Source organism: Rhea americana, unplaced genomic scaffold (assembly GCF_003343005.1).
Source record: "Rhea americana isolate MKP2758 unplaced genomic scaffold, rheAme1 scaffold_9, whole genome shotgun sequence".
In the NCBI taxonomy this organism is placed as follows: domain Eukaryota; kingdom Metazoa; phylum Chordata; class Aves; order Rheiformes; family Rheidae; genus Rhea; species Rhea americana.
In genome coordinates this window covers 2,719,074-2,863,252 of record NW_028187088.1, presented here as the reverse complement: position 1 = coordinate 2,863,252, position 144,179 = coordinate 2,719,074, and the positions used below count along the sequence as shown (strand labels likewise).

At 37.2% G+C, this 144,179-nt stretch overlaps 2 protein-coding genes across 15 annotated transcripts in view; both read left to right on the top strand.

Moving 5' to 3' along the window:
• The window catches only part of PLEKHA5 (pleckstrin homology domain containing A5), a 172,855-nt gene extending 161,991 nt beyond the window's left edge, over positions 1–10,864 (top strand). For 11 of the 13 annotated variants that reach the window (XM_085324065.1, XM_085324064.1, XM_085324058.1 and 8 more), the window contains 5 exons: positions 1,146–1,292; positions 2,722–2,849; positions 3,643–3,788; positions 5,011–5,115; positions 7,994–10,864. In XM_085324065.1, the coding sequence (XP_085180191.1) occupies positions 1,146–1,292; positions 2,722–2,849; positions 3,643–3,788; positions 5,011–5,105 (516 nt within the window). In that variant the 3' untranslated portion in view covers positions 5,106–5,115; positions 7,994–10,864. The remainder of the gene's footprint in view (positions 1–1,145; positions 1,293–2,721; positions 2,850–3,642; positions 3,789–5,010; positions 5,116–7,993) is intronic. The other 2 variants (XM_085324054.1, XM_085324055.1) reach the window with 2 other exon arrangements.
• Positions 10,865–27,153: 16,289 nt separating this feature from the next.
• On the top strand, positions 27,154–79,035 carry AEBP2 (AE binding protein 2). Of its 2 annotated transcripts, XM_085323973.1 has the most exons (9): positions 27,154–27,839; positions 46,604–46,811; positions 49,960–50,067; positions 57,983–58,169; positions 64,474–64,598; positions 71,311–71,378; positions 75,233–75,346; positions 75,606–75,672; positions 76,966–79,035. In XM_085323973.1, exons 1-8 carry the CDS (start codon positions 27,193–27,195, stop codon positions 75,658–75,660), a joined length of 1,512 nt encoding a protein of 503 aa, XP_085180099.1. In that variant the 5' UTR covers positions 27,154–27,192; the 3' UTR covers positions 75,661–75,672; positions 76,966–79,035. The 2 variants fall into 2 exon arrangements, with proteins under 2 accessions (XP_085180099.1, XP_085180100.1); XM_085323974.1 differs by lacking the exon at positions 75,606–75,672.
• Positions 79,036–144,179: the final 65,144 nt, after the last annotated feature.

Here is a 144,179-nt window from a genome sequence, read left to right as displayed (position 1 = left end):
CCTCTGCTTACCCTGGAAGCAGAGTGGGAAATTGGTAAAAACCCTAAATCTTGCGTGGCAGCACCACTTGCCACGCAGAATTCAAAAGAATTTTCTTCATGTCAGCATAAACTTCAGGCTTTTGGGTGAAATCAGTGCTGTGTGAATGAAACGAGAAATTTACAGAGTAAGTGAAAATGTGTGCAAGTTAGATTTTTAGCCTAGTAGTCCATGTTACAAAATCACTTTCTCTGTGGCAATTTCTTATTCTTTCAGAATGCTTTTTGGTAAAGGGCCCCAAAATAAGACATTACACTCTTATATTAAAAGCATGGTTTCTATGCTTCCACTGGCTTCACACACAAAAAAAACATGCAATAGTATTAACTGCTGCAAGTCTTTTCAGTTGGAKTTTTGTTAAAAATCAGAGAAGAAAGGTTTTTATAAACATCCTTTATTATATAAAGGAGATATTAGTATCCTTTATAAATACAGATACTAATAAGATACTTGTATCTTTTAGTTATATAAAATAAATCAGTATCCTTTCTAAAGAATACTAATACCCTTTAGTATTATCAAAATACTAAAGGATTATTRGAGATAATGTATGCAAGCGTGCTGTAAATTTTGCACTGTAGAAGTAGATTTTTATCAACCATTTTTAATCAGGAAAAAGTTTTTTTTTTTTTTTTTTTTAATCAGTGTTTATGAATTTAAATAAGAAAACAACTAAACCTGTGTGTAACTGAGCTAAGTATAAATGGAATTACAGAAGGCAAGRAAAAGCAATAAGTAAAAATGCTGGAACTTTTTTGAGGAAAGTGTAATAATCTTACACAGAAGAAATAGGTTAGACAACCACTTGCAGACATTACTGCAAGTGTTCTCTAAGGTATATATTACTTTATGTCACTGTTGTAGTACATTGGGCAGTTCTGAAATGTACAAAAAAATAGGGAACTCAAARGTGAGTTCTTAATTTTGCTTATTGGGTTGTGGTATGTATTGCAGTGGAATATCATTTAGAAAATTTAAGATAATGCTTAAGGTTTCTTAAGTAATTTATTACCGTATTCAGAGAGGACAGTGCAAGACTCAGCCATAACTGAGACTGTAATAACTTTTTTARTAGTAAGTGTCTATATATCAATTTTGTTCTGCAGAGTCGAAAAAAGGATGACAGTGTACCTAGTAACACAGAGAGTACCATTAAAGATAATTTGAAACAAAATAATGAAAGTCCTGGAGAAGAAATAGCACAACTAAAAGATGATGGAGCACAAGAACATAATTCAGATTTTACTGAAGAGGTATTAAACTGTGCTTAATTRAAGGATTCATGAGTCCATCTTACAGTAGAATTTTTTAATCACAGCTGAGTATYTTGCTGATATTTAAGAAAACAATATGTCTAAGAGCAGAAAAAATACCTTATTTATATATCATGCTTCAACTTCACTGTTTTGTAAGATAACAAAATTAGAGCCAATTAATTTTGCTTGGAAGATTAAGATATCTTCTTGTATGTAACATGTTCTACAGAATATTTATACTGCAAAACTTTTATCAATATTGTGCAATATATATAGTGCAAAATTGTATCAGATGTGTTTCTTGCTGAGAAATTGATTTTTAGTTGTGTACCTAGTCGTCTTAAATTTCGTTCTACTTAACATTAGCTCTTCGTGTCTTAATTGATGAGAAAGTGACAGAATGATCTTTGAGAGTGGCTTCTTTGAAAACCAAGCCAATATTGATGCAGCTTTAACTAATAATCTCCTATCTGTTCTTTATATAAAATATCCTGATATTTTTAACAGTCGTTTCTTACACCTRACTTCTTTTTGTGGTTAGCATCAGTGCATCACATTGTTTAAAAGAAGCAGAATAAAGTTGGCACAGTAACTTGTGCATGAAGCTAGGCAGTAACTGCAGTTTGTGCTCTTTGGTCATCAGATTGATTCCTGTCTCAAAATAGTCTGACTCACTTGGCAGTGTTACCTTGGTGTGTCTGGTACTGAAATGCCCTGAATACTTAGTAAAAGCAGGATGGCTGTGAGGAGCAGAGCTTACTGGAGCTTTTCCCACATAATCATACCTTCTTGAAATTAAATGTTTTTAAATTTTGTTGTGTAGAATTAATCTCCCTTTGTTTTACTTCTTTTTACTCCTTAATTTTTCCTTTTGCTTTCCTGTTTTTATTTTAACTTTTTAAAGCGTGTTTCTGATGGATAATGCTATAAAATTAGATAATTAACATTTTTTATTCCTCATGATTTTAAAAGCACTTTYTACTGAGAGCCTGTTGCTTTATGTTATGTAGTCAAGTCTTTTAAAGGAGTATTAGGTGATATGCTGCCATCGGTTGCATCTAATCAGACAGTTAAGAGCAGCATTCAGGCTCATCAGTAATGTGTTCCAGCAGCTGGAATTGCTGTTGACATTGTTAGGAGAGGGATAGTAAGAGAAAATTCACAGACTGCAATCTGAAGAGTTCAGATAAATTCTGGAAGCTATTAGGCCAGGTCCTGCTCATTGACTCTGGTATATGTTTCAGGATAACACTATCAACTTGAATGGTATTGATAAAAATTTCTGAAGTTATGTAATTCTGAGTTACTAAGTTTACATGATGGCAAAATTTGTCCATTAATAAAACTGTTTCCTTATACCGTGTTTCTTATCTACCACTTAGTATGTATTATAGCTTTTTGTTTCATGATTTCAATTTTTTTATAGCTGACAAAAACTGATGATCTTTTATCGGATGCACATGTTGTAGCTGACTCAAAAGAAGTGAATAATGAAGAGAAAGCAGAGAAGGAAAAGAAAAATAAATTGGAAGACACACATGACGGTGATATAAGGTAAAAATAAAACAAGATGCGAAGGGGCTATTTTAAACTTGCACATTGTATTTATTAGTTGGAAGTACCAAGCAACTAATGAAATGCCATTGTAAATACTTATAAAGTATCTTTATATGTTTGAGGGATTTACTTACAGAAAAAATTCAGTGAGAAACTTAAGCACTGTAAGGGTTCAGTAAGAGGTGATGCGTAGGTGGGAGAGGCAATGTTTATTTTCAAGTGTTGCCCCGGTTATAGGCAGAATGTGTTCATAATCCTCACTTTGGATTACAAAAGGTATTTAGTTATATTAGCTCAAACTTTGGTATCATTTTATTATGAAATTATTTAAGAGCAGACTAAATGACTTATTTACACCTCATGCTTTAACTTCACTGTTTCCTAAGATACCAAAATTAGAGGAATGTTGTATCTCAGATATTCCTTTTTTAATGATTCATAACTTTATAAATGCACAGATCCTACAGTTGCATTATAAATCCTGAGTTCCTACATTTGACCATAACTTTCTCACTTTTTCTCACACTGCAGTGAGATAGGTATTCTGTAGCAGGAAACTGTAAGAATATGTGAAGGAAAGGAGTTCAGTTAACAGTACTTAGTTCTTCTTTGAAGAGCTTTACCAGGTAGAAGGGTTTCAAAATACGTATTTGACTTGCATTACACCAACTTCTAAGTTGCAAGGTTTTTCTATTAACAGAAGAAACCTAAATTGCAACTCCTATACTTAGTGGTTAACACCTGAAATTAAGTTAGAGTGAGTTTTAAAAGCTGTACTTTTTTAAATCAGCTTGCAGAATGTGACCACAGTTACAAACCACAAACCTAAAACCCGTTCAGAAGAAAGTGAAATAGTCAGCATTCAAGAACAAGAAGGGATTATTTCTTCATTTGAATTAGCAGCACAGTCTTCAAAAGGAAGTCAGACAACAGCAGGTATGGAAAAAGGTTTGAAGCACAACCTATACATTACATATGTAAAATTTTGTTTAATTTTGGTGATGTCTTTTGATGCTCTGAAATCCTTGGAAATTGAAAAGTGCTGGCATAGTCTAGACATCAGATGTGTACTTGGATAAAACATAAAGCAAAAAATAGTTACCCAGTGGATAACTACAGAAATTTCATTTTTTTGAGGTTTTATGTAGATCTTGTATCCACATTTAATTCAGGGATGAAACTATTGCCAGAAACTGAGTCAGACTGTAGGTTTTGGTTGGAGCAAATTCTTCTATGTTCATCATGTAGAACAACTTCTTAATCCTGGGTATTTATACACTGTTTACACTTACTTTCTTGCTAATGGGTTGCCTTTGAAACCACCAAGATTGAAGACTCCTTAGGAGTTTCCAGTATATCCAGTATATCATGAACTAGCAAATAAAAGACCACTGTTAGGTCATTTTTTCAGGAATAAGAAAATGTGTAGAAACAGAAAACACTAGCTGATTGGTAGATAACACAACTGGTGGTGCAGCTTGCAAGAAGCAAAAGCTGGAGTAAAACAATTGTTTTTGCAAAGASAAAAAAGAAAGAGCCTGTGGGAGAGGAAGAAGTAAGAAGACAATTTAATGTGTTRTTAGAATATTTGATGAGGGGAATGACTGAGTAAGCCAAATATTGAAATCTATGGATTTAAAACGTGACCTGTACCTTTGTAGTGCAGTCAGCAATCCTTTCTGTGACTTTATAGTCCAAACCAGAACTTTGTAAATACATTTTATAATATCAAGCAGGATAAGAAATGCTTGGTTAATCTGAGTTCAGGGTATAAAGGTGGATCTAAAAGTATCCTGAAAAATTATATTTTACATATTCTGTGAAAATGATTCCTTTCTTTGTAAATAACATGTTAGCTTTCATATGTCCTGGTTTTGTTCCTTAGATGTTCTACTAGTCACTTCTAGGTCTGTGTAACGATCTTTCTTGAGAAGAGCTTACATTCTTTTCTGCATTGTGCTCATTGTGCTGTGTTTTTTAAAAAAGATCATATTTTAAGTCTTTACTTATGGAACTTTCATTTGATTCTGCCTATATTTCTTATGGTTTGAAATGATGATTTTCAAGCTTATATTATTAYGKCTTGGAATCATGGTTTCAAGGTAACCTTTGCCTTCTGTAACTTCTATTCTTATTTGTCTTGCTGTATGCCTCTCAGTGAAAAGTTTGCCTTCTTCACCAGAATCGTCATTGTCACCAGCTTCATCTACACAACCACAGCTCACAGAAGGATCACATTTCATGTGTGTATAGTTACAGAGAAGTACGTCTTTTTTCCTTCCCCTCTTGACGTATTCCTATTATTTTTCAGTGTATGTATTCTAGTTACCTTTCTGAGAAACATATGTAGACAATATTATGCAAGACAAAGATATCTACAATGTTGAATRCAAACTAACCGGAAAATAAAATAAAACAAATGTATTGTTCTGCTTGCAAGTTGTGTATTCTGTATTCAAATACAAAGAAAAGGCTAATTGACTTATCAAGCACATTCTCCTCAAATGGCAGAATAATAGCACTTTGCTTAAGTGTATGAGAGACTTGAGCTGTTACAGAGCAGATAATGCAGTTAAGGTAGGAGCATCAGTGCTCAGGTGCAAACAAACCCTAATGTTTCAGTCAGGGTAATGGGCCAGGGGAGCTAGAGCTCTTAGTGATGCAGAGGAGGGCATGGAATGAAGCCCTCTTTCTATGTAGAGATAGCCCTACACAGCTTCTCTTGCCTTTCCGTACTAGATGATTTCTTCCAGGAATCAAATTAGAAAGCATGAGTTTGGCTAGATTTACATATTCTAACCTGTAGTGTTACTTACCTGATGAATGGAAATAGAAATATAAGTAAGCATATTTATTTATACAGGTGTTTAAAGAAACTAATAGGATACAAATCTGAATTCTTTGGCAGTTTACCACCATTTAAATCAATCAACATTTTTTTGTTGTTGGGGGCACCTGTTGAAATAAGCTTTCTACTAAAAGAATGAGCTTTATAACAATAATAATGTTAAATGTTATCTAACTTCTTGTCTTAAATTTTTCCTAAATCATATTTTCAGTGATTTAGCATGGGGAAGTCTAAAATGCGCTTTCCCATTTATTGTCCCAAACTATATTGCCAAGCTTTAATCTTGGCAAAATTATGCTTACTATATATCATAGATACCTTTCTTGTAGGTAAGAAACTATTTTTATTCCTTAACAAAATCACGGTTATCTTCATCTTTTTGTCCTTTTCCATAAAAAGTTGCATTCAATACTGGCACCTGTGCTGCTCGCTTCCTGAGACTTGTCTGTCATGATTAGATTCCGTTTGGACTCTTAGGCTTTTACTCAAGAAGTGCTATTATGGAAGTATTTAAAACTGATTAGTGGGACTACTCAGTTTTTATGGAAATACTGATTTGTGTTAATGCTTTTTAATTTCACTATATAAACACATTTATCATGCCTCTTACTTTTAACGAGGACAAACATTACCTAGTCACTCAGTTTCAGATCAGTGCTCTGAAACTGCATTACTGGTTTCTCTCTGCAGGCACAGCATGCCTGTCTTGAAGGGGAGCAATTCATAGTTTCAAAAGAAACTCTTTACCAATTGCATCAAGTTGTTCTCAGCTTTTGCCATCAGCTCGTGATCAGATTGACAAATYCATTTTTTATGTATTTATGCTACATCTGAGATTAGCAAAGGTGAAGAGCTGGTGTAGTGATCTGCTCTGTAATTTAATGCCTAATCTTTGGCATCCCACAGTGTTATGCATCTTCACCTATAGCACTGTAACTAAAACGTTTAAGTGTGTTTCTATAAACAGTGTCATTGCTAATGACAAAATAACACGTCCTTGGGCTGGTATTTGTAAAACTTAYGCTATACTTGCACACACCTTGCTGTATTGGAGCAAGAATTGCAGAAAGTAAATTATACCCCTTTTGGCTGCTTTGTATTTGAAGAGAGCTGGAAAAACTGTTCAGCTTATGTGCACATGCATTGCAAACTTCCTAATTGCACTCGATGTCTTTGTTAGTTGTTTTCCTGGAGCTCCAAAACAAATTGATGCCCTGAGCTGGGCCTAGTATACATAGGAGATGCACGAACATAATCTGCTTGCCCACAGGTTTTCCTGCCCCTGCTTTCTGGGGTCGTCATCCCAGTAACTCCAGTGCCTTGCTGGAGGGTATGTCTTCTTGTTTGCAAGCACTTTGTCTCTCTCAGGGGCAAGAAATCCTGTACAGTGGAGGGAACTTCAGAGCTCTRGGATCAGTCCCGTTCTTACTAGACCCAATTTTTCAGGAGGCATCTGGAAAATGTATGGTAGATTTCAGAGAATAATGAGGTAATACCTATATTTAGCTTTTACGGTCAATTAGTAAAATGATACTGCTGGCACAATGCCAGGAGAATTTGGCATAGGAAATTGGTGGTACAGGGTATTCTAAGACTAAGAAAAAACCCATTAACACAAAGCTACTTTCTTTGTCRCAGCTTTTACATTGCACACACAAATCTGGTTGTGTACTACTGACATTGTTACATTTTAAGCAATGCATTTGCATGGAATAATGGAGCGATAATGAAACTTTATACAGCATCTGGATCCAAAGCTCAGAAACATTTTTACTAATGAACTGTTAAAGCTATTTATAGAAGTCCTTTCAGCAATTATGAAAATGCAGCTAGCTCTGGGTGGAGTACTACTGCAGAACGCCTTACAGCTACACTCCCATTACAGTATAGCAAATGAAACATCCRTTTTCAAACCTTGCCTGTCATTTGTAAAAGCAATTAGGGCCCTTACTATTACTGAATTTTTAGGAAGAACACTTGGATTTGGCAATGTGCAGCAGGATAAAACTCTCAGAGTAAACTTTTTCATACAAAAATAGGTAAAATGGAAAAAAAAAAGGGTTGACTTGATTCTTGCTGTCAAGTATTTTGACAGCTGTATTATTCATCAGGAAAATTATTTTGGAAACAACTTATTTCTAAGATAATCTATGATTTATTATGTTCTACATTGTTGATAACTATTGCTGGGGTGAGGTCAGAAATTCTTTGCTGTGTGTAATCCCAGGAGTTACTTTATACAATATTCTGTTGTTGCTAAAATAGAGTAACTTAATCTATGTCTGTCTTTCAGCACTAACGGCTTCTGTTGAAACAATTCATGCCTGAGATGTATGGACCTGACCTATGGAAATGTGAGAAGATATTGTACAGTATATTTTAAATCTATGAAATTCATAGTTCTGATGCTTTTGGCCACAAAGCATCATTTTATCACTTCCTGGAAAATGTTTATTCCAAGAGAGCTTTAAATGGCCCATATGTACACTCAACAACCTTCAGATTGTTCTCCTGATACCAGCTTGCTGCTATGATTTCTGTGCACATAAAATAAAGGTTCTATTTAATGTGCAGCCTACAGTCAGAATTTTATTTGATATTTTCCTGAATTTAGTGTTCTTTTAATTATGGATCATATAAATTTGCTTTTGCTTCTTTTAGATGCATAATAAATCAGTTAATTTTACATATCACCACTAAACCTTGTTTCACACTTTTTAACACTACAATGCATTGTTTCAACATTTATTTGTAAAAGTTTTTATATATATAAATATATATATATACATATAGATATATTTAAAATGTGCCATTTTTATTATTGCTTAGTAAAATATGTCCTGTTTCTGCTGTAATTATTTCTTGGTCAGGTTGCAATGTCAGCAGTTACTGCCACACTTCTGTCAACATATACATTAATGTTAGTGCTTTTTTTTTTCTTAAATAAAATGGAGTGTAGGTATTTTGAGGTACTGGGCTTTTCCTTTGTTGGGTTGGGGTGTGTACAGCAATAAGCAGCTTTTCAATCCAGTACTTAGTTTGTGTACAAATGTAATTATGTTCATTGTGTATATATTATACAATGAGCACATCTGATGTAAGTATAAGAAGCTACTTATTATTGTTCAAATGCAAATGTTCATATCTCATTTCTTTTATATCATATTAAATAAATGTTGATGTTCTTAAGGACTTGTATGGTTAGTATTTTTGCCAGCCAACAGCTGTCATACCTGTGTTCCACCTCTCAGTGCGGGGAATGCAACAGTTCTTCTCTCACTGGCGACATCACCTGTCAACCAGCGTAGCAGAGACAGACTTTTAAGAGATTCCAGTCTTCCTCTACGGCAGAGAACAGGGCTGCAACACAGAACACAAAGACAACTTGAAACTGAAACGCAAGAAATACAGGTTCAGCTCCTGGCTCTCCCAGACTTGTATTGTGTCATTGGATTAATCACTTAGTCATTCTGTGCCTCCATTGCCTGCCTTTTACATGAGCAGTAATAGCCCGTCTCACTGGGGTGTGGTGAGAAGTATTTCAATATTTGCAAATGTTGAATGCCGCATTTAGTAGGGTTAAGGAGAGAAGTATGATGATTCCTTGAGGCTTTGACATCTGCAAAGCATCTTCCAGGAACCAAAGGAAAACCTGAAGTAATTTGTCAAGTGTCATCGTGCTACAGATGTTACTAGCTCCACTTTTCCATCTCACACAGCTATCTGAATTTTCCAAAGAAGTTTAGAAAAGAATGATGAAAAATGAAAAGATTTAAGGGAAAGCTTTTGAATTCGGGATATAAAGATAAGAAATCTTTCAAAGATTTAAGCAACTGCTGTGTGCTTCAGTGCATGTGTGTGCCATAAGTGGTAAGGAAAGTTTCCAAAGAGGAGGAGTGCCGGTTCCTGTTGTGCTTTTTTTTCTTCTTCTTTTTTTTTTCTCCATTATATAAATCATATTCTGTTAAAGTTAATCTGAAGGTACTGGAGACCACATAATTCGTTGTGCTTTTCCATAGAGGAGTGCCTGGGTTTGACATGCAGTTTGAAATTAACTCTTTATTACTCTACCCCTATAAAGTAGGAGGTTTTGTTCCTCTTACTGTTGTGGCACTTCCAGCTCTGCTCTCGTTTCTTCCTGGGGTGCTTTGCCATGCAGAGACATAAAGTACATTTTTTTTGCTTTTCTTTGAAAAGTCAAGAAATAGGAGGCTGACAGGTTGGCCAAACAGCCTTCCCTCTCTGTTGGAACAGTAGCCCCAGATTAACCCATCTGCCAATCCAAAACTGAATGAGCCCAAGGAGCTTGACTCTATAGCTCAGCCAGCTAAGCTTTAAGTTCAGTGGCACCACTGAAGTACCTGGGGCAAAAGCAAAGCAAATACAACGCAGCCTGTTCTCTCCTTAACCCTTAAACAGAGAGCTGCTGAGCTGTCAGGCTTTGCAATCTCTTGTCCTTGCTGTCAAGAAGAGATTTGTAATCAGTTGAGGAAAGAATGACTAAGTGATTTTTGGACATTTATAGAATGTGTCTGTGTTAATAGGAGTTGCTGGTTTGGCTATACCTGCAAAGCAGGTGCAGTTTGTACTGAGGCTGGGAGAGTGAGGAGGAATTGTGAAATTTTTGCTGGTGTAATTGTTGGCAAAGACAGCAATGAATTACAGGAATGTGGCAACATGCATAGACTGTAGTTTCGCTTCCTGTAGACACTTGCAGAAAAGATTTGAAATTTCATTGGGTGCTCTATCTTTTGTTTCTTATGGAAAAAAAAATGTATTGCTTTGTGTTACCACAGAGCATCTATTGTCTCTTACCTCATCAGAATAGCTCATCCCAGTGGTCATGCTCCTGAGGTATGGAAATAAAAGAATGCTGATACTGTCAGCTTTCAAACATCTATTTTAAGTTTGTATCTAGGGTATTTTTATATTTYTGATTGATTGCTTTATTGGCTATTGCACTGACACTTGTATATACAGAACGTGTGCTTTTTTTCAAAAGTAGAGTCCTTAGGAATAATGCAACACATTCTCTACAGATGTTCATGCTCTTCAGAACCAATTACATCTATTTTTGTCTTTTGTTCACCATTTGCATTGTTCCAAGACTACTACAGAATGTGATTCTTAAGTCCCTTAATAAAGTGACATTACTCAAAAAAGTTATAGTTGGTGTCTTGGCAGTTTTTTTGTGTGAATTGTTATAGACTGGCTCACAGAGAAAGAACTCATCAGGCAATTGAAACCCAATCCTTTTTTCTGTTAAAACTGACCGGGGGGAAAGAGTCTTCAGTTAAATAATAATAATAATAAAAAAAAATCTTACAAATCTATCATAAAACTAGTACTGTAAGGTCTTATTCTCAGGCAATCAGAAAAATTAAAACCAGTTTGTTTTTATCTAAATCATTTTAATTGGACAGTCTGGGAAAGAATTATTACCCACACTAGTGGATTCACTAGATACAATAACCAGGAGTACATACATGAAGAATGTTAGTGGTTTGCACTGTCAATAATAGAGTTACTAAATTCTCTAGCATTTGGGCTGGTGGGTTATATTATATCCCAGGAAAGTAAAGCAGCACAGTGAAAGATCTTTAATGAGCAGTTGTGCAGGTCTTACCCCAAACTTTCCATTATATTGTAACAATGAGGTACTTTTTTTTTTTCTTTTTTTAATAAAACCATAAGTAGTAATCATTCAGGTCTCAGAAACAGCTCATCATGTCTATTCTGCACTGTTTTTTTTATCCCTGTAATCCTAGATTCTGCTGTACTACTTTCTTGAAGTTACTCTACGGTATACTCTTTATTTCAATATGACTCCTCAGTTAAAATGTTATTTTCCGTCATTTAGAAAGTTGACATTTAAATGGCCTATGAGCAAAGTGCCTATACCTGGCATTAAAAATATATCTGGAACAACTTAATTTAGTTTCTTTAAGGATGTATGTGAAGATAACAAAGCAACATCTGGCCTTCATTTCTCTAAAGAACACTATATGTGTGTGTGTGTGTGTGTGTGTGTGTATGCTTGCAGTTATATCCTTGGAGTGTTCAGCCTGTCCATATTGGAACACTGAAGAAGCTGCTTCAAAATAAAATGGAATATGCTGGTGGCTGAAAGCAAATGTCTGGCCCAAAATGAAGGCTAAAACCAGCTGCTTTCTGAACTTGACACGCACAGCTTGTTACCCAGCTGTTCCAGATGTGTCGATATTCAAATGTTACTTTTGGAATGTTTTTGGTGTTTTTATGTAATGTTTCTCCACTCTGTCTTACATCCAACAAAATCTTTTAAGATCTATCTAAATTTATTAGATAACTGTTGCGGGGAAACTGTAATTAACTCTTGATGTAGCTGTGGGTATGTAACATCATTAGGATGGCTGTTAACTGGTTCATGTGGCAGTTTTTCTATGGATGTGTTTAAGAACAGTATTTAGGTTGGGTTAGCTTCTGTTTGGGATAAAAGAAAATACTGGAAGAAAATGGTGCTGTTTCCAGTGGACTCCTGTAGAGTGTAACTGGACAAAAACAGATGTGATCTCATTAACTTCTTTATTGCTGAAACCAAACCTAAAATAAGGAATGATTTTTTTGTCAAATTCTATCCAGATCCCGGTTCAATGGAAAAAGAATACTTCAAAGAATTGGAAACTAAAAATGGCAACACCCTCTTCCTCTTGAAAGTGAAATCAATATTATTAAAAATTGCAGACCCTGCGGCATGAAGTTCATGTGCAGAAGCAGCACGATCTACTCAAGGCCTAGAGACTTGGTCCCTGAGAATTTCCAAAATACACTGATCCTCATCTCTCACCTGAATCACAGTGAAGTGGCTGCTGCTGTTCAGAACTCTCTTCTGCAACTTTAAATCTGCTCTTAACCCAATATACAAAATCTTCTACATACCTTGTATGTGATATGCAAGAAGAATAAAGCCTTATCCATACAACAGCTGTCCTGCATAAGAATAGGGCAAACTGAATCCAGGTCACCAATTTTTAGCTTCAGATTACAAAAATTGCAGGGCTCAGCATCTTTGAAAAATGAGGCTCAAAGCATAATTTTTCCAAGTAACTTGCTACAAATAAAATGACATGCAAATCTTCTTTCAGCAGTAGATTCTGTTTACAAGAACGAAGAATTTTTTTATTTTTGAAGTATTGATCATGTTGCTAAAAATCAAATAATTGTTAGGTGCAAATGAATATGTAAGAATCTGATAAAACACACTAATTTCAAAGTGATTGCAAAAACCTACAAAATTCCTAAAAATCATGTTTTTACCATATGAATTTCTGCTCAGTCTTGCCACTAAATGTATGTGTAACTGACTGCACTATGTTTCATGCCACTTTTTTGATAAAATCCTATTCACTAGCAAGAACATGTTTCAGATGCTTTAGTCTTAAAGATAAGTGTACTTTTGGTATTTTTAATGTTTATCCATCAGTTTTGGGGACTGTCATTGGTGGCTGTTGCATTTTCTCTGTTTTTAAACACAACAATGGTTTGATCTAGACAGACAGAAAAAAGATAGCTGAACTTTCTGATTAATGTTTTCTTCTTGGTGTTTGAGATTGATGAWGTTTGATGTGACTTCATGGTTGATTTCTTGCTGTCTGGAGGTTGTTTCAGAGACTTCGCATACACAAGGGTTGTTACTGTACTAAAGCAAATGTGCATATGAGTGAAGATTAGTTGAAGCTGTCACTTCTTGAGCTAGGAGATTGCCTAGAAACCTGGAGTTTTGATGGAAAGAACCTTTGAACAATGTTTCTGCTTTCTTAGCCTATATTATCATACCTATAATATTTGCAACTGCTATTTCTTGTACATTATTTCTACACATGAGTTTTTATAAAGGTAAGGTGAGCTACTGGTCACTGTTATCAAGGTAGCAGGCATAAGTTAAAATAACCATTTAGTTTGTGCTAGTGAAGAGGAACTGGTTAATACTCAAAGTATAACATTGGGAAAATGATACTTGCTTATATAAGCTGATGATTTTCATGTATGGGAAAGTAACTACTCTGAACTCATTTATTTAAAACTTTTGATCTTCATATAGCTATTCCATAGCACATGATTAGTGAAATATAACCTAGCAAAGCACTTCTTATTTCTGCTCCTTAGGACTTAGGACAAGAAGGAGCAGAAGTCATGATACTGATCATTTTCGCCTCATTAAAATCTTGTGGATCCCTAGAAGCACAGTCAGGCTGTGTTTGTGAAAGGTAGCAGTTCAAAGCCTTGGACTTGGGGAAGCGCTTTGCCGTGATTTATCATACAATTTTCACAGTATGTCTGGTTCCAGGCTAAAGCACTTTCAGTCATTTCACCTTTGAACAGAATCCCAAACTTTTATGATATTTCTGGGCAATTAATCATTGGCAGTCTCTGAGGTCGAGGATCTTTTCATAGCTGATGGAGCTAAACTGTTAGCAGGATGATTATACAAAGGAGCAAATCTGAGTTAAACCCTAAGCGCTCCAGACTTTCTAATCAATTCCCAAACACTCTGATACTGTATCTGCATCTTTGAATGCAGCAAACTGGTCTCCTATTCTGTTAATCAGATGGTCTCTTCCAAGAACAGTAGAAGTATCTGCTGTTGATTGTAAAGGTTCCTAGTGAGCTGGATTTGTGTTCCATAACTGCTGCCAATAATTTTACTGCAATAGGAGCTTCCCTTCCCTTTTTCCCATTGTAGCTTCCAGTAGRCACTAATTCACTGGTCTGTGCAAAAAAAATAGTATTATTACCTATTGGCTTTGACCCAAAGCAGCCAATCTAAACTTCTTTGCAGTATCTGCACTGGGGAGATAACTTGTGTTAACAGGGGAAGCAGCACATGAACGGCTTGCCTGTTACCAGCCCAAGTTCAAGTACTCAGCCAGAAGGACCCCAGAAGAACAAAGTTAGCCTAGCAGCAGCTGCTGCTGCTGCTTTCCCGCTTTAGTTTTCCTCTTTTTTCCTCTCTGCCTGTGCTTTTGTCCTCATGGCGTGGTTGCTATTGTATAGTAGTTTTAAGGGATGAAAGCAAATGATTGCTGATGGGTGACATGATAGCACTTTAAATGGGAATGCAGATTGGTTCCAATACCAAGCAATATAGTAACCCAGACAAAGCAAGTGGAGGTAACACAATAGGCTTAGACTGATTGCCATAAGCAGAAGTGACTGACAAAAGAAACTCTGTGATATACAAATACCAATATGTGTTTAAAAGATCCCTGATGTTAAAATAACCAGAACTGTCAAAAATCTTGTGGTCTGGGAAACTGCCTAACTTGCAAGCTGCCAGATACAGAACAAGCCACAGCTGACCTGTCATTTTATTAATATTTAGTATCGCTTTCTGTTCTGACTTTCTGGGAATCTGGGTGCTGAGCACGCGCAGGAAATCGGGGATTACAAACTTGTCTGAACTTTTCACTACCAGACATTAACATGCGTATGCAGCAGCCTGTATGTAAATGATGTTATCTGTGCTGTTTTATGCATGTGTTTCCAGGATAAGAAAGGAGATTACGTGTGAACTAATTACCTGTGAAGAAAAACTAGAGCCTTTCTTATGTTAATGCCAAGCTATATTTTTGCTAACTTTCGTACTACTATATGTTTCTTGTGTATTTTCAAATATTAAGGGCTCGATCCCTTAATCTAACTGAAGAAAGTCCCTAGTGTAACTTGGCACAAATAGGTTTCTTTACAGGGTTGTAGTTGCATTTCAGAGGCCTTCTCTGCCCACAAAATAGGCTTGCTTCATTAACCATAGCGACAAAGTGACTTTTGGGTGCCATGGTATTGCTGCTTAATTGTGCACAGCAACTGTTAAAGATAAGAAGTGATCATATTAAATTGGAACTACAGGACAAATTACTACAACGCAGAGGAAGTGTGTCCTCGGCCTATCCTGGAGTCACGTACAGCCAAGGCAACAGAGTTCACGTTCTTTAGCAGGCCTGAGTCCAAATGGGAACAGCACCTTTGGCTTTAGGTGAACAACGTGTATGATTAAAAGTTACGTGAGCTCATATTGCAAACATGACAGTGTGAGATAGGATTTGTGCAAGAGTCTAATCTCTTGTGGTTACTACATCTCATCTGAAATTCAGCATGTTGCACATTAATACTATAATTAGGTAAGGGAGGAGGGGATTAAGTGTRAAATATTCCATGTTTTAGTATAATTTTTAAACCAACATGTATTTTATCATACTTCCTCAAGCCTGATATAAAATGAGTTGTTTAGCTTTGTAAATATGTTTTAGCAAAGAACGTTAAGTGGCTGATTAAAACAAGTTGTTATGATGGGTAGGATTGTATATGCAATATGCCAAARCAAGTTACCACAGTACAGTGCAGGTGGTGGATTGAGATCACCCAGTGCGGGGRRAAAAAAAAAGAAAAAAATAAGAAAAATAAGTCACTCATTGGGGGAGAAAAAAAAGTCCGCATCCCCAAATCTGACTATATTAGTATGAAATTAGCTCTTAGGATGTGTGTTAGTGTAACAAAACTGAAAGATGAATGGCTCATGACCATGGGTCCTACACTTAATTCACTTCAAAATAAATCGGGGAGAGGGGGGAATGTTTTTTCTATAGAGTCCCATTTTAAACTGGCTGCTTTGCTACGTCTGTGTGGAGCTCGAGGTTGTAAGAGAAACTGTGAAGTGAATATTGCTGAGGAACACTTTTGTAGGGTCAGGAAATGAGGGCTCAAGGTAGCAAGGACCTGCAAAGCCACRACTTGAGGTGAGACCAAAAGGATTTTCCTTGGACAAAACAAGGCAGAAGTAGGTGATGGTTCTTTACAGAGCTGATACCTTGATACTTTTTAATGCCCAAATCACACTTAGTATATAACATATGCCTCCTCATTGTGCTTCTCATGCACTAGCACAGCCTAAATCATATTGTTTTCTCAACTTAGGATCACTTGGTTTTACGTGAAAGACATGTCTGTAGACATGAGTCATTATAAGGTACAGTGCATTTAAAATTCAATCTTTCACCTTGCACTAAAGTGCGCTGTAAGAAGTCTCCTATGCTTTCTCAGCTTTAAAGAACTGAATCTTATTTTCACTAAGATGAATCAAATACTTAGCACTGCCAAAACTAGCTAGAAATTCATCTGTAAATATGATAGTTGATTAATTATCCAATACAATCTAACATAAAGCCAAACCACTGCCATTTTTTCCTGATATTAGACCTCTGTAGTAGAAGCTTACTAATAATTTATAGTGCCACATTTTCCTACTGTATTTGAAGTAGTATAGTCGACTATTCTGAGTTACTGAACTGTCTAAGAAAAGAAGTGCTGAAGGATTTTATATGTCGATGGGCAAAGGAGTTTAAATATGTCGATGGGCAAAAAATAATAAAAATGATAAGTTTGCCTTCTCTGAAAAAATAGTTTTAAAAGAATAGAATCAAAAATATTATGTGATTAAAAACTAGGCCTATCTCTAGTGAGAACAGTTCACATGTGTATATAAAAACCAGCTATCTCTGGAGGGCCTCAAAGAAAGATGACTGCCTCAGAGCAATCTGGTGAAAGAGACTCTCTTATGCCCATTCTAACTATGGTTAAATTGATGCATAATGAAAAGATGAAATGGTTTGCCAGCTCCTATACAGTCAATTGCTTGGTGAGTCTGAGCAACTAAGCTGGGAATAGACTTCAGAAAGGGAAATTTCTGCTTTGCCTATTAGAAGACATGCAGCACATCTGCAGGGCATGTCATTGGGGCATTAAGCTAATTTAGGATTTMAGTGTCCCAATTCTGCAATGTGTTCCAGGGTACTTGAGAGAGGGACCCTCTGAACTATTTAAATTCTAAATTGTTGAAGGGTCATAGTGCAACTTGGGATCTCTCCAGTGATACGTGCTGAATCCTGATCTCTGAGAGTCCCTGCCTATTAGCAGCCATTCTCCATAGGACACCGATACCAGGATTAGCTAGAAGTTCCCCAAAACTCCTCAGTTCCTGGGCTCCGTTTGGTGCTCTGGTCCCACTGCCGTCAGTGGGGATTTTGCCATCAATTTTAGAGAGACTAGACAAACAGTAATACCAAAAAAGGCTTGCAGAGCTTATCTGAGAGCACACAAATCTGAGGTTTTAATTTGCAGTGAAGGTGGTTGTTGCAAGATTGGATATAGAGTGTCCAATCTTAATTTCTATTCCATTAACGGTAATCAGCATGACCGTAAGTTTCCAGTCACGTTTATATTTCCTAGTGTGTCAAATACATAATATTGGAATTCAGCCAGCCTGCACAAAGTCAAAAAGTACCTTACTTTCTCCTTCCTTTTTTTTTTTTTTTACATTATGGTGGTCACAGCCATGCAGCAATCACTTTCCGTCACTTCTGTAAAATAAAAGCTTCACTGTGAATGGAACGGCCTCACAAGTCCCCCGAACTGGTGCTTGCAGTGCTCAGAGTGGCAGTTAGCCCAGATGGCAGGCTGCCCAGTTGCAGTGTGAAAGGCAATACATTTTCTTGCAAAGGAATGGCCAGAACAGACCAGATACGATCTCAGCGTTGCCAGAGCATCACCCCAATCTGCTGATACTGTCACGAACATCCTCCCAGCYTCTTGCCCCAAAGCCGCCACGCAAGCATCACAACATACACGTGCTGGCCCACGACACTGAGATAGCAGAAGTGATGGACGTTACACTGATGATTTTGGATTGCAGAATGTGCTAGTATTTGTACTGGTTTTCTGCAGATTACTGCCTTCTATTATAATGCACCTTTGTTTCCAGAGAAAGGCAAAAGGGACTCCAGGAAGACTGAGTAAAGACAGATGAATGAGAGAGTAAGTGTATGGGGTACTGCAAGGGGAGCATGCATTTCTGCTGAACTGCAACCGGATGCCAGCATCAGAGGGCAAGAGTGGGGAAGTTTGCAAAGTGAAATCGAGTGACAGTCAATCAGGCATTTCCCTGGCTCTGTTGTCTGCGGTATGCRGACAGGCAGTGCAGTTCCTTTGGCACAGAATTGCTGCCGCGAGCTGATGAAGATCTTTTCAATCCCTGGGCTTCCCAGTGCTGTCATGACAACAGCTACTTTCTGGGTCCTGCTGAAGCCCCTTTTCACATTCAGTGAATGCTATGCACAGAAAAGTAGGTTGTTCTCATCAATCTCTCTCTCCCTCTCTCTCTCCCTCTCTCTCTCAGATGTGATTAAGAATAGGGAGGGACACTATGCTGTTTTGGGCTTGGATTATTTTCCATGAACATGACAGATCTTTGATCTTATAAGAAAGATTTGAAGAGTTACAAATTGGAAAGACTGTTCTAGTAGTTTAAAAGATAAAAGTACTGCCTATAATAAGTATTTGTCATTAGTTACTAATGACAATAAAGTTGTCCTGCTGGTTTTGTAATTGTTAAATCARTTTGGATAACTTTGAGTATGACTTCTGCTGTTCAGTGAATACCATAATAATAGAAAGACTAGTTTTTTGATGCAAAGCTGAACTTTTATGAAATTCAAGAGTTTGTTCATGCTCAAGCCTACCAAATAATATTTTATGTTTATGCATGATAACACTATATATCCCCAGCTGTGTCATAAACATTCCACATGACTTAAATTTTTCTTGTAACATAGCAGAGGAGTGGGGAGAGAAGAGGAACAAGAGGAAAAGTCCAGCTTTTAAGGCTTTTGGAAATCTGGAGTTTGAGATCCTGCTCCATTACCGCATCCGGCTTAAGGCTAACTTCAGACTGTCTGATAAATGCCTCTCTCAATGTTAGCCCCTCTTCCTTAAATCTCCAGCATGCCAAGATCCGGCACTCTGGGAATATGTAGTCTCAGTTGCTCATTTTTCATCTTATGGGCCTTAGCAGGACTCTACATTTGTCATACACACTATCACAAGAAATCTGAATGCAGTCATTAGTGTCTCAGGCTGCATCTAAACCTACCTGAGTAGGAGTCCTAACTCATTACTGGTCTCACAGACATGCAACTCAGCCCAGCTTCTGTGGCCTGATTAGGCTTCCTTTCCACTCTTCATAAGTCATGGTACAAGGCATGACAGGTGTGAGTGTAGGTTTCACCTCCATGTGGAGCTGGGACAAAGCCAGGGTCTCTGGGATGTGCAGATCTGGGAAGTCAAAGATACTACTTGTGTCTCTGAGTAACACAGGAATAATGTCTCACCCTCAGAGAATCACAGGACAGCTGATGGAAGGTACCTCTGAAGATCATCTAGTCCATCCCCCTTGTTCAAACAGGGTCACCTACAGAAGGTTGCTCAGGGATGCRTCCAGTCAGGATGTGAATATCTTCAAGGATGGATACTCCACAACCTCTCTGAGCAACCTGCTCCAGGGTTTGACCACCTTCACAGTTTAAAAGCTTTTGCTTTTGCTGAAATGGGCAGTGTTTCAGTTTGTGCTCATCGTCTCATCCTTTCACTGGATAGCATTGAGAAGAGTGTGGGTCTATCTTCTTTAGACTCTCTTGTCAGCTATTTATACACACTAGTAAGATCTCCCTGAGCCTTCTCTTCTCTAGGCTAAACAGTCCCAGCTCTCTTAGCCCCTTGTCACACATCAGATGCGTCAAGTCTTTAGTCATCTTCATGGTCCTTTTTGCTGTGCCTGCTCCAGCAGGTCCATGTCTCTCTTGCAGTGGGGAGCCCGGAACTGTGGTTGTTCATCTGTTGTTCAAATGAAAAAGTCAAGAGACTCTTAAAAAAGAAAAAAGTTAAACATTATAATTAGATTTCTGTGTGGCAATTTTCATGTAAACTTTGTAAAATAGTAATGTAAAAAAGTTAAGACTGTTCTATGAAACAAAMCCATATTCTAGATAGGACCACAAATTATAAAAGGGAAGTTTTAAAGCAATCCTAGAAAAATACGGAAAAGCTGCTGTATATTTGTACTCCTTCCAAGCTATGATTTGTATTTAATTAGCATTCAATTCATTATTCATTTCTGTTTGGTTGTAATGGTTACACACTGGTTTTSCAACATGCAAGATCTTTATTACTCTTCTGGTTTTAAAAAGAATCCCAGTGTGTACAAAGAGAGACTCTGTAATTGACTTKATATCTACTTAAAAAGGGGGGGGAGGGGAAAACTATTGATTTACAGACTAGTGTGCTCCTGCAGACTTGCCCCCTCTGTTGGAGTACCCTACCCCATCTTAACTATAATGTCCTGTAGTAACTGACCTGAAGAAAATAAATGGAGGTACTAGTAGCAATTCTGTATGTGTGGTTGGGTGCACACCTTCATTTAAAGCTGGAATCCAGCTCTGTTTTGCATAAGAATGAAGAAAACATGCATTCCCCAAAGTAACAGCATGTAAAGACTTTTTAATCTGGAGACAAATATGTTAATTATCTTTGGTTAAAACTAATCTAAATTGCACCCTTTAGGAATGTTGATTCTTCTGAGACTCAAGAATGTTGGCCTTCTTTTATTGAAAAACAAGTTGTGCCAAGTAAAATAATGTATACAAGGAAATACAGGGTACTTTGGGATGAGGAGAAAATGTCTCTCTGATAATTTACATAGATGTATGGTTCAAATCATAATATGCAAGAAAAATATGGGCAATATGCATGACAAGGAGATGCTCTATTTGCTTGRATAGTATTACATGTATTATTATTTTATCTATTAACATGATCACCTATTTAAATTTATCTACTAATATGATCATYTATTTAAATTTTTTAATGCAATAATTGGAAACCTTTCTGAATAGTTTCAAAGAAGAACATATCTCATTTTTAGCATATATATATTCCAGCCTCTGGAATGCCCCAAAATGTAGAGGCACAAGATGACAGAATTAACATTCAGATAGATATACCAGTATAAAAAATATTGCAAGTCACTTAGTTTTTGAAGCAAATTCTGAGTTGATTGTCAGTCGTAATAATAATACTCAACTAGTAGCTCATCTTGGCTACACAGTATCCATCTTAAATTCTGTATTTATGTTTCTTTCTTTTTCTCTCTTTTTTTTTTTTTGCAACAGCCTGTAAAGCCTGTAAACTAACAGCATTATGAGGCCTTCTAATTCCTTGAACTTAAAGCTTTATAATATTTCCCTTATAAGAAATCTTCACAATTTCTTACTTGTTTTGCTTTTCTTACTTATTTTCCTTCAGTATCATGTGGCAGTGATTAAAGAAGAGGTCGTACATATTTGTAACGTATTTGATTCCTTTTGATTATATCTGCAGATATATGTTCTGCAATAACTGCAGAACATGGTCTTCCTCTTACTGTTTCTGTTATATACAAATTAACACAAAGGTGCCCTGATCTCAGCTGGTTTACAGGGTGTTACGGTAGTAAATGCAATACAAATAATATTAGGACATGTTCTGGATAACATCTAGAATGATGGATAGGGTTTTCCATTCCTGAACCAGCTACAGATTCTTTTTGTAACCCTAGTAAATTTTTAATTTCTCTGTCCCTTGTTTTTCCTATTCCTCAAATGGGAATTTAAAGGGAAGTTAAATTAYATTTAACTGAGCTATCTGGAGTTTTGTGAAGTTTCATGACCAATATCACCAAAAYGCCATTTTATTTTTTTTTCTTCTAGTTACCACTGAAATGGGTTCTTTCATCTAGCTCATGATGTGAATTTCAGAGCCAGCTGTGCTGGCCCAACAGATGGGGCAGTGTGTCACCATGACAGCTGTAACAAAACAAGGGCAGAGAAGAGGGGGAGAAGGACCCTAGCAATATCTAGAAGTCATGCTGCCACGGCGTGTTTTGCAACATCAGTCTACAGCCTCAGCTTTGGGTTTCAGCCTAATAGAACAGAGACTCCAGGCAAACATGCCTTCCCAACAGGCTTCCTTGAACCAACCTGAGATGTGATGTTTCCTATGGTCATGGCCCTGGTTTTAAGCAAATACGGGAAAAGATTAAAGGTAACTTTAAAAAGAGAGTAGAAGCTGAATTTAAAGGGAGGATTAACTGGCTGCTGCAGGAGAGGGTGGGGTTAGAAATACAATTGCACTATGAAGTAGTTTCAGTTTGGTTTGAAGGGAAGGGTGAGAAATGAGTGCTAGATGCTTACTTGAAGGAATGGGAGGTTTCAGCCTCTTCCTCAAGACCTTGGATGTGGCAKTTGGATGGGGCAGGGTGGGGTAGAAAGAAAGGAAGGCGCAGTTTCCAGAGGCTGCTGAGTATGTGGATTATTGTGAGCAAGGTGAGTCATGAAGTTCAGGCAGCAGGAATTTCCTGCAGAGTGTTTAAGATATGCATGTGGAGGCAGGAGGGAAAGAAAAGCGCTCAGTGACAGTGTCTCATTTTACAGAATTTCCCCACGTATCCTAACAAGTACAAGACAGAATGTCATTTTTCCTGTATCTTACACCTATGGTATTTTTCTCTCTCTCTTTATAGGCCTTTCTCACTGTTTTGAAGTATTTTGTTTGCATACTATACATTATGGCGTATTTTGACGTTGATCAACATTAGGTAAAAAATTGCATTAGAAGTATCAAAGCTGAGCTACTTCTGGTGATCTCACCCAAGTGTCCTTTGGAAAACAAAACCAAGCAACAACAAACACCACCACCAGCAGCCCCTGCAAAGTTGTTGTGACTCAAGAAAAGAAGGAACTACTTTTCTGGACTGTACTCATTACTGACTCTGCTGTCAATGCGAACGCCCTGCACCTTTGTATTCCTGAAGTGAGACAGTAACAGCTATGCTCCTAATTTCTTCTCCCTGTTCTGCTGTGTTGGCAATGCTATACAAACGTCTCAGAGATTTATGAAGCTTGTTGTTTGTTCTTGTATGAGAGGAGAATGCTTCTACTTGAACACTTTGCCATGAACAAGCTTTCACTAGYTTATTTACTGACCTCTGTTTTCTTTCGTACCTTGCTGAGAATATCTTCAGAGTACCAGAGATCAGTATGTCTCATCATAAGTCCCTTAGCTTTAAAGTATTGTCTCTGTTGTAATAGGATCATGGCAATTAAACTGAGCATACCAGAAACCCTTCATGTGAATGGCAAAGTAACATCCACCTTTACAGTGTAAGTGGACATGTAAGTTCTTTTATCTAAAGGATTTCCTATATCAGCATATCTTTTGCTTTGAGCTTTTATTAGACAATAGATATACAGCTGATTTTGATGCTTTTGCAAGTTCTAGACCCACCTGTTCTCAGACAGACCTCTTCTTTTAAGACTGGAGCAGGGTTTGAAAAAGTCAAAAGAAGAAAAGGGAGATTTGCCTTGGCTAAGCTGGATAAATTGTCACAGAAAAATCTCAATAACAAAAGATTCAAGTCGTCATTGCTGCTTGTTTGACTTTATTATAGTGCTTGAGGATCAAGTCTGGACTGAGAATTTGGTGGTTTTGAAAAACAGAGCAGGGCACCAGGAGATGATAAAAAGATATTTCTTTGATCACTATCACAGTAGTAGCCTTGGTACTGATCTCTTGCTTAAATGCTAACTGCTTTCCATTAGGCAAGTTCCATACCATCCTTCCTATTCACTTGTATCCTGAGGTTTACTCAGTGGCCCTCTTTGAATAAACAAATAGCTACCTAATGAACTGTCATCTCTACTGCTCTACTTAGGGAAGTGAAAAGTGGGAGGTCTGAATCACCCTGTATACTTTCGGTACACAAACAGAAGGAACCTTGGCTGCACGTATGATTTCAGGAAACTCAGAGAGATTAAAAAAAAATATATAGCGAGAAATGGTACTGTGGAATGTATTTGCACAACATACATTAAAGTACCTGGAGTTTGTTGATATAAATAACTTTTCCCTTCCCTTCCTTTTTTTGCTCATATTCATAGGTTGTTAAGGATGCCTTTTATGTAGTTCTAGTACACATTTTTGGTTTCTCATGACCTGGTACTTCTCTGATTCTGTCCCTCACTACTACTGCTTGTAGAGAACGCTAGAAAGAAAGGGAATTTGGGATAGAAGGGGCATAGGAATTGTTCCAGTTACTGCTGCCTTTTAACTGAGTCAAAAGGGTTCTGTTTAATTCTTTTTTTAAACCTTGCTTACTGTGTGAGAAGACTAGTGACAGCAGCTCCCATGCAGGAGTGCCACCCCTTTGTAACTGAAGGGGGAGGTATAGATCCAGTTGTCATTTTGGGTTGAGGAAGTGGTGGGGGCAAAGAGGATGTAGAAGCTCAAAGTTTGGTGACTGTTTAGCGGAGTTAGTAGACCAATGATACATATACTAAATATACATACACTGGGATTATAGAAGTCCTCATTCTGAATTGTGTCTACTGGGTCATTTTAAGCATTCTTACCAATTCCATTTTCTAGCTGAATCTGGTTTCTAGAATCTGAAAAACTGTCATGACTTTTTTGCTTTTTTTAAAAAAAAAATTCTTATACTCATCTGCAGGTTAAAGATGTCATTAGTTTGTCTTTAAAGATTAATTCAATGTCATGTTCCTTTGCTCCAATACTGTGTTACTATTTCACCATTGTGTCATTTTATTTTGATGTTGCTACACTATCGATTGCGGATGTTGCTGCTAACAACTACTTCGTTGATGGGCTGGATACCATCTCCAGTTATGCTTATGCAGGTCTTTCTTAGGATCATGTTTACCTGAATTTAGTCCAATGTAGTTAACTCTTGCTTGAATCTAGGATCTCTGTGATGTGCCAGAAATGCTTGCTAGAACTTGAACTGGTGATGTTCTTCCTACTATACAGAATGCACAATGTTCTTCTGGACTGAGTTGTGGTTCTGTGTTTTGTTKTTTGTTTTTAAACTAAGCTACCACTGTTTCATACTTTTTCAAAATGTGCCAAGCTCTGTAAGAGCTGGGTAAAGACTGACAAGATGTATATATGACATCTAAAATTCATATGGAATGTATGTTATGTATTCAAGTATTCCCCTCATCCCTCCAAAAATCTGTCAAACCACCTAATTTATCTGTTTTTTTTTCAGTTTCTACCTACTTTCCTGCTTTACTGCAGATCTCCATCCTATCAACCTTTTCTAATCATTTCCATGTGACAGTATTATCAAATGTTTCTCAAGGTCTGCGCAAATAAAACCCTTGTTAAATAACCAATCAAGTTAGTCTGGCATGATCTGCCCTTTGTAAATTTTATCCCATTTTACATTTATATTAAAATGCCTTTAAGTTTCATAATTGTTCTGAAGTCTTTGCATACGATTGACAATCATCTGTTCATCTGTCATTCACCTTTCCTTAAGTACATGCACCACATATTGTTATCAGATGGCATARTTCCCAACTTAACAAATTTACTAATCCTTGCCCCTCTAAAATGAAACTAATTTATCAAAAAGAGATTATCCAATTTCCCCAGTTCTAGAACATCTAAGTCTTTAGTTTTACTTCCACTTAAATGCAATAATTTACATTTTCCATTCACCATTAGTCATACCGCTTTTGCTCCCTCAGCCAACATGTTCTGTACTGAAAATGGAGGCTTAAGGCCATATCGAGTTTGTTCTCTTTGCTCTCCCCTCACTGCATAGCTGGCCTATTTCTTCATTCCTTTCTGTTTTATTACTGAAAACCTTTTTCTGTCTCTTTTGTGCCCCAGCTGAGGTTGTCTTTTGACAACCCTCACTCAGTAACGTCACATCTTGACCTGTACCCTGTAGCTCTCTTTGCTGAGGAGCCTTGTTTCTCCCTTTCTCATAAGCTCTGTATTCTGCTTCCCCCCTCCCTTTAGTAACTATTAGTCCAGTTAGCCCTGGCTTCCCTACAGCTTCCCTCCCCCACGCTTCCCCTTTCTGTCACAGACACAAATTTCTCTCAAGTTTTTTTTCCTTTTGCCCTGCCTGGCGGCAGCCCTGCGCGCCAGCCCTGGGGCTACCCAACTTGAGCGGTTTTTTTAACAGAGCAGGAGCCCACTGTGCCGCCGGGGTGTCTTGTTGGGAAGCGGGAGATGGGGGGGGGGGAAAGCAATGAGGCTGCTGGCGCAACTCGCGGTCGGGAGGGACGTGTTCCCCCATGCCGGGCTCGTCCTGCGGGACTTCCCTCTGCACAGGACGACTCAGCGGCTCTGCCCGCCCCACTGACGCGGAGAAATGCGGGAGGGGAAGGCTGCTGCTGGGCCGTGACGCGCCTTGTGCGAAGCGTTGCGAGCAACGCAGGASTTCCCCCTCCCCCCGCCTTCCTCGCGGCGGGCTCGGCCGTTAACGCCCCTCCCGCGCGCCTCCTTCGCCCCTCTGGAAACGCGGCGCGCGGAGCCCGCCGCCGCTCCGCCCTTCCCACGTTGTTTGTCCCCGGGCGCGCTCCGTAGCGCGTGCGGCGGCGCCCCGAGCCCCTCCTCTCTGCGGCTCGCGCCGCCGCGCGATTGTGCGGGTGAGGAGGGCAAGGGCGGGGGAGCGCGGGCGCGCGCCCGGCGCACGCACGCTCGCACACGCGCGCGCCCCAGCCGCGCGCGCCCGCCCGGCCCCGCTCGATCGCTCGCTCGCAGCGACTCGGAGGCGCCATGGCGGCCGCTCTCAGCGACATGGCGGAGCCCGAGGGGCTGCTGCTGCTTCCCGGCGCGGCGGCCGCCGCGGCGGCGGAGGAGGAGGAGGAGGCGGCGGCGGCTGCCGCTGCCGGGGCTGGATCCTCGTCGTCGCCTTCGTCCTCCGCAGCGGAGGCGGAGTCGCTGCTGCTGCTGAACGGCGAGGCGGAGAGCATGTCGGAGCCAAGCCCGGAGAGCGCCAGCCAGGCCGGGGACGGGGAGGACGAGGACGACGASGAGGAGGAGGAGGAGGAGGAAGAGGAGGAGGGCGGCGAGGAGGAGGAGAGCAGCCTGGTGGGCAGCAGCAGCACGAGCAGCGGCTGCTGCAGCGACGAGACCCGCTCGCCGAGCCCCGGCGGCAGCAGCGAGGCCGACGCCAAGGAGGAGCCCAAGGGCCCCCGGGGCAGCCAGGAGGACGGGCTGGGCCGCGGCGGCGGCGGGGGCGGCGGGAGCAGCTCCAGCAGCGTGTCCAGCGGCGGAGACGAGGGCTACGGCACCGGCGGCGGCGGCGGCGGCAGCAGCAGCGGCAGCAGTAGCAGCTGCAGCGCCACGTCGGGGGGCCGGCGGGGCAGCCTGGAGATGTCCTCGGACGGGGAGCCCTTGAGCCGCATGGACTCGGAGGACAGGTCAGTGCCGTCGCGGCCGCCCGCGCCCTTCCTCGCCGGCCGCCGCCATGTCCCGCCGCCGCGCGGCCCCCTGCCCCCCCCCCCCCCCCCGGCGCCCAACGGCCCCCGACCGCCCCGCCCAACCGCCCCCAGCCGCCGCGGGGCCCCCGGGCGCCATCGCGGCCGCGGGGCTGGGGCTGGGGCGGCGGCCCCGGCCCCGCGGCTGTCATGTCAGCCACAGGTTTCCCGGGCCAACTTGTGCCGCCTCGCCTCGCCCTGCCTGCCCCCGCCGGGGCCCTCTGCCCCTTCGGGCCGTGCCCGAAATCCGCCCCCCCTCCCGGCCTGCGGGGGGTGTGCTGTGCCCCACCGGCCCCGAGGGAGTTGCGGAGCCGCAGAAGTCGGTCGCCGCATAGGTGTTTTACCGCTAATCGCAGCAAGTACTCCGCTGGGTTACCAGCGCGGAGCAGTGTGTGCTTAGGTGGCATTACTTGGTTGTTATCTTCCTTAGAAGCTGGTATTTTCTTCTCTTTTATTTTTTTTCCTCCTCCCGAAGATGCTGGGGTTGTACTTTGCGTTAAAGCACAGGCAGGATGCCCTAAAGCTTAGGGTTGGGAAGTATTCTGCGGACTTGTGCTGCCTGCGCACCCGTAGAAGTGTTTCGGTGCTACAAACACAGACAGGTCAATCCTTTCAAGCGCAGGAGAGAAAAAGTAGTTTACTAAAATAAAGAGATAGCCGGTCTTTCAGCATTAAGCATGTACAAGGAAAAAGCTTGCACAGTATTAAGTATGGCAGAATAATTAAATATAAAAGTTATCCTTGGATGAATTCTGTAACAGTAAATGTGCAAATTGTTTGGACTCTGGATCATCTTTCTTGTTTTGAGACTTTAGCTTAGTTCTTGTGGAAAAGCACGACTGAATTCTCACACATGATTGAATTCTGCCTTTCAGGTATTGTTTAGTCTAGAACTTCCAAAGATTGCGGTTTATGTAGTGGCTTTTTCAGATGTGTATGCTATACTTGAATTAAACTGAAGATAGGATGCTTAAACTGAAGTTAGGATACTTAAAACACTGTACGGCCTTTCACTAGTTTGTCCTGTCACATAGGTTAAGAAATTAGTGTACTATTTCTCATCTCAGTTTAGCCTAAAAACAGTATTTCACTTCCCTGATAGAATTACTGTTAAGTAAAAATTATAATTTGATTTAAATCAAATAGGCTTTTTCTTAAGATAGTTCCATTGTTAAGGTGTGAAGAATTACATGTCTTGTTCCAGATATGTATTTTCAGAATACACTAGAGTGAATCCTGTGTACATGTGCAAATACCCATATTTCAGAAGTGTGGCATTAGTAAATCTAACCTCGAATATTGAAACAAGCAAACAGAATCCCTGTGAGTCAGTTTCCCAAGACCATGTAATTGTCCTGAAAGTTCTGAGACTAGAAAAAAGCCTTAATTATTTGATTTCCCTCTAACTTCTGAGACTTCGGGGTTCACTGGAGTCATATTTTCTTTTCTCTATACATGTGCAACATCAGAAAGCATTTTTTTGTGAAAGCTGAGATTTTACATGAAATCATGTAAGTATGAGAGTAGGCTTCTGGAAAAACAGCAGATATGTAATGGAGTTTTAAGATGATAATTTCTTTCTTTTTTTTTTTCTTTTTTTTTTTTACATCTAATTTAAATCTAATCATGGTCTGTCTTGAGTCCAGATCAACTGCGAGTGGAGAAAATAACAAAAGTGAGTTGCAGTTGGTTTTCAGGTACAGTTGGTATCATGTCTTGCTCGTGCACTCCAAAGCTAGTGTCCTGTTTCCTTTCTGCATCGTTGTTTTTGTGTTTCTCTTGCTGTAGGGACATAGCATGTCCCTATGTACGCACTCTTTATTGCTCCTTTGCAGTACCATTGGCACAGATTCACTTGCGGGAGCGGGATCCTTTGTGTTTAKCTGTTTAAGGATTCTGCCTTCTTTTTAATCTTCGTAAAGTTTCACCTTGAGCTTCCGGGCGGAAAATGTGGGGATGCTCAGAAGGCACTGTAATTCACAGACACGTCGCTGTAATTTCAAAGCCTGTTAGTTGAGCTGGGTAGGTAGTAGTAGCAGTGCTACTAAGGATGCCATTTGTTATTCCTGATGATTGAAAGTTTCATTTTAGGTGCGCTCCTCACTGCAGCATGGTAGACTGTATTACTATTTTTGCTACATGTAATCCAACAAGTCACTTGCTTGACCTACTGATCCAAATGATTGCTGTTCTCTGGCAGTGAGTCAGAACATATGTCGCTTTTGAATGGTTAGCCAGATAAGCAGTGTTGTAAAAAGTAGGGGATATGCAGAAAAGCTGAAGAGTACGTAAGGTAAGATGGTGAAGTACCACGGAAGAGCTGGGAATAGTTTAGACTTACAAATGGAGGTACAGGTTTATGATTAAATAATAAAATCCTTAAAAATTTTAACCATTCGTTGATTCGGGCACCTCTGCATTAAAGTATAAAATCTGCGACTTTTGGAGAATGGTATTTTATCTGTTAAGTGATGTTTTATATTAAATAGTATATTGTGCAGTATTTTGTGATTTTTAACTGTTTGTATTCTTAATGGAGCTTCTGAATTTTTACCTCTGTAGTCCTAAATAACTTGGCCTATACTTACGTTATAGTGTGCTGTGGAGTAAGATTACCTGGGGGAGGGAAGAGAGAAAGAAAGAAATTGAATTAGCATACTTGACTTGTACAGTCCCAGGATTAAGCAAGAGGAAGCTGGTAGAAGGGTATAGTTGATAAAGATTCTCCTGTTAAGACTGCTGTAGTCAGGTTTGGTAATATCAGATCGTACCCTCAGGCTTTGGATTTTTTTTCTTGTTTCTTTAGAAAATTTGAATAAATAAGAGGGTGTGGTAAGAGGGCCTGAATTCCTTGAGTGATCAAATTCCTTTTTCTCTGTGCATGCTCTTTATCATTCTCTGCAATTATCAAAGAATTAGAGTTTTTGAGTTAGATGATATGAAATATAAACTTACACTATATATGTTTGGATCATATGCCAGCTTTTCCTGTTCAACTGAAATTTTTTTTAACTACTGTTCATCTAACTAATACTGATACTTTGAATGGATATCTGCTAATAAAAAAAAAATGGGGGGGCATTACTCTAGGAAATTTCCTGTACTGTAGGAATATTTCAAATTATTATTTGAAATAATAGAAGAAATATAATGTCCAAAAATGATGCCCTGAAATTTAGGGTGAATTTTAACCACCACTTTCTATGCACATAGATTTTGTACTTTGTTTGAATAGATGTGTTTTACAGAAACACCACCAAAAAGCAAAACCCAAGCTGGTACCTAGGATAACCATGTGGCATTCTCAGTTTAATATTAGTGATCAGTGTTCAGGGCAATAACTCTGGAGTGATTACAGATCAGTGAGATACTAATCTTAAAATAAAAATAATAAAAGAAAAGCTGAAGTGATAATTCTTTTTCTAAGATCAAAACGCAGGCTTAGCTGTGTTTGATTTAGATGACTGTTAGTGGCAGAGCTAAGCCACGCTTTTTCCTGGGAATTGTGCTAACTTCCTACTACTGTGCTGAAGTTGGCCTGCCTTTTATCCTGCCCGGGTCAGCTATCTTAAGAGTAATAGGCCAAAATTAACTCTAGTTACCCTCCAGATCTGTACAAGGACAAAGCCATGTGACTGCTGATAGTTTTCTTCTGCTTTTCAGGCATGTGTTGAAAGAATGGATAAGTTTTTCCACAGTTCTCTGTAGCAGCTTATCTTACTACAATGCTGGGAAACGTTTGAGATGCTTCTAAAACCAAAAATAATGGTTCAATTAGTAATAAGCACTGTAAGTGACTTTAGCCTCTTGTACCAAACCAAGACGTAAGCAAATGCATGGATCTGAGTACAAATAGCTGATCTGAATGCCGTGAAGCTGTATCAGCAGCTCAGTGATGCATTATTGCTGAACTACAATATTTATTTAGAAACATTTTAAGTATTACATTACTCATTTAAATATTGTCTAAGAGTAAGTTTATTATGGAAGTGTATTTAAGTTTGAAATAGCCTTGTTATCGGATTTTATGTTTGATTTAGAGAACAATGATAGACATTACAACTGTAATAAAATATTTCAGAAGAAATAAATCATTTTCTAAGCCGTACAGCTAATAAGGGTCCAACTTCCCTTTCTCCCCTTCCACCACAGACACGCTTGTGAATTTGTCTTGCATCTTTGTACCCTTTCCTAGAAGTTACCTCAGTTCCTGTTTCTTGTAATATCTTTGACCTTCTCTAGCACTTGCTTCTTTGCTCCATCTTCTTACTAACTGGGCAAGAAGCACTGCAAAATGTGTTTCAGTTGGAGGTATGCGTGAGCAGCTTTGCCGACTGGTACATAAGTGCTGATTGACTAATTGGTAGGCCAAACATAACAGGTAGCTGTTGGACTATGATGTAATCTTTCCTTCGGGCACAGCACTGATTTGTATCTGTCTTTCTGTACAGTGGACGATTTTAATGAAGCTGGTAAGATTAGAGGAGTTTTTTTTGTTTTTTTGAGCCTTTTTCACTTTATTGAAATTCATTGACAGAATCAAAATTATTAGGAGGCACTGACAAAACGATGGTACAAACATCACTTTCTAAGAAAACTAGTCTAAAATTAATATTAAAAGAAACTTAGCTATTGTAAACTGTATTAGACTTGTACAATATTTCTAGAAATGGTATTGTTTTTATGCAATAGGTGAGTGATTCTTCACTCAGTCTTAAAACTTTTTAAAATTGATTTTAAAATCAAGGCCACCTTAGCCTTTTGTATGTATGTTGATTTAAAAAAAAATCCTCTTAATTCTTTAAAGGTTTAAATATTGTCCTTATTTGATCATGTTCTTAAACTTGCAGTCTTAAAACTGAATAATTTTCCAGACTGATTTGGCAGTGACACATGAATTATAAGAATGACAGTTATGAAGGCAGAAGGGAAATCTGAAATACGATCAGGAAGGCATATGGTTCTAATACCTTTGCATCATGTATCTATGTGACCAGATTATAAAGTTCTTTAGACCTCTTTTGCTACATAGTCTCACTTGCTCCCATCCAGGAAGTGAAGATCATTCATTAGCACTTGTGGCAAGATGGTTAAGTCATTAAATTTTTTTAGTGTGTATGTATAATATTGATGTGTCACAGTGGGCAGTTGGCTCTGTAGATGATTACCTGGGATATCAACATTCTGCCGAACATTATATTAACAGTGTTTGACTGCAATTATTGTTACTATTTTTTTGCTTTCAAATTGCAAAATAAAATCCTTGCTTACATAGAGGTTGTGATCAAGCCTTTTTGGCACTGAAGAAAGTAGCTTTTGATGGGGAGACAAAATAGCCTAGATACTTTGCAAAGCTAATGTTTTTATTACTAAAGAAGTTGCTGGGTATAACTGAGTGGTTAACATGAGGTCTTTTTATGAATTAGGTGAAAGAGCTTGGTCTCATGTTATTGCAGTAATATTTAAATATACTTCCTAGAATTTAAGAAAAGTATCTTCCTACTCAATATAAGAGATAGGTGGTATTATTTTTGTTGTTTGTTGGCATCTGCAGAGGTATTTTTGCATTTTGTTTGTTAAGTCTGTGATGCTGTTAAGGCTGGTAACGTTTGTATATGAGGCATGATCGGTGGGCAGTTTCAGGGAATTTCCTGGGCATTCGTGGAAAGAACTGTGCTTCACCCCCCCCACCCCTCCCACTTTCCATTTAATKTAAAGTGGAGGTTGTGTCTTTTCCAAATAAATGTTTTGGCTGCATATAATGTCATGCATTTCTGGAGTTGCTTACGGATCAGACTTAACTTTTTTTGCAATTACATCATTTTCCAGTAACCACTCATCTTACTCACCTCTACGCATCTTTCCAATAGCTTTAGTTAATAATAATAATAATGTACTAGTCAGTTAGAGAATAATGATGGGGAAATGGGCAGTATGCAGAGCTAATGTGGAAGGCACCAGTATGAAAGTATGCCTAGAACCCACTGTGTTGAGGAAGTTGTAGAACAATCTGTTATTGAGTAGAAGAGTGGGGACATAGAGCAGAAGGGAACAGATGGAGCACTTGAGGTGGGAATAGGGGTTTCTGGCAAGGGAGAAAAGTGAAATATGCACAGAAAACTTTTGGCATGATAGGGAATGAAATATGTCTAGTCGCCTGAGAAAAAGTGAGAGCTTATGAGGGAAGTGGAAAATTAGTCCTTGTCATAAAGGAGCTAAGTAATTGCAGGGAATGCTTGAAATAGGTGGTACTAGGAAGGTAATCTCCAACTAACTCATGCATGGGGGGACAAGATGGGGGAAGGGGTCAACAGAAGAGAGTAATGAACTTCTTGAGTGAGCAGTGAGTCTCTTTCAGGCTCCTTGTTGCTTCTAAAAAGCGGTGACATGACCTGCCAAAAAACAAAATTGGTAATTTTGGAAGGTTGTTCAAGATAATGGAACTTTTTTGTTTAGTCATCTATGTAACTAGGACGTTTCTGTAGCTTTGTATGCCTGGTGTCCAGAGTTGTTCATGTTTAGAATATGAATATGTTAAAATAAATTTGGYTTAGAAGATGAAATATAAATATTCCTTATTATACTTGCTATTTATCATTTATTTTGCAGTGCATTGAGATAGTGTATACAATTATACAAAATCTTAAGTTATCATTTTGGAAAACTTAAAAACAAAACATCAAGAAAATAAATGTACAGCCTCTAACTCAAGATATTGGTGTATGTATGGGGTCCCCCCCCCCATGGCAAAATGCAAAACATAGTGACCTGGAATTTGTTTTTCCATGTCTAGTTTTCCTCTCTATACAGTTCTCTCTATAATAGGATTTAAGGTCTTAAATGATATTTACCTAAACTTCTGATTGCTTAGGTTTAATGGATGCTTTCTTTATTATAATAGAGGGTTACATAAGACATATGCTGAAATATTTGATATAAAAGAAGATTTAATCTGATAAAGTCTTGAAAATGTATCAAACATTGTCATCATGATGCATAGTATAAGATTCTGTTATCCAAATAGCTTGAGAAACGTCACTGAATAAAAAGAACCTAAGATACTGAGTTCAGACTTAAAACAAGATTACTGGCACATGTAATGTTAGTATCCTTTATGAAATATACTTTACGTATGCAAGAATGCAGCATAACCTCCACTTGTAGTTAATCTTAACATTCAACATAGCATCTTGTAATAATTACCATTTGCCCTGTAAAATTGCAGTTAAGTCCTCATTTTGATATTATAGTTTATTACACTGTAATCATAAGTCAGGTGCATGCTAGTAAGTATAAGAAAAATTTTATATTTAAATGATCTTAAAGGTTCAGATAAAGTATTTTCATTATGTTCACAATAAGTAAGGAAATCACTTTTTTTTTTTCCTTTGAAATAAAACTACTTTTGGAATGTCTTTAGTAGATTTCCATAGGCTGACTTGCATGTCAAGCTGTATATTGGACAATTTATACAAGAACTAGTTAATAAAGTCTTTAGTAGAAAGGAATCTGACCTTAATTATGGCCTTTATATTATGAATTGAGTCCATTAGTGTAGTTTTACATTGCTGGTTTCTCTGCTTTTGTTGACTGGCTTATACTCAAAGTAGCAAAGATTCTGTAAGTATGAACAGGCAAAGTTGCTACTTCATAGAATGCTATGGTGTCTGTGTTTCTTTTCTCTGTTTCTTAAGTCAAACCTAACGTGACAATAACTGAAATTGGAGCTTTTGGGGGGTCTTTTTTGTGTATAGTCTCTTTTGCATCTTTTTTTCTGTTCATTTTCTGAGTTTCACATTTAGTATGGGGGGAAACGTGTCTTGGGGATGGGAGAATGGGACAACAATGTTAGCACCTGGCAGAATTTACTTGACATGGTATCTGAATATTTTTGACTTCCATTGCTGACTAGAATTTAGATTGGTTATGATTCTCAGAATGTAAAATGCACAGTAAAAAAAATAAATTCTGGCAGTTGTGCAACTATCRGAAGCATTTATTTTGTGCCCATCTTAGTTAAGCTGTTTGTAAAAGACACTATCAGTAAAGATTTAAAATTATGAACCACTTGTTACTGTTCCCTGACTTTCCAAGGAGATAGTCAAGTTGAAGATAATGTGGTTCCCAGAAATGAAAGTCAGGGTTATTTGTATCTTTAAGGCAGAGATACTTACAGTTTCTTGATTTGTGTAATACTTTTGCGTATGTAGTCTTTTTTGCTGTCATATCACAAGGCATGCACATTTATCTTGCTGTATTCTCTCACTGATCTTCTAATATTTTGGTATTTCATGTTTCTTTATCATATTATTGATTCCTCTGTATGGTACAAATTGGACGATAACCTAGTTTTGTGTTATGTAAATCTATGAATCCAGGTATTCTAGGGCTAACAACCTATATAATCAAATAGGTAATTCAGGAGAGTGGAAAGAGCTACAGAGAGGTGGTGATTCAGAACACACTTTCTCAGTCTTGTTTTGTTTCCTGTGCGTGTTTGTTATTTTAAGTTCCTTTGATTTCTCTCTCTTGAAGAGCTTTTCTAACTTCTCCCACTTCTATATCATCAAACTGAAGTGTTTGTAGTGTGGCTCATTTTTCAAGGTATTTCTACCTAACCTAGAAAGAACTTTATTCTAAAATAAGCTACTGCCAAAAGAAATTTCTAAATAAGTCTTTAATGTTATCATTTGTCAAAGTGAAATTATCTCTCCCTGATTTCTTTAATTTTCCCCTGTGTTGATTTTTTAGTAATTGCATAACTGTATAGGTTTTCAATAAGGAATTTTGCCAGCTTGTTTTTAAGATTGATTTCTGAAAATTTCATGAGTCTTGTTCATTTCAGGAAGCTTTTGTTAGAATAACTTAATAAAAAAAAGCCTTGGTGGAATTTCCAAAAAAATGGAAATTCCAAAAATTCCAGATAAATGTAATTCAGAAGCAGAAGTGCTTCTAAGAGAACTGATGCTTTTAACGCATGCAATTGTGCAAATCCTTGTCTTTTTTCTTTCTTCATAAGGTGACCTAGTAAACATACTTTTTACCTATTTGAAGGTATCAGGAACCTGAAAGCATTTCCAGAAAGCTTTTACTTCTGTTTTCCTCTTTTTTTTTAATCCCTCTTTTAAACTTTTCTTATAACATATCTCTTAGATGCTGGTTTAATTCTCCTTCATTTTGTTGCCTTACAAAACAACTCTACTGACAGCTGCAATTTTTCGGTATACTGTTTTTATTCCCTTGCTTTTGAAGAGCCATGGAGTCAGTTGTGTTGTTGACTATCAGTGGACTGTATCAGGAGCTGCAAGAGCGAATGTGAATAGAAGGTACTGTCTTCAGAATGTAGTGGTGGATTTTACTTCACATAGTTCTGGATTATTGTTCGGATGCAGGCATTCTTGTGTCTTGTAAAATGTCTGCAAAAGAAAATAAAAATGCAGTGTTTTGCAATCTGTTTTTCTTGTTTTTATGGTGGTTTATATGCATATATTGAATTTCTTTTACTGATGGTAGATTTTCCTGAGTTCAGGAACTGATGACTATCCGAGACACTATATGATTTTGAATAGAGCCTATTAAATTGAAAACAAATGGTTTTCCTGGAAAAAAAAAACAAAAACAAAAAAAACTAATCATCAAAAAACTAATTAGAAATTCAGGTAACTGAAGTTATTTTCTGTCTACTGTGAGGATTCTCTCTAGATTACTTGCTAATTAAATTAAATACATATATTAAAAAAATCTGTAGGAGTGCTAAAGCTTTATGGCATTTCTATACTGGAATAAGACTACACATGTTAAAGTAAGGGAAACTATTGTGGAACAGAAATGTTTCTAATTTGGGGAATTAAATTGGTGATCATGGAAATTTAAGAGTAGAAGTATGTTTGTTACCAATATAGGAATAATACATCATAAAACAAAAAAAATGACCAAATGTAGGGAGTGGAACAAGAAAGATGAGGCAAGTGTTAATTTTTTGCACTCTGTTGCTCATAGTGATGGCTTGGTTTTTGTGAGCTCGTCATTTTTTCTTCAGATCTGTTTTAATCACGTTTTTAAATTGATGCCATGGTCGTTTGGAGAGCATAAGGCAAAGATGAATTTAAGTCTGCTTGGGTAACTGTGAATAGTGGCCTTGAGCATTGCATTTTATTGTATATTGGTACCTTGTTGATAGTAACATCATAAAGATGTTGACATTAACATTTACTTAATATTCATTGCAGGCCAATGATAGTTAATACAAAAACATGAATTTATTCTTCTTCTGCATCTATTTTTGAGCCCATTTGACAATTTCTGGTATCAAGGTCAGTTGTACCATTGAAATTGTTAGCAATTAAAAACACTGGTAGTCCTACTTTAGTTCTTAATAGCCTTGATCTGCAGTTCTTACTCTTCAGTGTAACAAAAAGTAGATGATGCTTCTGGGAGAACATGTAGCCATTCCCACATTTGCAAGTGATGAAGATTTTTATCAAAAAAGTGATTTATTTCCTAGGACCGATGAAGAAGCTTCATATTAAAGATGGGAGGTTAGACTTGATAACTTTCAAACATCATAAGGATTTTTATTGCTTGACCATTGATGGTTAAAAGAAGTTTATAGGAAGTGGTGAGTGTAAATCACTTTCAATTTGTTATCCTTAAGAGCTCTAAAAATGTTAAATATTCTGTCTACTAACCACTATATTCCAGAGTTCTGCTTCTCATTTTGAAAAGGAATAGAATAATGGGGAAACCTATGAAGCTTAAATTTCTTTATTCTTGACTTTTCCTAGTCAAATGAAAACGATGAAGTGCCCAGGTATGTCACTGAACAGCTTACTGCACCTATCTTTTTTTTTTTTTTTTTCCCTTGCAGTTTTGTTTTGTTTTTACTTGGCATCTGTAATTGAATCATTGGGGTTTGTGTCTCATGGGTCAGTGAAAACTGAAACTGGCAGTTTTTTTTTTTTAATCATTAGAATATTCACATACTTTCAGTGAAGTTCATCATATTTGGATTCTTGAATGTTAATTATGCCTTTCATCTAGTCAGAAGCAGTCCTACATGAGTTTCGTGCTTTGTGACTTGATTTTCACTCTGTACATTATATGGAATTGTTTTTGAAGATTCTTCTATTGCATTTAGTGTATTTAGTGTGCAGCTTCCTGGCTACTCAGTAGTGTTGGCTTTAGCTACCGTATCCCCTGAAAACTCTGCTGGTTTTTATTGTGTTATGTTACAAGATGAGGTTATTTATAATAGTCAAAATAATTTCCCTTGGTGTTAGCTGAAATCAGCTGAGTCTTTTGCCTACCTACTGAACATCTGGGGACTGGAAGCTAAGCATTCTCAGTGGAGGTTCTGCAACTCTGAAATGAGCTCCTGTTGATCAGACTGAACTAGTGCTTGCTGACCCTCAAGGGCATGGTGTAAGGCCCATCTGTTAGGTCTGAATTTGCCTGAGGGAAGGTTACTTCAGTTAAAGTCTAGAGGGAGTATGTTTAGCAGACATTAAAAATACGGTAGTAAATTGACTGGGCTGTTGTATTGGTGTATGTTTGGTGCGTGACTGTGCTATTGCTTCAAGTGGACAGTTGCTAATGGGGGAGTTCATGGAAAGTAAAGAATCATGCTGTTTCTGCATGTTTTGTTTTTGTAATTTCTTTTAGACTCTTACTGTCTGCAGTTATGAAAAATTAAAAGGAGGAAGATTTTGGGGTAGGCATCTCATTCATTAAATTGAATGGATTACTTGAAGTAGTGAGGAAATTAATCTCTTTGGAGAGCTAAGTACATATCAGGAATGATGTGCAATATAACGTTTTCTTCAATGCATTAAATCACAGGCTCATTGTATTTTCATTTGCATTTAACTGTACACAGCAATTAGTGCAGAAATGTGCATGTCATAAGTTATGTGGTTTAAAATTTGTGCATTTAAGTTGGAAAGAATTTGGAGGAGCTTTTTTTTTTAAATCTTAAAGAACACTTTTCTATTTACATGGCTCCAACAATTACTTAATTCCATTTTGGTCCTTAAAGAAGGAGAAGAATCGAGGATTGAAAATGCTTGAAGAACTTTTGTTCTTTATAAAGTGAAAATAATGGCTTATGAAGTGAAAATAATGGCTTATAACTACTAATGACTTTTCAGCTCTTATCACTGATGCTTATCAGTTTTAAGATTATTTTTAAATACCTTTTGGACTGGTTTCAACCAGCTAGATTGATTTGGTTCACATGCAGATGCAGATTGTGCAGATGCTAACCTTTAACATGAAAGTGATGTTAAAAAAATCTTAATCCTCTTGACTTTGAAGGTTTATTATGCTATGTTAGCTATGGGTATAATGTAAAAATAATACCTTAAGCAGTGCTTTTGAGGTAATGGTTCCTCTATTTATGCTTTTGTTAATTGTAATGCCTAATGAACAGACTTTAAATTTCAGTATCATTTCAAAGTTCGTATTAGCAGAGGAAAAGTTATAGGAGGAGGGAGAAAGGTCTGACTCTTCTGAGAAGATGCTGTGTTTCCAATTCTACCTTGCTCCATTTGGAAGGCATTGTTTGCCAGTGTTTGAGGACTTGATAAAACGAGGTGTGTGTGTGTGGTAAGGCATTTTAAAGATTTGTGTCCTTGATTCTTGTTTCTAGCACTGTGATTTTTTGCTTCAGGCTGATTCTGGTACTCAGATTAGGATGAAAATGGGGGTAGTATAAGCTTGAAGTCTATGTTGTGCTTGCTGTAACAGTTTTAAATTTTAGTAATTAGTCAGTCTTCTGAGTGGTGGTTCTTAAAAACAGCTATTGTGCACGCAGGCTCTCTCCAGCAGTGACTGTTTTTGATGCGCTATTGTTTGGGATGACCCCCGAGTTGAACTCTCTGGAACTCAAATGTCTAATGTTCTTCATCAGGCTATGGTCTATAGATCCATTACAATGGAACTGGAGCCTGCTTACAGCTTGGGAGCAAAATAAGACCTGTCTGTCACTGGCAATAGGGGAATACCACAAGCGCTTAAGTTCTACTAGTGTCATTCTGCCTTGATAGTGGCAGTCAGGATTTAAACAGATCTCTGTGCTGGGGAAAAGTCTTTCTTCTTCTTCTTCTTCTTCTTCTTCTTCTTCTTTTCTGCAACGAGGAAAAACTCACTTTAACTTACTGAGCTAAAAATTTGTTATAGTATCTTCATTTTGTTATCAGTAGTTTTCCAGAATACTCATTTTCCTTACTTTGTTCTGTTTCCTCTCCTTTGATACATATTACTAGTTTCTGACTTGCAGGCTTTGTGGATTTCGATGAGAAAGTGAAAGGAAAGCAGAATGATGTGCTTTCCATTATTACCTTTCCTTTGCTAAGGACCTTCTCCCTTTCTTGGATCATCCCAAGTATATACCGAGTCAGATTAGATTGAAAAGTCCCATTCAGAGATGAAAGATATACAGGCACTGTCTTAGTATTTCAAATGAGGCTGAGCTGACTTACTTCCATTCTTGTGGTCAGGAAAAGACGGAAGTGGACTAAAAAAATATCAGAATGTGTGGACACATCTAACCTCCATGCATATCCTGCCTCATGTCCTTTCTGAAAACCTAAAGAACAAAAAAAGTGAGTGAATCAGCAGGCCTAACAAAAACAGTCTTCACAGTATTCAGCAGCAGCCACAGCTTTGATTATAAACTTACCATTGTCTTTCAGCTGTGTCTTGAAATGGCAATTCGGTAGCAAATGATCTTCCAAGTCGTTGTCTTTTCTAGTGCCGTGTATGCTATACATACAAAAGTTTCCTGATCTTTTCTCATTGCATAGGATACTGGTAGACAAAATGTGTGCATGCTTGACCTGTATAAAACATTACGGTACAGAGGAAAGATGTATTTGGTCTTAGAAGGATTCTCTTCACAGCTTTTACTTTTCGTGGATGCCCCAGGACTCATTGAGTGTGACAGAAAATAATCTAGGTCCTCTGAGTACTGATGGATTCCTGATCACCTAGAATGCCCTGCTTCTGGAGGCAGGGGAGAAAAAATACCGAGCTAGGCATGGTCCTGAGTGCAGTCTGTATTGGGGATCCTGCTTTAGCAGGAGCTTGGACCAGCTGATCTCCAGAGRTCTTTTCCAACCTCTGGAATTCTGTGATTTTGTGAAAATCACAAATTTAAATTCATGTTTTTGTTTAAGGGGTTATTTCTAGTGAATGAATGTGTCAGGGCAGCACTTTGGGGAAAATTGCCAAAAGAAACAATTAGAAAAAAGTGATCTGTTGTGTGATTGCTTCTTGCCATTTTGTTTTATAAGCATTTTAACTATTTCTATGGTTGGTTCTCCAATAACAATATGATTGGTCTACTTAATATCCTACATAAGGTTTATTAAAACTAGGAGAAAGGAGGAATGCTGTTAAATAAATAAATTATTGACCTGTTAAAACTCAACTGGATTTGACAGTTGAATAGAATTCAGCACTATTGAATCAATCATAGAAGCATGGTCAAGTGTAGCACTTCATCCTCAACTTCCAACAAATTCCATGTGCTTTTTTTCTTTTTTTTAAGTGCTGTGGGCTACTTTTTCTATTTGTGTTCCTCTGGTATTAAATTTTGATATAATGCATAAACTAATCTGTCAGCTCTTACCAAACACTTAGGCTATTAGAACCAAATCAAGCAAACATTTAAACTATTAGAACTTAAGCATTCAAACTATCACAACCGAATCAGCTTTCTAAGTGTTACTGTTTTCTCGAGTCATTAATAAGCTTATATCTTTCTGTATCTATCTGTATATAGAAATATCTTATATATACTTAAATCTTTTCCTGGATCAATATTACTAGTTCCATCTCTTCGATCTTTTTTCCTGAAAATGAATGTATTTTCTACAAGTGGTCTAGCATACATAGAATGTCTGACTACTTGTGTTTCTTAAGTTGCAAAAATTAGTGACCTGTGACTTTGTACCATAAAGTGGCCAAAGTATGTTGCATTTGCAGTGTGAAATAAACACTCATTTGCTACAAGTTGGTTAATTTTATGTTTTTTCATCTTTGTTTAGAGAAGTTAATCAGATTTCATGGCTGTGAACTGAAGAAACCATTCACACATGCCCTTCACAAAACTCAGTATGAGTTAGGTATTCTAATTGTCTTACTTAAGGCCAGGCCTTAGAAGAATAGTACCCTTGAGAAGTACACTCAACTCAATAACCATTCTTAATCTGTACTTATGGTCTCCAGCTCTATACCTTTTATTTGAGTATTGGCTTATGCTCTTCTGAGAGGGTTTTGAGAGTGGTACCAGTGCTGTCAAGAGATATAGAAACATGGACTATAAATTGCTTAGAAGTTTGAGTTCCTAGTTAATAAATAAATAAATAAATCTTTTGGTACCTCTCAACCATGAGAAGGTTTATGCATTTGAAGTGATCTGAGGCAGCTATGGTATGAGTAGTGTATCTGCAGTGCTTTGCCATCTTGGTTAAGCAGCTTCCTGTTTAAACCACTGGTCTGTATAACATTACCATATTCAACACAAGTGCTCAGGCTATGTGCCATCTTGTACACATTTAAAACTTTTCCTTAACACTGATTTTGAGAAGTGTATATTTTGATTACTCTAGAACTCTGGTATATGGGATTAGATGAAATTATTTCTTCAATTCTTCTTTTTCATCCTATGGGTTAACTTTACTTTCATAACACAGTTTTAAGGATGTTACTTTCAGGAATAATTTTTGGCTTTAGGCATCATCTGAGGAAGGAAGGGTTGTCAGACCCCTAGTATACCTATTGTGGGCCTGACTTCGTGGAAAAAATGGTATTGTTTGCAACGTATTTTACATTTAAAGCTATGCCAATTTTCTAGAAGGATCCTAAACTACTCTTATGAGTAGTTTGCAGTTAGTGGCTGTTAACACTGTTGGGACTGGTAGCTTCAGCACGGTGCTATGCTAGCTCTTTTTTTTTTCCTTAATGAACATACAAAATAGTCTTTTGGGGAAAGAAAGCAGTTTTGAACAGATTCAAAGCCAGATCTGTGTGGTAGTCACAGATGGTGAGTTTACGTAGTAAGAAGGGAACTGAGGTTACTTTTTGGAGGGGAAAAAGGCGGGGAGGAAAGAAGAGGAGTGATGACAAGATGTGTAATCTTCAAGATATAGAAAAGGGAAGAAAATAAAAATAATGGGCACACGTAAAAGCATTGCATAGCAGGAAAAAGCCATTACGACTTTTGCAGGGAGAAGTCGCACCTTGCAAATTACTAGATTTTTTTTTTTTGAGGGGAAGGGAGAAATCGAGAAAATAAGATATGGTATTTGCATGACGTTTTAGAGGTTTGAATTTGATATACTTTAATTAAAGTAAAATCCTGTTGTCAGGGGCTGTAAAACTAAATTATTTGGAGGAGAAAGATTCTTTTGGGGGTTAATTTTGAAAACAAAAGCCTAAGAATAATTGTTCATTTTTAATAATAGCAGGAGACAAGTTGATCAGAAGGGGATTTCAAAGGGATCTGTTCTTGGAATACGATAGTCAGCATTTTCGTAAATGTTGCCTTACTGATAACTCTCTTTTTCAGATCAGAGTTTAACTAATGATACCAGATTACTCAGAGTAGTTAAAAAGTTAAAACTAAAGCCTAACAAGTAAAAACTATTGCCAAGGGAATCTGTTATTGTGATTAAGCCATGAAATTTGATATTGATAAATTCAGAAGAATGCAGATAGTGGATGAGGGAAAAAGTCTAAACAAGGCAAATAAGCAAGGAGATTTTGAAACCATAGATGTCACATAAAAAATTACTGGCTCAGTAGTGATTAAATAAGACAGGTAACGTAAGAAATCTGTAGTAAAGTCTTTGAAAACAAAAGAGAAAACGTGTTAATGATGTACGTTTTGAATAACGATGCAGTTCTTGTTTCATCCATCTCAAAAATAAGTAGGATAACAACAAATACCTAAAAAGTTTTCAGTCATGGTCGGAAAGATGGAACAGCACCCATACCTGTAAAAGCAGGATACTTTGGCACAGGAAAGATATGCAAGAGGCTCGGGGAGAAAAGGAGTATGATTACAGTTTATAAAATCATAAATATTTTGTGGAAATGAATGGGACATTATTGTTTTCTCTTTCTTTAAAGTAATTTCATTGAGTGTTCCTTGCACTTGGTTTGGAATAATATTTAAAGACAGCTATGTAAAGCTTACTGCTACATACAGGGCTGTATTAGCAAAAATGTAGCTATCAGGTGAGTAAAAGTGATTCTTCCCTTCTATGCACTTGCATCTGGATTTGTGTGTCCAGTTTGGGGCTCATTTCAGATACTGACACATGGAGAAAATCCAGTGCAGGGCCTCCAAGGTGATTAAAAGGCTTAAACAGGCTGAGGATAGAGGCTGAGTGAATTGTGTTTATTCAGTTTTGAGGAAAGAAAGGTAGAGTTACTGTTTGTTTCAGTGACCAGATGGGGAGTATAGAAAAGGAGGAGCCAGAGTCTTCTCAAGCATACAGTTGGTAATCATAGAATCATAGAATTGGTAAGGTTGGAGGGGACCTCTGGAGATCATCTAGTCCAACCCCCCTGCTCAAGCAGCGTCACCTAGAGAATGTTAGACAGGATTGCAGCAACAAGGACCCCCCCTTGCTGAAGCCCAGGCTTGAACCAGGGACCTTCAGATCTTTAATCTAACCTAACGCTCTTCTAGCTGAGCTATTTCAGCCCCCCAAAACAAGAGGCAACAGGCAGAAGTTCAACACCAGAAATTCTAATGAGATGTTGGGTTTTTTTTTTTCTCCTCCAGAGAAAATATTAATCAGACATTAGAAGAGTTGTTCAGAGAGGTAGTAGAATCTCCATCCTTTAAAAACGTCCGTTAAAAACTCAGCTGGACCAGGCTATGGGCAATCTGATCTAAATTTGCCCTGTTTGAGCAGGGGATTGGACCAGCTGACCTCCTGAGGTCCTTTCCAAAATAAACCATTCTGTGACTTGATGGAAGAAAATAATTTAAGAGTTCTAAAAGACTGTGAATAAATTTGTGGAAAAAGAGGTATCTCAGTGGCTGCATGACATGTTGGTTCAGGGACAACTTGTAGCCATCTCCATACTTTTGCTTAAATCTATGTGGTGTGGGTTTTTCTCTTCTCTCTGCTCTGCTCTGCTCTGCTYTCTTTTAAAAAAACAAAAAAACTTCCTCTCCCCCCACCCCCAAAGAAAACCCACCACAAAACAACCCAAACAAGTCCCCAGCCACCTGAAAGGAGCAAGTATGGGAGTGTCTTAAACCTTTTGGAAAACTTTTTTCTTCTGTGTTTTTTTTAAGGATCTAGCATTAGTTGTGGATGCTGGGCTAGATACATCTCTGATCTGAACCCAGCATGTTATATTTTTGTTTTGTTTTGTTCTGGAGAACAAAAATAATGAATGGCTTCTTGATGCAGTTTAAAAGTAATTGTTAATCACAGGAGAATTAATTTTCTGGCATGTTAGTGATTAGGAGAATTTTCTAACTTTCACTTTCATTAGTAGTGTCCAGAATAACTTACACTTTTGAGTAACAATAACTAATGCCATACTATAAATTTATTGTAGTTCAGGCAACGAACCACTAAAATTAATGCTACATCTGCTTAAGATCTTCTTTTCAACATGTCTGAATACATCTGAAAGAGAAATTGTGCAACAGATACCAACTTTCTCTTTTTATCTTACAGCATAAGCAGCACTATTATGGATGTAGACAGCACAATTTCCAGCGGGCGTTCAACTCCAGTTATGATGAATGGACAAGGAGTTCCTGCCTCCTCTACAAAAAGCATTGCCTATAACTGTTGTTGGGACCACTGTCATGCTTGCTTCAGCTCCAGCCCAGATTTGGCAGATCATATTCGCTCCATACATGTGGATGGTCAGCGAGGAGGGGTTGGTGTTACTTTCTTTATCTTCTTTCCCTCTTCCTTAGTTCCCAATATTCCATTTTTCAATGATAGGCACAGATTTTGTTTGAACCATTAGCTCTGTATCTAGTGGTAACTAGGAGTAGGCCTTCAGCAGCCTGGCACTGGGCATTCCAGCTGTTGTGTTTCACATTGTCCACTTGATCTGGTATCATGTATTTTTTGATTGAATAACTAACTTCAGACACGTAGTAAATTCTTCTTAATAAGTCATTTGAAGCTCTGAAATTGTTGATAGAGGTGCTGATCTCTCAGCATTCTGAAGCTGTTGGTGTATCTTTAAGTGCTTGTACTTGGCATTAATTTTCTTAAAATCATTAGCAAACGTGTTGCTGCATGTAAACTGAGGAAAAGCCACATCTTGACAATACTCACAAGTGGAATCTCTCTAAGGATAAACTAAAGTTATATATAAACATAAAAAAGAAATAGGGCAGATGTAAGATGGGTTATCTTGGGAGTTCAAACTGAAACAGTTCTGTTGGTGGATGTTCGGAAGTCATACTTCCGCATACATTGCATTTAATATTTTTTCTGAAATAGACACGATCATGCATGCATTTCAATTTTAATCTAATCCCAGGTCAAATGATGCAGTTCCTGTTGGCCTCACAATTTTAATATTTCAGAACAGCTCCCAGTAATGTAGTTTCAACTTTATGCTTTACTTAAAAATAAAAACAGTGTGAAAGCCTCCCAAATTCCCTTTGTATAGAACATTTCAAAGTAAACTAGCTTTACATCAAACACAAGCAATATGTCTGCTTCAGGTTGGGTATTCACTGTCATACTATCATCTCTCTAATTTCTTGGAGAGCCAATGTCAAATCTTAACCTAGAGTAGTCATTAACTTTTTGTCTTGCCACTTCTTAAAAGTAAAATGATAGACCATTAATTTTTAAACAAAACATAGATTTGCATTACTTTATTATGTCATTTTTGTCACTGAGATAGGCATGACTCAGTGGTTGTATTAGGTCACGTTTTTTAATATGATGGAACTTCCAGCTTGGTATTTGATGACTGCTTTTAGTCCAAGCCCCAAGCAGAATCGTCCAACCAGTAAGTCAACTTTTTAACTATCTGCGAGATAAATATGCTTGGCTTTATTCATAGATTTATAAGAATACTATTTGAATCCTGGATGAAAGAATTAAGTAGGTGAGGTGTATCAGTATCCTGTGGGCTTTAGCATAAGTGCATCTCTGGTAGTCTGTGTCCCATTCTTGACTCCTTTTGTTTCCTTAGAAAAGGATTGTAAGATTTTTTTTTTTTTTTAATTTTATTTCTGTTCACTTACATTCCATATGACACACTTTGTGGAGGTTTTTGTTTATAGAATGTTAGACTGCAGTTGTCTTTGTGAAGGAGAAGGTTGCTGGAAGCCCCAGCTATCTGAGCATTTAATTCAGTTCACACTTCTTTTATCTATCCTGCTGGAATTGTTTTATTTTTAGAAAAGTTCTTTAAATTGATGCTTGGAGAGGATATTGACACTGACTGTTTTGTTTCAAGGACTTGTCCGCCACCTGCTGGCAAGGTGTTTAAGTGGAGACTCAGAAATATTGTGGTTTTTGACTGGGTGTCAGATACTACTCATCTACAATGACTATAAATTTGTAGAAAAATAGTACTAGTAACTGCTTATTGAGAACTTAATAGCAATGAGATAAGCATCCTTGTATGGTAAAATGTATATATGTATTTTTCAAGTTAAATTGAGATAATAGCAAACACAGCTCCATGAAAAGCTTAGGATTTTTTTTTTTTGACAAAATAGTGTTACCAAAAAAAAGGAAAAGAAAGAGAGAAAAGTTCTGTCAGAAATAGTTTGCATTAGCTTTTTAAACAAGATTTCCAAAGGAGCCCTACCTCGACTTCTAATGGGTTGTCGCAAAACAAAGTGCTTGTTTTTGATTTTTGAGGGGACTGCATTTCTGATTTTTTTGTTATTTCATAGTAGTTCTCCTTTGCTGAGTGCCTTGCAGTCTACAGATGATATTACAGGTGAAAATATTGGAAAGTTAAGAGCTTTGTTGGAGGGCCAGGACCTCAGAATCTCCAGTGCTGTGGCTGCTGGTGGGTGGGGAATCTCAACACTGAAGCACAGCAGGCACCAAAATACTTGCGAGCTGGACTTTATGGGCCACTGAATCTGGATCAGCTGGACAGGCATGCAGGGTTTCCAGCTCTTCATCAGTAAGCTGAGGTACCTTCATGTAACACTATTTTCTGAAGATTCAATTTTTTTAATTCCTGAAAGAGAAGAAGAAACTTGAATCCAATTAGTTTCCCATAGTTCTGAAATTCTGTATTTTGCACAACTCTGTTCTTGGAGACTGCATTCTGCTCTTACAAATCAGGGCTATATATTAGATTTCTTTACACACTGACCTGTTGAAGAAATTATAATGAAAGCCATATTCATTGAGTCCTTTTGGCTCTTCAGCTTATAAAGAGACAAAAGGAGATGAGAGAAAAGCAGCATAAGTTCTGTTCCCTTTATGCACTGCTGTGCATGTGACTGATCTGTACATTGGAATCATTAAAAAACAAAAAACAAACAAACAAAAAAAACCCAGATCTTTAAACCCGTGATAAAGTTGTGACTTGCTTCATCAGGATATGAGTATAAGGTACAAATTTAGAATGTCTAGTTTTCCCTAATATAAATCTCTTAAAATATGGGTATTTAGATATCTGGAAAAATTTTGAACTTTGTCAGGCTCAAAGAATTCTTAGTTGGTTATGAGATCTGTTCTTTCCTTCTTGTTCTTTCTTTCTATCATTGCTATCCAGAAAATGTAAATTTGTCATTTTAAGTTTTTTTATTTAAATACTTAGTGATTAAAGAATTTGTGTTTCCCACTGTGTCTACAGTGGATCCTGATTATCTGGGGGAACATCTAGATTTTGGTATCTTGTACCTTTTTGAATACTTGGGATTTTTTTTTCTTGGTGTGAGAAATATGTGTAAAAGTCAATGGTTATTGTCTCAAAATGCTTTGAACTACTTCATATTGTGAAAACAAACTTATTTATTAACCTGATTTTGAACTTTTTATTGTTGTTTAGAATAATTTTTAAGCTAATCAAGTTTTTACTTTATTAGGTGTTTGTTTGCTTATGGAAAGGTTGCAAAGTATATAATACACCTTCAACAAGTCAAAGTTGGTTGCAGAGGCATATGTTGACACACAGTGGGGACAAACCTTTCAAGGTAAGGTTCATTGTAAAATGTGTCATCTTTTATTTTAAGAATGATGATTTTTTTTTTTTCCCCACTGATAGACTGTTATCAACCATAATGCCARTGCAGTAGGATCTGCTAGAGGTATCAAGAAAGCTGAGCTTTGGTCTTGCAGTGGTAGTGCCCAGAGATCCTATTCTCTTATGAAAACAGCTGAAGGTACTATTATTGCTCCTCCCTGTTCCTTTTAGTCTAAGACAGAATAATACTGTCTGAAGTTCAGTTTTTGTGTGCATTTTCCAGTTGAACTGTTTACACTGTAAAGATAAGATACTTTGCCTCATGCTTTACACTTCCACGTTAAACTCTAGATTGTGCTTGATGGTGCACATTCTGTGCTTGGATAAAAGCAGTTTTTGTTAACAAACTTAAGTTGAAACAGTCAATGACTATGTATGGTTAACCTCTCTGAAGATAATAAGGAAATCAGGAATGCAGGACCATTGAGCTGACTGTATTTCCTGCGTAGCATTTCTAATTTTCTCTTTCTTTCTCCCCCCTGATCTGTACCTGCAATTCTAGGTATAGTAGTGTTTATCATTCCCATATCCACCAATCCGTTATTAATGAGTTGCTTCATGCTCTTATGGATACAGTTGGGGCAGTTCATAGCTGTCAGTCCTGGATCACTTGATGGTAAGTCCCACCCATGCTACTTTAGACTGAAGTTCTCCTTCCATATAGGATTTGAAAATCAGTTAGGGTTTTTCTTAAATTTAGGCAGCATTTCATTTCCCTCCTTTTTTTTTTTTTTCTCCCTCCTCCCACCCAAAAAAGGTTTTAGCACTGTTTCTCCCCTTCCATCTTCTCTTTTTTTTTTTTTTTTTTTTTTCCTCAAGTAACATATTCTGTTTTTCTATTTTAAGGCAGTTTAATTACTGGGAAAAATAATTTTCTGTTACAATGACCTCTTCCAAGATTTCCTGCTTCTGCACAGCATATAACTGTAATTATGACAGAAAGCAAAACTATGCTAAAAGCCTGGAGAGTAAAAACACTGCTGTGCAAGTGAAAAACTCTGACTTTTAGTGAAGATTAAACTGTATTTTTTTCATACGAAATACTTTCCCCCCTCCATTCCAAACTGCATAGTTTGGTCTGAAAATTTTTGACAGAGTGAGTGGCAAGGGAAAACTTACTCTAAAGGTTATCATACCCTTTGTTCAAAAGCATAAGGTTAGCATGCTTTTAGAAGCATAGCATAAGGGTCATAGATTCCTAAGAGTTTGAGAAAATGATTGTTCTGGTAACTGATCTTATCTTAAATGATAATCCCTGAATCAAATTAAAAAATGAGCCAACGGAGGAAACTTGTCCCTTATCTCATCCTTGAATTGACTCTTTTATGTGCCTTAAAATACAATGGCAGGCTGCTGCTTTTTTTTTTCCCTCCTCCTCCCTTGAAGATAAAACTTCCAGTAGGGTAGTTTGCAGGCTTATGTTGTTCTGGCTCAAAGTTGATAATGATTCGCTGTTAATCCTTAATTGCTGTTTAAATGCCTGTTATTAGAGCATTGCTCTGTTCAGACTAAGTATTTACCATGCCACAACTTTGAAGCCAATAGGCAAGCTGTTGAAAGATGTGACTATTCAGTTACAATCTTGTAAAGGATGGAAAGTTAACCTGTAAAACAATAGGTGAGAAGCAGTTAGGAATCCAATTGCGGAGACATTGGCTTTGAAGGAAGAGGGCGTACCTCAGAAATACCTATAATACTTTTGAGTGCCAGAGTTACTTAGCAAACTTGGCAAAAGCTGATATCCCAGTCTTTTGGGCTAGATAGAGACCTAAAGTTTCAAATTATTAGGTCTAAAAGTAAACATCCTTTTTTAAATGTGCTTATTTTATCAGCGGACTTTCTGCACTTTAAGATCATAATGAGAGAAAGAATAACTCAGGCTAGGATTGCAGTAGTTTAACATCAAGGCTCAGTGCATATCACTTCAGCATTTATTCCTACTGTCTTCAGATCTCCCTGTTTTTATCTATGTATTTCTTAATCTAGTCCCAGGAACTTTAAGACCTTCTATTCTATTGAGGATATTTTTAAGAAAGGCAAAGAATATTAACTAGGAAAGTGACAATCAGAAGCATGAGAAATACGCATTTGTAAAGATATGAGAAAGATGGAATTGTTTCATGTAGAGAGGAGATTAATAAGTGTATGGGAGGTTTACACATTCTTGCACCTCTTTGTTCAAAGTAAGACACAAAGTTACTTTAAGTTGAAAGTCAATGAGCGACTGTCTGGGGCATAAAGCTCTTTTGCAATAGAATTACTCCAAAGGATGTGTCCCTGTCCTGCCTACTTTCTGCTTGTAGGTACATTCATTTTCTGTAGTTCTCCCTTTTGGGYTTAATACTGTATTTTTAAGAAGCACATGATGCCCTTTAATTACAAACTGTATCTTGCTGTGAATAAGCAACTGTGCATTCTTATTAAAAGGTCTTTGTGGATATACCTGTCCTTTTCACACATGCATATATATTTCGTAACTATGTAGTTCATTTGTCATTGGAATGAACTGACTTCTAAATTACAAGGACGGTTGTTTCATATTTTCACAGTTTTCCCAGGCTTTCTCTTCGTGTCATTTAGTGTCCCTCTCAATGTTAGTATTGTATCTGTGTCATATAAAAGGTAAATTTTTTTTTATGAATACTTATTTCTGAGCCCATTGATATGTTAGCTCTATTTTTATATGGACCCATTTCTTAGTAGTCTGAGTTTACTTAATGAGGAAACATTTTATAACTGACTCATCTACTAAACTAAGAAAAAAAATACTCTAGATCTCTGAACAGGATTTAGGATCACGTTTTCCCCTTAGCTATTGTCATATTGCCCTTCAACTTGTGCCTTACCATGCTAAGTCTTTAATGCTAATCACCTTGGGCTTCATGTAGTACAAATGGATAGAGTGTTTTTTTTTGTTTTGTTTCTTGGTTTTGGAGTTTTTTGAGGACATCATCACTAAATTTAGATTATTTAGAAAGCAGCTTTTCTTAGAGCACCCAGCAATCCCTCCAAAAACCAGGAAAAACAAGTCCATTCAGATCTGTCTGTAGTAGAATATTTTTCTGTCTGTAGTCAGATATTACTCCTGCAAAGCAGTATACTTTTCTGATCACACTTTCTTAAGCACTGTTTCTTACACTTGTTTTTGTTGTTAAGCAGGGGGAAAAAATGAGTCTTCCAGCCTTTGTCTGGTCTGAGAGTTTACTCACTTCCTTTGTCTTGCAGTTAGGTATTTTTGAAATTTTGCTTCTCTTCTTTGTACCTGAAGTTCATTGATTTTGTGCTGCTGGAAGTTCTCTCTTTCTTCATAGCAGTTTGGTTCTAGCTATCCCTTCAACTTTTTTGCCATTGTAGGCATTGATTAAATATGAGTATTTTTGGAACATGTAATCGGCTGAAGACATTTAGTGTGTTTGTGTATGATCTTACATCTAGAGTTGAGAGTGGTAAGAGCTTACACTATTCTTTTCTAGTTCTCTTATATAAAGTTTTGTAGCATGTTAGAAACTGATGAAACATTGTGGAGTGTCGTCAGCATTTAGTAGTGGTCCTTTCTAGAGTTTCACAACTTAAAACTTTCAGAGTTGCAGAAGAGGGTAGGCAGATGGAATTAGAGGAATAACTTGATGAGTTAGAAAACTGATGCGGATAACTGATCTTTGGCCAGTTGAGCAAGAGTTTCTTCCTTCACTTAAATATTTTCATTGTTGTAGACTTGCCTGTTATGAATACTAAATAATTGAATAGCTAAAGTGCTATGACACTCTGCATTTTTCAGCATGGTTTCTGGTACTTCAGAAAGATTTGAGTACTATTTGCTATGCCATGTTGACAGAGGAGGCATTGAAAGTTACCTGAAGCCATACCAAATGAACTCCTAAAAGCGGTCTGATTAACCAAATACAAGGTGTTAGCCACAGTGAAAGGACAAATCCTAAAGCAGGGTTGGCTAAAACTGATTGCATTTGAGTATGCTACCAGCTGCTTTCACATTGTGATTCCAATGGGTGTGCTCTTAATGTTTGGGATCAGTCATGCAAGATTTGCTTGTGTGTGGTAGATGTTTTCTGTAACTGTGAATGACAGTATTTAGATTTATCAGAGGCTTTTATCCTTTGTTAAAAAAGATCAAAAAGTAACAATAAAAATGGAATTTGATTCTCACTTTACTATCTGTAACTTCTAGAATTCATTAAGRGATGACTGTACTTCATATGATTCTCAATTGAGCGATGTGTTGAAACCTAGAAAACAGCCAAGCAAGTTCAGTCCTCGTTTGGAATTCATGTCAATTATTCTTTTGGCAGAATAGCTTCTATYCATTAAAGCATTGCAGATGTAGATAGAAAATGTAAGGGCGTTCTACCTAGAGAGTCAGAAGACGAGACAATAAGGAGGTTTATTCAGATGTCCAAGATATTATTATTGGATTTATTATTGGAAAAATTACATATTGAATATTCTAAAAAGGAGATTTGATTATTCATAATTTAATAGAAAAAAACTGTATTGCTAGATGTTCTTATAACCTGTTTGTTAAAGTCAGTGGTCATTACTGCCCATTAATAATGGTGGGTATGGGTACACTGGAGAAATTAAACTTCTTGCATGTTAACTAATTTTCTCTTGAAGTAACATATCCACCAATCCGGACCCAAACTATCATATTTAAAATCAAATGCAAAATTTTGAGATTTAAGTTTTGGGGAAAAATGAGGAGATTGGTTTAAAGTTGTGCATAATAGTTGAGTTTGATTTATTAGAAGCCCTCTAGATCTGTGTAGTTATCTGGTGGGAAGCTGATTTGGTGTGACTTACCGTCCAGAGATCCTGAAGTGACAGCTGAACTGCTCCTTTATCTTTGGAGAGAAGAGACTTAATCCATTAGTAACGGATTGCTGGATATATTATTTTAGAGAAAAAAAAAACAGAAAAAACAGGTAAGACTTTTCTCCTCTTCTACTGTTTCCTGTCCACTCCAAAGGTATTCTCTATCATTTTTGATATATCATTTGTTGATGATTTGATGACATGACCAGGTAGTTTCAAACTACACAATATCTGTATGCAATGGTCTTTGCAAATATTTTATACCTTGGTTGCAGACTGTAAATGGGCTTTTTAAATAATTCCTTATTGCAAATTGTGTGTATTGAGGCTTTAAGAATGCTAGTTTAGTGCTTTTTTAAATAAAATTTGGTTATAGCAAGAGAAGTAAGTGCTAGCTATAGTGAAGGATTTACTGAATATTTGTGATTGTGCTTTCTCTGTAAATGGCTAGACAAAAGTAAAGTTATGACATTGTGAGCCAAACTGCAGTTAGTCATAAAATCATTTTTCCCATCTGACAAGAAATACTACAAGGTCTTATGAACCTAAAAACTGAAGATTTTACAAATTTTTAGAAATGTGCCTGACAATATTTATGTACCACTTCCAGAAGGTATTGCTGTTTGACATTATACTTTAATAAAATAGTAATATTGTAATGCAGGCCCTGTACCAAAACTTTAGAATTATTTTTGACTTACAGCAGGTGTTAGCAAAACTGAAACTTACAATTTCATAATGAATTTGTCAGAACTTAAGGGCAAGATTTTTCTCTGTGCACAGACACTTTTTGTCTGTGCTCGTAGCATTAGAAAGAGCTAGAAACTTAAGTCAGTAGCACCTTAATGAAAGCTAAATTTAAGTTTTGATTTAGTTGCTTAGCTTAGTTTCATGAAACTGCTTATTCTGTGCAACACAGCTGGTTCCAGGGACTTCAAAACTGGAGAATAAGAAATTGGTCAAACTAATGTATGGGTGTGTTTTATCTATGTTGATTGCGAGTTTGATGATATCTTTGGTAGAACGAAGTATAAATTTTGATTTTCAGTATAATTTTAAAGCAATCAATATTCTATTGAAGTTACCATAGAGTAAATGAAATCGAGATCTAGACTGTTGTTTTTAATTTGATAGATGTGATAGATTTCTAATACTGTATGTTAGTATAAATATACAGTGTTCCACTTTTTCAAATTGGGGAATTACAGGGCAAGATAAAGAGATAAAAGCAAGGGGTTTTTTTGGTTGAAATCTTGACAGCTCCTAAAATACATACTAGTGCAGGCAAGGATGGAGCGGGAGGAGGAACAAATACACAGTATGTGGCAGGAACAAATACACAATATGAAAAATCCTGAAGCTTGTTATCAGACAGTTATATGTTGCTAGTCAGGTGAATGCTTAGAAAACTTCCTTTAAGCTTACTTAAAAAATACGAACGTGCAAATAAAAATGTTTAAAATGTCCTTCTATTTTTGGCTTTTGTGATCTTGAAATTTATTTGTTTTTAGTCTTAACGCAAATATTATGTCCTCAGGCATAACACAGGATTTCTGCTTTGGATACTATATTCCCGTTTTGTATGATCAGGGAAAACCATTTACTAGCTTTGAGGCAGAAATAGGCTGTTTTGGTTTTTCTGCAGCCACAGCTGAAAATAACACTGTTGGGTATTAGGGACAAAACATGCTGAGTGGTGTTTTACTGCAGTTTTCTTGCCTCTCAGTAAAATGTGCAGACCTTGGGTAGATTATTGTAAGAACTTGAAATTCTTCCTTAGTCTTCAGAGAAAACTTAGTTACTTGTGTAGTTGTAGCACTACTTACTCGCAAACTCATGCAGCAGCTGCTTCATCAGTTTGCTGTGAAGTAGGGGCTAGAGAGGAGCGAGGTGGGAAGGAGGGAAGAGAGGAGATGAGCAAAACAGAGTTGGAGGAAGAACTTTTAGATGGTTCAGTGATGGTTGTGGGTTYGTTGCTGCTGGCTGGTCAGTTCACTACTGCTGTTGTTTGGATGAGGAGAAGAAAAGAGTCACTTGTCTACACAATTCCTTGCAGTCTATGGTGGGCTGAATATCTTAAAATCATTTTTGTATTACCCTTATAAATTCAGAGTGCAGGAGAAGTTTTGYCTCCCCCTTCCCAGTGTAATTTAAATTCTTATTCTATAAATTAGATAATTGTAAATATAAGCCAAATACTTACAAAAATACTGACATTTATTCTAGTCAGTACTAGCTTAGTGGTATGTGTGTATCTTGTGATTTCAGTGTTTCCAACCAGATATTATTGGATCTTTTTTTATTTTTCTGTATGAGAGAAAGATGCCATTCTCTTAGGAATAAGAGCTTAAATACTTGTGAAGTAATAGCAGTGTCCCCAAATAAATGTATAGATAACTTAATAAAACTTGAACATGAGTAATTTAAAAGAATCTCAAAAAATGTTTTATCAACTTTGTAGAGCATTTATAGAAAGTATTAAATTTAAGTTTTATCATATTTAATGTGGATAAAGATGTATTTCTAACTGAGAAGTGTACTACTTCTTCACAAGAAGGGGATAGAAGAGGATGAGTGTAGATAATGTAACTGTTATCAGATACAGAAGACTGGATGCTTTTGGGAAATATGGAGTAACAGTGCAGTGTTTTGAAAGGCAAGAAGGTGAAGTTGGTCTGTGAAGGAGAAGGTTCTTGGGATGGATTTGTTCTTCTATGAAAAGAGTTTGTCAAGGCATTAAGATTGATCTTATGCTATACAGTGTTATACAGCATAGGTAACAGTTATGTTATTTATAACATAGATACAACATTTATGAGCTAATACAAATTCAGATAGAAATTTATTTCAGGTAATATTTATATTTTTTTCTTTTTTAGAATTCCCTGGTCATTAAAAAATTATCTTCCTTTTAGTGTGTTGGAGGTTAAGCCAGAAAACGCAAACTGAATGATCTGTCAGACTCGAGTGAATGAGTGCCACATAGCACATTGACATTATTTTTAATTCTTTTTTTTTTTTTTTTCCCTCATTAGTGTGTAGTTGGTGGGTGCAATGCCAGCTTTGCATCTCAGGGAGGACTTGCCCGTCACGTGCCCACACACTTCAGCCAGCAGAACTCTTCAAAAGTTGCCAGCCAGCCAAAGGCCAAAGAGGAATCTCCATCTAAAGCCGGAATGAATAAAAGAAGAAAGTTAAAGAACAAAAGACGACGATCGTTACGTAAGCATTTCCAGAAGTAGAATTTCTTTAAGTTTCTGCAGTGTTAGAACTTGCAAAATTTTTTAATAGCTTTATTCTCATTTTGTAACTGTTTTCTTTGACCATAGTGTCCTTCTTTAAGCTGCCTGTGCTTAGAGATGTTTTCACAGAAAAGTGAGATATTCTTGAAAAACATTTTCCAAACAATGGAGGAATGTAAAAATGTAAATATGTAGATGAAATGTTTTTATAAGATTATTTCTGTTCTTTAAAGTTTCAAGAACTAGTTTCAGTCAAAATTAAACAATTAAAAAAAAAAAAAAAGGGTACTTAAGTCCTTCATTATGGATGTTCCATGGGTAGAAAGGCTTGTTTCTCTCCGAATGTGGGGTTGCTGGGAATAAAACAACTCTAGATTCTGTTTATATTCCTTTTTTAGGGCAAAGCACCTGCATGTTCAGTAGAAAAGTTTGTTTTTCTGTGCAACAGTTCCCAATTTATTGCTTTAGGAATGACCAGAAATTCTGTATGCTAACTATATTACTGTTGGAAAATGTTCTGTTTAGTGTTCATGAAATCTGAAGTTCTGTACTGTAGATAGGGAATGCAAATTCATGTAAATTAGAGATAAATTTATTTATTTTAAAGGTAAATGTGTATTATATGTAAGCTCTTTTTGAGCACAACATTTCATTAGCTTAATGACAGTTTTGTCAGCATAACCAAGATCTAATTTTGGACATAACCAAGATCTAATTTTGGACAGATTTGATTTGCTATTTTCAATCTTTCCCTGCTCAGTTGAAGTTCGTTGATTTTTTTGTTTGTTTTGTTTTGTTTTGTTTTGTTTGTTTTTTGTATACTGAAATGTAATTTACTGTTTAAAGTGAGGATGGTTACCTCCAGTAACCCTCCTGACAGCAGTAGTAATCACTAACTTTTTTAATCGAATTTGATACAATTTTTTGATTCTTGCATTGTCCTAGCATCAAGCTAATAAATGTCAAATTTACTTAGAGATTTTTGTGTACAGTAATGATCAGGAAAAAAAAATAGACAACGGTTAACAAATTTGTATGTTTTGATAATTAATATAGATAGAACTTTCCACTAGTGAACCAACTATTTGCTGATTTTAAACTGCTCCTTTGATGTTTATATTTTATAGTACAGAGGTGTAAAAATCCATTTTTTTTTCTTGCTAGCATATCAGTAATTTAAGAGAGGTTTTCCATTAATTTTTATCTGTGATGTAAGGTCAACTTCATAGTTGGTATAAAGTTGGGAAATATTTTTTAATCTGTTCTGGTTTTTTTGTTGTTGTTGTTTTTGTTCAAATGAGCTCTAGGGCCTGTTATACAATACAGAAATGGAGCTGTATTTGTAAGAAGGTGATTATTTAAGTTCTGCCTCCTGGCTGGTCGTAGGATTTTAGTGACTCTATTATCTGAAACCTTCTGTTACTTCAACTAGATTGGCRATTGCAGACCGTATTTTTCTACAACATTTCTGTGGCAGAATACTTCAATTGTAGTGATCTCTCTGTTTCTGATTCAGTGAAGAAATATCGTTATGTGTCATCCAGGTGATACTGCAACAATGGGTGCACATACCAGTGGTCTTAAGTTTTTATTCTAAATCCCATGATTGTGATTGTTTTTATGTTAGTACCTCACTTAGTGTGTTTTAGCAACTGAAACATGAAGCAGTGGTCCTTTTCCTGCCTTGAGTGCAGTAAGGAAGTTGGTCTTGGAAAGTTACAATGTCTCCTAGAACTTGGAAGTGTTTATTTTGTATTCCTCTGTCTTCCAAGCTGTGTGGCCACGAGCCAGTTCAGTGCTAGAATAGCTGCTGTTAACTTTAGTGTTTTTTTTCCCCTCCTTATAATGCTTAGGTATTCTTAAATACACATATAAGAACACGATGTAAATATATCATTAAACACATCTTAAGTGTAAACCAAAGATTCCCTCTATTTTTGACATTGAATCAATGTTTCAATGTCAATGAATTGATCCGAACTCAACATTTTTCCAATATATGCAGAAGTAGCATTTCAGATTGGAATTTACTTATAATTGATGAACGTCATTGACTAACATGTTTCAGATTGGAGCTTCAAAGTTAAAACTTTAGATTATCTACTAAAATGTTCTAGTTGTAATAAGAATATACTGTAGAATTTCTTCTGGAGATGTGCACACAGCATCTTCACAGAGCAGTGGGAAAAGTAGATGGAAAATTCTTGAATGAATCTAGGACAGAAAATATAAAAAAATAAATATTATGGAAATGTTGAAGACCTAATGCTAGTACTTGAATAGTCTGCTGGCTTGATCAAGTGTTGCACAGAAAGAAATATGATAGCTGCCTGAGCAATTTTTTTGTCTTACTGTGTCCTGAGACAAATGCAATGCTGGCTGTATATTTTTGCCTTAAGGCAAAAATCATCTCTAACTGAGCTGGGAACTGACTGCTGTAATGTATTTCTCCAGAGATTATGTGACCCAGAAAAATATCCAAAGTTGATGGCATTTTCAGAAAATACTGGCAGCTTTACTTTTACAACTTTAAAAAAAACTTTTGAAACTGTGTGAATTATTAATCTTGTCAATTAGGTTAAATTGACAAAGGGCTGATGTGATTTTGTTTACTGTTTCTTAGCTTAGATTTTTACTTTTAGTTGGATAAGGGATGAAGTGTGTGAGTGTACAGATTTTTGTCTTTACAAGAAGAGGAGGAGAGCTCAAGAAACCTTATCTTAAGCCAAAGTAACAGAATAAGAACATACAGTATTTTGACTCTAGAGCACAGGAAGTTAGGAATAGAGATTTAAACTTAGTTATTTAAAAAGTGCCCAGAGTGAGAGTTGTTGGGCTTATACTATATTCTCTGCATGTCAGATTAAAATGAGTTATGACAAATAGATATAATGCAAGATATTATTTAATACTGAGTGTACAATCTGTCTAGATCATTCACAAAAAATCACTTGCCAAAAAAATTACATTTTTGCTTTAGAAAATAATTTTTCTCCTGAAAAACATTGTCAACATGTTCTTTCCAGATACTCATGGTTTGATTTGACCATGCCTTTCTTTGCAAGGCTTACTAAATACTTGTGGATAGTTGTTTGCTAATATATGCTACAATTGAAATATCCTCATCTATAAATTCTTAAAGGTTTAAATTCAACCAGTTAATAAAGTTGCTTACTCTGTGTAGACTGGTGTTTTCTATCTGAATGTTAACACCATTCTAAGGGACAACACAAGTACATTAATAAAAAAATAAAAATTGAAATACTCTACTGGGGCTCTATGTGACAAGAACATGATCTTATAACTTAGACTTAGAAAGAGAATTCATAGAGTTTATTTGATTTTTTTTTTCTTCCCCCTTTGTTAACATTTTGATATTCTTAAACTGTTTTGCATTTTTATTCCTGTCTGTAAACCCTATATGTGGTTTTATGCTTGGAAATTAGTACTTTTATGGTAAATGCATATTTTGCTATAGAAACCCTCACGGCTGGTTACATTAGAGGTGGTATTGAGACTGGCTGATTTGTCAAATACATTTTGATGTTACAGAATAATTCAGGATCACAGTAAGTAGCTTGCTTTCTCTTCTAGATAGCCTGAAACACATTCTCTGTTCTATGTAGTCTGGCATTTAGAGGTATGGAACCAAACATTTCAGCAATGTGTGTTTCTATAATGGGTCATTGTATTGTTTCCTTTGAGGTAGCTTCAGAAGTTTTGCAGAAGTTAAAATTTTACTTACAATATTGTCACTTGTTTCTTCAATTGCAAAGATGATATAGTGATTAGCAGCCATGATAATTAAGTTATCTGTATATGTAAGACAACAGGAAGTTTACTGTTCGTGGAATTTGGATACTAATTACTCAAAACTTTGCATTTTATTTAGTAGACTACTAATCAGAATGCTTTATTTACTTGGCTTAAGTATTGGAAGCATATATAGATGTTGTATTAAGCAGGAAGGGAGACCCTACTCCAAAAGTAATTTTGAGGGAATAGATTTAAGATGCACAGAAAGAATAACACTGATTAAGGAATAAATAATGCTGGTTTTACCCTTTTAACAAACTATGTTGTTTCTTCTGCATCTTTCAAATGTTACCTAATGATAAATTCTGTACAAATGTGTTGTATGAAACCAAAGACATAATTTTGGGGGCTGCCTGTTTTTGGGTATCCAAGTATTGTATGTTCATTGGAGCAGAGTTCTACACGTGTTCCTAATGACACAGCAAACTACAGAAAAACCTAAATCAACATTTAGAGTATTTGAATGGAGAATTTCATAATTTTACCTCAATGGACGAAAAGTTTGGTTTTTTTTGTTTGGTTGGTTGGGTTTTTTTGTTTATTTTGTTTGTTTGGTTTTTTGAGAGCAAGAAGAGAAGGATGGAAGTATACCCGTTGGAAAACGCTTGGTTTTAGAAGTTTCAGGCTTTTATAATAATAAAATGTGGGTGTATTTTTCTTGGTATATTATCGTGCATAACCTTGTCCCTCTTTCCCACCCCTTCCTATCCCCTAATCTTTTTTTAAACTATCTACAAAGAAAGAAAACTGGTAGTTCATGTACAAAACCCCCCTTTTTTATGTGATTAAGAAATTCTTTGTAAGGATGCTAGTATCAGTGATCTTCTGCAGCATGAACTGCATTTTTAAGTTACCATTTACTGCCAGACAACATTTCAATGAGATGACTGCCTATTTGGCAATATCCAACTGGGAGAGAGTAAGGACAGGACATAATGTACAGATGAATGCTTAACAATAATCAGTCCCAGGAGTGTAGTAAATATTAGTTTTAAGTGGAACTTGTAGTTTGTTTTGAAATAATGGATAGATAATCTTGGTGAAAAGAAATGTAGAAGTTGTTTTACATTAGGAAAAAGGAATTTTAACTCACTTTTTTGGGTTATATGATGATATATTTGATGATATAATAACCTCCCAGAATATTTTCATTAATACACTTCACCCATGTAATTTTAGTACTGTACCGTATGGTATGTTAAAATTTTAGTGTAAAGTATTTCTAACAGAATATGATAGGTAGACACGTGCTTAGTAGCCGTTATTTTTCAGTTAAAGTACCCTTAATGTAGAATTGATAGATCTTCCTTGCACTCCAAATCAGTTTAGTTATTTTTTTACGATTCGTGAAACTCTCAACTCTGCAAGTCCTTTTCTAAATGGAAAAGGACTTTATTTGTGCTTATAGGTGCTTATAGACTACTTGTAAAACATAAGATGGATGTTAATTGCACTTTGCTGAAAATTACGAATTAAAGTGTAGTGTCTGATTCACTTGGTGCTTCTTGACTCAAAAATAATTTAATTACTAATAATCAGAAAATGTAAAATGAGTGCTTGTGTTTAAAAAGGAAAAARAAAGGTCCATCTGTTTGTTTTCATTCCTCACTATTACCCTTTGGGGATCAAAAATTTCTGGATGGGTTACTATTTTCCGTATGTTCACAACTGATGACTTATTTAATCCTGTGGTTTGTGTTCTACTGCTGTATCAAGCAGTTTTGTTTCAGTGCAATTGTAGGTCTCTTTATAGCATCCCAGTATTCACTGGAAATAGGATGGCGTTTTTTATGATTATGAATTAGAAAAGGGCAGATTGTTTTTAATACAGTTCACATACAAGCTCGGGGTATAATTCTGCTTTAACATGTTGGAAGTATGCAGTGTAATGTTTTTAAGTACCTTAATACTGTTTTCAAAAAGCCACAGCAGCAGTATTGAGACTGTTACTGTGGTCTAAAGGTGACTTAACCAGTTAGGTTGAGAAATTTATGGGAACTTTTCTGGGCTTTTTTTTTGTGTTGGAATGGAATTTCCACTTACTAACAAGTTCTAGTTTTAGTTTCTTAGTACTAGGAATTCTTTTTTTTGTAAAGTGATTGTAATTGGACATTTTCAGAGGTACTCAGCAAAATAATAAATTCTTAAAGTTGAAAGTTAAAAAAGAATAGAATTCACTTGAAATTATAAAAAAGAAAGAAAGAAAGTGCAACCAGTTTGTCCAAATAGCTGCTTCATCTAGCAGAAATATGTTTGATCAATCTTAAATGGATAGACATCGGTTTATATCTCATTTAGAATCAGTTCGTCCTCTCAGCTAAATTAATGTTTATAACTCTTTGCCAAGATAGTCCTACTGTCATAATGATATATGACTTGCTAATGACACTTCAGATTTTTATGCAAGTTCTTGAAGGTGTTTGAATGCTTTCCATGTGTTCAACACTAAGGATCTTTTCTTTTTCTAGCAAGACCACATGACTTCTTTGATGCACAAACACTGGATGCTATAAGACATCGAGCCATCTGCTTTAACCTCTCAGCACATATAGAAAGTTTAGGAAAAGGCCACAGTGTYGTATTTCATAGTACTGTAAGTATTACATTATGCATTCTGTTTGTTACCTATGTGTCTGAACAATCTAATATTTCAAGTAGCTTCCTATTTTCCTCTTACTGGTGTAGGAATTTAATCAAGAAAAAGTTAACGGGAATAGTGAGTCATTTTACATTGTTGATTTGCCCATTTCTAGTAGTAAATTAACTTTTTTTAAAAAGTAGTTTTAGTAGTTGTTCCATCTCACTAATTGAATAACTTCCAACATTTTCTGCCCAGTACACTTGGGGAAAGTATCTGACAGCAAGTCTATGATACAGAGAAATTTACAGTTGGATCTTCTGAAATAACAGTGCAATTAATTTGACATTTCTATAGCCTTGAGTCAATAGCAAGTCACCCTGCTAATTTATCACAAGGAATACTTTGAGAGTAATAGAATAATTGTTTATTTTAAGAAGTTAATTTGAAATTCATGTTTATTCTTTCAGTTTAAAAGATGGAATCCCAAATAAATGCATTGCTGCCCTTTTTTTATGCTAGCAGAATATTAGCAAATTGCTAGAAGGAGACAAGTACCAGGTGGGAATGGGTTGTTGATTCTATTTCCATATCCAGTTTTGTTAATTTCTGTTCAGATTTTCTACAAAGTATCTATAGATAGGACTGATAATAGTATTCACTTAGAAGTGTTCAGGAGAGAAAGTGACAGTATTGAATTGGTTATAGGAATCAGAATTCCAGAAAGGGATTGTACCTTARGTTTTCTTCCTAGCTTAGGGGATACAGGCATAAATGAAGTAGAGATGTATGGGATAGGACAAAATGAGAGAGAAATGCTTTGTAAATTGCCAGCTTGCTTTATTCTGAAAGTTTTATCCAGGCAGACTCCTCAACTGTTTGAGCTCACTTCTGTCTGTTGGAATAGTTCATAAGAAGATGAAAGTAGAGTGAGAAGTGAGCTCTAAAATTGTTACAAATTAACTTGGAGGAAGCAATGCAAACCCTTTTAGCCTATTCATACATGCGTCACTAAGAGATAGTAGGGGATTGATTAGATGTGAAGACATGAAATTAACCCACAGTTGCAGGAGAGGCTGTAGTGGCGAACTGTTCTAAGATTCCAGTGCCATACTGCAATTTGCTACCATGTTAGTGTGATGTTAGTTGAGCACAGTGTTGTGCTGGACATCAGATTTATTGATGAGACTTGGCCTAAAATACTCCTCAAAAAAAACTAGGTTCTCTGAAGCAGTTTTGTGGTTCTACACTATTATTCTGAGCTAATGGTCACCTCAAATACAAGTAGATTTTGCATAGCTTATCAGACTTGGGTAGAACATTGAATGCTGATTGGTTAAATAGTGTGATGTGTTTTGAGTGGTCTACTTTTAAATGAACAACAACAAAAAAGGATGTACAGTTATCACAAACATTATTTTGAAAAGTGAAAAAACTAGAGAAAAAATTGCCCAATTCCTGAAAACTGAGGCAAGTGATGTAAAGTTTGGGATTTTCTTTTAGTATAAAAATAAGAATAATGTCAGCACAATGTAATATTTCACAGCATGGATTTCCTACTGAAAAATTACCAACATGAAGAATTTCTAAGCAGTCACATGTATATGCCCTTTCACCTCCTATGAAACAGGCACTCCTCATATATATGTATATATATATATATAGAGAGAGAGAGAGAGAAAGAGAGAGAGAGAGAGATAGGTATATAGGTGTATATATAGGTATATTTTAAACACATCTTTTTTTAATAGATATGGGAAGTTGTACAATTCAATCATCAATAAAGCTTCATGCAAGCATGTTTTTGCCATCCACAGTTAACTTTTGGCTTCATTGTGATTTTTCTTCCCTGTTACATTTTTATTGTAATCAAATCCTTTGAATGGGATTTCTGTTTTAAAATTTTCCAGCTACTTATTGGACATATTGGCTAGATTTACTGACTTTTTAATTTGATAAAAATAAATACGTTAAAACCTATGTTCAGGCTTCCTTGTTTTCATCATTGATTTTGGTACTTTGATGCTCTATATTAAATTGTATGGAGAATATCAAGCACTTCTACTTACTATAAAGCATAGATGTTACGCTGTTTAAAAATGCAGCTTGTATGTTACCTCATCCCACCCCCCCCTTTTTTTTTCTGTTGAGGCATTTTGAAATGGGTAGAATTACTTCTCTTTAAAATATTCAAATACTGAAGTATTCCTCAGTATTTTAGGCTTTTGGTTTTGGGGTTTTTTTTTTTTTGGTTTGGTTTGTTCTTAACAAATTTCAGCTTATCAGTTCTGTGTGTTTTGAAATCTTAAACCTTTGAAACTCTAAGTAAATAGTCAGAAGCATACCAATTTTTTAGAGTGAAATTTTTTCATTTTCCAGAAGAGGTCAGCAGAATTCCACCTCTGATGTCTAGGACAACTTTCAGATACATGTTTCCTGCACACAAAGATACTCAAATTTTCATTTGTTTGCAGGAACAGTGCATGTAACATAGAATATAGTGAGACTGTTTTCAAATAAAGTTATTCTGTATACACATCAACTAGTTAAAATGTTTTTTAAATGTAAAAAAAAATGGGCTTAGAATTATAGTTCTGTAAAGAACTGTTAAATTGACAGAGCATTATTGTTGCAGGTATGCTGGATTTCTTCTATTTTAGCTGTACATTAGCAGACTTGTCCATAAGGCTGTGATTGTCAGAATGACCATTCCTTTATACATTTGGCCATTTCTGCCTGTGTTCATCATAGCTGTGTTACTGTTTCCCAGGAAAGCTAAAGTCAGCAATATTTTCATGGCACTAATTGTGCTAAAAGAGTTGGATACTTTTTATACCTTCTATAAAAACTTCCTTCCTTAAATGTGAAGATTTTGAAATACATGTGGGAAGTGTCAATGGCAACTATAGAAGCAGATTTCTGTTGTCCCTTGTAAAGAAAAGCTAACATGCTACTTTTACGTTAACATAAACATTTTTTAGCCTTTCACAGCCTTCAAATATTAAATATGATTAGCTCCTTTGTTATGAAAAACTAGACTTTTGATTTACTTCCTCCTCCTGTTAAGCTTTGTCCTTTCTTTGTCATTGCTGTTAAAGTCTGCAAAGAAGTCTGCAAAGAACAGAGCAATATATTAATGCGGGGAGAGGGAAAGCCAGTTCAAGCTCTTTCTTTAGCACTAATTGGTTGATGCTCTTAATAGGGCTATAGAAAAAGAGAATGGTACTTGCAGTCATAGAATTCAGGCAGCACTTGACTTTCCCTAAATTTTATAGCCTGAATTGTTTTACGCATCGATGTTTGTGTATTTAGTCTTTACAAGTATCAGTCTTTTCAGTCTGGTGATGGCAAGATAGAAGAGTCTTTGAGTTTTGTGCTGTATGTTCCTGAAAATAAAAATTCATTATGTCTAAGTTGTTAGTGGGTCCACGCTTTTTTCTGTAGGGGAATGCAGATGAAGATATTGGAGTRGTTCTCACAAAAAACTATGAGGTTSTGGAATTACTGTGTTATACCGTAAAACCCAGAAGTAACTATCTTATTGATCAAGTCATGAAAGGGGAGCAACCACTGCTCCAACTGATACTTAAGTGTAATATATAATTGCAACTTGTATATTTTGTATGCTTTCCTAGCTCATGTATTTAAGTTTTAGATATGAGTGAGAGCAGTTTTTGGAAAATACCAAATTCCCTCTAAGTGTGCTGTAGCTACTTTACTGTGTCCAAGTATTAACTTTTAAAAAGTCATCTATGAACTTTTCTACATGTGATAACCAAGGTACTGCATTACATGAGATAGCATATGTGTCTCCTTAAAACCTGAAGGTCACTTTTGGAATGAAATACTCAGTCCAGGAAAATGTATTATTTTTGAATAGGAGAGCTGGTAAGAACTGAGTATTTTTTGGCCTATAAAGTGAGATCAGGCCAAAGGACTCCAGGACTAAACCAGGACTCAGGTGCTCCAATCTCCGTCAAAGGCACTGAGTCTGCAGAAAAAGACCTGAGCAACTTAAAGTTGGAAGGGTTTGGTGGAGTGGTTTCTAAGTCTTTCTTTAAAAAGTGGTCAGGGTTTTCATCCATGCTCCTGATCTAGCAAGATGATGTATCCTGTTATGGATATGCCTCGTGACTTACAAAGAAAGTAGTAGTGATATTTCCCGTGCTTAAAGTTAAGGATCTTGTAATGTTCTTTGCTAGTTAGGTAAATTTTAACAGACTTTTTTTTTCAAGGATTACTGAAAAAAAAATTACTGATGTTTAGCTGCAGTATTCTGTCATGATATCCTATTGCAGTTCTTGCAAGCAGATTGTCACCTTGCCTTTCAGCCTTGATCCAGATGATTTATGAATATATTTGAAATGACAGATCCTAAAGCCAGTCCAAATTATGATGGGAAGATCCTTCCTTTACAAGAACCAGCCCTTCTTATACTTTGCTTCCTACTTCTTTAACCTTATTAGATGACTAGATGACATTTTCCATATCTTGTGACAACCTGATTTAAAAGCTTTTGGTGAGGGACTTCAAAATTTTTGAAAATTCAATACTTCAAACACTTACTCCAGCCCCAATCCTCTGATCCACATCTTGACATCTTCAGAGATCACAAATATATCGGGCCTGAATAATTTTCTAAATGTATTAATAGTCTGACTATTAAATCTATGGACACTTCTGTCTGTTTCTTTTTTGTTCAAGATGCAAGATTGTTCCATAGGTGTAGATAATTGAGGCTGCAGCGTCTCTCATGAGGAAAGGCTGTGAGAGCTGGGCTTGTTCAGCCTGGAGAAGAGAAGACTGAGAAGGGATCTTATGTGTATAAGTATCTGAAGGGAGGTTGTGAAGAGGATGGGGCAGAGTCTTCTCAGCGGTGCCCACTGATAGGACTAGAGGCAACATGCACAAACTGAAACACAAGAAGTTTCATCTGTACATGAGGAAAAACTTCTTTAATGGAGATATTCAGAAACTGTCTGGACACGATCCTGTGCTCTGGGTGACCCTGCTTGAGCAGCGGGGTTGGACTAGATGATCTCCATAGGTCCCTTCCAACCCCAACTATTCTGAGATTCTGTGTGTAGTAATAACAGTTTGAGCAAAGATAGCATTTGGATCAGAGAGCCTGTTAAGTTCCAAGAGTTTCCCCCCAAAATGATTCAATTTTCTTTGTATTTGATCTTGGCCGACTTCTTCAGACATTCTGACTTACTGTTTTATTTGTGAATCCATTAAAATGTCATGACTGGAATTTAATTTACCATGATACTCAGTTGTGGGACATAGCTTTGGTTGATGTGGACTCTTTAGCATCCTATTTTGTGTACTAGATTTTAGTTTAATCCTTTTTATAAAGATCACTTACCATCCAGCAGCATTTCTAAGCTTTAAAAGTTCTCTAGTCAATTTTTTTGATTTTACAGTATCTACAGTGGCTATTTGTAGAAGCTTTGAAGGATTTGACAAGCTTTATGTTTTCACAGATGTTCGAAAGGTAGGAGAATTGATACTTGAAGTGTCTGAAAATCTGTGTAAAGCCATATGAAGTATTGTGGCTTGCACAACAAAGAAGCAGCTGAGGGTCGTTCAGTAGAAGAGAAAGCAAGTGGCTGTTTCCTGTTTTCATGCTTTATCTTCTGAACACTAGCGTTAGGGAAAATATTTGTATCTGAATGAATGGAATATTTTAAAATAATTAACCTATTATTTAAATTAACTTATTTTTTGTAAATGTTTGTAATTATACTTTGTATCTGTGCTGAAGGTGGGAGTCTAAATTCGGAGCGGTGCACCTAAAAACTTTTCTCTATGAGAGTAAATTGTTCCTGGTTCTACTGTGAACTAGACTGAGAAACCGTTAAGAAAAGAGTTCTCGTATCTTGTTTGGAATCTCACTGGGGGAATACGTATGTCCTGCTTAATATTATGAGCTATACATACATATACACACACACACACACACACACACACACACACACACACACACACACAGCTATACATATGTATGTGTGTGTGTTAGCTATACATTAGCTATACGTGACTTGACATGTCATTAGTGTGATGACAATATTAGCAGGCATACTCTCTGCAGTTTTAATTAAGGTGTCTGTTAGGTACACATTAAACAATCTTTGTGAGCCTCTGGAGTCTTCCAAATAACCTTTGCCTCATTCAGTGTTTTGTTTTAAGATGTTGAGAGGCAACGAATAATGGTTACTTAGGAAGTTATACGTGTGATGTTTTCAAATGTCAAACCATTTGTGAGAAAAGAGTTTCTTCTTGTGTAATACTGGAATTAAATTATAAGTTGCATCAGTCTGACATTTGCTACAGATGTCTTATGAAACAACATGAATGTATTTGTAGAGGGCATTTGTGAACCTTATTCAAGAATGTATGCATTTCAAAGTTTTTGGAGTAACTTCTTGTAAAAGTTTCAGCTATTTTGAAAGAAAAGACTACGTGCAGAATGCATGCAAATTATTTCAGGGACCATTTAGTAGACAAATATTAAAGGGAAATTTAAATGAAAACATTAAACCTTACCAAGAATGGTTTGAATAGTATTACACATATTCTGCCGATGTATAGAATTAATACAATTTTCAAAGAGTAGAACTGTTTGCATTTTATGAGCTTCCAGTTGAATGTGAAAAACAACAGTTATTTGCGGAAAAAAATCTGCAGATTTGGTTTTAATTAAAATTTCTATAATTATTATCAGGTAATAGCTAAAAGAAAAGAAGATTCTGGAAAAATAAAACTCTTACTTCATTGGACACCAGAGGACATGTGAGTATATTGCTAGTGATGCAACATTTAAATGGGGAAGAATTTACAAGGGGGTAAATGTGCTGTCTATCACTAAATTATGTTATACCTTCCTTTTAATATTTAAATTAAGTTTTATTCTTAGCTTTTTCTTTTTAGTGGTTTAGAAGTTTAAAAAATAATAAGCAACACTTTTCTACTTTCAATTAATTTTACTTTGACTGCCAAGTCTGTAAACTCTGTCGCTACCTGTTCAGGTAAACTTTAAACTGAACTGTAGATATTAATAGCAAGATCTTCTAGTTATTGAATGGGGAGTTCAGGTTGATTTGCTGGCTATCTACATAAGGAAATCTATCATCAAGACATCTCCCCCCACCGATTCATCATGATTCTGAAGTATTTTTAGGAACAGAACTGTAATCAGCAGCATTACAATTGAAACGCAAGAAACGTAGGTGCCAAAATTTGACAGTAAATTTCCCACAGTTAATGCTTAAAGTGTCTGTCCCATATTGCTGCTTCTTTGGCTTCTCTCACTGAAGTCTGGAATTCTCTTCCAACATGCTTGGTTGTTTTTTTTGTCTTGGTTTATCAATGCTTTGCCCTATTCCAAATGAATAGCTTCATATGTAATGTAAGATGAAGGTATTACCTTCAGGTTGGCTTGGGACATATGCAGTAGTGTCAAACACTTTAAAAATAATTCATCTACTTTGCTGAATATTGCTGAGATCTTGTTTTTCTGACTCCCAAATAAGAAAAGAATTTATGTACAAATATTAAGGTTTTAATTATATGGAAAAGTAGAATAAATTTTTGGTTTCCACTTTGTTCTAACATTATTAGGAGAGCCAGTAGGAGAGTAGTTTAGCAAGTATTGTGTGATCCATGTTTTCCACAAGTTTTAAGGGAATTAACTACTTTTTCTTCTAAAGGTAAGTAGAATTATAATAGATATTCATTCTTGGGGCTATGCTCCTGCATACAGCTGAAGTTGTTGGGATATTAAGCTCAGACACTAAGATAAATAGCTGCATAATTAGGCAGGACGTGTAAGTTTAGAAATTCTTCCTTTAACTTTACTTTTACTAGAAAGAGATCTCTGTCATTAGATAGGGATATATTAAGTTTCAGGAAGAATATTGGATTTTTCTGCACAGAAAATAATTATACAAGATAAATACTTATAGTTTGTCCAGTTACCTTTTAAAACTAGAGAACTTTACAGATTCACTGTTACCATTTAAATGATTGAGTGGGAAGGTGATACAAAGCCTTTGTATAATAGAACTCTGGTACCTTTTGCTTAGGTGAAGTGGTTTAAATTACTAAGTTTTGTAGTTTCCTAAATTAGTCATGTGCAGTAGTGTGAACTCAGCAGTGTGAATCTATTGCAACTTCTATCTGCAGAGGACCAAGGTTGCTGGTAAGTGATCTGCAGGAATGTTTGACTTCTTGGTGTCATTTTAAAGTATCATTAGCTGTTTATTCTCTGCAAGTTTCAAGCAATTTGGGAAGGGCTTAATAAAATGTTCTAGTAAAAGATGCAGTTTTTTACTGCCTTTTAGGACAGTTGAACATTGTATGTAATTATTTTGAAATTATTCTTACTAAAATATTACAGAAAAAGATTATTGCATCCTAAAAGGTTTAAGCATAAAACACCCTTGGAACATCAGAAGCAAACTGAATATTTCAAAGTACTTTTTTTTTTTAATAGAAAATCAACTCAGCTTTTTGATCATGCAGAAGAATACATTTTTAGAACATTGGAGAAGACAGGTTGTTCAGTGAAGTTGGGCATCCATGAGAGACTGTAGATGCTGCTTAGATAGTTTAAAAGAATAATATATTTAATACTGATATTTCTTGGTTTTGAGAGGGGTAGTTAGGTACATTTCCTGTGCTGAATGACTTAGCTTTGAACCGCTGAGTTTTCAGTAGACTCCTTTTCATTTGACCATTGCAGTTAAGATCAGCAGATACAATGTATCATGGCTCATGCTATCCATCTGTCTTACACAGTGAAGTTATTCATGCTTTAGAAAAGTTGAATGCAATTATGATGATTATTTTCCATTGTTGTGAGCTGTTCATCACTCTTTCAGATGGAATAATAATGATTTAGCTTTTTCTACTTTGAGTCATTTTGAGAAACTGTTAAACTACTCCTAGTTTTCTGTAGCTTAAATACTTCTTCAAGAAAAGTAGATACCAGTCTAGAGAAGAATTTTCTTCCTATGAAAGCAGGAAATAGCTTTTCAGTTTTTTAGAGTAGATATTTATTCTCTTTGAGCTCTTTATGAAAGTATTCCCTTTCCTGAGTTGCTGGTCTTGTATGTAAAGGATTTTCTTATCTGTTGTTAATTTGTATCCTTTTGTATCCTCAGCATATAACTCAGCATATTTGAAATGTCTTCCAGATTTTTTTACAGCATTTTCTGCCCAATATAATTTCTGAAAAAAACTGATTTCCCCATTATTAAGAAAAGACAGATTTTTTTTCACCTTTCATGATCCATATTAAACCTCAGTGACACTATAGATTGCCTCCAGTTTTTTTCTTCCACATTCAACGGAAAAGGGGAAATTGTATTATTGTATTCCTGGAGACACCAGGATAGAAGTTCTCTCTCATTATGTTTTTGGGAGGCTTAACCAAAAAACTGTATTTGAGCTGCAGCTAACTTATTGCTGAAGAATTGTTTCACTTGAATGTTTTTCCAAACTTTGTAAAATTGCATACAACTTCAGTCAGAAAAATACCTATTCATTTTTGCTGTTTTGAAAAATGTTAGGTTCTTCAATTTGAAACTTGTTTCAAAAAATAATCATTTTTAAATTACTAATTCAAACTTTTTTTCCTCCCTGAGTTTTTGGCTCCTAGGTCATTTAAAATATTCATTTTATGTGTACTTAAAATAACTTTTTTTTTTTTTCTCCCACTAGTGGAAGCAAATGGATCACTTGTTTGCTTTGCACAGCCTTGGTCAGTGCCTGCTCTTGGAAAGAGGGAAAAGGCCGTCAAGACCTCTGCCCAGTGCCCCTTTTAACAATGTGTCACCGATGTCAAGGTGTTAACCTTAGTAGAACCGTAAAAAAAAAATTGATCTTGGTAAAAGCTGCAGCAGTGCAACAAGCCACTCTGAAGCAGACATTTAGTTTCCAGGCCTTGAAGTACAAAGTGTAGGCTGGTGTACATTACCACTAGCCCTCCTCCACAAGCTCCACTGCAAGTGGCCCTGAAATAACATTTCTCTTTAATGTGTAATGGCAGAGTTTTATTCCATCTCACAAGGAGAAATGGTACATAACCAAAATACTTTATGGTGTTTATCTGAATTTCCTCAGAAGATAATTGAACAATTAACTTCAGCAAAGATGGAGCATTCTGACATTAAGCACTTAAAGCTTTGAATGTATAGAGCAAGCAAATTATTCTAGCCTAATGTTCAGTGCTTGCAGTATTCTAGCCTTCATTTACTTCTTGACACTTTGACGGCATCAAACAATTCTACATCCAAAATAGTGAACTATATTCAAAGATCTATTTGTTCTGACTATCCATTCTCACACTGAAGTGTTAAAATAGAGAATGTAGTGCCATTACCACTGTATTTTTGGTTTAGTGGTTTCTGGAATAACTTTAATTCTGTTTAGTATCTCTTTCACTTTATGAACTTGAAAGGCTTTGAAGTATAACGTGTAAAGATGGGCTGTCCTTTCCTCACTCCAGTGAAGATGCTTTTTAACCAGTGAAATGTGAAGATCACATATAAAAACTTCATATGTACTAGTTTACCACATAATTTTATGGTAAGAAAAAGGGTTGATCTTTTTTGAATATTTTTATTTTATTTATTTATTCATAGTCTGCCTGATGTGTGGGTAAATGAAAGTGAGCGACATCAATTAAAAACTAAAGTAGTTCATTTATCAAAACTACCAAAAGATACTGCCTTGCTTCTGGACCCAAACATTTACAGGTAATGTCTTAATTTCGAAATTTTCTTTATTTAAATACAGTCTTAAGCCTCACTTAACTTTTTGACGTTGGAAAATCAGGATTGTTAATGCATTATACATCAGAACACGGAGCCTCCATCCTGTCAGCGTCCAGTAGTTAAGTTCTGAGGTCTTAAGTCATTCAGAATTACTTAACTTCTTGAACTGAACTCTAGTTACTGAGAAACGGGGAATGTGTATTTACCAAGTGTATTTTACTTTTTTGTGCTTGGTGTACAGAAATTCTAGTAAAGGAGGTACATACAGTGGAATCCTGAAAGATCACTTCTGTTAAGATCACATACTGGTTTGTATACCAATTTTTTTAAAGTCCAAATTTATCTTTACATATTTTATATTCAGCTGTAATACATGCAGTATTACCTTGAAATCTGTACTTGTATACAAGTACTGTTATTTTTTTTACTACAAGATTCGTTAGAGGGGGACAAAAAGGGATGGTACATGTCACGTGTCTTTAAGCTGCATTCGCATTTGTGTTTTTAGGATTTCAGGTTGGCTTCCAATCCATCTTTCTAATAATTTCCTGATTTTTTTTCCCTGCCTCTATATTACTGCTCTCAAGTAATTGTCAGTACCCACAGTTCTCTGTGTGTACAGTTCTTAAAGGTAATCTGAAATGCTTTATTTGTTTTATTTTTTTTGAAGGTCTGAAGATGTTAACAGAATGTAATTATAGGCTTATTTTAAGATATTTGAAAATGGAGAGGAAAAAGTTTTTCTGTCATGACTATAGTTCAGTGTTCTTATATTTCTTCCATAACATCTGATGACCTAGTGTCACAGAACACAAATTTGAGGTCCTGACATGTAATAAGCCTTTCAGTTCACCTTTACTACTCAGTGTATTTCACTAATTAAATTAATGAAAACTTGGTTTAAAATAAAAAGATAGATCATTATACTAAATGTGATGTCTTTATAAATGTAAGTATTTGAAATACTTACTTTAGTGTGAATTATTGAACAGTATTTCATAAAAATGTTATAGGGAAATTGGATTGTGTATTTTTAAAACTGTTTAAACATAGTGGCTGATTTATAACCTAATTCAGGTATTAATTGTCTTTATACTGATTACCTTTGCAGAACTTGATAGATTGTTTTTATTTGAAAATGATAAAATAACCTTTTAAAATAAAAATGAAATGATTTGGGGGATGAAATACTTGGGGAAAAATGAGCCTCCTCTCCAAATAAAATTAAGATGCCTTCACGTAATTTGTTGGATTAGATTTTTAGCAGTATAGATCAGCACGTCATTAAAGAGCTTTGGGGTCAGCTATAGATGAGATCAAAGAAATAAAGGTGAAGACCAAAACTTTGTATAGGGAAAAAGTAGCTAAGAGAATTCAGACACAGCTCTTGATTTTATGATTCAATGATGACTTCAGTAGGAAGTTTGAAATAATAATTGTCTCTAATGTATGCTAATTTGGGCTCACATAAAATGGTTTTCAGTTTTAATCATATTAAATGAAAGTAGATTGTGTATAATCATGACTTCATAGTACACTTTAGCTGACTTAGACTTTTGTTTCAGAGTTTTTATGTAAAATCACACTATCTTCTTTTACAGAACAATGCCCCAGAAGAGATTGAAGAGGTAAAACCAAGCAAGTGGGGACACCTGCAGTCTTAGTCACTGACAATGGATTTAGAAATAAAGTTGCACATTAGTCAAATCCCATCTTTTTTTTTTTTTTTTTGATAAATATTTATGCTTAGTGTAAACATTCTGTGAATGAAGTTGATGCTTCTGTGGAATATATTAATATATTACTGTATATCCACATTTTCATGGAATGGTACAGTGGGAGACTGAGCAAACACTCTTCTGGCAACTTAGTGGAACAACTAAAAGGCTTTGCATGCTTGCTTCTTTAAGCTGCTTTTTTCTTTAGTGAATACAATAGTTTATATTTGATGAAAAGAAAAAGTAACCATCACCATTTACTCATAATTGTCACAAGAACTGTTAACATGCTATTAGGTTTCTTGTCAATGATAACGAACTATAACGCGTCCCAGACAGTAAAACAGCTACCAAGGGATTATCTTGTTGCCCTTTCAGTATGGTGGATAGTAATCATTTGTCATTTGTAATCTTGTGTCCTTTTGCAGATCTCTAAGATATGTTGAATTATAATGTTTAAACAGATGTTGATGGAATGCTTGTCTTTTCCAAACGGCTAAGAATACATATAGTACAGTTTAAAGATGTTAACGAGTGTTGCAGTATGTCTGACCCCCTTTTCAGGAGTAGTAAAGTATGTTAATGAGATCTACTTTTATGTGATCCGCATCAATGGACGGTTTTTGAAAAACCTCTACTTAAGCAATTAGTGTTATTGGTGTTTTATTTTACTTTTTTGACCCTTTAGGATCCCCATTCGCTTGTAAAGTATACTTTTTTTTATTTGGCCTGATGTTTTCTAGATGTAAAGAAAATGGTATTTTTWAAAAAAAAAAATCTAGAAATTCAATCCTTTATGCACCAAAGTTGGCTTTGAAAAGGAAAGTAAAATCACTTTCTTGCTTAATAAGCAAGAAGCCATGGATTTTTTTAACTGACAAATAGAGATGTGTCTAACCTGTTAGTCTTTGTATGGAGACAAAAATGTTGCATATAGATAATAGGACATTGCTTGTAAATATTTCAGCAGATTTGTAATATATTTTTATATCATGAAATGTACTGTAGATGTTTTTCTAGAGCATGAAAGTTAAAATGTATATACTATGGTAGAAATAATATTGAAGGATATTGTAATTCACTAGTGCTGCCAGAAGAATTGTTTAAAAAAGCACCTTCCTTAACAATAAAAAACCTTCTTTTACATATCTAAGGGACTATATACTACTGTTAGTATCTGTTGTAAGAACAAAAATGCATTGAACATCCTTCCCAGAAGTCTTAGAGGGATGAATAGTACCCATAATTAATTCATGGCGCTTCTTTCTAATAGTGAAAATGAAATTAGTTTTTTCCTTGATCTTGGAAGGAACTAATATGTAAAATTTGTATGGATATATGCAGTCAAACTGCAGAATTAGTCCTCCTTATTGGGGAGGAAATTACTACAGTGAATCTAATAACCAGCAGTTTTTACACTAAATTTTTATTAAATAGAATAAAACTTAGAAGTAACCCTTTGGTTGCAGAAGTGAGCATATCTTAATATAATACAAATGCATTCTGCATTGGTACTGACACGAGAGCTTTGCTTAGCTCCAACGGGTTAAAATGTTACTTATATACATGAAAAAAATCTTATCAAACAAAATGAAGTGCAGATTAAAAGCACCACTAATATAAGATGTTCTGGAATGGTTGTTTAATAAGGGTATTATTCATAAAATATGTAGTGATGTGACTTTATTTTTGAAAAAATGCAGTGTTTTGTTTTGTTTTTTGCTTGAGCACTTCACCTACTGCTTTTTCTGTACCTATAAAGTAATCCGCAATCTTTGTTTCTTTTTTGAATTTGTTATAAAATTGCCAAATAGAAGTGTTTCAGATATAGTTTGTATTTGTATTTTTTTAATTTTATTGCTTCATGAGTTTCTTGTAAGTCATTTACAATTGACAGATGATTGTAGACCTTGCCTGAGTATTTTTTCTAATAAAACAGAGCAAACAACCTCATTATTAGCTTGAAAATTGTAAGATTTCAATGAAGTTTTTGAAAGTAAATACAAAAAAGTCACTATCTCTTTATTTCCTCTGTATATAACAAAATGCATACCTTTACATAATTGGGAGTCCATGGATTCAAGTCATGTATTTTCATGTAAATTGTGACTTTTTCCTCTTGGGTTTGCAAAAAATAGTCTGATGTCATCATGATACAACCTCTGTCTTGGAAGGAGAAGTCAATTTAAAATCAAAACATCTGGGAACAGATGGCTATATCAGGATTAAATTAAATTTTTCCCTAGCAGTGAAAAGGTAAGTGAATATTTGCATTTTTTTTTAACTTGAAGTTATCCAGATGAATTAATAAAAAAATTTATGCTTACAGATTGTTTGTATTCTAGGTATTAGGTAATTACTTGATGCTGTTTTATGTTTCAAGTGACAATCACTTACTAGTAAAGCTATGGTGTGATTGTGTGTGTGTGTGTGTGTGTGTGTGTGCGCGCGCGTAGTATTCTGGTTTTGATAGAATACCAGACATACGGAATTGGCATAGAATGCCAGGGAGTTTGTCACTTTCTCCTGAAAAATTTCTTCCTTTTTCCTTATTCTTGAAATTGTTATGAAATCATTACTTTTACAAGTTTTGAGTAGTTCTAGGTTCTTTCTGGATATAAGAGAGGTTTCTCTCTATATTTCTAAATAAATTATTTTGAAATATGTTCTCCAAATACCCACAGAATGGATTCCTTCCCAACTGGAGTGTTTGTTTTCTTTGTAGAAGGTGTTATCAGGATAAACCTACAGTTATTTCCAGACTAGCTTAATTAATAACATTACAAATTCATTCTTTTCACTCAGAGGTTCTGTATTTTCTTTAATACAGAGCAGAAGGTAAGCAAAAGAAAATGGCGAATTGTGCAGTTGAAAATAAATTATGGCAAAGTAGTCGTTTAATTCTGCTTCTTTAAAATGCAGGGTTTTTCCTGTGCTCATTGAGCATGAAACTAAGTATGTCACTTGGTCTTAAGGTGTTATTGTTTAAAATTATAAATGATTAAGCTATATTTTATTGTAAATATTTTAATAAACATACTTGATGACACTTGGATTTTAAATTAAATATTATAGTTTTATAGAGAATAATTAAATTTATTTATAAAAGATTTTCAAAATGAAAATTATCATAATTAAGGTATCTCATGGCATTTCCTACAGCTTTATTAATCAGTAAATTTAAGGGGGCATAAACTATATTCTGATTTGGGTGGAGATTTTCTTAGTTTTCATCATTAGTTGCAAGACTTCCTTCCTCGGGATCAAAAGTGTCTTATTCGTGTGGGACCTCTTTGCGTCATTCTGCAGGATCTCTGCTATCTTAATCTATGTTGGATTCTAGGCTTTGTCATGGAAAAAAAATAGAAAAAGTATGGTGTAATGAGAAGGTCCTGAAGCAACTTAAATTTGAACCACCTAATTAATGTTGGTAACCTTAGTTTAAATACATGCTGAACTACTGAAAATTTCCTGACATAACGGGGAAGGCTAAGAGGGAACCAGGTTGTGGAAATGAAGGCCAAAGAAGAAGCCAGTTCTGCCAAAACACATCAGGGGATTTCTGCCCAACTTGTTCCTACTATCTCCCTTCTAGAGATCTTTTCAGGAGGGGATGGAATAAGCCCTTGCAACATTACAAGCTATTAAGTGCAGTGACTAAGTGACAGGTTACCAGCCCTGCTGAGAGGGACCTGGGATCCCAATGGAAAGCAAGCTGAATGTGAGTCAGCAGAGCACCCTGGCAGCCATGAAGGCTGCTAACATCCTGGGTTGTAGATTGAGAGAAGAGATTGTTTCCCTTTGCTGTGCAATCACTATGCCTCATCTAGAATATGACATCTGGTTTTGGAGCCCCCAGATGCTTCTAAACTTAAGTGAATCCAGCAGAAGGCCACCAAGGTGGTCAGAGGACTGGAACTTGTGGTCTGTGAGGAGAGGCTGAGGCAACTGGGTAAGTTCATCCTGGAGAAGAGAAGGCTTTGGAGCATCTTAGCATCTGCCTTCCAGTACATAAGAAATTTTCAAGAAGGTGGAACCAGGCTCTTTAGGAGCACAGAGCAGGAGGATGAGGGTCAGTGGTCATCAACTGAGGTGGGAGATATTTTTCACTGTGAGGACAGTCAGGCATTGAAATAGATTACTCCAAGAGGTGGTAACATGTCTGGCTTCGGAGGTTTTCAAGTCCCAGGCAAAACTTTGAGCAAGCTGGTCTGAATTCAGTCTTGTGTTGCCCTGAGCAGGAGGTTGGATTAGAAGCTCTTCTGAGGTCCCTCCTGACCTGAATCATTCTGTGCTKCTGTGATTCTGAACTAAGCAGGATTTGTCTCCCAGCCTATACTCTTAGCCAGATAGTTTTGATTATTTTAGCAAGCTGTTCATATGTGATGATGGCTGCAATTGTTTGAACACTGACCAGCTGCGGCAGTAACTTGGGCCTAGGGCTTTAGTCTGCATTTATTTTGGAATACAATATGCTTGAATTCCACTGGCTGGGACTGGGCCTGGTAAGCTGATCTGAGCTTCTATACTGGAACTTGTACACTGTGATGTATTGCTTGACTTAGCGGGACTTGCTTTCCATTGGTAATAGAAGGATGATTTGTAAGGCAGCGCTGCTGACAGTTGAATTGTGAAGCATGCAGCAAATGGAAGACGAGAGTTAATACGTTACGTTGGGCACAGAAGCTTTGAAAACTTCTGCGTGTAGCTCATTTACCCTCTCTGAATTTGTCCCTGTGTTTTTTTTTAACTTACAGTCTGGACTTGAAGACCTATGTTTGAATTTGTAGCAACTGGAAGAGAAATTATTTCAGATGAATTATGTCTTTAGTTCCTCCATCATGGCGTTTGCATCTTATCCTAATACTTGCTGAACATGTGTGTTCTAATTTTTTGATACTTAAGTCTATTTTCAAGGTAGACATTGATATTCTGAGAATGTTGGTCAGAAAAGGGCATGAAATGCTTACTCATTAAGCCTTGGATGATAACAAGGAGTTTCAGAAATTTCAAATGTTTGTGGATGTCTTGCTCTTTAAAGGTGTCTCAGAAGATAAAGTACTGAATCTACCTCTTTGAAAGTTAGAGTGCACCTGAATATCTGTACCAGAATCACTAGTCCTTTTGGARTAAGTTGCCCTGACTTTTACCATTTTCTGAAGCTGAATAACAGGATTTTTCATGAGCAACTTCTGAGCAATGAAGGATGTCTTTGCCTTTTGCTTAAGCATATGGAAATTATTTTCTGGGACCATTTACTATCCTTTGGGGGGCAACGTGCAGCTGCCTGATACTGGATCTTGTTCCACCTAATATGCTTCAAAGGATGGAGCAGAAGTACATCAGTTACTTTCTAATACATGTGTTACATATAGGTAGTTTCTCTCAAGCTGCTGTAACTTTCACATTTTGGCCCAATTGCAGTGTATATGACAGTTTGTATATTTTTCTTTTTTATATACTGTTAAGTAGTGATATCAATAGATTCTGATCTAATCATAACTATTTCTTTTCTCACTTTAGCATATGACAAGTACGGCAGGAAAAAAAAGTCACCAGGGAAGTCAGCTTTTAAAAAAGAAGATAGCTTAATCATGGTTTCTTTCAGCCATTTTCTATAAGAATGTTTTATTTAAAAACTTTCTGTGAATAGTTCTTATATGGACATGGCTTTGAAAGTAAAATAAACAGTTTGATCCCTACAAGAAAATATATTGAACRAAATATTACAGCAACAGAGGATGGTCTTAATACCATATGGATTTTTTTAGTCAAGCGAGGRGGACCTAAGGTCTTAGGTCTCTTAATTATCTTACTACTTACTCATTGCAAGCAAGAAGTGCTCTTTGGTAAATTATGTTGCAGCAAATTATGATGAAAATTTTTGAAGTACATATTCGGGGGAAAGAAACCTGCACTGTTTGTTTTGTTTGAGYGGTATGATGGGAAAAGKTTATTTAAAAATCAAGAATATCCACTAATTTGTGTGTTTTCAATAAAACCCTTTTTTCTAAAACATTCTAATTGCTTGCAAGCACATGGAATAAACTGAAGTAACGCTAACAATCAATAGTCATAATTGTTAGAAGACTACCGCTGCATTAATGACCAGTGTTCATAAATATTAGAGCTGACTCTCCTGAGGTATGCTAATAAGAAGAATGCTTACAATGCTGAAGCAATTTATTATTGTAATTTTAATTATTCTTTCTCGCAGATTGTGAACTAAAATCTGACCAACAATAAACCACTTATTCCAGAGGTTTAGGATTTTTTTCCACCATTTATTCTGTTACTGTTCCTTGAATGTAGTTGACAAAATACAGATAATCATTTAGTTATGCTGGCAAATCTTCCACTAGAGGGGAAAAAGAGACATATGTTTTGTGTTTAAAACAGATCTTGGGTTCCAGGAAAGAGGGGCAGTGGGTTTTGACTTTCCAGGTAAGAGTGTAAACCAGTGTTGCAACCTGTACCTTGGGCTGTTTGGTTGGAAATGGCAACACTGACAGTTTGTTTTTCTGCTTTTATACATCAGCTGTCCTTGCAGTGAAAAGTTTTCCTTAGACTCTTGTGTCCAGCTGTCTTAGTTTTTATACTGCCACAATAATCTACAGGGCAGGTATTATTTTGAGCTCTGACCTAATTTTATCAGAATTCTTGAGGAATGGCTGCTTTTTTAACAAAACGTATCTCTGTTTACCTCTTAACCAGGCTGGTTAAATTTCAGGGATTACAAAGCATTGTTTTCTGTCCAGTCTTTTTTGTACACTAAGTTGCCTGGCCTGCAGTATTTTTGTGCTCATACATTTATGCTGTAAATGCGTGCACAGAGGAGGACCAAAGTAAAGTTCCAGATGAACCTGTAATTCTTGCCTGCCCTCATTTTTGAAAACTTGCTGGTAACCTCATCTTAAGGTACTTTTTATTTGTAATTTGTTAAGCATTTTAAAATATAATACTAATTCCAGTGTACAGTATTTTATGATAATCTGCAAGGGTATAGCAGGATTGGAAGGTGTGATACCATTGTGCTGAGCTGTACTATTGGGGCCAAGAGAGTAATTGAGACCAGCAGTGGATGTTACCTTTGATGCAGACCTAGAAGCAAGAGGGGGAGTGAAGTGCTACTTGCAAGTTTGATGTCTGTTGATGAATGATGAGACTTAGGAATACTGGGCTTGGTTCTAGGCTGGATAGAACCAAGGTCTGTGGTCTAGAGATGAGAGCTGGAAGAACTATGGTCTAGGTTTCTGCTCTAAGATTCTATGCATTTTTTTTTTGTTTGTTTACTGTTTTCCAGCATTTTAAACTAAAGAGACAAGAAAAATGTCATTCCRGCCCAGCCACTGCTACTTTCACTGCCCAAGCACAGGATTTTTAGAGGTTTTTGTGAACACTGTTTGCATTTTAAGATGCACATGAGAGAGCATGATGGATTATTTTATTTTTATAGGTTTAAATTTCTTGTCTGGTGAAATTATATGAGACAGGGGAAGTTAACATCTTGTTGGGTATTGGTAAGCAAAAAAAGGTATTGGAATTGACTGGACAGGTCCAAATCGGGGTGAAAGAAGCACCTCATTAGGAGATTTTAAAAATAAAATAAATGGAGGAAATAAATCTTTGCTCCAAGAATTTGCAGATGAGCAGAAGCCTCAGCCTGGAAAGCAATGTTTGAAGAGATGGCAAAATAACCAAAGAAAGGGTTGCTGTCTGGTCCTTAGGTGACTGGGATTTGGCATTGCTAGTGACAGTCATAGGAGAAAGGCTGAATTCGAGAGAGTATGAACTTTCCAGGCTGATGCTGAGTATTATGGACTAGACTTCTCTATTCCATGGTGTCAGATATGACAATCCAGTATCTGGACTTGTTCACCAAGAAAAAACAGCTAAACTATTCCAAAGGGCTTCATCTGTGATGTTTTCAAGAAGTTATTGCYCCTGAACTAATTTTGCTTCCTCAAAGTTGAAATTTATCACAGCTGAAATCCAGTTGGGCTGGTTTGCTTACAGAAGCTTTTGAGTACTGTCTACTGGATGCCATTCAAAAGTTCTTTAATATCCTTTCATCTCAGTATTTTGACAGAGTTTTTCATCTCAGTGGATGTCACTGTAAAAGATCTCATCATGTATTTACTGTGGGGAGGAATAGCTGCTTTCGATTTAAGGCAGAGAGTCATTAGCAGCCCTTATGAYGAACAGACTGAGGCAAGAAAATGTACAGCCAGGGATTTTTCTTTGACTTGTAAGTTTATGGTTCGGTCAAGCAAGCTGAGCTGAAMTGCTCATATTTGAGAGGAATGTTTACTGTTCTAGGGAGATGTGTGAATCTGAACAGAAATGTACTTCCTTCTCTAATACTGGCTTGTGAGAACAGCAGCTTTCAGCGATATCCAGCAGAAGGGACAAAAGTTCCTTAAAGTTCTCTCAGACAATAGTCATTTTGGATCAGTCAGCTTTCAGATCAGTGAAATATTCAGGATGTTTGGCCACACTATACTATATTTTTATTGATGCAGCATTYTTGCGCAGTGCTTTACTTTAGCTGCAATAATCTTAATGAAAATGATGCAACTTAATATCCAGAAGCTGTACTAGTCTAACCAGGGGCCATGTAAATTTAATCACTTCATGATCTACAACAGAGTTCTAAAAGGGACRCATGAAGTGTTTGCGTACTAGTAACACACAATGATTATATAGTCAAAAACTAATTCAGTAATAGTACTAGGTGTTTAATGCTATTGATCAAACTCTGCTTTAATTTGCCTCAATGTCATTGTTAAGCCAGGTCTTTTGTGAGTCTTTTTTCATCCACATTATGTCTAAGCTCACATAGCTCAGTGAGATTTTTACAGGCAATTTACCTTGGTGCCTAGTGCCTTATTAACTTTAGAAGGATTTTATTATGGATGTCTTGCCTTGTTTCAGTTCAAGTCTGAAACCCAGACTGTGAAATCGAGGAGTGGGGCAGGACGTTGCTTGTAAGTCATTTAAGCCAAAATGTTCAATACAGGCACTAAAATATAAGTGGCTAGATATATTTTATGTTTGGATTTACACAATTTGAAGGCCAAAAAATCAGTAAATGTGTTGACCACAATATTGGAATGTAGAATTAAAGATTGTCCCTTAGAAATAAAGACATCTTAGACTGCTTAATTTTAAACAACACTTTACAGCTTTTACTTTCTAGTGAATATGAGGCAATATTGGACACTATTTACTTTTTCTTTCTTTGTGTCATAGATACTCTCTCTTAGAGCATGGAAAATACGTCAGTTACACTTAAAATAGTGTTTATAGTACAGCAGATGTGCGCATACAGTGACTGTAGTTGAAAGCCAAACTATTTAATTAGCAGCTGCTTGCAGCTGGATCCTTTCTTTTTAAATGAGTAGGGAGGTGGGGAAACATAAAAGGATGTCAAGAGATGTTCTGCTGACAGTGAGCAAATTAATGTGTAATTACTTAATAAACATGTTACTCTCAGTGTTCAAAGGCATGRTGCGACATTGCTTTCTATGCATGCTTTGCTTTGTGGTTTTGTGTACTCCCATGTTATCCCTGACCAGACACACTTGCTGTCTGATACCAATAACATTTGATTGGATTTTATAGCATTGAAAAAGGAGGGTAAGAGGTATAAAGACTGAAACTTCATTGTAGCTATTTCTTCTGCAGCTGCTGATTTGAAGGATGAGGATTTGTATAGTAGTGTCAGACCTTAGAGTCTGCAAATATTTTCCCGTGGCTAAAACAGCCTAGATTTGCTTGCTCACTTACTCCCTACTTGAGGAACACTCAAGTGCTAATGTAGGCTGCATAGGTCTGCATGGTGGCAGCAGAGGAACTAAACATTGACAAATTCATTTGAAGTAATGAAAATGCATCAGTAAGAAATAAGAGCATGTTGCAAATGATCACATTTTGGCCTTCTCTGTCAAGTGATGTCTTTGGAAATATTTCTGTCTAAGCTTTGGTTCTAAAACATGCTTCTGCTGGATGTGGAGGAAAACTAGAATTTTACTTTCTGTCCTTTTGTGGACAAACTTCCTTTCCAGTTCATGATCCATACCTACTATTAGCTTCTTCAATAACTTATACTAACAATATGAGACTGCAATGTGTAGTTGTCTTAGAAAGCAACCCTGTCTATGTGATTTCATTAAATCTTTCTGGAAGAGCAGTGATGATCTGGTCAGTTACCACATACTGTAATTAGGAAGGAGTATTTTTTTTTTCTATAATTTAGTTCTCATTGATTAGTTAGTGATAGCCTTTAAAGTGAGTAGATAAGGGTAAAAGTTAAAAGTGTGCTGTAAAACTTTARAAGAGCTGTTTGTGGGGTGTAAAGATGCCTCTGCCTTAAAGGAAATCGCTTAGTTCCCTTTTTTGTTCAGAACTGAATTACTGTGGGCAAAAGTACAAACTAAAAGCTTTAACTCTGCTAATGCCTCATCTGAGTAATCCATGAGAGACTGTACAGTAAACTGCCCATTGTAGTTTCTGAGATAGATATATCTATGTATGTATTTTTTTTCACGTGCATTTATCGCCTTGAAACCTTCTCCTGTGCTGTTTTTTTTTGGCTAGTATACTTGTTAATTTCAGTCTTAGAATGTATTTCATAATTAACAAGCATTATATGCATTCCAGTAGTAGCTGATTTCAGTGATAGGTAGACTGAATTCATGATTTTACAAAGATATTTTAAGCTGAAAAATAACATAGTTGTCAAGAAATGCAACCACACACTGCAGTTTTCATAATTCATAAATAAGAATGATGTTTCTCTTCCACGCCACTATCCTCCCAGATCCTAGGACCACACAGAATGTGTTTACCTTGTGTGTGAATTCTTGGTAAAAGTTTTAAAAATGTTTCATAGCTTTCTATAACCAAAAGATGGCAGCAATCTACTATGCTATGATGATACATAAATAAAGTATAGCACACAGTAGTGCTATTGCTTGGGCTGTTTACTTGCTTTTCTGAACCAGTTTCCTTGTATGTAATTTATTGTCTTTTGACGCAGGATGGAATTACAGCCTAACTCCTAACTTTTTCATATTGGTTAGTTTATATCTTGGACATTGCAGATGAGAACAGAAACTACTCTATCTTTCTATGCAATGGAATACAAGTGAAAGTACTTTAAAGGAATGTTTCACTTTATTAAGAAAAATGAGCATTATCAAGTTCTTTAAAATTGGCTAATTATGGTACTTGATCACTCTTTTGCTAATCATGTTTTCTTTCCCAGCAATGCCTTAGACTGCCCTTTGACCTGTGATTATTTCCCTAAAAGGATATGACAAGAAGAATACTTATAAATTCTATATTTATTATTTCAGTATGTTGCACATGAAATGTATTTCTTTAGCCAATCAGATCAGTAGTTCCTCCCCTCCCCTCAAGTAAAATTTGATACTTTCAGCATGGATTTGGAAAAAAAAAATTCTGAAATTTCCTGCCAATTGCAAAGTTTTTTGTATCAGAATTTGGATAACAGTGCTGGTAAAAYGCAATACAAATCAGAATCATGGCATTTCTTCTGTATCTGAATAGTCCTTTAAAAAGAAAAAAATACAGATTTTTTCTTTTTTTAAATCTATAAAATGAGTAACTACATACCAGGCAGGATTAAAGCAGTATGTGGAGATTAAAGACTAAGACTTTTTGCTTGGTACTATTTCCCATGCTGAAGCTTCTCTTTTCCATTATTTCCTTGTTCACATTACTCGAAGGAGAAACCTTTGTTAGACTAGAATGGGCTTGTGCTATCACTTTGCATGTGCCGAAATCTTCCCAGACCTCTCCCCTCRTTTGGTCGTCTGTCGTAGTGCTGGAAGATGGCGTAGTGCAGTGACTTGGCTCCTTTTCCAACTCAGACCTGCAGTTGCCCTCAGAATTGTCCAGCAGAAACACTGAAGTGATGGCAGCAAGAAGACATAAGAAATCTTATGAATATCATGCTGGTATTCATAGGGCTTCTCTGGGTGAAATCCTTTCTTTGAGAAGTGGGGTTACAGTTGGTTTGCTTTCTACAGTATTTATTCAGTAATGTGAGGTATCTAATGGYGTCTGCTCCAAAATATTGTTGTGCAGCTATTGTTTTGCAGTAACTATTTACATAACCATTATCCTCTAGTAAATGAAAGATGGATGATACAACACAGTTTCATTCCTTGTAAGAAAGGTTGAACATTTTAAGTTGGCATCTCAGAGATGATCCTGCATAGCTGGATGTGGGGGGGGGGGGAATAGCAGTGGCTTGGCTGCATTCTCCAACTAGACCAATACCAGTGAGGAATTACAGCAGCTGAGCCTTATCTCGTATCAGTGTTCTTTTGGTTACAGCCCTCTTTTTTCTTCTTTCAGCAGTTGTCTGGAAAATGCCCAGCTATCATCACCCTTTCTGTAGCTTCCTAGGGATTCTGATAATTGGGTTTTTTTGTTGTTGGTTTTTTTTTTGGTTTTTTTTGTTTGTTTGTTTGTTTTAAATCAGAGTCACGTCTTTTCCTTCCTAAACTTGCCAGTGATATCCCCTCTTCTGGTATAAATGATAAACAGTCATCCTCTTCCTCCCAGAAAGTTTCTGATATGCCATATTTGTGCTAATAGTCTCAGGATGTCTGCAGTCTCAAGTACAGATCAATATGTAATGTATGCTTGGGTCATTAGTTTTTATTCACAACTGGGAAGACTGAAAATAATGGGTATATTAATGACTGATAAAAAGTATGATGAGGTGATGTCCTGACCTAGCCTTATATCTCACTCTAGCTATGTCAAGGCTTTGCAAGGAGAAGGTGGTAAAATGATGRTTTCTTGTCCATTTTTTTTCCTTTGACACYATATATTCAGTTCTTTATTTAATGGTGAGTAGACTTGACTTCACATTCTTTTTGGAAAACCTCTAAGCTATGTTAGAATCTGAGGCAAATTCAGTGTTGCTTTTCAACTGAGTAGGCATCCAAAGTGGATACAAAATACTGCCCAAGCAGAAATATAAAATTTCTGTACTTGTTCTGCCATAGTGTGGAAGGCAGTGGATGATTAACTGAATAAAGCTGGGGGGGAGGTGAGGAGATGAGATGAGACAGTGGTAAATGAGTCATGATTGAAAATAGGGTAAGGATGCTTTTTGTAATTTTGCCTTGTTGGTGAAAGCTGTTTTCCCCCTGCCTCCATGGCCACATGAAATCTGTTTGTACAAAATAAGTTGTTTTCTAATGACCCAGCTAGTAATTTTCAGTCATTGTGTGTTAGCAAGGCACTCATCAGAAGCTATAGAAGTGTCAGATTGTCTTTTGGTTAAAATCAATTATATAAGTTGGTGTTTTCGCATCTTGAATGGTGGTGGGTGTAGTTGGTGGGTGRTGGGTGGAACTTGTCACTAGATACTGCTGGCTTTTTGAGAAGAGGTTCAAGTTTTCACAGGACTTAGGAAGCCTCTGTCTTGAAGCTACAAATTAGTTTTTGGTGTATCTTTTTTGAGCAATGTCACCATTTGTTTTCAATTATGGATGACTCTTTCTGAACTTCATTTCATTCCAAGCAGTGCCTAAGCATGAGGTCAGTGAGAAGAAATGATTGCTTGGGCAGGTTTTATCTTAGCAATGGTTAATTTATCACTTCTGTAAATAAAAGATAATGTTGGCTCTGCATTCTCTTATATTGCAACATGTTAAACCCGTGTGATGCGAAAGAGTAGAGATGGGCAAGATATTTTGCAGTCCCATATAGAACAAAATTGCCAAGTGATAATTCCACTTTTATTTCAGATGGATGAGGTGATCCATTTGTATCCACCATAATTTAAGCTTATGGAGTAGCCAACTAAATATATAACCTGTGATCTGCACTTCATCACAATTTCTCATCTAAGGGACAAAGTTTTAGTTCTTAATCTTAAAAATTATATGCATTTAAGTGACTAGATGTTCTAAAAATCAAAATCCAAAAGCCAGTACCTCGTTGCTTTCTTGCTCATCCTTTTTGCCTCCTTCCTCATTTGAAAATCAGTTGGCTTCAGTTTGGGGGCTTCTTTTGCTGTYTTTATCACCAGAGAAGTTGTGCTGTGCTTTAAGGAAAAAGGGGACCCACAGGAAAGGAACAAATGGTTCAGAAGCAAAAAGCCTTAGAGGCGGTCTGACATTGCTGGTTTACTTCCATTCTTAACTTTCAAGTTGACCTTCATTAGAATTCTAATACTAAGGTATCATCTATATCTAGAGGCTTTTCAGGACAAAGTTTAAGAGAAAAAAAATAGAGTAAAAAGAATTAATATGCACCCTCCATTGGTCTGTGTCACTTTCTCCTTCATAGGATGTCATTACTGACAACATTGTTACTCCAGACTCTTCCACGTGTTTCACCTCTGCAGTCCTCCGTGTTTCATTAGACCCCCTCTAGCTCAGCTGTGCTGCAGCCTCCCAAGACGCTGGTGACTGCAAAGGTCTTGGAGTCRTAAGCTCTGGGTTCTGCTTCTGCATCATTAGTAAACTTGCTGGCAATGGTTGCTTGCCTTTCCTTTTTGGCAATCAAGGGACACCTCGCCTAAGCATGGCATGTTTGCAAGGTACTGTTACATCCTTGTCAGAAAGGTGACTCAAATGTGACAAAGGGTTGTGCGATTACGTGTGTGTGTGTGCACTTTAATAAACGGTATGATTAAAAAAATAAGAGAGGCAGTAAAGGGAGATGACCTTAGCTGAGTTCACCTCCAGCTAAACTAAGTTGTTGTGGAGGCAGAAGATCTGCCATCTTCTAGGTCAGAATTCTGCAGGACATGCTCTGAAGACCTTATGCCAGCTGTCAAGCAAAAGCTGTGGCAGGAGTTGGTAGGATTTCTGTCCACATGAGGACTGAGTGAGAGCCTCAAGATTTGATCCTGAGATCAAAATCACTGAGTAAAAATGAAAGAAGAGTGAGTGAATATGCCCTTTAAAACCTTGCTACTCCTCATTGCTTTAAATATTAATATTGCTAGTTAATAGTGAATGTAAAAATKAAAGTGTTTCCAAGCATCCAAAGTTACTTTTTCTGTGTTGCATTTCAGTTATCCATGCACTGTAGAAGAAAATCACAAAGGATCATTTCTTTTTAACTGTGATAGCAAAAAGCAGCCACATTGACAAGCACTGAGATAGAGCAGATATGTGCTATAGTGGATTTTTGTGACAAATTTCTTTATTGATGCAAAATTGGCTTCAGAGGAGTGGTCTCGAATTGGAACCCMATCCAGTTGTTCAGCTGGCAAGATGAGGCATACATCTGTGTTTTACCAGATGAACTCAACTTTTATTTCTATGTTCTGTTTTTTACCAGATGAATTGAACTTTTATTTCTATTTTATTGGTTAATATGCATAGGTTTTTCCTAATTTTCTAAAAGGTTTTGATGAAAGAAAAATAATTAATTCTAAGCATTGTAAAAACAAGGGGGCATTTTTTGTTTACTCTTTCAAACCAGCGTTATCAAGGAGTGACCAGGGAAACTTCTGTGTTATTCAAGGACAGAAGTATAAAATGCCTCTTCTATGTTACATGAGATTAACTGTCTTAACTGTTCAGGTTAACATAATTGATATTACCTGGAGAAAATTAAAGTCTTACTTGTCTGATAAGTTGCTGTATTGGTGGCCTCTGGCAAGGAGGGAAAGACGGAGCTTTTCTGCTAGCACATGTGGGTCTGAAAGAGGAAGTTTGCCCAATATACTGGCATAGGATGTGAATTTCTTCTAGTCACTCTTCTACAGTGGTGTCAGGGTGCTTTCTTCAGTTAAATACATGTCAGAAAGGACATCAAGCTAGACTGAAAAAGTCAGCAGGGCGACTCTATTTATGTTGTTATATGAGTTTAACTTCTGTTGGTGTATTGTAATGGTAAAACTTTCCTTGTACGGAGAAGCTCTTGGTTTTCTCAGTGTAAAGACAGATTACAGTTCAAATTACTAAATCCTATAATATATGGTGCCTGTTATTCCAGATGCTATAAGTCCTTTAAAAATGCTTTTAGAGCTAAGGGGGAGGGGGTGATCCAGAAAAGAGCCTGAAAGTAACCATGTGTTGTTTTAGCAATTTTAAAGTAGTCCCCCTCTTATCACTGAAGGGAAAAAATGCCCAGAACCATATTAAAATGGTAGTCTATATTCCTGTCAATGTTTCTTCCCTTATGTCTGTATCGTCCCCCCCACCCCACCCCCCCGTTGGTTCAGGGGACTCTGAGTTACCTTTGTATGAACTTCTGGTTTCTGGCATCAGCAGCCTTTTAGCTACATTCCTGATCTGTTTTAAAACTGTTAGATAAATGACCYCAAATGACTCCAGTCTTCTGGACCTGTTCACTATTCTTAGCAAGGTTCCATGAGAAAYGCAGGGGCTGATGCATTAAGCTAGTATTTCAGTAAACACAAGTTATCGGAAAGTCCTGTTTTAGCAGCAGAGGGTACAGCGTGTTTGGGACTGATGCTTGAGTTAGCTGTACTAGTATTTCTAAATTAACAAAATTTTCACTGTGTTAAGACTATTTTATTGGGCAGCTKCCTTTGGGGTGATTATATGAAAGGAAAAATTTGTAAGTTTTCTTCAGTGCAGGCTTTGTTTTTCAGCCCTCAGACAGCGGTAGATTAACTAGTCTTTTTCTGAAATATGTGCATGAACGTGTTTGTGAATGAAAGACAGGCTCTTCACGCATGAATAAGRGTGCATTTAGTGATCAGCAGACTGCAGTTCATTATAATCTAGTGATAAAATATGAAGCACTGGAAGTTCCATCTACCTGTGGTATAAGACCAAACCACGAAGTTAACTAGGGTTTGAAACCAGGCTGTAAAACAGCTGCTACAGAAAATACGCTTATAAATGCCATTACTTCAGTGATAAATTTGAACATCTCCACTGAAGGATATTGAATGTCCTTTCCTTGACTACACTAGACGTATATATGCAAGCAGAGCACGCAAYGTTTTTCATGTGTATGTTCTTAAAGAAGCAATACAATTTTTACGGCCCAGGCTGTGGATCAGAAAACTCCAAGTTCCATTTTCTGTCTCTGCGTAAATTTGTTTTAGTGCCCAAATCAGTCAGATTGCTGTAGCACTCTGCGCTGCTACGGTGTTCTGATTCTTCTTGTTCTGATAGGTAAATGGTACTAAGAATGACTCCTAAGACCCAAAGTCTTACCAGTGGTTTGGTGTCTTTGATGGTATTTCTTGTCATATTTTGAATTTATTTCTTTTGGATATATCCACGAAATCTTTTTGCTTTAAACGCCTCAATAATTTGTATCCTTGAACTTGCTTCCTATTCCTGGAAGAAACGTTAATTCAGTTGGATAGCTTTTATTTTTTCTTTTGTTATCCAAAATACATCTTCAAAATACATCTTCAAAATCTTCAAATTCAAAACACACCTTCATTCTTCACTGCAMTCGAGTTTGGTGCTTAGCTGAGCCTAATTAGTAATATGTTATTCAACTTATCTCGTCAGCCTGCCAGATGGGGTGGTTTTATTCATGGCAGATATACCTGATTAGAGTGCTGGCACAGTGGCAGCAATGCTGCCATTGCCCATCGGCACTGACAGTAATTTCTTTCACTGGTTTAGCTGGACTCGCAGCSTTTCCTACTGCAGCAGAAGAACTATTCTCTGTTATACACAGGCAAGCTACAGCAAAAATGGGAGATTGTAAGGAAGTTGAAACCTAACAAGTTCTACGTAGTCTGATAGGATGGCATGTCCTTAATGGAAATTCTTTACAGGACATCATCAAACAACTTAATTTGACCTGCTACTGACTTCTGCATGCCCTCTCCTTCAAATTAGGTTTCTTGTCCTGTGTGCACATTTGACAGACTGAGTATTCAACAAAAACTTTTGTCTCCTTTCAACTGCTGGTCTCTCTTGTTTAGTCTGAAGGAAGGAAGTTGCTGTAGAATGGGGTAAGCTGGCTGTGAACATGCAGTCAAAGTAATCAAGTATACAGACAGTTTCGGCAGTTCGTTCCCATTTTGTGCAGTTTACTTTATGAAACAAATCAGGCTCTGTAACTGGTCTTTTTATTGTAGACTATCATATGAAACAAGTAAAACATGGGACTTGTTGTAGTTGAATTTTTGCTCCAATGTCTTTCAAGTGATGAACTAAACTAAGAGTGTCTGTTTTCAGGTACCTGGATTCCATCATTTCCATCCAGTAAAAAATATGTTGTTTATTATTTGATGTCAAGTGTGTTTTAGTACACTATTGGGATTTWCAAAACAAAACTTGAAATCATTAAACTTGCTAACATGTAAAGCTGTCTGTAGATGTCTTACACCTCATTTTGCAAGAYTGCCAGTGGAGTAGAGCTCAGAATATTCTATATATTGAAATACTTTTAAATTAAGGAGATGGCCTTGGATAGAAAGTGCATGTTTTGACTGATTAAGTACTGAAAAAATATGTTTTTATAATTGAGGGCAAATGAATCCCAATCCAAAGAGCTTGCAGGGAAAGTCCTGATCTTGCTAGTAAAACCGATGTGGTCAGAAGCCCTAGCAACCAAGTTCTACGCAACTCCATTGGTGAGTTTTTAGTATCATTACATCAGTGCAAGTTATTGAATGATCTAACTTTGTTAATTGCCRTTGATAAACTTGTAACCAGGTATTTTAGGTATATTTAGAGAAAAGCAGCAGAACAAACTTTCTCATACACCCCTCAGACCTGATCTGAAAACAGTCTTTGGATGGGCCAGTGTCTGGTGAATACATGGATCTTCAAAGGAATGTGAAATCGCTGATCATGCGCACCTGAAAGGTGTAGTGAAAGTGAGATCCATCAGGATTGTCTCCCCAGTACATTACAAGATTGGTTAGATGAAAATAACCTTTAATGATCAATAGACAAGKTTGCCTTCAAACTGGTAGTATGGGTGAAAGCATGTATTATCATTASCAGTCTCATGGTATCAAGTCTAACAGGAGTCTTCATAAAATAGGTAAGCTGTATGAAACCATGAGGTTACAACCGTGAGGTTGCAATAAATCCTACTTATCTGCAAAGTCAACCTTTGAATGTTAAATCTATTTTTTCCTAAATATTTTGTTATTGGGATTTGAGYCTATAGCCCTACAATGTTAAACCTGTTCCAGTTAAGCTTCCTAATTAGAACTAGGAGGAGGAGGTGAGTCATCTTGCTCCTGAAATATATATATGTATATGTATGTATGTATGTRTGTGCGTATATATGTGTATGTATAAAATTGTTTATTTTTAAATGGATTCCCAATTACAGCAGCAGGGGACTGGTGTTATGACTCCTTTGTTCTAGGCTTTGGGAACAGTCTCTGGTCTGGTTTCTAATAAGGATTACGWACAACACAGGCAAGCTCTTGAAGTGTGAATGTTTGTTCTATKTGTGACTTGGGGAAGAACTGACTTTGCACTGTCATACTGCAAGCACAGATTATATTCTAGGGTGAATTGCAAGCCCTTGTTCAAATAACCATGACTGAGAAATGTAAAAGTCCGAACTGTAGCCTGAGGATAAAGTAAGAGAAAGAAATCACTGCAGGTTTTCGCACTTCCCCTCAGGAAAAGGCATTTTTCTGGAAAGAAAATGCTGAGTGTTTGACACTTAGCAAATCTGGATTCAGYGAGGTTCTGAAGCGGGGGACAAGACACTGTCCCTGCCAATATTATTCTACACTTGGTCATTTAAAACAAAAAGAGACAGACAAAAGAATAAAAATGCACTTGGGWGGTGGGGAGCCCAGACTAAGCTAAACTTCTAATTACTTTTTTTGCCCCCCTTGTCCTTCCTTTCCAAGCACTTAAGTTGCTTTTACACTTAYGTTCTGTTTCTTTTTCCTATCTTTTGGGGAGCTATACTAAGTTTTCAGAAGCATGAGTTAGTGTTTTTCACTGTCATAAGAGAGAGGCTGACTTACGAATTGGACCACCCAAGTGTGGACTATTATGTCAAAAAAGATGGTGCGGGAGGTCTGGGCTTGCTGCTTTTATTTATTTATTAATATCTTGGGAGGTGAGTACAGTTCCCAGGAGACTGCCAGAGCTCTGTGGAACAGGGAGTTTGTGTCAGTTTCACCTCCAACTAATGGATRCAAGCCCAAGAACTTCAGTTGCTTTTGATCCAACTGTGACTCCAGCTGTTTTTCTTTCAGTCTAAGAAATTTTTTAAAGCAGCTCTACAACAATGGTACCTCTGTTTCATTCTACCAGGACATGCCAATAATTCCATTCTTGAGATGCACAAAAGAGGCTTTTCAAGAAAAACAGTTCTTCAAATACAAGTCAGCCCGGATCTCCTGGTAGGTGTGCGTAAGGCCCTTCTGAAGGAGTACTGTAGTCTTTTGAATAGTGACGTCCTTTGGAGTCACGTGCATGCCCTGTGTTTCCTTGTGCTTCTGTTCAAGAGTGTGRAGGATCTATGACCTTACTGAGTTTGTGCCTTGGCAACAAGATGGAAGCTGGAGAGTGTCTGATCTGCTACTGTTTGTTTTGTTGTCAGACTYTTTTCTTGCTCTTTTTCTAAACTCCAGGTGCTGCAAAATCCAGAACAAATACTGTATAACTCGCTGACTAGTACGGTGGATGTAAACCTACCCAATTTAAACTCTATTCATCTTGTCCTTACATTAGTCACAGGAGACATCCCTTCTGTCTCAGGAAGGGAAGCATCCCTGACAAGCTGTCAATTTGATCAGTTCCTACCCTGTGATGTGAGGCTTGAAATGATGTGTCTGAGAACAGTGAAATTTCTCCAAGACATGCAAGATCAGAAGAGAGCCTCAGCTGTGGGCTGTGAGATTTTTCTATGTACCACCTCCCTAGCTAATGAGCATTTTGCACACTAGTTCTCTACTGGAAGAAGAGGGTCTTATATACCTGTTTGTGTTACTACAGTCTCCAGGGAGGAGTCATTTGTTTGCAACAATGCTCCAAAAACAGTGACTCCCAGTGTGGCTACAGCAGTCACTCTAGGAAGCAATTCAGATGTCTAAATATAAATATAGTCATCTAGTACTGCTTTCAAGGCCGTAAGGTATTTGCATAGAGCTGGCACAAATAGCCTATAACATACCTTTCCCTTACTGTAGACCAAGTGGGGCACTCTAGGATGTGTAGAATGTCATTAGGCACCTGAATTTAACTACCTGAAATACTCCTCTGATAGTGCCTGGAATTTAAAACATAATAAAATAAAAGATAGTTGAATGTAAAGGAGCACTCTTCAAGGTACAGAGCTTTTTACTAGTGTGATAAATGAGATGCTTCCTTCATCTGAGAACTTCAGGGCAATATTTTAAGTGTTGGATCTACACYGTCAACTATGGATGCCAAGGAAGACACTGAACTATGTGTTTTACCTATAGCTTTTTTCCGACAGCTTTCCAAGTGAGGAATGGCCACTCATACCTTTTCTTTTTCTCTCTGCTCCCTCTGTATTTAGTCTGTTTCCAAATGCAACAGGTTTAATGAGGGATGATTGAGAAGCCCATCAAGATCATGCCAGAGCTGCTCTGGAAATGTTATCTGTTCTCCTCCCATTGCATGCAAGAAGAAGTTGTAGACAATTGTACTTACCTACCCTTCTTTACGTTCTGAAGGAGTCCAGTTCCTTTCCCTCTACTTTTTAAAGAGGGCATACTCAAAACTGTTTTTTTTGCTTCATCTCAGAGGAAGAGATTCCACAGGAGGAGCTTAAGTGTGTTTGTGTGTGTGCATGTGTATGCATATATAATGTATGTATGTAAATGTATGACCAATTGAAAATATGTAGGTAGGGCAGTAATTTCATTACTGGGTCACATATCCTCAGGATATATATGTGTGTGTGTGTGTGTGTGTATTTAACTCTGCACTTGCAGGAGATACACATACATTTCTACTGACACAGCTGAGACTTACTGGAGAGCAGAAGTATTACAACGTATGTCTGTATCTAGATAGCAGGCAGTTAGCAGYGTATCACACCAGGTAACTAAATAAACCTCAACTTTATCCACTCTGTGTTCTCAGCCTGTTTGTGACTCAGGTTGTGTCCAAGTTGTGAAGAAGACGCATCTCTTTTCTATTACAGCTCTTTCTCTATTCTTTCACACAGATATCCTTCCAAGAGAAAGAAACTAGGAGGTGGAGAAGAGCAGGAAGCTGAAATAATGCATGCTTGGATCTTGAACTGCCCCCAGATCAGTAACTGTAAATTTGCACAGACCTGAGAGTTAGGAAATGTTCTTCTGAACCCATGGTTTAGAAACATCTGCAGGAATCTACAGTAAATCAGTGTTTATCCTATTGTGTGAGGGAATGTTCAAAATAGCAGAAGTCAGCTGAGAATTGTTTCTTCCCATCACAGCCATTACCAACTTAGTGCTATCAGATGTGACTGCAACAATCTGAACTTTTTTAACTTTATTAGTCCATCTGCTTATCAGACTTTGGGATCAGTAAGTAGTACAGCTCAGACTCAGTTTGGTTATTCTTTTCTGAAGTCTCTCATTACTGAAATAGTATTAGAGCAACCTGACGGTCCCCGCGGCTCTGAATAGGTACCTGAACACTGCTAACATCCAAACAAAGGAGTCAACTTTTGTGATCATAATGTTATCCAGGATATTTGGTGCACAAACTGAAATGCTTGTTCACTACTGAAGGTTTTAATACTTCTATGAAAATGCTTTGAAGGTTTTAATACTTCTATGAAAATGCTTTGATCTTTTGTTTAACTCAGCTGAAGTATGCTTTATCAGCAGTTCTGATGAGCAGCCCCTGGTATTGTCTTCCATCACTGGACATTGACCAAATGTTTTAAGAACTTAATGCTCTTGGTGACTTTAAACTCACTCCGTCAGACTCATATGGCATTTGTGGCAAAGGACTGGTATCAGACATATACAGGCTGGTAAGCCAAGCAGCTGTGTGTTGTGAAGCCATTTGCACTTCTGGATGAGCTGATAAATCTGAAGTATCGGAACTCCCATCTCCATTCAACAGATGCAGGATTTCCTGCTCACCAGTGACTTGCAGTAGGATCTATGTTGACTCCTCACTGAAGGAGGTACAAGTTATCTTATAGTAAATTGTGATAGTTAGAGGTGTATCTGCTGTGGGATCTAGAACCTGCCTTTGTCCCTGCTTTTGGACTTTCAGGTACTGTGAAGTTCAATAGAAGAACTTCTAGAAGAGTTGTTTATTGCATCCTTCGTGCCCCTCTCATGGGAGGAGGAGAGGATGGGACATATGTTTGCCCCATGACGGACCAAGGTTTTCAAGAGATTCTGAGTTTCCCACAAGAGAGGTACAAACATTAGTGGTGTGATCTGTGCTGACTGCAGTGCCTCAGAGAGGTAGGGTTACTGGTAAGCTAAGTGACCTTCTTTACTCTACAAACACTTTAGGCATCTTGGAATAAAATGGGTATTTTAATTTCAAAGTATTGGAGTTCAGAGACAATAGTATCTTTTATTGGGTCCACAGGATTTACTGACTTTGTTACAACTGGCTTGCAAAGCTGCTGTTATCCTATTTCTCAGAAGTTTCTGGGATCACTGTCTTAACATTAAGCCTAGGCACCAGCTGATTTAGAAATTAGTAACACCTGAATACACAGAAAGCAGGAAAAGTGATAAAATGGAAGTAAATGTCAAGGGCCCAATCCATCTTAGTGTAGGATGCAAGCCAATTTCAAAGGGGGTTCTGTCCGGTGAGTGAAGTGCTTACAGGATCAAGTCCTAAGCTGTACATGAGCATGTGCAAAGCTTTCAAGAGGCATGGATTTTAAGCTGTTTGCTTCCAGGGCAGAAATGTGTATTGTGTGATTGTACTCATGCCACTGATGCAAGCGTAAGTTACAAGGGAAAACCTGCCAGCAACACTTAGGGCGAGTACCTAGACCTACAGCATGTGAGGCAGAACAAACATCCCCTTTCTCCAAGCAAAACATATCAATCAAACTTTTTTTTCTTTTATAAACTATCCTTTTTTTCTTCAAAAATTTCTATACACAGCTCAGAGCAGTAATATTGGCTTGAGGCATTATGGTTATATGGTTATACAGTGCAAAAGCTGTAACATACAGCAATATGTTCATGACAGCTTGGAGAGCAAGGGAGATGGTAACTGAGAACCTGCACTAAAGCTTAGGAAGCCCCGTGGCTGGTCTGGAGTACTGTCACAGCATTGCTTTTACTGTCTGAATGCTCTGGGCTGCAAGGTGCTGTCAGCAGTGCCTGCAACTCCCCTGTGCTGACCTAAGGTGCTGGCTCTGCATTTCTTCTGAGTGGAGAAGTGGCTGCTGGTCACACCTCAGCCTTAATAGCATCACCTGCTTTCAACCACCAGAGTTTGACCCAGATCAATGTTGCCTATTTCAACTCTTTCTGTCCCCTGTGTCCCACATACATAATCCTTTAAGTATTGATTTTTTTTTTTCCATGAGGTCCGAAGCTCTAGCCTAATTCTGTTCGTATCTTTTACTGAATGTATACARTAACAAGAAATTCTAGTGAAAAGCTTTTTTTTCTCAGGACAATCAATGTTCAGAAAGGTTAATTTTATCAGCATGGTTAACCTCCCTGTTTCCATGTATCCCAAGGACATCAGAGAAGTTCATTTTGCATGCTAGTGAATTACAGTGTCATCCTGTCAAGTTTAGGGAACCAGAGACGCTCATCACTTGTCAGGATMAAGCCCTTGCTTTCTAACTTGAAGCTGTTTCTCCCTCAATACTTTCTAGACAAGTGGGGATGACAATTGTTAACTCTCGTGTGCTATTTTGAGTGATCTCTGTCGGCCAGAGCTCTGAGTCAGACCCTTTTGGAACTAGCCTGAGATGCACCTGCTGGTTTATAGGTGCCAGGATGATATTTTGGACAAAACTGAATTTTACCTTGGGGAAAACTGCATGATATATTCTCTGGCAATAAAATTTGCAGTTCATCAACCTTCTCCTCACCCTGTGGTTACAGTGGGTGAGTGTTTGGCAGCAGGCTTTTACCCACCGTTGAATTTTCAGCACTGACCCTGTAAACTAATGGGAGCTACAGCACTTTGGTATCAAGTTGTTGCTGTCAAGCTGGACAGACTGATTTTTTTTTGGTACTTGACTTTTGATCTGTGGCGATATTTGATGTGTAGATGACTTAAGTCTACTTTAAAAAAAATGGATGTTTTGAATTACCTACGATCTTGTACAAAGTGAAACTATGTGCTTAACCCTGTGGTTACCTGAGAGACTTGTTGCAAACAGATACAATCATAAGCTTAAGAGCACAAATGTGTAAGCATTGAAAACAGAAAAATTTAACAGCCACATTGCATTATCTATCAAAGTAGGAGATATTTGTAAAATTTCCATTTCATTTTATGGTCAGTCCAAGCCTCTCCTAGCACTTTAGCCTCTGTATGTTATCCAAAAGGGCATTAGGTGTTTCAGTCAACATTTGATCATGTTTTTCCCTCTGATCTCCCAGAATGTTTTCTCTGAAGGCAGAAAAGATCTGCTTACTTCAGACAATATAGAGGAAAGTTTGTTCTTAGCATTTTGGAAATAGAAATCTGGCAGCCTTAACTCAGATTTGGGGTCACAAACAGTGTAGAATTTGCCCTGTGTAAAGGCTTCTGCATTGTTGTAATTTTAGTACTTATATCTAAAACTTGAAGGTCACAGTTTGTATTAAGCTTTCATTTGCAAACAGCTAGTGGGTGTTCAAGGTGACTATCCAGTGTATTCTAAGTATTTCTAAGAACATAGATGTAATTTATTATTCAGGTTTATAATCTAGTTATTAAAATATCTGTGAATCATTTGAAACTAAGCACTGCAAATAGAATATTAACGTATATGCTAATAATGTGCAGTCAACTTAGGATCCCAGTCCTTTAATAAACTTTTCCCAGATGGAGCTGGAATTTCATGCATCTCCCTACTCATGTATATCAGTTTTTTCTAGAGAGAGGTCCCAAAAGATCTGCTGGCATGGATCTACCTGAATGAATGGAGCCTTAGGTGGATTATTCCTTTCTTGTACATGCATGCATACAGTGGAAAAGAACCACTAAACAACAGTGTGCAAGTTTCTCAAGCACTAAACTTAGAAATAAATAATGAGCTCCAGTTTCAAAGGGAGAGGATTACCTAGTAGMTGTAGCAATGATTGCAATTATTTCGAGATTAGTTGTTTTGGGGTTTGGTTTTATTTTTTTAAGGAATTCTTGATGCACGTGAAAGATGGTGGTGGTATTTTCAGAACCATAGCTAAGATAATGCCTAATCTTTTGCTCATCTGTCTATATATCCTAAGGATCTATCTTTCTGCAGGCATCCATGTTCAAAGCAGTCAAAGCAGCAGCTAATGAGATCCTTGAAATTTTCAGATTTCAAAGGTACAGGCATTGAAGAGAAGGAGGAACTCTGTTTTAAGGCTGATCTGTATCATTATTTTTGAAGCCCCTCCCATAAAACCCTGTTGCACCTCACCAAAGGAGGGCTCCAGGGAGGCCATCAGTAAGTAAAGGAGTAGCAGAGTGGCCCTTCCAAGCATAGCTGGGTTAATAACCTAGGATAAAAAAAACCCAGGATTAAAAAAAAACAGAGGGGGAGGACTTGGGTAAAACCTGTTTCAGTGGCTTATCTAGCTGAAAAGACTATTTTCCAGGAATGGTGCACACCTGAGGCTTCAGAATTTCAGTATCATGATCTGATTGCAGTTGGTCAGCTGCTTATGGACCAGCACCCTCCAGTTCTGTCCATCTCCCGTGTATTTTACCTGTGAACAAACTAGGTGGCTCCCACCTAGCTAGCAAGGTGCTGTTCCCACCCCGGCTGCCCCAAACAGGCACGAACCAGTTCAAGCCASGTGCTGCGCAAGAAGGATTCACCCAGCAACAGGCAAATAAAGCGCTGTGATTGGCTGGTTTGAACTGCAGGGGTGGCGGTTATGGGCGGGGAAGGCAGGAGGCACCAGGGAGAGGTAGCCTGGAGGCTAAGGAAGCCCGAGGGGTTGTTAATTTTTACGAGGCGTTAAAGATCACCTCCTAGTGGTAGAGGGAGTTAACCCTGTGCAAACCACCCCCCCTTCGAAAGAAATCAGCGATCTGCCTGGGTGTTAAATGCTGCAGATTCTCTGTCCTTTCTCCGCTGCCACCCCCACACCCCCAAATCATCTCCACTTTATCCATTGCTGCTGAGTTACTCTATTTTGTACTTACCGGTTACATTTCTCCAGGTGTGGAAAAAATAGATGATTTGAAAGGAGAACTCCATGGGCAAAATCATCAAAAACTCTTGTTTAAGGGATTCGAATAGACTGTAGTGGATTTTTGTGTGCAATACTGTGTTTCACTTTTAAGTAAAATTGAGCTGTAGCTATAGAATGTTCTGCATCCTCTTGAGAGCCCCCCCCCCGCCCCCTTTAAAAGGGAAGTTTTCTGTGGGATATCAGAGGATATTGCTAACCGATAGATGAATACTTAGTTTAAGGTTTCTAGATTTAAGAACTGATGGGAGTTGTTTAGTAGTATGATGGCTTTATGTTCATCTGGCTGATAGCTCTCATGTTCATTTTGGTTTTTGGTATAGAATTTACAACTGTTGTTTTAAATACTCTACTAAATTGCAATCTATAGGATGGTGCAATCTATAGGATGCCAGCCACTTCAACAGCGTCATTAATTCATGGCCCAGGAGAACATGATCTGTTGAATGCCTATGTGCATGTTTTGACCCAAGCTGTAGACATAAAGAAAATGTGCATTTAGATGAAGTCTTGGAGACTTCAYTTTTTTTTCTTTTTAGAATAATAATCCATAAAATAGCCTAGTTTTTCAGAGGATTAAGATTAGGAAAAGGGGTATTTAAGACTGTAGAAAGAAGGGTTCAAGACTTGGCAATCTAATAGTATTCTGTGTCTTGTTTTCCTTTCTTCCATCGTGTTATAAGCATAGCATATGTTCCAGGCATTACCAGATGTTCCTGGGCTTCACTGGTGGAAAAGGTATTAAACTTGCAGTCTCAAAAATCAGTAGCTTGACTTGTATCTCAGGATGGCTAATTGATATCTGTTGAATAATTTTACTAGTAATGGATTTTCTGGTTTATGAGCTTGAAAGCTGTTCAGAAGTAATTCGTATGGATAACTGGGGCCAAGCAACAGAAGCACAAATATGACTTTCCATTCCTAAGCAATTTTATTTTCTCTGTATTATTTTTGTGTGTTTTAGGGGGAGGGATCTGGCTATTGTTATATGACATGCTAAACCTTCAAATGAAGTAAAGGTTTGTGGTGTTGTCGTGGCACCCAGTCAGTAGCTAGGAAATGAGATCAAACAAGATCAAGTTGCAGTGAGAGAGACAGGAAGTTCTTCAGCTGCTGAGGCCTATCTGTTCTTGAGGATTGCCCTGCCTGTAGGCCGAAGCTTGCCCTTTGGTGTGTCAGCATCACTGAGAAATTGTAAACTCCTATTAGCCATGGATGGCATAGCCAGATGTCATCTGTGTTTTCAAACTAATTTTCTGTCCCCTCTGCAAATAGTGATTTCCTCTTTGCATATTAGAACAGAGGGACTTTACAAGAATTCTGAATTTGCCCAGCTCTGTTGCATTTGAATTCAATAGGAATTTTACCCAGGATGGGTGTCCTTCTACTATAATCATCATCAAGGCTTAGCATTGCTTCAGTACAGGGAAAACACTTGGAAATATTCCTTAGGGCGCGCAAAGTTTAAGATGCTTATAAATCTGTGGAGTTCACTGTAAGTTGAGTTACAGTGCAAATTTCACTGTGTATGAAATACTGACTCGTCTCTTAGCGTCCTAATTGTGTGTTTATGTAGCTTCCATGTAGATTTAAGTGTAACTTCACTGAGATTTGCTCARTGGGATCCCTGACCATTGTTTGTAACTGCCCCAGGATGCTGCTGCTGAGTGATGTTTTCTCACTAAAGACTTTTTGAGGCAAATTGCTCAGAGACATCATAACTGAACATCATGTAGACTTACCAAGTGTTGCATTTAATGTATTAACCTTCTGCCTCTATATTGAGTTCTTTTATCAAAGCAGTGGCCCCTTACCCCTTCTTCCCAATCCCATCCCAACAGTCCCTTAATTACTATGTCAACCTGCAGCACATGAGACCTGGGAATGGCAGGTAAGATATGTCATTTTGCAGCTGCGGAGTAGGGTGGGCTTTCTGTGTGGTACCGCTCCATACTCTGAGACTATTTGCATCGTATGACTCACTGAAGAAGGAGCAGGCTCCTTTTCATGTATGTTGCTCAGTGTATGACGCTTTTTATCTCAGGTCAAGAGGCACTCAGGAGACTTACATATGGTAAACCCACATGATGTCTGATGTATAGGCTAGGTGCGAATCAGTTATCACTGTCAAGCTTCCTGCATTCGTAAAGGTGTCCCCAATAATGTGTGGTGATTATAGTTTGTTTTTAAGAGTACTGTTACCTTTGACTCTTCCGCAATAACAAGTTATAAATTGGTGAATTATTGTGCAGAGGCAGGACTATCCTTTTGAAAGCTGAAATGATTTAGCCAAATGAATCTGTTGCACTGAAAAAAAAAACACCCCACATTTTTCCTGCTGCGTCCCAGACAGAATGTATTCATATAGGATACTGCTTTTGAAAATCTTCCTGGCATATGAATATTGTTATTTGTGCTTAAGCAGTGAGCATGTTACCTAATTAGATAAAAACTATAAATTACGTGGGACAGAATTTTGTATGTATATATTCACATGTGGCCTGTAGGCTTTTAAAAATGGATTAAATTCAAGCATCTCTTCATGTGTGTCATTACAGATAATCCTAAGAAAAACTTATTTCAATGCTACAGGGGCTTCTGTATGTGTATATTTAAATAAGAAACAAAGTGACACTCAAGTCAGGAAAAGTATATGAGTTCTAACACGATGTTGTCTGCTGCACCTGGGCAGACGTGTATGATAGACACTTGAAACCATAAGCAAGAATATACTTCAAGAAGAAAAGAAATAGAGAACAGTGTTATGAACCATTAAATCTGTCCAGCTAACGATGATGATTATATATATATTTTTTTTGTCTTAGTTTGAATCACTTGTTTGTTGAATTTTGCAGGGCTTGTAGAAGAAACAAGTATCTACCTCCAAGCCATCTGCTTCCTGAAGGAGAGCTGATGAACTGCGACTAAGGCAATGAATTGCGGAATAAGAGATGGGAGTGCATGCACAGCGCAACCTGGCCAGTGCGCAAGACACAAGGTACCAGACAGGGGAGTGTTGAGTTTCAAGTTCAAAACCATGGACTGAGATTGAAAAATGGATTGAGTTGCAGTAGAGATGACCGTGTTTATGATGTGTTATTTAAGTAAGTATAGGATGGCAGCCTCCAAGAACCTCACTAATAGCTAGGTTTTCTGAAAGACAGTTCCCCCTGAAAGAGATTTAAGCCCATCTCTATCTCAGACATGTTATGGAATATATATTGTCTACAGATGTCATCCCTCGCACCTCCAATCCCTATATATGAATGCACATGACAGTTCATTCAGATATGGTTACAAATCCATAAATAGTAGACCAACTAAAAAAACAAAAGAGGAGTATGAATGGATCAAATAGTTACTTCTGCATTAAAAAATATAAAAGTTGATTCAGCCACAGAGAAGAAGAGAGCAATGAACTACAGATTCTGCATGGCTGTTTAGTTTGCTATTCACATAAAATTGCATGGTTACTCGAGCAAATGCCACATCAGATGAATCATCTGTGATCTACGTGACATCTCCTTCACTGAAGTGCATGTGCAAGCTTTGGTCACGTGTGCAAGGTCTCATACATATGTGTGTATAGTTGGCCTACCTTCAGCAAATGCAATACTGATGCTTATTGCAATGTGAGTTGTAATACAGTCAAGTTGTATTAACCCCTCTTCCCWCTCCAAACTTTTGTAGCTTTAAGGAGACAAGCTTAATTATTATAGCCTATCTTCTTCTTCCTCCTATTGCTCTCCCTTCCTATGCCCCAATTTTCTGTAGTATCTAGTGTGTTGTATCTAATGTGTCTAATGTAGTAGTTAGTGTTGCATTGCTCCTCAGGTATGGTGATACTATTATCTCTGCTTTTAGAAGGATAATAGCCTCCACCCCAAATATATTTAAGTCTATTTCTGCCTCAGTTATGATATAGGCTATATCTCATCTATAAATGTTTCCTTCCAGTTTTTATTGGACTCTTTTCCAAAGCACCTCATTCAGTTAGAGTGACCTAGCTTCCTCCAGGGCTGTGCTGAAGACAGTTCTGGGATCTCAGCAGCTTCCTGAGTGATCTGTTACAGTGCACTGCTCGTTTCTTCCTCCTCCTGCCTGAGGGGGGGCAAGTTTCCTCCCCCAGCCTTGGGTCTAGTAATGTCACCTAGTCACCTAACTAGTTTCCTTGTGTTTTTTTTTTTTTCCCTCCTCTCTGCTGGGCCACATAAAAGCAGAAGTGCTAGTCTCTTTCAGGAAGACTTTGGGGGTTGTTTTATCCTGGTCCTGTGAGCAGAAGCTGTTTAGTCACTATACCAGTCCACTGAAAGTGAACTTGTGCAATGGATACTGCTCCCTCTCTTCTCCTCTTCCTCCAGCAGTGTGAATACACACAGTATAATTCATAGACAGGGGATACTCCTGCGTATTAGTCATGTGTTTGGTCCTTTTCTTCATCTGTGGACTCCAGAGTCAGAAAACTACAGAATCTGGAGCAGAATCTTCCCATCCTTTTCCTTCAAAACAAAACAAAACACAATACCTGACTATGGGAACTGACTAGATAAATCCTTAAGACAGGATTTGGCTGGAAAGCAAGAGCATGAGATTAGCAAAGGAATTTCTTAACTTCATAGATGTTTTACTCAGGAAAGCTCTAGAGATCTTGACAGATCTTTGAAAAACAATAAATGGACCTGAATGCTGTGCCTCTGACCTCATTCCTCATGAGCCTGGAGGCTTGATTTAGCATCCTTAGCCCTGGCAACTGGCCTGTCATGTGGGCTCTGCTGGTGGTCTGGGCCTGTGCTCAGGAAACCAATCATTTCTTGAAAATAGCCTTTGTCAATGCATTTTAGCTGCTGAAGTTCCTGACCCAGCCTTATCCAGCTTTTCAGTAGGAAGTTATTCCAGTCAAAAGTACCACTTTAATTGAATGCAGGTCAAGTGAAGGAGACCTCATTAAATGTTGATAATCTTAGTAATTCTTTTCTGTTTAGCTCTCTTCCAAGCATATCAAATCCTGGCACACATATGGAGTCACAATTGACTGATGTTGTCAAATCAGTTTTTAACTAAAACTGGGTTTCTCAATGTACTACGGAGGTTAAAATGCAGACTGAAGGCTATAATTATGATGACATTCATAAAGCAACAGGCAATTACAATTTGACACAGATAAAACCCTTGTTTAGCACAAGTTATTTAATGTGATCATTTCAATGTGTCTAAGCTAGTTAGGTGCATAAGAGCTGCTGTCTTTTATCAAAAGGAATGCTTCTGAATGCCCTAGGCACTTCTGAAAATGGGACTTAGGCTTAGCTTTCAGTGTCACTTTCTTGCTTTGTGTATGTTATGTGCTTCTGAAAAGAGCTTTGGGGAAAGCAGAAAAGTCATTCCTGAACATTGTGCAGTCTATCTGAAGATGCATCAAAAAGTTCTCTGCAATCTCAAGTCAGATATATATCTGAGAAAACAATAAGGAAAAATGCTTGATCTGTTAATTTGTCATGAATTACAGGGTATTAACTGAATATACCATCAGGTTCAAGATGGTATATTCTGTATATCCAGCAAGATTTGATAGCTTGCTTATTTTGTTAATTAAAAAGTGCAAGCACATTATTTGTAAATATTTTAAAATCTTAGAAGTTAATATCCCAGTAAATCAATGTATACAGTATATCAATATACTATTTAGCTTTGCTTTGTAAATGACCTATGGAAGAGGTAACAGTAGTTCTGCCCAGTGAATTTCAAGAAAAATAGTAGTAGTAAGATCTCTTCGGAAAAAACAAAATGACACTGATTGCTATGCATTTGGCACACCTTTGCTATGGATAAAAAGGGGAAGGGAAAGATGCTTCCTTGTAGGAGAGGAGGTCAAAACTAAACAAGATAGAGTAGGGTTTAAGCCTTTTTGTGTGATAGTCAAGATAGATTTCAAGGGAGTGTGGTTTGGTGAGCAGGTGCTTTGTGTATAGGAGTCATGTAAACCATGCATTCTAGGTCTACCCTACATGACAGCATGGACTGCAGAGTTGTCCAGTTAGCCCTCAGTTCTTTCTTACACCCTAGTGATGTTATGCATAGTCACTTGATGGCTCTCTGGTGTGCCATTCTGATAATTTTATTATGAGTTTGTGTAGTTATAATGATTAGCTGTGAAAGATAGGCTAGGAGGAAGTACATGAATAAATCAGCGTTTGAAGCTGAGGCTCCTGGGGAAGATGATGATGGGAAGATACTCTGGTAGCTCCAGAAAGTATTTACTGGAAAGTGTACATTAGTTGGAATATTTGTCAAGAGTACACAAAGAAAGGTTTAGCTACAGAGAAAACATAGTAAGCAATGAGCAGCAGCATATTCACATTGTACTATGTATATTGTTTCTCCAGGACATTGATGAAGTAGAGCCATCTGACATCATGAACAGAGAAAAACAGAGTCAACTAAAAATTTAGAAAAGCTGCAGCTGAAGACCAGGTAACTGTAAAGATGATGGATAGAAGCAGCATAAGTGAAAAATTACTTACTTGAATGACGCACAGGCTGAGGAAAAGTCTGTGGATAAACGGATAATAGGCACTATAACTTACATACCAGAAAAAACTATAGCAAATATTGCGGAAATATTATACCACTTTCCTGAGAAGAATTTGCAAAAGAGCTTACTGCTGCAAGTTATGAAGGTGAAGATCTCAGCCTGGAAGATCTTCTCTGTAAGAATCTCTGTAACAGTCATCAAAAAGGTCATCAAATGGTAGGGGAGGGGAAAGCAAGCTATATACTTGCAGATTTTAATTGGAAGCCCCCACCACAGTCCACTGAGGAATATGTTAAAGTGTGATGATATACAAGAAAAATAACTACAGCATAAAGGTCTGATACTATTCTTAATTATAAACTTGAACAATTGATCCATTGTAGATGTTAGCATCAAACTTGAATGCATTCTTTCACCTCTAGTAAATAAGTCACTGATTCCATTATGAGAAAACTTGTGAATATATATGCTGAGTCATTGCATGCTTGATAAATGTATGATAGAATAATTAGATGTTGTAGAGTATGTACCTCTGCCAAGAAATAGTAAACACAAGAAAAAATGACTAAAAATGAGGGAGTTAGTCATCATTTATGGGGGGGAGGGAGGACCTCCACAAATAAATGTAATGAAAAATCCCAATCTGGATTCTAGTTTAGAAGACAAAAAAGTGACTCAGTTTACATACCTGGGCAGTCATATTGACAGGAAAACAACATCAGTAGCTGCCAAAGACATGGCTGCATTTGGCAGGTTAGGATTTGTTTCTGGAAGTCGACAATCTGAAGACTATGCTATGAATCTTTTGTATTCCAATTTAATATGTGTATTTGAAAGTTGTAGATTTCTAAAAGAAGAGAAGTCTAAGCACTTTGAAATGCTGCAATAAATTTCTAATAAATAGAAGGACTGAGTAAATGTCAACAACCCCTTAGCTTTGAAGAAGCTGTTGAGAAAAGATGTTGGAAAAATTTGGACCCTCTGCTGAGAAAAAATRTCTACTTGAGTACTTAAGCAATTAAGTAATTGCAAAATCGTGCAAATGGGACCACGAAACCTAGAATTTCCCCTTGGTACTATTCAGAAAAGGAAAAAATTACTATTATGTAGAGCATAAAAAGAAAGACTCAGTACAGATGGATAGTTGTTCATAGACAGTAATATCTAATGCACTAGAATTTAAAAGCAGTGATCATACAGTTATCATGTTTATTGTGTTGTTGGCATATTATAAACAAACACCCCTAATGATATATCAAAGATGCGTGGAATAGAATTTTGTTACCTTAAGGTAAGGAATATTAAATGTATAAGTAGAAGGTATGACTCTGTGGTTTAAAAAATACCTGTTGCTTGTGTAAAACAATACCAGTCATCTGTGAACACTCTGTGCTTCATCTTAATGAAATACTGGAGGATAAAACTCTTGTCTACTAGAGAATTTGGGATTCCATGGAAGGGAATTCTTCGAAAAACCTCAATCTGCAGGTTAGTCCCATTCTGTTAGTGAGTTCTTTTTGAGCCATAACTGATAAAAGCCACATCATTTATCTRCACCTACATCTGTGCTAATGATAGTTAGGGACAGAAAAAAATCRTGTATTTTGGGCATGGATTGTTTTCTCCAGTATACAGGAAGAGGTAGCAGGTTCATCACAAAGACTGGCTCATTTCTTGCTGAAAGGAAGAAACTGTGTTTTTAGGTCCCCTTTACTGATGTTGAAGACAGCACATGTGGTGCCTTCCACCTCTAGCGATTGTGCTTTTCTATTTTAGATTGCTATCTAGCTATTCTAAATAGCTTTCTTCTGTTCATAATAAAGCCAGTGCTCTGGGTTATATTTGTTATGCAAACTATCTGCCTCTGTCTTCCTTTATAGTACTGGAAGCATTTGGATTGAAATAGTTGTGTCAATGATGAAACAATATATGTTGATACATTGCTTGCTTTGTGGATGTGATATCCAAGTTAATTATTCTGAAGAAACTTAGAAAAGTGTAATAGGGTTTTTCTTGTTTTTTGTTGTGTTTTTTTTCCAGAACTAATGAGCTGGATATGATTCTTTGCCAAGATACGAACTCTTTTAAGAAATAAACGTTCATAGAACCTGCAGATAGATTGATAAAGGGGAAGCCATGTGTTTATTACAGATTATGAGAGAGAAAAAGCTCAGTCTTAAATGTTTGGGAAACGAAGCCAGCTATGAAGACTGTGTTGGAGAGACTATTAAATTAGTCAGGAAGTCTGTTAACAAACCTAGACCAAGAAGGACAAGGAATATTGCATTAATACCTTGCACTTCATTTTAGTTACTGGAAGTATCTAGAAGAAAAACAGTAAGACAGTGCTGAGTTGGCCCACAGCAGGGAAGACTTTGGGATAGCACTGCATCGTTTGTATATCTGAGTGCCTGGAGAAGCAGCTTCAGGTTCTCTAGTTTTTCAGCTAGGCTCTCTCTTAATGTCTCAACACATCAGAAAAAAGATTACTCCACTTCTGCTTGGGAATGCACCCTTCTTATTTCCCTTTCTCAGATTCCTCTCTCCCAGCAGGTGGCTCAAATTCCAGAAAAGAGCTCCAAGGTTGCAGCAAGGACTCCATAGGAATGTGCCCTACTTGATCCCCTCCACTGTGTCTTCCTCCATGCTGTTCATGATGTTAATAGCACTGGCTGTGCTGTCATCTGCTCTCACCTCCTCAGCTACGTTGTTCAGGATTAGCCCAGAAAGCCAGCATTGTCCACTGTTTCCAAAGAACAGCTCTGCCATTTCAAAGGACGAATTAAATATTCTCATACAACTCAGCCTCTCAAACACCAGCTRTCTGACAGAGCAGAGAATGGAGAAAAACTTCAAACTTCAGCAGAATAACCTCTAGTCCCACCTGCAATATCCTCATCTTCTCCTGGCTTCTACAGAGGAGTTTAAAATTTTCCAGGATTTAATGAAGTACATGGCAGAAGTCTTAGGCATTCTCTGGAAAGCTATCCAAGAAAAATAGCAAAGCTTTTGGAAATACTGCACTTGTCAATACAAGCAGTTTAGCCATGCCCATCTGGCATACACCAGTATAGATCTTGATGATGTCCAAAAAAAGCAGACGGAAGATATCAAGCTCCTGCAAAAGCCTTTTAACGTGTTGTTTTGCTCATGTGTCTGCTGCAGTGGATGAAGGAATCAAGCAGAAGACCCACCCTTAGTGCAGGCCCTGGATATAAGATTCCTTGAAGCTTTTTTGGATGAAAATATTTACCTTGTAAATTTTTTAATGGCAGTGATTGTTTGTGTGATACTGCTTTTGTTAGACATTCTACCTATATAAAGTCATTAACTAAACTAACTACAGTTCCAGACAATTAAGTCATCATCTCTAGGTTACATTGGCCATTGCTGGCACTGCAGCACATGAAGTGACAACTTCTGTGACTGCCTGGATGTCATTATGATTTCAGTGTTCTGAAGTCCTCAGAGTGATCCATATAAAAGCTGGGGACATCTGTCTGAGTTTGTCTTCATCAGCAGTGTACATGATGCCCTCCACATCCTAACGTGCTCTCAGGCAACTTCTACTGGGGTTGTGTCATCAGTCCTAAAGAAATGCTTGTGACAACAAACACATTTTAATGTAATGCTATTCTGCCACCAGCCACTAAGGTTTACAAGGTTAATATGGTGAAATCAGGAATGGTGCTTTGTGCTTTGGATGGAACTTCTTGCAGGTAGTAGGTTTGCTAACCTACTAGGCTTGCTGACAAATGCTAGCAATATTTTATACTACTTTTCCATGTTATACTCCTTGGCATCTGAGAAAGAGTTTGGCATGTAATTGTGTCTGATCAATAGATCTTTGCTTTCATAAGTGTATCAGATACATCTATACAGTTTTGCATCATTCCAAGTCCTTTTGATGGAGGAGGTTAGTCATCCTCTGTTTTGGGGATTGGTGACTGATGTGCTCTGAGAGTTTAGAAGTTTGGAACTTTTAGTCCTAATGCTTTCCAATTTCAAAGAAGCAAAGGGAATGGAGACACAAGCTTGACCTCTGGTATTTGACACCATTTATCGTCTCAGATTTTGAACGATGACTTCAGCAGCCATATCCCTTATGTTTCATCCTTGTTATGCTTTGTGGATCTCAAAGATTCAAGGGGTCTGCTTTCCTGTTCTGCTGCAGTAAACATTCTTTAGTGACTTAGTTGTAGAGGGAAAACTCATCTAAATTACTATGTAATTCGGGATCTGTGAACCACTTGGGAAGCTTGCTTGTTTGTATGTTTATCTCAAAGCTCTGACTGGTAGAAAAGATTTTCTTCTCCCTTCATCATGGATCAGTTAATCAAACATAGGCAGAGAATACCACAATAATGCAAGAAATTAAGAGCAAGAGGTGATGAGACCAAACTTTCACTTTGTCGTGGTCTCCCATTTCTGCATTCTACTCCAAAACATTTCTGTCCCTCTGCATATATCTGTTCATTAGCTCATTTCTGAGAGTCTTAAAGACTTGATCATCTCTTGTCTCTTGTGTAAAAAAGATTACCCAGAATCCTACCAGAGGAACTGTGAAACTGTTACCAGAGGAATCTCTGGAAACTGTGAGATAGTTTCTTCTTTTGGACCATGACTGATGTACAGATTTGATTCTGAGAATCCTAAGAAAAGAAGACTGAGATTGCTGTGTGGTGAGATGGATAGTCCTGGTATTTTGATTTGCTAACAATAGTAAACTGATCAATCACTTCACATTCTTTACCAGATACTATCTTCCAGAATAATAACCAAATCTAGAATACATAAACAAACTAGTCTACTGATTTCTTCTTGTAGTAAATTAGATTTTGCTTGACTGAAGGTCTAATGAGAGACCTGTTCTATTTCAGAGCAAATTTTATTTCTATGCACTTTATTTACAAAGACACTTTTTTTTTCTATGTGAGCAGCTCAGAAGTAGTTTTATTTGCAGATCTCAATGATGATGAATTTTTTGCTCCTCCTGAAGCAACAGGCACTTTTCAAAATCTCCATTAAAGTCTACTAAGCAGCAATATTCTGCAAAATATCTTACTACATTCTTAGCCCTCTTACAGAGCTTTTTACCATGGTTGTACAAATCAGCATGCAAAAAACCATAGGATAAAGGTAAGAAATTCTAGTTTTCTGTCTTTAAGCTCCTACCATCCCATGAAGCAAAGCTCTTACATTGTATGATGAGTGTTATCATTCTGCATAAAAATATAAGTAAGAAGGATTTTTTTCAAGTTTCTTTGGGCCAGAGATAGCTAGTAGCAATTAATACCTACAAAGAGGTTGTCCAAATGTTTCAGAAACTCCGTCAGAGACTTTTTTATTGTRTAGCTGGAAAAAAAATCTACTATACTAGAAATTAGCCAGATTCTCTTTTCTTTTTGGAGAATATAATACTTCAGATGGGACCAGTACTTCTAAAGTAACCTAGTAAGCTTGACATTCACATATAATTGTAGTTGTACCCAGGTATGGGTTTTCATATAGTACCGGTTTTAGTATGTTTCCCAGCAGTCTCTGTTCAGGTGTGATGTCTCATACCTGTTCTTTAACATGTAGACTACTGATTGATTGCTCACTAAGAGTGGAAGCTGTGCAGGCATTTGCTGGAAAAAAAAGGAAATTAACTTACAGCAATTGTTAATCTTTCAATATGTTTTCCAGATCAAATCTATAATCTGTTCTTCTTGCTCTTATTGTCCTGCTGGGACTCTGTACTGATGCTGCATGAGACATACTGCCTCATCCAGCCTTTATACTGTCATCTGGAAACATATAAGAATGTTTTTAGTGTGTGTGTGTGTGTGTGTGTACAGCAATGGGCTAGAGACAGAACACCCTGATCTCAGAATCTCGATATGAATGAACACTGCCTCAAAAAATCACAGTTTTGCCAGGATAGATACTATTTTTAGTAAAGTTTATAAAGGCTGACTTGGCTTTTTAGCTAAATATTTATGGTTGCAGGTTGATACGTAGCTATGTCTATTAGTTCAAGATTGCAGGAAGAGACAGGGGAAGGATTTTTTATTATTATTTTATTTATTTATTTTTAATGAGGAAGGAGACACACGAAGAAGAAAATGTACTAAAGCAGTGGCATGCTTTAAATCTACACTAAAACTAGTTCCTATGCATAGCTTATTTTTATTTGGTTTATACAGAAAGATTTGGTAAGTACTGTGGCTGTTATGAAAAGTCATTTTCTGTTTCTATAACTTGAATACTTAATAATGATGGCTACTGTACTACTTCTATGTCAGTTACAATTTGAAAAAAAAATGATTTTGATCCTCTGTTCCTTCTTGAGGATATTGTGAAAGTACTCAACATACAGTACCCATTCACCCGACAATACAAAATTCAGGAAAACAGTTGGGGAAAACTAAAAGCCATTAGCTTTAGAAATAACGTTGCAAGAGGGATTTTAGCAGTCTAGAGAATTGGGGAGCTATATGTTAAAAAGCTATATGTCAAAGGTTTGATTAAATATCTGATCCGATCGCTGGCTGATTAGGGAAGCAATATGTGCACAGACTGGTAGATAACATTAAAAAAAACAGTATACCGAATTTAAGAGTGTTTGTGCAATGATTGCTTGATTTCATTGTTTTGTATGTATAAGATTAATTGAATTGGTTGGAAGATATTTGTTGCAGTATTATGTTTTTACATAAGAAATCAAGAGAGAACAACTACAGTAAGATGGCTGCACAAGTTTAGAAAGTTGCTACTTCATGTTAAATATATTGGAAATAATCCTCCAGTGAACTTCTGAGCAGGGTCTGTTTGGTGAAGGATTTCCATTCTCTTCATGAGGCACTCTGTTGCCAGGCGTTACTGAGCTACAGGGATCTTTAATGTCTCTGTTCAACCACATCGTGTAATGAACTTAATTTTATGTAATTCTAAGAGGCTTATGGAAAGGGGAGACATAGCCTATCTGTGTCATCAGAGAGTCTGAGGAGTTTGTTCATGGATTTGTGGGTTGTGATCAGTATTTTCTTTGGTTGTGGCTGGGCGCAGTTAATTGACAAAAGGTACAAATCTTGAGAAAAGCAGAACTATGCCAGGAGATGGGCTAAAGTTTGAGTATGAGAAAAGGATGAAGCTAAATGGTATTCAGCAATGACAAAGGTTATCTGTACTGGAAACTTAAAACTGGGCAAGTTACGTGGACTGGCAGATCTTTAGGACAGAGAGTGCTTTTATTGTTTTTTTTGTACTGGGTCTGGCAAAACACGATCCTMTTACAGGAGCTCTTCAGTGCTGCCGCACAAACGTAAAAAACTGACTAGCTAAAAGAGAAGAGTTGTGGCGTAGCGTTTCACCCTAGATAAGAATCTAGGGATAATGTAATGGTGGTGGAAACATCAAATACGTAAAAATTGAAACTGATCTACTGTAAACAATGCAAGTGTAGTGTTAGGTTACAGAACAAATGATCTGCTAAGTGAAGACAGAGAGAGAAGTCCTCCATGTGTGGGTGGCATGTAGGTGGGCTAGATGATTCAGAAGACTGTTTTGACTATAGCAGTGCTCAGGAGTAAACAGAAGAGGTTTGATATGCTGAGAAAATGATTCTCTAGGAGAGTCCTACAGCTATAACAGCTGCAAGATAATGAGGGAGGAGAATATACCTTCTATCCTGTTGCAGTCTGAGGTGTTTTGTTAGACCTTCTAGTAATTTGTGTCATTTCATTTCTGGCCAGTTACCCAGAGGTACATCTGGGTGCAGAAGGGCATAAGCACTCTGTATGGCACATGCCATGCAGACACAAGGCAGTTTGCCTTGTTGCACATAAAACTGCTAATTTAAATGGTTCTATCATTCAGAAACTAGGAAAAGGCAATACCATTTAATGTTGTGATGATTTCCTTAAAAAATCTGTGTTTGAGGTAGGATAGATCCAGAACATCTGGATCAAAGTGAACTTTCAAGGCACTCATGGTGAGTGAGCACAGCTTTGAAAAGTGGAAAATCAAAGCTCTTGGTGGACATTCACTTTCAAGGTTCTATTGCGTGTGCTTTGCTCTTCTGTCCTTTAGAGCATTTCATCTCAACTTCTTTTCATTGTAGCCTTAGAAATAAACCTCTTACCTGTTGCAGCCCACATTAGTCCTAGCTGCAAAGGACTGGGATAGGGGTTCTCAGAAGCCACTATGCCAGTGTTTAAATGTTAAACAGTAGAGTTGGTGGGATAAAGGAGCTTCTGGTAGAGATGATATTTTTTTTTTCTTTCCCTTCCTTCCACCTCCACAGCACGCACACACCTTTAAGCAGAGGTTACTTTTAAGTTTCAACAGAGTTGCCTATGCAGACTCCCTTGGGCCATGCCAGTCAGCCTCTGGATAGGAGTGCTGTGCTGTCAGCAGCGAGTCTGAGGAGTTTGTCTGTGGATTTGGAGGTGGTGGAAGCAGCAGCAAGAGGATGGGGGATTGTGATCAGTGTTTCTTTTGGCTCCGACTGGGCCTAGCTAAGCTTTTAGTGATTTCTTCACAGGAATGAGACTCCTGTAATGTCCCTTGTATGCCCAGGTTTCAGGCCACAATTCTGACTAGAATTAGTGGTGTGCTATCATGCTGCTTGCACACTGGAGTTGTTACAGCTGTGAGCAATTGCAATTGGCCCTGGTAGCCAGGGCAGTGCTGTTCTTCACAGCTGAAATGAACCTTTTTAAATCCCTTTTTAAAGGGATCCTTTAAAAAAAAACTTGAGAGAGCTCTCAAGAGACAGCTTTGGGTAGTTGTTTGTCTTGAGTGTGAAAATAACTCGATTGTAAAGAAGCATTTATGACACTTTCAACTCTAGCAGTCAGTATATGTTGTCAAGATTATTTTGAAAGATAGAAGATAGACTGAGGATAGAAACATGCTTATTTTTTAAACAAGTTGAKATTAGAGCAAGCGTTTCCAGTTTCACAAATCAAAGAAGCCTGGGACTTGCGTCTTTGGAGGCCCCAAAGGCCAGCTCTGTCAGCCAGAAACAAAACTTGCTAGATAAGACAACATAACTACATTCTGAATCTTTGTCCCATGGTGACATGGTTGTGCTGTGCTGTATTCAATCTACGCCATCAGTCGTTCCCCCTGGGACCAACGTGACCTTCTTTGACCTCTCAATGCAGAGAACTCTTCTCTGACACAAGCATCTGCTTGTGACTACAGTAATAGAGTTGTTCGCACAATCTCTGTTTACAATGGCATGTGGCAATTCTGGCTGTGCTTCAGTGTTGTCTTGTTGATTTTATTTTGAAATGACTGCTTCATTTTCTCATGTGTCCCACATCCTTTTCTTCCTTCCTTCAGGGAATTGATTTACCAAGTATTTTAAGCTTTGGCTAGTAGAGCCTTGACCAGTCCCTTTTTCTAGGGGAGGATGGAAGAACAGGAAAAAACAACTATTGATTCTAGCTTTATTATTGTAAATACTACCATGCTGCAAAATGAGAAACTAATCATACAGCTCCAATATAACTTTGAAAAGTTTTGTAGTAATTGAATGTGTTTTTGTTTGTTGTTTTTATCTGTGATTTGATTGAATATCACTTCAGACCAAATTTGGAGAGATTCAAGTAAGGCTTTTAAAGGATGCCTTACTGTTCCAATTTTCACTGAAATTCATCCAAATACATGAAATGGAAAGGTTGTTGATATAGTTTCTTTGGAAGCTGTGTGTGTGTCTTATTTTCACCACTTCTCAGGCTGTTTTCTTAAACCTTGTTTTCTGCCTATTACTCCTCTTATTAAAACCGAATAAAAAAGAAAAATAGAACTTCTGTATCTGTTCTAAGTCCTCTTCTGTGGCTCCCTAGGAAGTACTCTGCCAAGATTTTCAGTGAACACTATCACTGGACCACTGTAGTGGTGAACTGAGGCAGGGAAGTACTATTAGAGAATGATACAGGAGCTTTTTGTGGGTTCAGTAATTGTGGAATTTGATCCTGGTTTGATTGTGCCAAGTTCCAAGTCCCTCAATGAACTGCAGTATTTCCTTCCAAGATTAATGTTAAATTTAAGCAACCATTCTGCAGGCCCTCCCTGAACTATTGCCTCATTGGCTCGAATGCTTGTTAGTTCCTTTTCATTTTATTGCATCTCACACCATCCCATTCTGTTATAGCTCTTCTACTGAGAGATCCTTCAGTTGCAATAAGCTCAGCCTCTTTCCTTTCTCCTTACTATTCTCATAAGCCTCTTCTGAGAGGTCTCAAACATTAGTGCTAAAAAGCTCTGATGATCTAAATATAGTAGTTTACTTTCTTCTGCATTTTTCTCATTTGCGTTTGCCAAGATGAATCTTTAAAACAAGTCCTGCCTACCGATCTCTTCCTCTGACATCTTTCATAAATAGTATGCGTTGTTTTGTGACTGTATATTGTGAGTATCCTAATTCCATTTCTACTTCTTCACTTTTTTTCTTATGGTTTCACTTGTTTTAGGGTCCAGATAGCAAGACTGGCAATATTTAGATTCTTTACTCTAAATAAAGGACTCCCTATCCCTTTATGGATATGCATTTTGCATTTTGCCTTTTGTATGGCCTGCCTGATTTGCTTTTTTTTTTTTTTTTTTTTTAATTTCCCCCTTTCTATTTTTAAGTAAGGCTTGTCTGAAATTTGTTTTTATTTAATAACACATCTATATTTTGGAGGGACTAGGTCCTTCAAACAGGTACAAGAATTTTTAATCAGCTTTTTATTAACAAAACTGTTCTGGGGGGGCTCGTGCTCTATCTCAAGTATTTCTCTCAAATATTGGTATAATTAGCCATGGCATCATCAGGCCTGTGATTCACTTTGTCTGGTAGCACTGAAGTTTTGAAAGATAAATCTTCACTGTCATTTCTGCTTATTAACTTCATTAACTTTTTCCACAGTTCTGAGAGGACTCTTCTACTGAGTGAAATATTTTCTACTGTTTTCTAGGGATCTGAAATAACACTAGGTCTTCTGCATGAAATGAGCACTTACAAATGTTTTGATCATTCCCTTCGTCCAGTGCTTCCTGGCTTTTGGCCATATTCTGCTCTATCAAATATATTGTCAATTTTCCATCATTCTGAAATATTTTCACATTTGAGGTGACTGGATTCTCTTCAAGGAGAGAACAGAACTTGTTCCCAGATGTGACAGTATTGCTATTACAGATGATCATCCTTATAACTGGAGTGCTGTTGCCGGCAGGTTGAGGGCCCCTATACTCAGCCCTGGTGAGGCCTCGAGTACTGTGTCCAGTTCCGGGCTCCCCAGTACAAGAGAGACATGGAGCTACTGGAGAGAGTCTGGCATAGGGCTACAGAGATGATAAGAGGGCTGGAGCATCTGCCACATGAGGAACAACCATGAGAGCTGGGCCTCTTCAGCCTGGGGAAGAGAAGACTGAGGGGGGATCTTATCAATGTGTATAAGTATCAGAAGGAAGGGTTTCAAGTGGATGGGGACAAACTCTTTTCAGTTGCCCTGTGTGACAGGACAAGAGGCAATGGGCACAAATTGAAGCACAGGAAGTTCCGCCTGACCGTGAGGGGGAATTTCTTCCCTGTGAGAGTGACKGAGCCCTGGACCAGGTTGCCCAGAGACGTTGTGGAGTCTCCTTCTCTGGAGATATTCAAGGCCCGCCTGGATGCAACCCTGTCTAACATGCTGTAGGAGACCCTGCTGAGCGGGGAGGTTGGACTAGATGATCTCCAGAGGTCCCTTCCAACCTTACTGATTCTATGATTCTATGAGTGCCTCTGATTCTTATTTTTTTGAATTTTATGTTTGTATCCCTTTCCACAAGTTTTCCATTTTTAGTCAGCCAAATCATTATCGTTCAGCCCTTTGTCATTATTGTCTTGTACAAGGAAAAGAGTTGACAACAAGAAGTAGAAAAATAACTGCTGGCTGATCTCTGCTCTACCAGGGCTTGGCAAGCAAAATAAGGCTACCTTTTGTGTCTGCTGTTGTCTTAAGCAGTCAACACTGCTAAAGTCAAAATGAGTCATCATAGCAGTGTTGACTGAGGCCAGTTTCATTTTAAAGTGCAAATTGTACAGATGTATGTATTCTACAAATCACATTTTCATGCTTAATAATTAATGCTAATAATCACAATTATTTATATTCATTGTGGTTTGATTTGATATCACCACCTTGTCTTTAGCATACTTGCTAAGTGCTGTGCTCCTCATTACAGTGTTCTTTGTGTTGCATGTGTGCTTGTTTTTTTTTTAAAGTTTCATTATTTGAAATCAAATAAAATTACCAGACTTAAAACATTCGTAATGATTATCATATGCCTATGAACATGAACACATGACTATGAACATATATTATATTCATGATAATGATTCGCTGTCTAACAAAAACAACATCTTGATAGGAGACCCTTTTAAGCATTCTTGGCTGCTGCAGCAGTCCTCAAGATAAAATTTAAAGGCAGAAAGGTTAAGTTGCTTCCAGTGTATTCCAGAAGAAGCCGAAGGGGAGGGAGGGAAAAAAAAAGATTGTTTTCTGCCAATATTTTAAAACTTAAATCCAAGTATTTTTCATCAACTCCTACTGAAGAGAAATTTTGAACAGCAAGGCAGTAGAGTTTGAAGACCTGTTAGTAGAAGGTCAAAGAGTTTTTATTTGAGCACAAGTAGTCTTAATGCATGTACTCTAGGGAACAGATATGATTATGAGCTTTCTGCTTCTGTAAGTACCATAAAATCTGGTCAACGTTTCTAGTTTAGTCACAAACACCATCTACTACACCGAGAAAGTCAATTATTTTGACACTTTGAAAGGTAGGTACATCCATTTTTAGGTAAATAAATGATTCTGGATTTACCATGGTGATGAATAACTGCTGTTTCCTCTGGTTTCATTAGTGCCTAAATACAGATTATTGTGTGTAATCATCTATATTTAAAATCACTGATCTTAACAGCTAATTGCCTATGTCACTTTCCTCACCTGTAAAATCATGATCATGTGCTCTTTCTCAAGCACTTTTTTGTCTTCATTTAATTTCAGAGTGTAATCTGAGTGGGACAAAGCCTGTTTCTTACTGTATATATRTAGCACCTAACAGAATGGACTCCTAATCTCTGTTGGGATCTCTAAATAGATGCTGTGTAACAAATAATAGTAAAAATACATTAACTTTTTTTACCCATACTTTCTCTGAGGTTCCCAGAGCATTTTCAAAATGTGACATCACATAAGTTGTTAGTATCTATACAACTTTCTTCATCCATAATTGTGATGTTATAGAATTATGTATTTTGTATAGCCACTGCCATAGGAGAGTTGATTTAGACTGGGTAATCTAGGTTTTATTTTAAATCAAGCTCAGCCTTGTCTGGTTGTGCCAAAATATCTAAAAATTTACCATACACTTCAGTGTGTGAGTGACCAAAAGGTTTTAAAGATGTTACTTCCTTTATTAGTACCTGCTTCAATGAGGAGAAGTTGAAAATTAAAAAATGATGGTGGGCAGATTCTCTGTTGGAATAAATCTGTTATTGGTTTATATCAGCAGAATATTTTATGAGGATAAGAGGGAGAAGGTTGAGAATGGTTAGCATTCCTTATGTTGTTAAAGAAGATGTGAGTTTTTGTTTTATGTATGTGAAAAAGAAACATGTATTGAGCAAAAAACTGCTGAAAAATATAGGACTGCTTTGGGTAAGTAAGAATTATGGAGCTGTCAGCAAGTTTGTTGTGATCTTTGTCTGAAAAACATATTTTTTGGAATTGTAGGTGGCATCTGCAGAAAATGCAGTACCCAAAGGCGTAATGGACAAGATGCTCAGAATTAATTACCTGTGACATGGAGGGAAGTTTATAGTCCTTTAATTTGGAATGAGGACATTTTAAAAGCACTGACATATTTAATAGGGGGAAAAAATCCAAACACAGCTTGACAATGAAAGTTGTTGATGCTGGCATTTAATAGGGTAGTTATTACAGTGGGGTAATACTTGGAATTCATTTAGCTAGAAGAACTGAAGGAGCCAGTAAAAGGCCAAGGTTTAAAATAAATGGCTGTCTAAAGTTAGACTCTTCACTCAATGTTTAGTTACTTAATAAGGAAGAGTACTTTTTCAAAAGTGTCAAGTGCTGATCAACAGCTATTAATATTAACAAAATCAGTAGTAAAGGAAACAATGAAGAATAGAGCCACAGTCATTAAGTTTGTTTTGTGCTAGGTAATCTGTGCATGTGGTCAGAAGCAAGCCAAGAATTCAGTCTGCAGATTCTAATACAAATAAGCCTGCTCTCTGATATAAAATAATACAACATCAGAACAGTGTGCTATAGACAGGAAGATAATGAGGGTAGTAGAAGAAAGATCATATGTTCACTCAGGGAGGTGTATATTTCTCTTGGGAATCTGACAGCTTATTTTAACTTTCCTCATTTCCACAGACAGCATGAGAAGCAAACATTGACAAGGAAGGTGGCTTGGCAGATGGTCTTGGACAGTGTGCCCTGTGCRTAAGGGGCAATGTGGAATGTGACACTGAGACATTTGCATGTCTTTGAAGAAGCAGGCAGGAGATACGGACAGATTGGAACACACATGGCCAGTATGATGTGTGTGCTAAATGTAGACTTGTGAAAAGGAATGAATTAGTTTCAGATGACATCATATGTAATTACTGATTATAATTAAAATTATAATTAAAATATATATGTGTTAATATGGTCTGAGACCTTTCATATGTTAATTCTGCAAATTTCAATATCTATCTACATGTAACTTGTAAAAATGGAGCAAAACTAGGTATAGAAAAAGATTTCCCCTAGGTGGACTTCAGGCATAGTTCTGCAAAAAGGTAAAATAACACAACCAAAGTCATTATTTAAATTTGTCATGTTGAGGGTTGTTAATATAATATGTAAAAAGTTGCATACATAGTGTATTCTAGCTTAGTTCATATTTTGGGATGTAAAAATTTGATTTATATTTTTTGAATACAGTGGTTACATCAAAAACAATCTGACAACTACACTGTTTTTCTCTTCTAGTGAAAAAATAACTTTTTGGAAAAGTCTGAAAAATTTTGCCTGCGCACCAAATAATTTGATTTGAAAATGCTGCTGAAGAAACTTGGAAATAGTCAGTTGTCTTATGTCCCCATTCTACAGGGCAAACACTTTGTATGGGTAGCTCCCATAGTGGAAGTGGGAGAATAATTAAATAGTCAGATGTTGTTAGATATAATCTGTCAGAAGAGTCCGGTTCAGATAGAGTTTATGCTATCAAGTCCTTGAACTACAACAGCTTATCAAAAGAGATTTCAGACTTGAGATGAAACAGACATCTTCCGTGGAAAGACTACACCTCTCTCCTCCTCATCCTCTGTTTTCTCTCCCCTCCCTCCCCCGACAAGTTTTACTAGAAAGTCCAAATTTCTGTTGAAAAAGTGTTTTGACAGGAAAATATTCAATTGACTTACAGCCTTCAATATGAGATAGTATACCCAAAACTATTTAAAACCAACTCTTTGTAATGCAGGAAAGCTGTGACTTAACCTTGGTCAAGTGGCAACTAGGTGTTAGGGCTGAGAGGTATTTTGGAAGAATTGCCATTCTCTTTCCTTGTCTTTTAACTATGCATCTTTCTTCTCCCAAACCATTCTTCTGTGGTGCAGAAGAACTGTGCAACAGTCTGGGAGACAGCTGGCCGCATTTAGGAGGAATTTGAGTGTTTCTCATAAAATATTTTATTGAAGGTGTCTTTGTAGTAAATTCATATAATTACATCCCACAATTACTCTTTGAAGTATGAATCCGCACCTTTACATTTCTCCTCAGTTTGCCTTTTAGTCTTTATTTTCATTGAAGAGTTTCAAATGCATAGTATTTATTTTACTGCCATGGTAATATGACAGCTCCATGACCTATTAAATTTGCTTGCATTAGAACAATTGGGACTGTTTGTTCTTCTGAGCAGATTAATGAAGGAAGAGAAGAAACTGATTTCTTCAATGTCAATTTTTTGTTCTCTGATAGCTTTGAAAAAAAGAGATTTATTTTTTTCTGTGAATAAAGTGGGATAATAATTATTAGACCATAAAAAGACCATACTAAGCCAAATCAGGTAAATGCTCCAGAATGGGCTTCCTTCATCTTGCACTGGTGAGCCAGAAGATGATACTTGCAAATTGGCCCTCATAGTCCTCTCCAAGGGCTTGTAGCTAAAGTAAAGCAGTGGAAATGACTGCATGATACCATCAGGAGCTGAGTAACCAAATGGAAAAAATTGTGTCAGCAGTAGGGAAGGTGAAATGGGGCATTTTAGGAACAGTATAAGAAATGTATAGGAACAGTCTTGACTGGAATAGGTATGAAGGATATTCAGTCTTCAGTAAATACAGGTGGTTTCATACCAAGTGTTAATTGTAAAACCTTCCACAGAAGAATAAGGAAAGAAAAAAATCTTTTGGGGGCAAAGTCACTATGGAGAAGAATGCCAAAAAAGAACTGTGTCGGGCAAGTTGGTTCTAGACCATTCAGACTGACTTTAAAAGGAAAAAGAGATCTGCTGCTGTTAGAAACAGACCTGCAAGTGGGAATTATACCATTCTGAGGAAGTTCAACTTCCCACGTTATGTGGAGAATTTTGTAGAGTTGAACAAAAACCCAACAAAACTAATAGTATTTTCGGTTTATTTTTGGTAAGCAATGATGGCCCATAAGAAAAACAARCAATAACTCTGGATAATATGGTTGTGCATGAATTCAGGAATGGTTGTAAATCCCCTTTACCTTGATTTTTATTACTATATTGTAGTGATTTGACAGATTATTTCCTTTTCAAAGGTCATCAGTTATTTCTTCACTGTTGTCTTTGTCAGAGTTCTTTGAGAGTTGCTTGGAAGGAATTGCAAAGTGCCCCAAAAGGGGTTGGTTCAGTATAACCTCTTGTATATCTAAAGTTGCATTAGTTTGCAAGTATTTAGCCGGATTTTTCTGCACTATCACTTTGTTCAGGTTTACTGTCTTTATGCAAACAGCATATTTAGGGTTTTTTAGAGCTTTATGTTCTTTGAAATACTCCGTAGCATTGGTGCAGGAGTTGTATATTTCAAGATGCTGAAAGTCTAACTTCCTGCTGCCTTCAGAATTCAGCCTCTTGTCTCCTAAAAGATGGTTTTGGAAAGRCTTGATGATTTTATTTTTTATTTTTTATCCACCTTTCTGGCTTCTTATAGACAAGATAGATGTCTATAGAAGACGAGTTTTGTAGCTGTATCAGTATGAATAAACAGAAGAGGTAACGGATAGCACCTGGTCTTAGACCTTGTATACAGGGGAGAAGAGAAAGCCAAAAATTCTTGCAGACTGAGGTCCACCTCCTATTATACTGCATCATTAGGTGGGAAGAGATAATGAGAAAACAGTTGAATCTGAGAGATCAGCTGCAGAAGGCATGAGCTGAAGAATCCACGTGATGTACATTAGAAGCCAGCTGAGAAGGATCTCTTTCTAGTGTTATGCTAATAGGGCTGCAGCCTGCCAGTGCATCTGTCTTTACCTTAATTGCTTGTCTGGATCAAGATACTTTCCTTGTCTTTAAGTATGTGATACAACACATGTGTCTTGTTAGGTTATGAGCTGAAAGAGACTTATAAAATAAATCCTTTTTCCTGTTACAGAAAGGAACAGAATTCCAATGTCTACGGTGCAGAGGGGATCCCAATAGCTAACTAGTAGTTCACTGCATGGCATTTAAAATGTGCAGAATGATACCAAAATCAGTAATGAGTTATCATAGCATATTGATGAGCAACCTTTTCTTTGCTTCAAAAATATATTGGTGTTTATAGCTAGGCTGTTGTTGAGGAGAAACCAGCAGRTGACTTTGGAAGAATGATAAGAATCTTCCTTTGTTGCCATTCTCTGGAAGATGAGTTTTCCAAAGGAGTATGAGCAGAATTTGGTGGCATCAAGAGGAAGCCAGGAAACCTCACTGCAGTGCTAACTTATGAACAAACTCCCCTAAGAGAATCGAATGATGCAATCCTTCTATCACCACGTGCCTGTCTCTTGCAATTGTAGTTAGATACTGTAAGGAAGAGAAAAGGTGGTTCAGTGGGTAAGTTTAGTTCAATTTGCTTTACACCTGCAGGCTTCAAGGAGCTCTTTCTGCTTAAGAGGATGACAGCTTGGAATCCTAAACWTGAATGGTTTAACTCTCTCCTTTGATGCTGAAAGTACATGGTTTGGTCTCTGCTTAGCTTCACAAATGTAAATAATGGCATAGAGGTGCTCTGAGGTTTAAAAAATAAAAAAGTGTGCAGTGCTCAGATCAATGGCAGTGGGAGCAACAGAAGGCTTATAAAAGGCAGAATATAATAGGTAGTCGTAGTTTATGTATCTGATGCTCTGATGTATTAAGACATTGATTTAGCCAATGTAGTCCTCCCTCTTATTTCCCTGTGTACAGGAGTTAAATCTGAATGGTGCTAAAACGCACTTTTAATGGCCTTAAGACCCTTTTAGATGCTTCTAAACAGACGAGGTGTTGTCTTATCGTTCTTGTGTGGCAAATGCTCTTTGTAGTAATTGTGTACCTCTAACTGCAAGTAATCTAATGCACATCAACAAAACTGAGTGGACCCATGGCATTGCATGTTGTTAGAAGTTGCTTGAAACTGTTGTTATTTTAGGGTTCTAGGAAAGCCATACTTTCCATTTTTGTTTGGTCTGGGTTTGTATTGCTTGATCTTCCTGTTCAATTTCAGAAAGAGATTTGGCTGTGTGAGACACTATGTACCTGTGTGCACAGTCACAGACATTAACAGTTGAGCATTATCTGAGGCTTTCCCAAATGTGCTTTCATTTCTTCCTCTGATTCTGGTGTCCAGGCGTTTTGTGAAAATAGTCTAGCACCAAACAGTGCTAGCACCAAACAGAAAGTGTTTTGTTCTTTCAAGTTTGAGTCACCACATGTTGTTGTTTCCCCTCTTTGGGGCCACTACAGGCTTTTTTCTTGTTCTAGGCAGGGTAGAACATTGCCAGAATCCTTTTTTTTTCCTCCTCACAGGATTTAAACACGTGCAGTCACTATTGCTGGGATTCTCCCTTTTCAGGCACTTGGCTATGCTGCCTCAGTGCTCACCCCAGCCTGGCTGCCAATTTTAAATGTTTTACAGAGTCATGTTTTTATTCAAGCCAATCTGAACTACACATCACATCAAATGTTCTGCTTTACCAAACAAAACAACAAAATAAGCAAAAGCAAAATATATTAAAAAAAAAAAAACCCTCAGAGGACTTAATTTTCTGGTATCTCCTACCCTAGAATAAAATGTCTGCCATGACCTGGCAGGGGAAGATTCATTCTAAGCAGGAGTAAAGGTTGAACCCCTCTTAAGAAMTGCAGTGGTCAGGTTGCACTGCTCCTTGTCTCTTGTAAAGACTGCAGAAGAGCTTTTTGGCCATGGCCAAACACTTTCTTAGGTCAGCACCTTTGCAAGCTTAAGATGCCGAGTGCCATGATGGAAGATCTTGTCCAACAAGTTTCTGCACCAAAGAAAAATGTCTTGTCATGTAAGGAATAAAGCTGTGCCTGTTTCATAAGTCTTTCCCCTCTTTGAATGTTTAACTCCATTATTTAATTTTATACAGAAGCTCTTCTCTATATGTTTTTCCTCTTTTATTTCAAAAAATGAGCTCTTTCTGTGAGCCAGCCCATCATGAGCCTAGAAGAATCAAGGCTAATTTAAAGTCCTGGAGAGATTATACAAGATGTAGAGTATCTATGTGCTTCTGACTCTCCAAAATAGAAAAATATGTAGCAATTTTAGCTTCGATTGTCATGACTCCTGTTGCTGTCAGAGGCATCTTTCTCATATGATTTTCTTCAAAGTATTTCTCCCCTTGATAAGGTTGAATGATAGGATGTTTTGAATAGACTGCTGAAGCTATAAGGTGATAACTGCATGTTTACATAAGTAGTTACTGCTATTTCCTTCCTCCTTTTGGCAGAGGAGATGTGACATTGGTGTCAAAATTGACTTTAAACACTTTTCAAATGTTATTGGCATACTAGCATTTATTAGGCTTTAGGATTCTGTGAAAAATAAAGCTAATCTTTGAATTCAGAGACAACAATTTGCAAAAGAGTCTGTAGGTTTCTGAAACATTTTTTCCACTCAGTTATGGTGGTAGGGCTGTTTTTAATTTTCATAGGTGTATGCATGGATTCACACACGTACACAAACCAGGAACACTGTGCATTGCTTTAGATGAATAAAACATTTTTGTCAGAGAATATTATTCAGAACCAAAGACACAGACCAGGAACAGGCTTTTATTGGCCTCTTGTGCTTGATGACTAAAGCTTTTTCACTTTTAATAAAATTTGTTTAATTCTTGTTGACTGAGCACAAGAAAAWGATGTGCATATAGAATAGATGGATGGCTGTCATATTGAGTAGAGAAATTCCATCTGACAAATCTGACTGGAAAATAAAGTAACAGCTGAAATGAAGGGAGAGGAGGAATCTAAACCTACATCGTTGTTTTTTTTTTTCCTTTAAGAGAAGACATGGCTCTATAGCCTGTATTTTAGACAATCTTTTGTCAAGGTGCTGTGAGATCTGGTTACTCAACAGTTCTTAGTAAGTGTGTAACATCTATCTGAAAATGAATTTAGGAAGCAATTTTTTTAAATTTCATTTTAAAGAAAGTTTTAGATACTTGTTTATCTAAAACTTTGTGTTGGACTTTCATAGCTCTGTGTCATTTAAATGGAATTTTTAAAATGTCACAGATGTTTTTTAAAGGTCTGTCTCTGCAGCACTCTCAACTCTAATACCTAAGTGTTACAATAATCTCATGAATGTACAAAACTGACGGTTCATCGTAGTATGTTCTGAAAGGCCTGTAATAGATACTTTGAGAAATCTAAAGGATGGAGTGATTTCAGATATGGAAAGCTAATTCAGATATTGAAAGTACGTTGTGTTCTAGAGATTCATAAGACAAATACATCTTCAGAAAAGATTTGAGAGGGTTCAACTAGGTGAGTAGAATTTGCAGTAAGTTTCCAAACCCACTGGAACATAGCAACATCCATAATTGTTCATAGGAATTATCCACGTAGCCCAGAATTTTATCTCTTAAGAATGACCATAAACAAGTAGATACCTGTGGAAGACTAAGAATAGGTCAAACATACACACTGCTTCCATTCTGATGTTTTCTCAGGCTGTGATGATACTCACCTCAGAGAATTTTCTGAGCCTGCCTGTGCTTAGTCTGTTTTGTAACATAAGATATATCTTTCTAAGCATCTGTTTTCACCTATATAGACTTGTTGCATACATGTTTTCCTTTGCCAAGGAGTACCCTAGATCTGCTACCCACTAGACCAAGAATCACCCTCCTTACATGTGTTTTAACCAGGCTCTGAATTCACAAAAATATCCCATCAGTTAGTTGCTATTCTTGGTTTCTGAGACAAAGCTGGAGGGATGGGCATATAGCTCAACACCAGACTATATTCTTGCAAGCTATTGCCAGAGTGTTTCCACCCTGTTTGTCCTGATTCAAAACCATAAAAGCTTCAATGTGTGGTTTTCTTGGAGTTAGTCAACTGTTGATATCTTTCTTCAGTCATAGGTGGCAACTTCCTTTAACTCTTCCTTTTATCAAAAATGTGTCTTCCTTTTTCTATCCAATATAAACACAGATCTGAAGACTTGCATCTCCTACTTCTGTCTGTTTAGAATATAAATGTAAATAACTTTCGAAGCACTTTTTTCTGGGAGGGTGTGTGCCTTGAATGTTTAAGGTGTATTATTTATGGTTCAGTTTACTGCACTGTTAGCACTGATACAGCATGTTTAAGTGATGCTGCAGTTCCTTGATCATTAATAATCTTTGCAATGCAGGATCATATCCTGCTGTAGATTTGATTTGGTTTGGGAATGGGGAGGCAGTCACATTCTATCATCATCAGAACGTGTGATGTAGAGTTTAGGTTGACCTTAYGTTTTCCGACTGAATAGAGACCAAAACTACTAGACCTCTGTGAGAGGTACTGATACCTCATGTTTTCCAAAGAAACTTCATATTGCTTAAGAATGGCGTATCTGGGCCAGATCCATCTAGTCCTGTGTCTTATTTCTCTCTGATAGTGGCAAAAGTGGCTGTCTGAGGCAGAACAGAAGAATAAGGCAAAAATATAGTGCTATTTCCACAAAATATTCTAAAAGCCACCAGTGACTTGTGGCTCCAGAAGTTCCTGARTCAAAAGTGGTGTCTTTGAGTTTAAAAGAAAGAAATATTGACAGCTGGTTTAATAGCACACTCTTTGTTCAGCCTGCCTTATCTGGCACCTCTATGTGTAAGGGTGTATGTGGGAGGGTGTTTAATTATTATCACTCTTTTCAGAATGCTACAGTTGGTAGTACTGTTTATGTGACTAAGGATTGTAAGGTCTCAGACCCTAATGCTAATATGCTTCATCTGGACAAAAGGTACAACTCTGACCCCAAGAAATCAAATGCTTTTTTTCTTTCTTTCTTTCTTTCTTTGTGTGTGTGTGTGTGTGTGTGTGTGTGTGTGTGTGTGAATCTTGAATCGTTGTAGCTTTGTCTTAAAATACTAAATGACTGCATTAAAAGACTGTTCTAGAAATCGTTCTAACAAAAGCTTCCTTAATTGACTGCTCTATCTCATTCTGTTTATACTAGAATAAAGCAAGCAAAGATTTAATAAGGATTTCAAGCAGGTAGACTATACTGTTCATTTTACATAAGTGATTGTATACTCATGTCTGTTTAGCTATTAATTAACTTGCCCTTTGGTACAATTGCTAACTAAAGTTTAATTCATTCCTATTTTTATTAAGGCAAGTATACTTGGTACTATAATGATGAGCAGCAGACTAAATCCACAGTGGAACAGAATTACAGCTGGAGCCAGAAAGGGTTTAGGAGATCAACATAACATTTTTTGGTGGAAGAGGATGGTGGTTTAATAAAATATGAAACAGGATTAATGCTGTAGATGACCTTAAAATACTGAATAGTGAAGAGCAAATGGCAATTATATGTGCATGTATAGCAGTAACTGATGGTAGGTGCCCGTAAGCTTTAAAAGGACAATCAAAATAGTATAAAAGGTCTTAAATAGAGAACACTTGGGTTCCTTGAGTAATGTAATGTAAACGAGAGCTTACCAGAAAAGTAAACAAATACAAACTCAAGCATTTTTTCCATTTTGTGGAAAGTTTTTTTTTTTTTTTTTTAAAAAAAGGTTTTAGAAACAAATAGTAATCTTCATTGTAGTCAGCCACAGTGTAATAACCGCATACACAGGTTATATGATCTTTCAGGTTTTCACTTTGTCGGCTTTATCTTTGTCCATTCCATAAACTCTAGCATGCACTGAGGTTGTGCTTGTGGTGGACTGTGTTCTTCAGCTGGTAGCCATTCTTGACTTACCAAGCATGTATTGTGCTATACTGAGCTCACATACACAGCTGATTAAATTGTTTTAAATATCATGTTTTTGGAGACTGTTAGCCATACTCTGATGCTGGAGAATAAAGTATGCCTCCATTAGGTTCACCCAAAACTTTGAGGGCAAGAATTTTAGAATTAAAAGAATAATTTGTGACTCAACTATCATTCACTTTCTATTATATTCAATTTTAGGATGTGTACATTGAAATTGCTCTTTAGTGGCTTTTGCTAGAGTTTTAAAACTAATTAATACATTTTTAATAATCTTGTAATATGATCTTTGAAGGTTCTGGTTTAGTTTTTTTAGGAACCAAACAATTTTTATTGTACGTTTTATCACTAATGGTATTTAGCCTAATGCTAACGTATATTTTATAACATTTATACTGTAATTTTGTAAATATTTACGTTAATATTAAGCATATCAAATAATCATATGCTCACAGWTATTAAGGCCTTGTTCTGCTTTAACCACAAACTGTTTTCCCTAAATGCTGTTTGTTCATGCTAATTTTGGGGTTTGCAGACAAAAATCTTTAGTGATTGTTGAAGGTACATGCCAAAAAGATAAAGTAAAATGAGAATTCTATGGAAACCTAGCAAATGTGTTATTCTCTAACAGAATCTGGACAGCAGAAGCCGTCACTGTGCTCCCACAGTGCTTTGGACAAGATAGAAAAATCTGGGAGGAACTTGTCCTTAAGACTTTGAACATGCGGGAGGTACTCTGATCACCTGTATGCTGTAATCAGACACAGTTTAAATATATGTATCCCTGCACATTTCTTTTGCAACATCTCTGATGTGAAGTGGTTGCTGTGTGGAATACGTTTTTATATGCGTAAAAGTGATATGACTTCTTTTACTCACACTTAGTTTGATTTCTAAGTGTTTTCAGTATTAAACCCTGATTATGGACAGTCTCTGTTGATTCCATGTCAATAATTTTAACGTGGGATGAGTAGCCTGTTCAAAGAACAGGGTGCTACATATCTCAATCACTTTCGTAACTGTAAGCTTCTGAGCATGCTGCAGTTCTGTAAAAATTGACACAGCTAATGGTGTGTTATGCATTACTCTCAGCTTTTCCCCTGGAGGGCGAACGCACGTGTGGTTGTTCCTGCCATTTTATGTGCGTTTTGTTTCAAAACAATTCACAGCTGCGTATTTGTGATACAAGGAGAAAGGGGCAAGGTTAAAGTGTGTTTTGCATACGGAGCGGGATGTGCTAAGGTTTGATTTGCTTCAGAGGGAATTTTTAGACTGTTCTTCAAGAAAGCTCTGCACGGCTGAGTGAGCTTTTACCTTTACATAAACAAAGTTGTATTGTGTTAAAGTGTCATCACTGTTGACAACATGATTTTCATCCTACATCTTTAGGAGATGTCCTAAATATATTCTTTCAGTACCTAGAAAGCTAGTAAGTGATAAACAGACGAGAGCTATGACCTTGTATATGGCTTCCTTCTCTGAAAAGCCAGGGAAGAGTAGARTAAGTCTGAACTGCTCATGTTATTTTGAATTATGGAGGGGAGGTGTTGCAGCTTCTTCTATTTATTGGATTTTATTTGGAGCTGTTGGCTCTCTGTGTGCGCTGTGGTAGTGGAATTCTGTCAGTAAGACTGTGTCATTCTCCACAGAAATGGGATAAATCCTGTAGGTAATTAGAGATCCTAAGAAGCACCAAAAAACATGACTTACAGGTTCTTCGCAAAACTGAAAGCAGGACACTAGCATTCAATGATGAGTCCAATAGGTCTCACTTTTAGAAATTCATCAATACTTATTTTCCGTGTTTTCTACAGAACTTTATAAACAAGCTATAGAGGTTTATGACCCAAAATATCTAAGTACCTACTTAGCTTAGGGACATAAGCAATCCTTTTGAAATCTGTAGATTAAAACCTGGCACTAGTGGAGTGAGTAACAGATACCCATTGACTTCAGTGAGCTAGATTTCATTCTAATTAAATAATCCTGTAATAGAAAGGTAAAATGTTCAGTCAATTTAGATTAATTTCAATGAAATCTATTTACACAGGGCAAGGCTTTTCCATCATAGTGAGATAACTAGTTTTTTGTGACTTCAAACTGTCAATAAATTAATTTCAGAGAGAGGCAGTATGTTTATGGACTGTCCTCTCTTTTCAGAGATATTGGACTCTGTTGCCTTTCCTTCATTTGCTTACTTTTCTGTCTCATAGACTATTCAAATCAAGGACGGCAATAAAATGTTTGAAATACTTTAGAAAAATTGACACTTTACATTCAGACCTGAATTCAATTATTTAGAAGTAAAAAGCTGGAGAAGAAGGATCTTTCTTTGTAAGCAATATCCCCCATCTTCCTCCAAATCTACCTTGCCTACAGCAAAACTCTTCTTTATTTTCCATTAAGAGAAAAAGGAAAAAGACAATTTTTGCTTCAAGGAGGAGAATACGATTCTGTAGCCTTTATTCACATAGCTCTATTTACTGCTTTTGCGTTGGAGAATTATTTTGCATTCGTAGAATTAGTCCTAAAAATTTGATCAGATTTTCTCAATGAGGTGACTCACAAGTAAACAAAGGTTCCCTGATCAAGTCCCACTGCCACACAAGAAAGAAGATCACATTGTTACTCAAATGTGGGTCACAGCAGGATATGCTTCATATGTTTAATTGAATCTTTTTATGAATGGCACACTTTCATGCATTTCTTATTAAAGGAAACATAGTGTTTTCATCTATTAGGAGTTAGGAGCGAGACTTGTGTTAAAGAGATTATAGAGTATGATTTATTCATCACCGGCTGCCAGCGCTTCCGACCTGTGAGATGATACCTTATGAGAGTGCTTTCTAAGGGCAGGAGAGTCAGAATTTCAGCTGATGCCCTGGGGGAACATCCTTTTTAAGGACAAGTTCTCTTCCTCCATAGAGAGCTTGACTCAAAGATCAGCTGGAAGATGGGAATGCCGCATAAACTCTGTCTCTAGGAAGACAATGTTTGAAGTAAAATTATTTCTCCTTTTCCATATCAATATTAAACAAAAGAGTGTAACACTGTGACACTGACTTAGTGTTGGCCTGAGCTGGTGCTGCTAAATATAACATCGTAGTGCCATGTAAATATGTTAGCTGGGTGTCAGCACTACCTCTAGTTCCCATCTTAGCTCATGCAGAACCAGCTTAGGTGTTTCTGCCCTTCATTGCACTGTCTTCTCATTTTGGAATTGGTTTGTCAGGGATCCAGAGAGAGAGAGAAGTCAAAATATCCTAAAAATTGAAATTCTAAGGTGTTCTATGATCTGGTCAGAATTTGCTTGTGCGTTAGCTGCAATAAGTTTTTTTTTTCTCTGCCTAGGCAAGAACGGTCTAGGATCACAAGGATCCCCTTGGACTCGAAGAGAAGGCAAAATGCTGGTAAGACTGGGGAAGAGGCAAAAGTGACCTCCTTTTCTGCTGCAGTAATCCACAACTAGGTGGAAAGGGGTAGGAGGAAGAATGCAGCAGTTCACATGTCTGCATGGCAGAAAGGGTCTCGGGTCTTATCTGTACTGATGCAGAACTATGCAGGGACGTTTCTATTTGATTCAAACGTGTTCCCTGCTATGATAGCATCAATTGCAAAAAGGAAATAGAGTTTGATTTGGACAGATGTCTGTCATTGTAATTTTAAGCTGTCAGGTGGTGAGTGATAGCCAAAATGGTCAGAATCAAAGTATTTAGGCTGCCTCCTGCATGAATTCTAAATTAAGCTTTGTCCTTGCACAGAAACTCAGAAATAAGTAAATGTATCCCCCATGGGGCCTTCTGCACACATTCAGATACAAACCGTTTTTTATCAAGGGACGATCAAATGCTTTTGGTAAATGCAGACCCTAAACTATATGCAAATAAAGAATAAAAGGCATTTGTCCCCTTTCTGTAATATTAGCAGTAGTCCATCTTGCTATTTCCCTTCCAGTAACAGCTCAAAAGTGATAGTCCTTGGGCCACAGTTTCAGTCCTCCACTCCTGATTTGGATTGGTAATGGTAAAAACAGAAAAGCTTCAGAAAGTCTGGTCTCTCTTAAAGAGACCAGACACAACTCAGTTGACAATAGAGGGGTTTGAAAATCTCAGCTGTGCTGCTCTCCTGTGTTCTCCCTCTCCACAAGGTTCTTAGCTGGTGCAACTTCTTAACATKGAGTCATAGAGTAATAGCTTCTGTGCCTTACAGAGGATGCCATAATCTTTGTTGTCACTGTTGGCCAAGTCCCTACAGCAGGAAGAGTTAAAAACAGTGTATATAGTTAAAAATGCTATATAGTTAAAAAGAGTGAGCTCCTTTTCCCCCGAACACCCACTCCAGACAAGCACGTGTCCTTCTTCAAATGCTTCTCATTACCCAAGGCCCCTTTTCAATTCCAGATTCCTATTAGTTTATTTTTATGCAGGTCTCCAAGTGTTATGGGACGGGGAAGCTTTTCCAGCTATAACTTTGAGATGGGGGCATACATGATGCTAGTAGTCCATCACATAAGCTGATTAGTCGATGATTATATTAGTTTCTCTTTTGTTGTKGAAGACTTTCTTGCATTCTGCTTGTCTTTATTAAGCACTGACTCTGACCTATGCCATTTCCATCTCTCTTTTCCTTTTTGTTTTGATATTTTAGGGGCTTGTGGATGGGTTCCCCACCCCCATGGGCTGTTAAACCTGTTTTACTGCTTTTCCATATCCTATTTCAAAACATGACCTTACCCAGGATTCAGCTCATCAGTTAACAATTAACAGGCTTGTTTCCAGTCATAAATACTTAAGTTCTCTAAATGATGTTTATTCTGATCTCTCTTGAATGAGAATCATTTATGCAAACTCCTCTAACCTTGAAATGGAGTTCAGATTGCCTGCAATTACCTGCAAATATTTGAATTAACACAATAGAAGCCTTTCTAGTTTTACAAGTATTTTTCRAATTCAGGGTCACTCTTCAGACAATGATTTTTTTCATCCTGCTTTCACATTGCATCTTCCTAACAGAGTCTTTGCATTTACTCTGATTGGAGTCTGTGCTCACATTGTTAGGTAGAGATGATTTTTGTAGGCTGAAAGACAAGTCAGTCCTGGCAATCAGGTCAAAACAAGAGTGGGCAGTCTGCAGGAGGCAAATTCTCTGTATTCTGTTCCCCATCCTTAGACTCTTCAGTTCTATTACTTCCTTGGTTGCAATATGAGCTTCAGCAGGTAGAAGTTTTCCCAGTTACGGGACTCGCACAGGCAAGGACATTTTTCCTTTCCTCATCCACTGAATTGTTGACTTATCCAGGACTGCGACAGAGTGAGGGGCTTGAGGTTTTTCCTCTGTCAGAGATGAGCAATCATGGAATTTTCTACTTGGATAGCATAGGTCGGAGTTAGTGCTTGATATAGAGGTTTGAAACAAACACAGACATCTGCAATGGAACTACGGTTACTTACTCTTCACAGAGTTTGGCCTGCRGTCAGGCTTGCCTAATCTCTGGGAAAGACAGGTGAAAGAGCTAGCCATGCAGAGGGGCACTGATGCTGAGCACTCCTGGGCCCACAGCTGCCTGCCAAGAAGATGGCAGAGTCCAGGAGGCAGCCAGAGGATGCAGCAGAGCCTGGGATCTTAAACTGCCCTGGGGCAAGGCACCCAGAATGAAGAGATGGGAACTGGTCTGCCAGTACTACTAGGCTTCACACAGCAAGGAAGACCACTTGGGCTATTGGTAAGGAAGGTGTCAGCTTCCAAACTGATCTCTCTCTGAATTCTAATGGAATATTTCAGTGAAAGCCATTTCCCAGTGGAAAAATGTAGTGTTGGAACATTGTCTGGCCAGCACTGGTTCCTGTTTTATTCAGGGCTTGAATGCTGTGGTCCTAATTCTTCAATTCCTTAAACTTCATCAGGCATTTACACCTGTCGGATGTGGGTTTAATAGGCTTTGCTGTTCTGGTTTTATGCCTTTCTCTGTACTTTTCCAATATAAATAATAGTAGAACAGTATAAATAACAGAAGAAATGACTAGAGGAGATGGGATGCAATAGGAAAGCGTGATGTGTGTCACTTTCAGAAAGCAGGATATATTCAATTGATTGCTGGTCTGATTTCTAGGTACCATTCACTGGGAATATGCTGACCATTGGGCTATTGAGGTCTCACTTGAACATATTTGCACAAAGAAATCTTGAAAATTCAGTCCCTCAGAAGAAAAGCTAAAGCAGTACCAACTGACAGATGGTTTGGGCTTCAGATTACTATGATGTGTGCCAAGAGTTTCGCCAAGAGTTCATGGAAAAGATTAAGATGTCAAGAGGGAATGACTGGGCCTCCAATGTTCTGCTATCAGCTCTGAACTCAGCTCATTAGGCTAATGCAATAGAGGAGCTGTCTGCCACTTTCAGTCCACAGACTCTTTGAAATTCAAAGAAGGTTTTTTGTCATCTTGGGAAGTGTGTRCTTTGATCTTCCACAGCGCAGAAACCAAGCAGAACATTTTATGATCAGAGTAACGTAGAGATTCCTTAGTAGCTCCTTGTGTTTTTTAATTCAGGTGATAGTAAGGGATATATGGCTGGATCATCCATGCGGCAGGTTGCTGAGATGGATTTCCAGAACTGGTCCTGGGAGCTTAGGCACTTGACATACCCTTGGAGGAAGTACAGGTTGTGACAGGGAGTTGGCCTGGCACCTGCAGCTTCCTCAGGTCCTTTAACACTCTCAGTGCAAATGAAGTATTCCAAGTGATACAATTAACATTTTAAATAAAGACACTGCTTCAAAGAAATGGTTTCAGTTGAGATGACCATATGGAAAGGTTGCAGTATAAATTTTATACATTCACAACAGCCTGCCTCACTTGAAAGGCTGCACTCTGTGGTAGCTGAGGCTTCCAGGGGAATTTAGGAACCTCTGTTCAGGAGTGGGCTATGACAGATCAGCCTTGAAATAATAAAAGTTTGAATAACCAGTGGCTAAGACTGCCCAGTTCAGTTAAAGATTGTACTGTCTAGGTCATCCTGAAGTAACAGGTATACTTCAGGGCCACTGTTACTACCCAGAAATGCAGCAGCAATGATAGATCCATAAAGTCTCTGAGTGAACTACTGAGAGTGGCTGGTGTTGTGTGCTGCTCTGCATAAAGCAAACAGGTCTGACAGGTCTGAGGAAATAACTTGTGGGGTTTTGTTTTATTTTGTTCCCCCCACACACACCTTTTAGCTGTAGTCTATATAGCTTATGTCTGTGTTTTTCCAGGCCTACAGACCTGCTGGAGCACATAGTATTCTTATCTGTGTGCTCAGAGGATGAGGTGCGGTTTGGTGCAGCTTCTTCTTGTCCTGACTGAAGAAGCACTCCTTCATCCATCACCATTTCAGGTGTACCCAGTGTGTTAAAAATGTTCCAGTCAGAAAAGGAATTACATGGATTGGAGAAATGCATTCGTGCAGTGGTTTAACTGTCTGCAGAATGAAAGGAAGATTCAAAAGAAAGGAAACAAACAAGGACCAAGGAAAAGAACAATTTCTACTTGAACTGAAACATTAGGGAAATCTTCTGTAAGTAAATCCATGTGTTTCTAGCATTCTTAGTAAAATATTGCTGAGATAAAACTATAACAAGGTAATTTAACTCCTAGGTCACTGTGTTGATATTGGTATCAACAGTATAAACTTACAGGTATAAACTTACATTTTCAGTGCTTTAAATGAGAAAAATATAGACCTCTGAGTCTATGGTGTCTGTGGTCTTGGCAAGTTTCCTAAAAGCCAGACATATATCAGAAGGGAGGGATTTTATGCAAACATGTACATATACACCTCTTTCTTCTTGACATTTAAAAAAGCAAGTTAGCTAGCCAGTTAAAAAATTTAAGATGTCTGAACATACTAGTTGGTCACAAGATGAATGGCTGTGTAAGGGGAGCTGAGACCTATTTATGCCTAATTAGATTATTGTCTGCTGTATCTCTATGGCTTAGGTCTAGTAAAACCCAAGAACATCTGGTCCTCATAAAAACTATGAGCACAAAGAGGGATTTTGGTGAATAGGAAGAATGCGTTGCTCATTTAACTGCTCAGCAGATGGTAAAAAGTGTCAGGGTAGAAAAGTTCCTCTGGGAGTCCTTGGTTGAGAGAAAGATACAAGAGTCAGCTTCTAAGAATTGTAAGGCGCATTCGTTAGAGCAAGCTTTTGCCCAGTCAATTATTCGCTGAGATACATTGTATCTGAATAAAATAGAAAAATTTTCCTGCCCTGATGACATAGCAGGCATATCCRCAAAAAGATAGCATGATTCTTGTGTGATTTTCTGCAAGCGCTAAAATGTCTCAAATTACTGGTCCTGGAACAAGAGAAATTTAGCCTAGTCTCTAGCAAGCAGTTACGATAAAAATAATGAATGCAAGGAAACAGTTTGACTTTCCGTTGTTAAAATGTTATATATTTCACCAAAGTCTTTAATGCTTTGAGCTCCAAATCCCGTTACTGCTGATTGCCAACAGCAGAACAGTCACTAGCTGTAGGCAATCCTGAGTCCTTTAAGCTTTGATAAGCAGAAAGAAATGTCTAGCAATTCTGGATGCTTAGCATCTGAGAAAAGAAGCCCCTATTATTTTTCTTGTAAGTAAAATTACAATGAAGTCGTATTAGTCCTGTGTTTGCACTAGGTTGTGGAAGTCATGCAGTATTCTCCATGTATGACATCGTTTTGACAGATCTCCATTCTGCCTTCAGATGCTCTCAACCTGACTATTGCAGCTCTCTGGCCCAAATCCTAGCTCTTCAGCAGGAGCAGAACGCTGCAGTCTGCCCTCATATATATGTGTCAGGAAACATGAACGTCAACCTCTCTTTTTTGAGCAATTATGTTGGCTCCCATCTGCTTTAGAATCCAGCTCAAAAGCACCCTGCATCTATTTAAAACTCTATTTGACAATATGTATGTTAGAATAAGGATGCTGTTTAGCTTTTTTTTTTTTTTTTTTTTTGAAAACAAAAATACATACAAAAATACAAAAACAGAAAAGAAAGGATGAAAATATATTAGTGGATAATAAAAGCTGGAGGTTTTTTTTTCACCCACTGCATTCTCTGTGCATCTGGCGAAACACTGCCTGGCTTACCTATTGCAGAAAACCCCTGTGATCAAAGTGTATTTCTCCTACTGGAAACAGTTGTTATTATTATTTATAACTCATTATTTACACTGAAAGAGTGAATCCTAATTAATTTTTGTTAGGCATTTGCTATGATTCCTCAGCTTTCCAAAGGGAAGGAAGAGGTCAAGAATCAGAGTTCATGAAAGGATTTGCTCTGCTGAGATGCTTTCCAAAGGTTTTTGTTGCACCTGGAATTTGTCAGCCATATCCTCTTGGGCTGCACAGTGGGGAGTATTACGCATGAACTTTAGAAGCTAGTGAAGTAGGATGTTTGGGGATTAGAGCCTTAAGCAGTACCACACACTTTTCTTCCTGTTCCATTTCCCTTTCTTCRGTCCTAGAAGTCCCTTCCCTGACCTGTGTCTCTGTAGCAGAGACAAGATTTTGGGATTAGGCAACACCAGGCTGATGTAGCTAAAAGGAGAAGATCTTTAGAGGCAGAATTCACTCCCCTATCTTGATCAGGTGYGATTATAACTACAGCTGAAGGAAGTTCCTAAAGGCTGCTGGAGTTGAGAGGAATGGTGATGTGTGCAGCGCTCTGATTTGGCATATAGGCAGGGAAATGTTTCACAGTTTGGACTTAAATTTACATTTCCATGAAGCTTAAAAGTTTATGGATCTATATTTTTGGTCCAAGGACCATCTTCTCTTAAYGAAGT